Raw genomic sequence first — 142149 nt, forward strand, 5'->3', positions numbered from 1 at the left:
CCCCAGACTCACAACCCTCCCAAATGGAACATGACCATAAGTTGTAAGGGGTAGGACTAGGGCTGTGCACTGCAGGTATATTTGGGCCTGCTAAGAAGAGGGGAATGGGGAACAGGGACCCAGGCAAGGTTCTGTGGCGTCAGAGCTGGGAACAGAACACTGGGAAACAGACTCGGCCGTCGGGTAGAGCTGTAGATATGTTTGCTTGAAACTAACCCCAATAAACATCACATCGACTGTAATTGGACTTCTGCTCTTCTGCTTTCTGTCTGCGTGCCAAGAACCAGGGTAGGAGGTGAAGGGAAAGCCCTCTAGCATTGTGATTGTTCAAATCAATAAAAAGAATTTTAAAAAAATACTTAAAACTCAGAATTTTGCACAACTGTGAAACCATTAATTGATAAAAATAGAAACAAAATGCTTAAAGGCGCACACTGGTGTTATGCACTGAAATTAGAAAAAAAATGGGATTCTGCCAAGCCTAACTAAAGGATATCCTGATATGGCGCTTTTCCAGTCGCTCTTGCTGAAGCTGTTTCACTGCGTACAACAATTAAATACGCCTCGGGCCTCATAGTGAGCAAAAATGACTCTGTATCCCAGTGGTCAAAGCAGTCGCTTCAGAGGTGGAAGAACCCTGTTCAGATCCCTTCTTCTGATTGACCAGTGGTGGCGGGGAATTTAACTGGGGCCTCCCCCAGCCCTGGTGGGTCCCCTAACGACTGCGCTAAATTTTATAAGGGAAGATCCTGCTGTTGCTTCCTCCTCCTCCCTCATCTCCCTCTGGCCATGTTTTGTAGAGTTATGCGTGTTCAGAGCCTGCCTACTGGATAAGTCTTCACAGATGAGATAGGCAGGGCAAGGCCCATCTTCACAGGTCTGAGGATTGTGCTGGGATTTAGGTGTCAGATGGGTGTCCAGAGGAGCATGCCCAGAGGCAGAAAGTTAGGCTCTTAGGGAATAGTTACAGCGCAAGTTGAGGGACCATGGGCCAGATTAGTAAAGGTCTGGATGTTGATGGGGTTTTGGTGCTTAGAAGCTTTTGAAAATACCTTTTAAATATCTGGCCATTAGTAATGTTAAGTGCCTACAGAGTTAAATGGCAGCAGAACATGTGTTTGTGGATTGCAGTGGTGCCTAAAGCTGCTTACATCTAGTCTTCAGGTGCCTAGTCCCTTTGTGGAGCTGGGCCTGGGTGACCAGCGGTCATTGGAGTCTGCTTCACTCAGTGAAACACTCAGACACTATGAATTTTAGCTCATTTTCACCTGGTCTGCTGCCACTTGACTTGTTATTTTTTGAGACCCTTACACGATGGGTCTGAGACATCAGTGAGTTATTCCGATTATACAGTGATTGAAACTCCTGAAATCAAAGCTATCGTGCTGGCATGAAGCAGGGTGTGGAATCTTCGCCAGTTGAAGTTAAAAATTAAAATGTTAATCTTTACATGATCCCTTACAAGTGGATAGTTTTCATTTTTCCCATTTTGTAACCAGGAAAGTCAAACAGAAAATTATTCTGATTGAGCATTTCTGGAACACCATGAAAGGGTGCGTGGGGATATAACTCACAAATAAAGGAAAAATGTTTCGCCCCAAAGTCATGTTGTGCTAAGTACTTTGATGTTGTATGATTAATTATTATTGCTGTTGTTATGGTTGTTTTTATTTTAAAATCACGTAACATTTTATTTTGTTTTAACCACCATGTTGGCTAAAAATCTCCACCACATCTAAAATTGCCATCCCACCAGATAGCTAAGTAAGTAGGCAGGTAGGTAGATAGGGATGGGGATGGGTGGATGGATGGATGGATAGATAGATAGATACACCCCATTCTCCAAGTTACCCATCTCCCCTTGGGCACTTTACTCCACTATTCTCTTGGGAAACTTCGAGCCCAGGATCCTCCCACCAGCAAGATATTTTCCAAATGGTAAAATTTGGAAAACAGTAAGAAATTGAGAGGGGAAAAAAAACTACTTTCTGACCTACCTCCAACTTTTTTCCATTTGGAAAATAACTAAGTGCTGAAAATATTACTTCCAGAGAGAAAGCAATGCTTTAACTTTAAGAAAGCCCACTTTCAATGCTCAGCAATATTCCGTGAAGCTGGAAATCATCTGGAAACAGTACAAAAGTGTGAAAAAAAAACCCCAACACTTTCCTATGTTTTCAAAATTTCATGCAGGACAAATGGAATTTCCAGACAGGAATATTTCTAATGGGGATTTTTCCCATAAACATTTCCCCAGGAAAATCCTGATTTTTCAGCCAGCTCTACTCAACATCAAGAGTTTTCCCACTATCACCAGAAAGAACTGGGATCCTCTATCCATTCAGAGAACAGGTCAGGTGTTCACTTTAGCAGTGCTCCGCCCTCTCCTGATCCGCATCATGTCAGTTAATCATGCTCAGGGTGCAGTAATAATCAAATAGTTGTTTGTGAACCACCTGTTGTATGCCAAGCTCTCAGTGATAGGGTCAGTATGCATCATTTGGGGTGAAATATTACCCTCCCCAGAAAGCCAGTATTAGACCTACCCAACACTTCAGCCATATCTGGAGTACTTAGCTGGGAGTCAGGTGGTGCATGAGCCTTCTGTTGATCTTCTGAACAGCAGCGAGTTTCGCCCTTGGTCCAAAGCTCACAGACTTTAATGGGAGTCTCTCCATTGACTTCACTGGGCTTTGCCTCCATCTGTAAGAGGATTGAGAGACTCAGGAGTTGGTCAAAGGGTCCGTGAGAAAAATTCTTATCTGTAGTGTATCTAGAATGGAGAAACTGGAGTACAACAAGCCAACTGGCCTACTTTATATGGACCAATTCTAGGAAGGAGAGGGAAGTATGAATATCTACTGCCTTGCAACTTCTGCAATCATTCCCACCTCTGAATGAGAATATAAATACTCAGGATCTACTGCTTCCCTGACTTATGCCTCTGATGTCAGTAAAGTTGCTTCTGATTTACACTGGTGTCAGTCAGAGAAGAATCAGGCCTATCGTTCTGCTCAGGCAGCATTTTACATTTAGCTCTGTAATTGCTTTGCACAAGTGTAATCGATGGCAGAAGCTGCATGGAGAATCAGCCATCCTATGCCGTGGTTTCTTTCAGATCTTGGCCAAACAGGGCACCGCTGCATGGAAATTTGGAGGAACTTTCCTCACATATATACCCGTCTCATGAAGGAATGACTGAACCACCAGTTTACTTTAGCACACCCAAAAGTGTTTTCAAAAGCACTTACGCAAACTTCAAAAGTGGCATAGGAGGCTTAGGTCCCGTTGCCTTTCCATGAGATTTAGGTTGCTAAGCCCGAGTAACTGAGAAACGCTTAAAAATGGGACTTAGGCTTCTAAATCACTTAGACACTTTTTAAACTGTTACCTGAACTAATTGTGTGAGCTCATTGGATGGGGTCTGGGTACACGTGTGCTTGCAATGGAGGACAACAGGGGGTTGGATGGAGAAAAGGTAAGATCAGCTAACTCTGCTGCCATTTTCAAATCCTTCTAAGGGAATTGGATGGGAACTCAGTGTCTAAATCACTGAGGCAGCTGCAAAATCTAGAATTAGTGCATTTTTTCTTGACAGTCACCATAGCATTCACGGAATAGAGAGAGAGATTTGTTTCAGGATTAGAAGTTTCTTCCCTCTCCAGGACTCTCCCTTTGAGATTAGAAGTTTGACTCTGGTTTAATTTTAGAAAATGTCAGTAAATACCAACTTCCCCTTGCCTGTTGCCTTCCCCACAGCACACGTGCCTCGGGAGACCGCCTCTCCCCGCAGAAGGATATATAAAGAATTAAAAAAGACATTCCCCATTTGACAGAGAGTATGAGGCACAGGGTCATGTTACCAGACATAGCAAAGGAGCGTCAGTAGCTTTTCTAGGTTGTCGTTCCAGTTACTGGGCACATGGAAGTAAGTGAATGCAGTGGGGACAGAAAATGAACTGAATAACCCAGCTCCTGGTACTTGAAATGCTGTGTGAGCAGGTGACAACAGAGACTCCAGCCGCTGACAGACCCGCCTTAGAGGTAAATCACCCATTTCCATTCTGACCCTTGAATCTTGAGGAGCTGGAAGCAGTGTAGGGCAGTGACCAATCCCATGGGAATCCAAGGGAAACTGGGCACTGATCTCTCGCAAACTCCCAACCCAAAGCAAAATGACTGATTTTAGGAATAGGAAAGACCTGTCAAGTCACGTCTATCCTAGCTCCTTTCCTGGCCTCCATCACCCTGGTATCTGGGCACCTCACTGCCTTCAATGTATCTATCCTCCTCCTACCCCTATGTGATGCCATTACCCCCAATTTATAGACAGGAGGTGGTGCACAGAGAGGCAGATTTCTGGTGGTTTTTTGGCACCTCAAGACCCCGACCCCTCAGTGGGATTGGAAATCGATGGGCATTAGATACGGCCGCTATTCAGGCACCAGGGTGCATTCTTAGGTAGCTACCAGCCTTTGGAAATCTGCCCTGAAAGTCACACAAGGGGTTAGTGAAGAAGCAGGGAAATTAACCGACATCTGCCGAATCCAAGGGCAGCGCCTCAAAGAGGGGAGCGGCCTCCGTCTCTCTCTAACCTCCCCTCCTGACCCCGCAGGGTTGTGCCCTCACTGGCAGCTCCGCCGTCACGGGGCGCTGAGAGAACTGCCGTGGGGAAAGCAGAGCAGCTCCTGGCTGCTGCTCTCGGTGCTCGGGGGCAGACGCTGGCTGTAAGGGGACTTGGCACAAATCGGTTTGTTTCTCCCCTTAGAGGGTTAATATTGGGATTATTTTCTCTTTCAGATTTTTGCACCAATTTTTAATTATTAATTTTTACAGTCACAGGAGACTCAGCGGGAGTTAAGATGCGGGTCAGGGCGAAGGCAGGGCTGCCAGCAGGGGTGGGGGCTCCCGACCAACTGAGGGATCCAAGACACCAGGGCACGGGGGCAGGGAAGGAGGCTGCTCTGGCCTGGTGGAGCAGAGATCCATGGCCAGGGCTGGGAGCAGGAGGAGGATGGCAGCGAGCCCCCGGCCACAGGAGTGGTCACCTCATTGTTGAACTGCTCCATCGATGGGCAGAAACCATTCAGTAGTGGGGTGGCCTCACCACAGCCAGGGACTCACTGTCCTCCTCGCAGCCCAGGCCCGCCAGGACCACAGCCTTCCCCGCGCACCTTATGCCTGCAGGGATGGGTGTCGCCAGCCATGCGGCCGTGCAGGAGCCCTCTGCAGCTCTGCTCTTCCAGCCCCGCCCATTCACTCCCGGGACCACTGGGTGCAGAGGGCTCCCTGCCTGGCCACCGGGCCTGTAACACCATCCCTGTGGGTGCAAGGCTCAGGGAGAGGCTGCACTAACTCCCACTCTTACTGATAGTTTCTGTTGTTGGTTTGATTGTATCAGCTGATATCGACCTTTACCAACGTCCGTCGATGGAAATCGAATCCAGCCGAGCTGCACATTTAAAGAAAGCTCAAGGCGTTTGCTGTCCAAATCCCTTTGAAATCAAAGGGGCCCATCCTAGAAGTCAGTGGAAATTTTATCTTAGATATCAGCGGAGAAGTCTCGGACAGAACAGAATTATTCCTGGGGTGCAAAATTAACCTTGTGTAAAACTCTGCAGGATCAGGGCCTTACTGAGCAATTAATAAAGATTAGTAAATTGGTCCAGGAAAAGATATGACCTCACCCACCCTCTCTCTTTAAGGATCAGTAATGGGGAGAGAGACAGTAACGGCAGACTAGAGAGAGAGAGAGAGAGAGAGAGGATTAATATAAAGACAAAGAAAAAACATTGAGCTGATCAATATTTCTGATTCGCATTTTTGATGAAAAAATATTTGGTTGATAGGAATTAAAATGTTCCAGGGAACAGATCAATTTCTACACAATTTTGTTTAGGAAAAAAGTTATTGTATAGAGCTTTATGAAATAAAATAATATAAACATGAATAGAAATAAATGTAAATATCTATAAAACACAATTTAATATACTATAAAAATATCATAGAAAAAAATTAAAAATAGGTTAAAACATTTTAAAAAGTAAAATTGGAATGAAATCCAACATTTGAAATCATGCAATTGCCAGTGAAATGGAAATTGGGGTCCTACACCACTCTCATAATATGAAAATTGCACATTTCTTACACATTATGAATTTTATCCACAATTTTTGCTTGCAAGAGAGGATCAATTTCTAGCTTTTGTAGTGGTTTCTAGCAGGAGATTTTTTGGTTTTGGTTTCAAATGAAGATCTCATCACCGTATGTAGAGTGTCTGACTGCAGGACAAGGAAGGATTGTCCTAGGGAAGGGGAGGCATTTGTCTGACGATAAAAACTTTCAAATGGCTCTGATAGCATTAGATCGCCCATTTCCTCTGCAATTCACTTGGAGTTGGCTGCCAACACACTGCAAATCCCAGCCTTTGCTGTTTAGTTTGTTTCCCTGTTGCGGCTTCTTCTACAATATCCAATCCTGGCCCGGTTCGCCCATGGATCTCCAATCTATACAGACCATTGCCCTGCTCTGATACACCAGGTAATGAAACATGTGACTATTTCAAGCAACACGTTTTTGTCCTGTTGTACCTAAGCCCCATCACCTTAATATTTGAGTGCTTGGTGCCATCTCTCAAGTTACTACACGAGCTTCCAGAGAGATTAATGTTTTGTTGAACCGGCAGTCTGCTCAGATCTGAAATCTGCCCCAGGGATCACAAAATGGCATTTCCGCCCGCCCCCGGTCTCCATTCACCCATCCTTCCTGTAGCTAGCAGAGGGGGGCAATGAAAAAAAAGGTTATATTTTATTGAGTGAATTTTCTTCATTTATGTGGCAGAGTTCATTTCTTTCCCATAGGGAAACCAAACGTCCATCACAGAATTCATCCTCCTGGGATTCGGGGGTCTCCCAGAACAGCAGGTCCTTCTCTTTCTGCTGTTCCTAGTGATCTACATTGCGACCATGGCAGGGAACATTCTTATCGTTGTGCTAGTTGTGACTGACCAGCACCTTCACACCCCTATGTACTTCTTCCTGGGGAACTTGTCCTGCTTGGAGACCTGCTACAGCTCCACCATCCTGCCCAGGATGATGGCTGGTCCCCTGACTGGGGACAGGACTATTTCATTTAGTGGGTGTCTCACACAATTTTATTTTGCTGGTTCTCTGGTTGCTACAGAATGCTTCCTGTTATCAGTGATGTCTTATGATCGATATTTAGCCATATGCAATCCACTGCACTATGCAACCCGTATGAGTCACAGATCTTACCTGAAGCTCGCAGGTGGCTGTTGGATAGGTGGATTCCTAGCTAATAGCATAAATATGTTGTCGATATCTCAGTTAATATTCTGTGGCCCCAATTGTATTGACCATTTTTTCTGTGATCTCATCCCCCTTGTAAAACTCTCCTGCAACGACCCTCACCTGATGGAAATGGTGACTTTCACACTCAGCTTGCTTTTCTTAATGGTCCCATTCCTTCTTACCTTGATGTCCTACATCTGCATCATCACCACCATCCTGAGAATCCCATCCACCACCGGGAGGCATAAGTCCTTTTCCACCTGCTCGTCCCATCTCATCGTGGTGAGCATTTATTATGCAACTCTGCTGACTGTCTATATGTTCCCAACCACCGACATCCTGAGCGACTTCAAGAAAGTTCTGTCTGTCACCTACACAGTCCTGACTCCCCTGGTGAATCCCCTCATCTACAGCCTGAGAAACAAAGAGGTCCAGGCAGCCCTGAGGAAAGCTTGCAGGAAATTCATGGTTGGACCATGCTAACTGATCAATTTCCTTGGGTTAAAATAGATGTAACATGGGTTGGGGTAGAGACTGAACCAAAGCCTGTTGTAGTCCCAGCTCGTGTTTCCCTGAGCTCCACTGGGCTTCGTGTCCTGCTCTTACACAGTGTCTCTCAACCTTTCCAGACTACTGTGCCCAGGGACGCCCAGAGGATTGAGGGGGCCTGGGGTCTTCGGCGGCGGGGGGCCCCCACTTCGGCGGTAATTCAGCAGTGGAGGGGGGCCCTTCCACTCCAGGACCCGCCGCCGAATTACCGCCGAAGAGGGACCCGCTGCCGATGCGCCGGGTCTTCGGTGGTAATTCGGCCGCAGGGGATCCTTCCGCCCCAGGACAGAAGGATCCCCCACCACCAAAGACCCAGAGTGGAAGAAGCTCCGGGGGCCCAGGGCTGTGAGAGTTTTCCGGGGCCCCCGGAGCGAGTGAAGGACGCCACTCCAGGGGCCCCGAAAAACTCTGGTGGGGGCCCCTGAGGGGCCCGGGGCCTGGGGCAAATTGCCCCACTTGCCCCCCCCGGGCGGCCCTGACTGTGCCCCTTTCAGGAGCCTGATGTCTCTTGCGTATCCCCAGGTTTCACCTCACTTAAAAACTATTTGCTTACAAAAATCACAGTGCACTACTTCTGAAACACTGCCGAGTTTCTCATTTTACCATATAATTATGAAATAAATAAATTAGAATACAAATATTGTTCGTATGTTTCAGTGTATAGTCCATAGAGCAGCATACACAAGTCATTGTCTGTATGATAGTTTAGTTTGTACAGACTTCGCTAGTACTTTTTACGTAGCCAGTGTAAATCTAGGCAAATCTCTGGATGAGCTGATGTTCCCCCCTGGAACACCTCTGTGTAGCCCCAAGCTACACATGGCCCTGGTTGAGAACCACAGCTCTTACAGCTCTGCGAGACAGTGGAGATGGAGAGACCTCTTAAAACCTGGGACCCCAGTCTTTTTAGGCCTGTATCAGATTCCACAGGTGGGTTTCACTAGGACGGTGGGAGACTTGAACTTGTGGCTACTCAAAGTTCAGACAATGACCCACGATTGTGCTCAGTGAGAGGGTGCAGGCGAAATGAACTCAGCAGGAACGCTGAGCATCCATTCATTGTAGGATGAGAGACTTCTAGAGACACACACACACACACGCACACACATGCGTACATGAGCCCATATACACATATACATATGCACACACGAACACACATGCACATATACATGCACTCGCACATACACGCACGCATACGTGAACACATGCATATACACATGCTTATGCATGTGCACACTTACCCAGACACATGTATGCACGCACACAGACACACATGCACAAATGGATGCACACATACACGCATACACACACCCACATGCACACATACACAAATGCAAGCACATATACACACATGCACACATATGCCCACACACACATATGCACACACACACACACACGCACGCATACACACACACGCACGCATACACATATGCATATGCACAGGGCCGGCTCCAGGATTTTTGCCGCCCCAAGCAGCAAAAAGAAAAGGAAAAAGAACCTGCAATCGCGATCAGCTCTACTGCTGCCGCTTCAGTCTTCGGTGGCAATTCGGTGGCTGGTCCTTCGCTCCGAGAGGGAGTGAGGGATCCGCCACTGAATTGTCGCCGAAGATCTGGATGTGCCGCCCCTCACCGGCGGCTGCCCAAAGCTCCTACTTGCTGGGCTGGTGCCTGGAGCCGGCCCTGCACACGCGCATCCATATACATGCATTCATATGCAAACACATAAACATGGATGCGTGCACACACACACACATGCATACAAAAACGCACACACATAGGCACAGGCACATGCATGCATATGCACACATACGCCACACACGCATATGCAGACACATACACAAAAATATGATACCTACATTATAAAAACAGGCTTGCAACATCTGCCTGGAATGCCAGTGTCAGGCGATTGCACCATTAATGTTTGTTTCCCAGTGTGTATTGCATCCCCAGGCGGCTTTTCAAAGGAAGAGAAAAGCCAAAGGAAACCTCTGGCCTTGGCCACAGGACGCCAGCACAGAACTTGTATTTGCCCACTTTTCAGCAACGATTTAGGGCCAGTTGATTCCAGACACTTGGGGGCCCAGTGGGATTTTTCCAAAGCATCTGGTCACCTGGCCTGTGGGACGGGGCCCTGGAGGAGAGTCAGGCAGGGGAACCTGCACCTTCCCCAGGGTTGTGTGTCACTCTGGGGCCTGGTGTGGGGGGCTGCAGAGGGCCCGTCCAGGGGCACCTAGAGCCCATGTACTGCAAACACTTGGGTGCCTGCAGGGCTTGCCAGCAGCCGAGCTGGGTTTGTGAATCCTGGGGGCTGGACTCTGGGATTCGGGTGCCTACAGTGGGAGCTTGGTGATTTTAGCCCGAGCTCCTCACCCTTAACCTCATGTTATCGCTGGGGAAACTCAGGCAGAACGAGGCGATGTTACCTGCCCAGAGTCAGTCAGTGGGCTCGTGGCAGGAAACCAACTCTCCAGAGTCCCAGTCCAGTGCCCTGTCTGCTCCACCACATCCAGTTATAACTGACAATGGGACCGAAGGGTGTTAGGTGCCCAACTCCCATTCACTGCCCATAGGATTTGGGCGCCTAACATCGGCCTCTTCTGGGAGAACCGAGCCTGTACATTTACAGCCTAACCGCTAGCATGAGAATTCTTTCCACGCCCAGGGGATGTTTTCCACCAGTTCCTTCTCAGGTTTTACCTTGTTCCATGAGACCCTAGTAACTGTGTGTCTGTCACTGAGACCATCATGCAATAAAAGAACTAAACTGAGTCTTCTCTTTCTGTCATCTCTGTTATCAGACCTCCCGTTATCTGTCCCCTTCGTGTCCAGAGCGAGGAATAAATGTCTACACCAGAGGTGAAAGTAAGCTGGTCTGGCCCAGTACGGAGTACCAGTAAAAAAGGGTGCAGCAGTGTACAGACAGATACGTGGAGCATTCAGCACTGGCTTTACTTCCACCTCCTCTGGCTGCATAACAAAAAGTTCAAAATCAAAGCTAATGAAAGCTTGGAAAGGGAAAACTCACTGTCACATTAGTTTCTCTCCTCCCTCTTCCTCCAGCCAGGCTGCCTGCAGCTAGGGGCCACGTTCCCCCGACCCCTGCACTCAGCAGGGACTGCAGGGTCTCCCCTCTAGCTTGCAGCAGGGAGCAGGGGGACTGGTTGAGGGAGACGCCTCCCCAGGACGCCTGCTGCCTGCGTAGGAACCGTTTAAAAGCAGCCATTCACTCCCTGGTTCAACCCGCAGGTTTAGGGGCCATTTCTGGCATCCTTGTTCATTTCACTCACAGCTGTTGGGTGAGGGGGATGGTGAGCCCAAGGCAGGGGCGGAATACAATAGGCATTTGGCCGCAGAGCTTAAATCCAGAGCTAATAAAAATCAGTAGAAGGGGAAAACTCACTGTCACATCCCTTTCTCTCCTCCCTCCTCTTCCAGCCAGGCTGCCAACAGGGCGAGGCTCACTGCTTCCCCCAACCCCTGCACTCAGCAGGGGCTGCAAGGGCTCCCCGCTAGCTTGCGGCAGGGAGCAGGGGGACTGGCTGAGGGAGACGCCTCCCCAGGACGCCTGCTGCCTGCATAAGAACAGTTTAAATTTAGCTGTTAACCCTGCCTCTGAACTGCAGGATGCAGGGCTATTTCTGGCATCCTTGTTAATTTCACTCACCTTGCTGGGGGAAATATACAAGCTACTTAGAGAAAGTTTTGTCAATTTCAGCCTCTGCTGGCCACACCCACAAAACAAGACAAAAAGAGAACTGAACCCAGGGGCGGCTCTAGGCACCAGCAAAGCAAGCACCTGCTTGGGGCAGCCCATTTGCAGGGGTGGCAGCTGGCAGGGATCCAGCCTGGGAGCTGAGAACCAACAGGGGGCTCTGGGAGCTGTAGTTCCTTGGTTAGCTCCCTGCCTATAAAGCCAGCCCTGGAGCAGGGAAAGAACTACATTTCCCAGCATTCCCTTGGCCACTACCAACTGGAAAGGAAGGAGCAGGACCTCATGCGGCAGCATGCTGTGAGTGGAGAGTTGCACTGTGGATGATAGGGAACCATATTTTAACATTCAAAAAACAGGACACTCCACGAGGAGGGAAGCCCCACCCTGCCACCATCCACTCCCTCCAACTGCCCCCCACAGAAACCCCAACCCATCCAACCCCCCCCACTCTCTGTCCTCTGATTGCCCCCTCCTGGGACCCCTGCCCCTAACTGCCCCCCTGGACCCCACCCCCTATCTAAGCACCGCTGGTCCTTGTCCCCTGATCACCCCCTCCCGGGACCCCACCCCCTATCTAAGCCTCCCTTCTTGTCCCCAACTGCCCCCTCCTGAGACCCCCCCAACTTCCCCCCTAGGACTCCCATGCCTATGCAACCGCTGCCTGTCCCCTGACTGCCCCCCAAAACCTCTGCCCCATCCAACCCCCCCGCTCCCTGTCCCTTGACTGCCCCCTTGGAGCCCCCTACCCCTTCTCCAACCAACCAGCCCCCTTACCATGCCACTCAGACCAGCGTCTCTGGCTCCGCGCAGCACCAGACATGCTGCTGCATACATGCTGTCGTGCTCCCCCGCGGAGCCCACAACCCCCACCCCCCATCCCCCTTCCAGATTTGAACACCTCAAAATTCAGGAGTGCTCAAGCTCAGTTTGGGCAGCTGTTACTTCATTTCTCCCAAATCAAATATACTGATCCACTGTAACTTGCTGTAGAAAAAGTAGGATAAAATTGAGCAAGAAATGCTTCCCAGTGGTTATTAGGACTGGAATTGCTATTTTCAACAGCCATTGCCTTTTTGTTTGTTTGTTTGAAAGGAAGACAGTGATACTGCATTGGCAAATTCCCCATAGAAAGAAAGAGTGGAACAAAAGAATAATAAAGGCACCTCAACTTTTCCTCATTTATGGAGGACAGTCTTATAATATGCATCCAGATATCCTCCAATCACACAAGCTGAAAATTGTCCCATTTTACTGCAGTTCTGTAACCGTATGGGAACCAATCCTGTCTGTGTTCTGTGCACATCCAAAATTCCTGCTGAATGACCCACCCTGGGAGCGAGTTACCAGTGACCCAGGGCTGCGGTGGAAGGAGGGTGCAGGTGGGGGAGGGGAAGAGCCCAGGGCTGGAGCAGCAGGAGGTGTGTATGTGGGGCACTGGTGGGAGGGAAGGGGGGAGCCCAGGGCTGGGGCAGCAGCAAGGTGGGGGGAGGGCACTGGTGAGGGGGAAAGGGGGAAGCCCAGTGCTGGGGCAGCAGAGGGTGTGTGGGGGGGTAGAACCCTGGGCTGGGGCAGCAGAGGAGTGTGGGGGGGAGCCCAGGGCTGGGACAGGGGGCAGCCAAAAATTTTTTTGCTTGGGGCGGCAAAAAACCTAGAGCCGGCCCTGTCTGAGCCCCTATGTCCTAAGGACATTGCACATGTTTAATTCAATATATAAAGAGGGTGGAATGAAAACTACTATTTCTTTCAAATATCCAGTTTTCCACTCCAATACCTTTGTGGTTTTGTCTATCGGGCTATTTGCTTTCCCTGTGAATCTTTAGTTGTTTTACCAAAATTGCTTTGCCCAAAATAAACCCCGATCAGCAGAACACATCTTCCCACCATGTTCTCCATGGGTTTTTTTTTTTAAGCAGTAACATTTCAAAGAGGAGCTGCAAGCACTTTGGACATCACAACCATGATCCTCTGCTGGGGTGGGAATGGGATAGATTTGAACTTGGAAATGGTTCCTGATTTGATTGTATTTTTTTGTGTATTATATTATTGAAGATCACCTCATCCAGAAAAGAACTGCCCTGCTTTGGTCACACACCCCCCCCCCGCGCGCCCACCAACAACCATAAATGAAATTAACAAGGATGCCAGGAATAGCCCAGAATCCTACAGTTCAGACCCCGGAGTGAACACCTAAGTTTAAACTGTTCCTACGCCAGCAGCAGGTGTCCTGGGGAGACTTCTCCCTCAGCCAGTCCCCCTGCTCCCTGCTGCAAGCTAGAGGGGAGCCGCTGAAGCCCCTGCTGAGTGCGGGGGTCACGGGAACATGGAGCCAAGCCACGTCGGCAGCCTGGCTGGAGGAGGAGGGAGGACACAGAGAAAAATGTGACAGCGAGTTTTCACTTTTTCAGGCTTATTCCAATAGTCAAATTTTATGACAGACAGTACTGGCAGTAGTAATAGTAGCTTTATTTTCTATATCAAAGTCATGCAATGGGAGGGATCCATGAAGTATGCAGGAGAGGTGGGTTGCTTGTGTTTGGACTGTACCAGTAAGAAACGTAACTTACTTCCATCCTGGCCCCGCCCCTTCTGTCTGAGGCCCCGCCCTACTGAGAGCTGTATTTTACTTTCACCCCTGGTCTACACATACAAGTTGCACCACTTTAACTATATCTGCCTATCCCTGCCTGTGACAGGGCCACGTGCCCTTGGCCTGGAGAGCCGGGGCCCAGCCAGCCCTGGATAGAGAAGGGTCCCTACCTGTGGGGAATCAGGCCATTTCCAATACAGGGCTGAATAAGGCCAGGCTAAGAGGCAAACTTGGGGTGTTTGGGGTCAGACAGCAATGATGGGGGGGAGGTGTAGCTCATTATTATGATGCATTGGCCGAGCTGAGGAACAGTTTGGGGACGGGAATAGTGGGAGTGATGTAAGTCAGGACTGACATCTCACCAAAGCTGTGAAGGGAGCCAGCACTGGGATACGAGAGGGATTGTGTGTTAGGAACAATGGAGTTCAGCAGAGATGGGGGGGGGCAGCCCAGGGCTGGGATAGCAGGGGCAGCAGACTGGGACTCAGGGGCAATGACAGATCTGTGCGTGTGTGAACCCAGAGATGGAAGAGTGGAAGGAGGCGTGGGTTCAGGCTGAGAGGCACTGGCAGAGCCGGGGCTCGTGGGCAGCACAGCAAAGCCTGTCACAACCCAGGTATGTTGGCTGAGCTCCGTCCCCGAGATCTAGAAATCTGAAATTGCCTCTCTCCCCCCACCTGGGCTGTGCTGCCCTGGCCAACCAAGTGGGAATCTGAGATTGTTTACATGCCAGTTTCATTGCAGCCATCCCACCCCCTTGCATTGCCCTGCTCTCTGGCTGTTCACAGAGGCCTGGAGTGAAGGGCTTGAGCATTTCGCTTCAACCACTGGGGGCTACTTGCCCTAGGAACAGACTCATCCCTTCCTTTGTCTAACTTCAATCAGCGCCTTTGACTTTCTCTTCTAATGAGCCCCAATGGGACTGTTGCTGCAACCTGCATTTACCACCCGTGTTTCCAGTCTAATGGCCCTCGAGGGGACTCATTAAAATACCAAGTAACTTTTTCTGCCACTGGCAGAACCTTGAGAGGTTTGTCAGATCTCCAGGCAGTGCCCTGGTCCCAGCTGGGTTTAACATTCCTCAAAGTGCTGATTAAGGCACATGAAGTTTTAATGACCATCATGTCCTCCTTTAAATCTCTCTAGAGTCACAGGTGCTGCATGGCTCACTGGAGAGGTTCCTTTTTAATAGGTGTGTTGCTAACTGGGGTGGGTTTAACAAGCACATATGAATAAGCAGGATTTTTAAAATTATTTTTATCTAAGCAAAGCATCAGTGAAATTAACATGGTCCCCATGAAACTGATCTGGGTTCCTTCAAACTGGAGATCTGTCACAGCAAATCTGTGATCAGACCTATAGACTCGGATGCATCCTTAAGGTCAAGCACCTTATGCACCATGGACAGACCATTCATTGCCACTTCTCTGACCAGCCCCCAGGGACCAAGATAGCACTTGTTACAGTCTATCCCCTTCCCACCGCTGTCTTAGCAGAGTGTTACAGTCACACTGCCAGCCTCTCCTCAGCTCCAATTCGCACCTGCTGTGCCTGTGAAATTAGCAGCACACAGAGCGGGAAGGAATGTTCCTTAGTTACCAAATATCAGGTTATAGCTGTAAATTGAATTTAGTGCCTGTGACATGTCCCCAGTCAGCAGCCCCTGCCCACGGAAGTCCACTTCCACAGGGAAGGATCCATTAGTGATGGACAAAGAGAGTGTAAACACATTTAGCCAGGTGGACCGAGAGATGATTAGACAGATGAACAGCTTGGAAGGCAGATTCACAGAAGTGTAGACAGACAATGAACCAGACCAAGGGGTAGATACTTGGATGGACAAATAGCAGAAGGAGGAGAAAATGGACTGACATCTTGATGGTTAGATTGAAAGAAAGACAATTAGATGGATGGACAGATGATTACACGGATGGACAATTGGATGGATGGATAGCTGGATAAAGAGATAATTAGGTAGATCAATGGGGATACACGTGCATACTCTCTGTCTTGTCCCCCCTCCGACCCACCCCACATCAGACAGTGTGCTCCATAAGTGCCCCATGGCGCTCATTTCTATGGGTCAGAACCCAGAAGTTTGTTCAGACTCCATGTCTATTGTCCCTTCTTGTGGCTTCTGAACCTGCCAGGAAGGAGGCCAATTGGTGTGGTCCACATGTGGCTGCTTGTCCAACTAAGGGCAGGGCTGAATGACCAAGTCTGTGAAATTCAGTTCTGGATTCTGAGACTCACCATGTTTATTGGGGGTGTTTGGATCTGAGTTTTTTGTCTCAGATCCTGAAGTCCAGGAAGCTTCATTCAGGCCCATTGCTGCAGTGGATTAGACTGAGACCACCCAGTGATTCCCAGAGCAGCCTGGACAGAGCTGCAAGACTGTGGTAATACACAATTGCTGCCAGTAATGCAGATGGCCCCATGGATGTCTCAGACAGGGGTCGTTTAGCATCAATCAGTTGAAGGGGCAGCTCTGTGGAAAACCATTGCTCCCTATACCACTGATGTCCAGGCACAATCAGGCTAGATTCTCACACTCGTTTTCACCACCTAACTCAGTTGTCCACAGTGGAGCTACATTCACTTACACCAGCTGGGGGTCTGCCTTCAGCCATCTGTTACACAGAAAATCACAACTCACACAAACACTAACTAAGAATTCATTTCCCAACACGCACACACTGATACGCAGGCAGGCACAAGGAGCCACCCAGATACACACACAATGCAGAAATACACAAAGCAGGCACACACAAGCATATTCCACATAAGGTGGTTCACACAAAGGCCCCCCACACACAATATGCGCACACACACACACACACACGGTAACACTATCACATACAAAGGCCCTTCATTTTTAGTTTTTAATGAAAATTTCCCCCAAGCTATTTTTTCTTTTACACCAATTTGGACCACTCCAAAATAATGACTGACTATGTTAACCCAAGGGTTCTCAAACTGGGGGTCAGGACCCCTCAGGGGTCACAAGTTATTACATGGGGGTTCATGAGCTGTCAACCTCCACCCCAAACCCCACTTCGCCTCCAGCATTTATAATGGTGTTAAATGTATAAAAAAGTGTTTGTAATTTATAACAAACTTAATTTATAATTTATAAGTGTTTGTAATTTATAATGGGGGGTTGCACTCAGAGACTTGCTATATGAAAGGGGTCACCAGTACAAAAGTTTGAGCGCCACCATGTTAAACTCCAGTACATTATATTAGATAGATGTGTTTACATTAATACATTAGTCTAAGTGTAAATGGGATGTAGTGGAAGATACACACACAAAAACACACATGTGCATGTTTCTGCCATATATGTTTCTGTTAATGTAAAGTTCATGAAATAAACCACAGCATTTAACTGCTTTAACTTGTGCAACAAAGTTCCTCCTCTGCCTTGGTGGGTCCTGCGCTTATTGGTGGATTTGCTCTCCTCACAGATTCATATGGGTCAGGAAACAGCCCAGAGACTGTCTCCTCTGGTAGAAGCCACAGTTTGGGTCAACTTCTCCTGTGTCTGATCAGGAGTTGGGAGGTTTGGGGGGAACCCAGGCCCACCCTCTACTCCAGGTTCCAGCCCAGGGCCCTGTGGATTGCAGCTGTCTATAGTGCCTCCTGTAACAGCTGCATGACAGCTACACCTCCCTGGGCTACTTCCCCATGGCCTCCTCCAAACACCTTCTTTATCCTCATCACAGGCCCTTCCTCCTGGCGTCTGATAACGCTTGTACTCCTTAGTCCTCCAGCAATATGTCTTCTCACACTCAGCTCATTGTGCCTCTTACTCCCAGCTCCTCGCATGCACACCACAAACTGAAGTGAGGTCCTTTTTATACTCAGGTGCCCTGATTAGCTAGCCTGTCCTAACTGATTCTAGCAGTTTCTTAATTGGCTCCAGGTGTCTTAATTATCCTGCTGGTCTTAATTGGGTCTAGCAGGTTCCTGATTACTCTAGTGCAGCCCCTCAGGGAACAGAAAACTACTCATCCAGTGACCAGTATATTTGCCCTCTACCAGACTCCTGGACCCCACTGCTTTGGCTCTGTCACACTTGCAATCCTCTTAGTTCTCTATTTGTTGTTTTTTTCTGCCCCCCACCCGCATATTAACCTCAATATTTACTCAGAAATGGGATTTATTTTTGCATTGATTTTCATCCTTTAAAAAAAAAACATTATCAGGGAATGACAGAACTTTACCCACACAAGGGTCATGCTAAAAAGAGCATCTGCATCTTTAGAACCCGACATTAGCTTATCCCCTGAGTGGAGCGAGGAAGGTAGGAGCTGTGGGAAGTTACAGAAAAGACAGAACAAAGGTGACTAGGAAGGGGTTAAATGAAGAAACAAACGAGAATAGAGGGGGCCAGGCAGGATGGGGCCGTGTGGGGCAGAGGAGACAGCAAGTTTACAGAAGCTCGGTGAGGGGCTGCATGAGGGGCTGACCACAAGGCGGAGAACACCCTGCTCCCCTGGACACCAATGGTTCCTAAGCATTCCCAAGGGGAAGAGGACCCAGTGAGGGATGTTGCCGTTTAGACTGTTTATTGTTTTGTAGGATCTGTGCTCTCCTGTGCAGTATGCAATGAACAGTAAATGTGTTGGGCTCAGGGCAATGTGTCCCTCTGTATGTTACATGATTCACCACTGCTGCGTGTCTCTGGAGAGAGGTAAACTGTGACCAGGAGCTTCATGTCAGTCATGAACCATGACCCCCACTGTGCTAGGTGCTGTATAGACCCTGAACAAAAAGAAAGTCTCTGCCTCGAAAAGCCGACAATCTAAGACAAAAGAAATCAGATGGAGACAGACAGACAGGGGAGTATGAGGGAATAATGAGACCAGACTATTCAGCATGATACCCACGCGCACCTCTAACCCTAACCCTAACCCATAACACAGTCACACCTCTATTAAAACAATATCCACCCATGTGCACTTTGGGTGGGGGCTGCTCGTTTGAGCTTCCTCATTCTATAAAGAAGATTATTGGCTTCTTACAACTCTGTGCAGTTAAGTGTCACATTTATACTCATAGCCCCGGATTCAATGAGGTACAACCCAACTCACAACAACTCCTTCAGCTGCATGGACTTTCATACGCAACCTCAGGAATGAATTTCTACCCAGGGAAGGTTATTTAAGTTGCCCTTTTTAGGACCCCCCTTCTCTCCCGCCCCCACTTAATATTGAGTCCAACAACCTGCCTCTCTCTTCTCAAAGAGCAGGTCGGCTCCAAAATGTGACTTTTTAACACTGGCCTCTTCTGAATCGCAGATCTGCCCCGGGCTCCACTCAGGGCCTGACTTGTCGCTGTAATGCATTGTGAGGTCACCTACCCGCAGGTCAAAGGGTGGGAAACTCATAGATTCATACATGAAATATGATCTCTGTGTGTGTGTGTGTGTGTGTGTGTATGTGTCCGTCCATGCTGTCACCTGCTGGTGGCAATGAGCCCTGCTCAGTGTGTGTGTCTAGGGGATGGGATCTGAAGGATCATACATTGTCAGGTCAGCAAGGAGCAGTCTGACCATCTCACCCAGCCTCCTGCATAACACGGGCCAGAGACGTGACCTGCATCAATTCCTGTTTGCACAAGAGAAGATCTTCCGGTGAAACCTCCCACTGTATGAAACCGCCCTCTACCCAACACCCCTCCTCCAGTGCCTGCTTCCCTTGGAGGGTCCCCCAGCACCCCACATTCCAATCAGGCTGGCCCAGGGGAAAGGGCATCCCTGATCCCCAAGCCCAGCTGGGGGATCCATAAACAGCCAGGCCCGGGGCATTAGCAGTGGAGAGGTGCTGGACACGGTCTGGTCTCACTGTCCTCGGTCCCTTCAGGACCCAGCCCCCAATCCCTACAACCATGGCATCTACCCCACCACACCTCACTGATGGATGAGCCCCCTCTGGACCTGGGAGGAGGGTCAGAAGCTGCAAAGAGAGAACCCAGCTCCTTTCATGCCATGGCGACTTTGATTAATCTCTCAACAAAAGTATTGCCAAGCTTAAAATGAACAAAGGTATTGTCAATGTTAGGCCTCACACTTCCGCTTTGCAGAGGTGAAAGGGGCAAGCTTTGCAGAAATAAGCTAAGACTTGTGGTCAAAACACGCTGCAACCAGATAACGCATTATGCTAACTCCTATAAGGCGAGATAAATTGAGCCCCCGGGCACAACTTGTCTAACCCACATTTAAAACAATTGACGACAAGAAAATAAGTAAGCATAAATGATACGGTCAAAGCGACACAAGGAGATAAGTAAGCATAAATTATACAGCCAAAGCGACAACACTAACCACATTAAAGATTTAGCTGATCCTAATTGGTTGGCCTGTTTTAAGACATGGCCGACAGATCAGATAAAAAGTATGACATCCCGGGGCTGTGTGTGTGTTTCGGTCATAAAGGAAACCTGACCCGCACCCCCTGAACCAAAAGGACGTGCACTTGTCGACTGTCTGTACCTGGCCAGTGCAGAAAACAGCCAACTGAAGGGTAACGTATTTTTGGACAAATGGAGGTTACGTTTATGGAATAAAGAAGTCTGGTTGCTCGAGCTGAATTGATCTCAAGTTGTATCCATACTATAGTGTTAAGAATAGTAGTAAGTAGCTGATGAATAATAACTTTACATGTGCTTGTGCTTGTCTTCAGCATAACTTGTCATTTATATTAATCCTTATTCAGTGTTGGTCTTTTTTCTTGCTTTTCCTATTTTGTCTGTGTTGCCTTTATAGTCAAACGTCATTAAAAACCTTTTCTGAGGAATTAATCAGTAGTTTTTATTTTTCCCTATGAGGCACTACTCAACCTCATTCCATGTGTGTTGGGTGGTGGGAAGTAGCGATCACCCAGGGCCCAGTTAGGGTCCTGATGCATGTTCCCCTCTTCCTTCATCTCCGCAGTGAGGTCTGGGGGTTGCCTGCATTCCCTACCTCACCTGCTGCCCAGCCCCTGCTGCCCCATCCCCTTTGTTGCCCCCCTCAGATCTCCTCCCCAGCCAGCGCTGAGCATGGATCCCCCGTCTAGAGTGGTGAGTGAAGGGCTCCCCCTGCTCATCACCTGCCCGACCCCTGGGGATGCCAGCGAGAGGAGATTTCACTTCTAAAAGGATGGAGCTGAGATTGGCCCTGGGGACGCAGGGTCTGAGATCAGCGCTTTGGAACCTGGCACTGGCTCTATGAATGCCCCTGTGCTCAGCATCCCATGGGCTGGTCCCAACCGAACTGGAGAATTTACATGCGGGTACAAGGAGAATGTGGGCGGGAGGTGGGTCCCGTCCACCAGGAGCTGGGCCTGAAATGTCACCATAGCAGGTGAGGTGGCTCATGGGTGCTAAAGTCTCCCCAGATAAATTCACCCTCCTAACCCTGCACACACTTCACAGGAAGAGCACCCAGAGCCTCTGACAGCCCAGCTAAGACAGGGCAGGTCACAGGGGTGTTGGAGGAGAGGAAAACACATGATTGGGAAGAATCAGGGGTCGGTATCCACCAGTCTAAGAGAGAAGGGCTGTGGGTGGGTTTGATGGCTCCTGAGATCCAGGGGAGTTTGTCACAAGTCCTACAGGCAAAGACACATGGACATCATGTGCATCACCATTAGCAGTGATGTTCACTGTTGGTTCCACTTCTGATTCTCCTCTCTCAGTAGCTCATAGCTTCCCCTGGGTCCGGGAGCTGGCAGTGGGTGGCTCTTTCTTCCTCACCAACAGCCTCATCTTCCTCGTCTCCCACTGCTGCTTCTAGAGCTCGGTAAACAGCCCTTCATGCTGTATCTCTGAATCTCCCAGAAAAGTGACTCATGTGGGCGGTAAACCCTCTCTACCATTCTCAGCCAGGAAGGGTTGGTTGGTCCTGGGGAAATTTTGATCGGTGTGAAATCAACACAAGCTGATCTGGAGCTAGCATCATTGGCCTGCTGGGATAGAACTGAATCTATGATGGGATTTGAAAGCTGTTTAAACAGGCCCAAACTCAACACTACACAGGGGTCTCCCTGCCGGTGCTGAGATGCAGCCACCTCTGGGGTGGGCCATGGTAGATGTGCAAGAGCCACATGGCAACGCTGCTTAAGGGACACGAGAGGGGAAGCCCAACACCAATTGGGACTTTAGGGGACATTTTTGGGAATCAGCTGGTCACAGAGGTGCCAGGGGAACAATAAAGAACATGAGTGAAGAGGCAGCTGAATTTCCATCTGAAACGACAATACAGCTCCTGCAGCACAGCGCCCCCTAGCACCACACTGGAGCAGTGGAATCACAACTGAGTCTGAGTGGAGACCACCCCCCGCTTAGCCCCACACCAAACTCCGTGCAACACAGCACCCCCTAGTGTTGCACTAGGGTCTGTGCTGACTCTGTGGGAAGAGCGCCCCCTACCACATTCTCTGCAGCACAATGCCCCTTAATGTGCACTGCACCAGTGTAGCTAGGGATCTGAAATGTCCAGAAATGTTGAATGCATGGGAAAAAACTATGTTTTTTTTTCCAGTAAAAGCAAAAATTTGAGGGAAAACTGAAATATCTGCAGAGGTCACTTGCTTATCAAAACTAACCTTATTGACTTCTTTAAGAATGAGCAATGTATCATGTATAATTATTTAGCACATAAATAGACCACTCTGTACTCTTTTATGAACTAAATCAAGTTTAGATTCAAATAATACTAGCAAATATACCTAGAATATCTGTGTGATATCTACATGCCTCAGAAATAGCATGTAAATAGCACGCACATACCAAGGAAACATGTGTTTCTTGAGAAAAATTTTAGAGACTTATTTGTTATTCTTAGAAAGCATTTGGAAGGACTGAAGAGCAGCAGTTAGGGACAAAAGGGCTGAAGGCAGAAAGGATCCCAAGGGACTGCTGGGGAAGGCCGGCTAACTACAGTAGCAGCAGAGGGGTCTGTGAATGCTCCAGCACCCACCAAAATGCAGCCGTGTCAGGGGTGGGGCACAGGTCAAGCCCTGGGGTGATTTCTCCTCCCATGATGGGGCCCTCCAGCCGGGTCACTTTAAAGACTCTCCCCTGTGGGGATAAACTCAGATAAACATAATTCTCCATCTCTCCCCAGGCTCCTCCTGCCACTGCAGCCCCTTCACCCCTCCCCAGGCTCATCCGTCTCTTGCAAAGTCCGACGCTTCCTAGGACTTTCCCTCTGGAGACCCTCTTCCAACCTCAGCGATGCTTCTCCTCCTTGTGTCTAGGAATCCCGGCCCCCATTCTCCAGGGCTGGTCGGAGAATGAAAACTCTGCTGCTCTTTCCCCACCTCCAACTGGGCTGCGCCCACCCTCCAGCTCCTGTTCCCCCTCTCAGTGCCAGTGCACAGTCAATACCCAACACACGGGGTCAGAGATTGGGGACTGGAAACTCTCCCCATCCCCATCACGCCCCATCTGTGCTAAGCTCCCTGCGCTGCTGCAGCACCTCCAGATGTTAGCTGAAAAACCCCCCAAGGCCACAGCAGGACCAGAGGGCTGGTTTCCTACTCTTCGCTATGAATGAACGAGATCCCCAGTGGGTGTCAATGGGCCGTAGCTCCACTGAGTGAATGGGGCCAGATCTCAGCTGGGGTCAATGGGCCTTAGCTGCATGGGAGTCACTAAGGCCAGATCCCAGTGGGTGTGAGCCAGTGAAACTCATCTGAGGCTCCTTTGCACCAGCTGAATCCCTGGCTCACCCCTGGGGGTGTCAGTAACCTGGGGCTGCTGCTCTGCCCTCCGCCCACTGTCAGCCCTGATAAATGGCCAACCTCTCCTACCCATGTGACATCGGTGTCTCTCCAGTCCCTGAGCTGAGCAGTGACTCTGCCTTCGTCATTAAATGCTGGTTCTGCACAGACCCCGGAGGAAACGCAGTGGGTGGAAAACTCCCTTCTCCCTTTACCACATCTGGCTGAGCTTCCTCATTTCTCTTTCGCTTTGATGCTTTCTAGCTATGCTAGGCAGCTCTGAAGGTTGGCTGATGGGTTCTCCCCCCTCTTACACTTCTTTCCCTCAGATGGAGAACGTGGGGTGAATATCCTGATGGGAATGGGGCTCTTGGGCTTGAACCATTTGCATCAGCAACCCCCCCCCAACAATGCTCTTTCTGCATCCCACTTCCCCAGCATGGAGACTGCGGGGTAGGGAGAGCCCAGCCCCACAACTCCCTGGGGTGAGCGTGTTACTGCCTGAGACTCCAGCACTCGCTGGGCAGGAGGGGAGAGTCCAGCAGGGATCAGAGGCTGCTCATTTCTTGGTGGGTCCCATCCCAGCTGTTCCCCTCCCCTCTCCCATCCAAGTGGGGTGGGTGTAGGGCTCAGGCACTGGGAGAGGACGTAGCCATGGTGTGCTGGGCCCAGCAGGTACTGGGGAGGAGGTGCTATTCGCGCAAGTTTACTGGAGAGCTCCCCCATGTATATCTCCCATCAAGTATGTCACAGGCACTGGGGTACGAGACAAGGCAGGTGGGACTAGGGTGAGGCCCTGTGCTGGGGCCTTGTTCCCCTGTCTGCTCTTCCCCTCACTCCCTGGGGGTCTCTCCCCTGCCTCTGTTCCTGACTCCCTGCCGGCCCCACGATATCTCTGCTCCCCCCCACACACTGTGTATCTCCGAGGGGAGCTGCTCACCCTCATCTACTCAGCTCCCGGGGCCTGTCCGAGGGATGAAATCCAGGTTCTACCGGCACTTGTGTGAAATCTCCAACCCCAATAACTGGGACCAGATGGAAATCAAGGCTGAGCCGGGACCCTACTCCTGAGATTACAGAATAAACCAGGCTCCAGCAGAGCCATATCCATGCGGAGTGACCCTCTCTCAATAGCAGTGCTGGCTGAGGCCTCTTTCTCCTTGTGTTTAGCCCTGGGCCTGACCTACCTGATCTCCTATATCACACACAAGTTACACGGTACATTGGGTTGCAGGTCAATGCTGCACTGGGTGCAGTGTGGCGGTATCTAGGGCTGCAACTTCCTCTCCTATTGGGTTGCAGTGAGATCCTGGGGTGCGGTGCGGGGTATGTCAGGGTGCAGTGTAATATTGGGGTGCGGTGTGATGCCAGATTGAGGTGCAGAGTCAGATTGGGGTGCAGTGGAATTGCCGGGGGCAACACCCAAGGCCACATCAGGACCAGAGGGCTGGTTTCCTACTCTTCGCTATGAATGAGCGAGATCCCCAGTGGGTGTCAATGAGTGAATTGAGTGAATGGGGCCAGATCCCAGCTGGGGTCAATGGGCCGTAGCTCCGTGGGAGTCACTAAGGCCAGATCCCAGCGGGTGTGAGCCAGTGAAACTCATCTGAGGCTCCTATGCACCAGCTGAATCCCTGGCTCACCCCTGGGGGTGTCAGTAACCTGGGGCTGCTGCTCCGCCCCCCGCCCACTGTCAGCCCTGATAAATGGCCACCTCCCCTACGCATGCGACGCTGGTGTCTCTCCAGTCCCTGAGCTGAGCAGTGACTCTGCCTTCATCATTAAATGCTGGTTCTGCACAGACCCCGGAGGAAACGCAGTGGGTGGAAAACTCCCTTCTCCCTTTACCACATCTGGCTGAGCTTCCTCATTTCTCTTTCGCTTTGATGCTTTCTAGTTATGCTAGGCAGCTCTGAAGGTTGGCCGATGGGTTCTCCCCCCTCTTACACTTCGTTCTCCCAGATGGAGAATGTGGGGTGAATACCCTGATGGGAATGAGGGTCTTGGGGTTGAACCATTTCCATCACAACCCTGCCCCATTCAATCCCCTCTCTGTACCCCACTTCCCCAGGTGGGGAGAATGTGGGGCAGTGAGGACCGAGCCCCACAGCTCCCTAGGGTGAGCGTGTTACTGGCTAAGACTCCAACACCCCTCGGGAACTAGGGGAAAGTCCAGCAGAGACCAGAGGCTGCTCATTCCTTGGTGGTATCCAAACCCAGCTGGACCCTCTCCTGTCCAGGGGGTGGGGGTTGTAGAGCTCAGCCACTGGAAGATGATCCAGCCATGCTGTGCTGGGCCCAGCAGGTACTGGGAAGGGGGTGCTGTTCCCACAAGTTTACTGAGAGCCCCCCCACGGTATATCTGCTGTGAGTTATTTCACAGTCATGGGGCAGGAGGCAGGAAGGTGGGGCTGGGTTAAAGCCCTGTGTCGGTGCCTCCTTCCCCCATCTGCTCTTCCCCTCACTCCCTAGGAGTCTCCCCACTATCTCTATTCCAGACTCCTTGCCCGGCCCCCACACCCTGTGCCCCCCCACACATACAGACCGTGTATCAGCTCGGCTCCTGGGTCTGTCCGAGGGAGGAAATCCAAGTTTTACCAGCACTTGGGTGAAATCCCCAACCCCAATAACTGGGACGAGGAGGAAACCAAGACTGAGCCGGGGCCGTACTCCTGTGACTACGCAATACACCAGGCTCCAGGAGAGGCCATATCCTTGCTGAGTGACACTCTCTCAATAGCAGTGCTGCTCTTTGCGTTGAGCCCTGGGGCCGAACTACCTGATCTCCTATATCACACACAAGTCACACAGCACATTGGGTTGCAGGTCAATGCTGCACTGGGGTGCAGTGTGGAGGTATCTAGGGCTGCAATTTCCTCTCCTCTCCTGGGGTGCGGCACGGTGCTATGTTGGGGTGCAGTGTAGTACTGGGGTGTGGTGTGATGCTAGATTGGGGTGCAGGGTCAGATTGGGGTGCAGTGGAATTACCAGGGGCAACTATTCCTCCTGTGGGATCCCCACCTCGCTCCAGTTAGCCGGTAACAACCTTCTCCCTGGCATCTCCTCCTCCCGGCTCTCTGAGCCCCTCCTCCTGCAGTGAAATCTCACCCCTTGTCTTTTCTGTTGGGATATTTTAGGGTTATGTATAACAATAAGCTGCTAATGTGCTGACATGGCATTAGGGAACAGAAGCACATGTAGGCAATATTTTTGTGTCTAATACATAAGTTGCAAATTCTTCAGTATTTCTTTGTCTAAAATATAAGTTGCCAGATTCTTCCCTTCTCTGTTGCTCATAAAGATTGATAAGGATGCGGCTGCAAAAGCTGCAGGAGAAATGCCCTTTATGTAAAAGAAGGTAAAAGGAATGTTATCTTCCCCTCCTTCCCTTTTCCAGATACAAAAACAAGCCCTGGCTTAGGACCACTTCCCCTCCCTCCCCTGAGAACTGCTAATGAGAAAGATTTATGGCAACAGAGTGTTGCAAAGAAACGTATCTTCAAAGTAAAAGTGGTGTGTAATGCTATGAGTAATAGATAGAGGTGGGTTTACTAACAGATGGGTGTTTCTATTACAGTGGTGAGCTGGAGCCAGTTCGCACCAGTTCGCAGGAACCGGTTGTTAAATTTAGAAGCCTTTTTAGAACCAGTTGTCCCGCGTGAGACAACTGGTTCTAAAAGGGCTTTTAAATTTAACAACTGGTAAAGCTCCAGCTCCCAGGCCCCAGCCCCAGCTCACCTCTGCTTCCTCAGCTCCTCCCCTGAATGCTTTGCCCCCTCCTTCTCCCCCCGCCCCCGCTTCCCACAAATCAGATGTTCGTGCAGGAAGCCTGGGAGGGTTCAGAAACAAGAGGCGGCTTCACAAGCTAAGCTGGGGCAGGGGAGGGGGGGTGCAAGGAGGGCTATAGGGAGGCGCGGCCCAGCCCAGTCCTGCTCTGGCTGAGCAGCTCAGGCCCAGCGCCCTGGCGGAGAGACTTCGGCCCAGCACCGGCTCTGGCCAAGCGGCTCTGGCCCTGGCTCCGGCCAAACGTCCCCGGCCCGGGACCGGCATGGCCCAGCACCCCCGGCCCGGCCTCCAGTGCAGTAAGGGGGCAGGGAGCGGGTGCGGGGGTGTTGGAAGAGGGCAGAGGAGGTTGGGGAGGTGGATAGGGGTTGGGGCGGTCAGAGGGCAGGGAAAAGGGGGTTGAATGGGGGCAAGTCTCCCGGGGGGTGCAGTCAGGAAGGAGCAGGGGTTGGATGGGGCGGTGGGGGGAAGGCAGGGGCAGGGGTCCCAGGGGCATTCAGGGGACAGAGAGAAGGGGTGGATGGATGGGGCAGGGGTCCCAGGGGTCCATCAGGAATGAGAGGAGGGGTTGGATGGGGCGGCAGGGGGCAGTGAGGGGACAGGAAAGGGAGGTGGATGGGGCAGGAGCATCAAGGAACCTCGGGGGTTGAATGGGGCGGGAGTCCTAGGGGGCAGGGGGGAGGCACGACCCTCTGCTGGGGTGAGGAGGAGGGAACCAGTTGTTAATTTTTTGGCAGCTCATCACTGGGCGCAGTGCTATGTCAGAGTGCAGTGTAGTATTGGGGTGTGGTGTGATGCTAGATTGCGGTGCAGGGTCAGGTTGGGGTGCAGTGGAATTGTCAGGGGCAACTATTCCTCCTGTGGGATCCCCCCCCCCTCGCTCCAGTTAGCCAGTAACCACCTTCTCCCCGGCATCTCCTCCTCTTGGCTCTCTGAGCCCCTTCTCCTGCAGTGAGATCTCACCCCCTGTCTTTTCTGGTGGGATATTTTAGGGTTATGTATAACAATAAGCTGCTAATGTGCTGACATGGTATTAGGGGACAGAGGCACATGTAGGCAGTATTTTTGTGTCTCATACATAAGTTGCAAATTCTTCACTATTTCTTTGTCTAAAATATAAGTTGCCAGATTCTTCCCTTCTCTGTTGCTCATAAAGATTGATAAGGATGCAGCTGCAGGAGAAATGCCCTTTGTGTAAAAGAAGGTAAAAGGAATGTTATCTTCCCCTCCCTCCCTTTCCCAGCTACATAAACCAGCCCTGGCATAGGGCCTCTTCCCTTCCTGCCCCTGAGAACTGCTAATGAGAAAGATTTATGACAACAGAGTGTTGCAAAGAAACGTATCTTCAAAGTAAAAGCAGTGTGTAATGCTATGAGTAATAGATAGAGGTGGGTTTACTAACAGTGGGTGTTTTTATTACTTAATAAGGGTTTTGGGGGTGTTGTAATGGATGTAGGTGTTTACATACTAACTTAGACAAAAAAATGTGCTGTAACTAATTCAGGGCTTATTGGGCAATCGGGTACAGGGGAACAAGTACCGCAATAAAGAACCTTGTTCTCAAATCTGCCTTTGGGTCAACCTGCTCCTTCTTCTAGCATTTTCCAGACACCCTGGCGGCTCCCACTGTCTCCCTGAGCCCACCCTGCCAGCTGTACCTCTCCGGGGAGTCTGTTTGGCTCACATGTTCAGCTCCTCGTGGAGATGAGTCAGTTACAAGATTTCAGGTCTACAAGTATAGGGGAAGCCACATCTCACCTGATGTCTTATCCAACTCCTGGGCCACAGACTTTAAATCAGGGGTCCCCATGCCCACGGAGGCATCTAAGTGCACCCGCACACTTGCCGGTGGACAAGCATCCGCCGAAATACCGCTGAAATTCAGTGGCATTTTGGTGGCAATGCCTCTGAATGACCCCGAAATTCGGCCGTGACCAACAAGCAGCGTCATCCAGAGGCGTCACCGTCGAAATGCCACTGAATTTCAGCAGCATTTCGGTGGATGCTCGTCCGCCGCCATGGTCCTTCGTCTGGCCCCGGCTCTCCAGTGCCTCCGGAAGGCGGCTCCTCCATGTTGAGCTGCTGCAGCAGCCGCCCAAGCACCGCAAAGCCAGTGAGTGCATTTGGGACGGGGGCCTCCGGGGTGGGGTGGGGAGGGCTCACGAGGGGGGCTGTGCACCCTCCAGGGGAGGTCAGGGGGCGGGGAGAGAGGAATCTGGTCTGTAGAACAGCCCCTGGGCACGGCTGGTCCCTGGTCTATAAAGGCTCATTGGCATTTGTCCCTCAATGAACCGATGTGCAAGGGTGGCGGGGACGCAAGGTGGAAGTTTCTCCTAATGAATTTAAAAACCTCTAAGGAAGGAGATTCCACCACCTCCCCAGGTAACCCATTCCAGAGCTTAACCACACTCCTAGTGAAAGAGAGATTCCTAATATCCAGCCCCAGCAGACCCTCTCTGTCCATGCAGGGCAGCGACTGAGGGCATGTCGAGTGTTGGAAGGTCCTCATCAACCTGGGGAACCCCAAGATCACTACACTCTGCATCCTGGGGGAAGTGGGGTGCAAAAAGGGGGGGGGAAGTTATTGATGCAAATGGTTCAACCTCAAGGCCCCCATTCCCATCAGGGTATTCACCCCATTTTCTCCATTCACGGGGTAGAGGCAGAAGAGTGGGAAGAGCCCATCAGCCGACCAGCAGACCTGCCTGTCAGTACCTAGAAGGCATTCAAGAGAAATGAGGAAGCTCGGCTGGATGTGGTAAAGGAAGGGGAGAGTTTTCCCACCCACCAAGTTTCCTCTGGAGTCTATGAAGAACCTGCTTTTACTGTCCCACTGGGTGGTGCTGGTCTGTGCCCCTGGCCCCGAGTCCTGTGTGGGAGCCCAGAGCTGAGGCAGAGAGAGCTCCCCCCTCCACACAGCCCCACCCCGATGGGCCCCTGGCCAGGGGGACTCAGTGTAATGGGAAGGTGGGTGCTCAGTCTCCATGGTCTGTCCAGCCCTCGCGCTCTCTGCCGAGGCTGCCAATGAGGGGCTGAGTATCGCCCATGGGGACAGGAGCATCTTCTCTCCCATAGCCTGAGCTTGGACCTGCCCACAGATATGGCTTTGGACTGGAGCTGCTGCTGCTGGGGCAGGTTCCATGGGAGACGCCTGTGAATGGGGCAGCCTGACCCACCCAGGGGATGACAGGGGGGCACCCGGGGATCCCCCCTTCCTTGCAATTTCAAACATCACAGTGTGAGATGAGGGGGATCCCCACCCCCACTCCCAGGACCAACTCTACCCTACTGCGAGCATCTCAGCAATGACAGGAGATGTCGTTACCTTCAGGGGACACCAGCCTGGGGAGAATCTGGCGAGAGGCTGGAAGAGAAGAGAAGAGAAGAGAAGAGAAGAGAAGAGAAGAGAAGAGCAGAGCTCTGGGGAGGGGATGGGGCCGAGTGGGATGAGGGATGTGGGGCAGGGTTGGGGAGAAGTCTCTGGACAGACACACAGAGGTATGGGGGCCAAAGGAGGTCACTTACCCAGCACAGGCAGAAGGAGAGTTAGTGCCATGCTTAGCTGGGTCGCTCTGTGGTGGGAGCTGGGGTCTCAGCTCAGCCACCGGCCTCATCTGGGTGCAAGGAGGGGGATGGGCCCCTCCCTCTCAGGGAGGCAGAAGAAGCCGCAGCCTCAGTCGCAGTCACCACTCAGCTGGGCGGCTGGACAGGCAGCAGCAGCTCAGGTAAGGAGGGGCTGAGGGCAGCTGACCACTAAGTTCCCTTCCCCTAAGACGAGAAGAGAAACAAGCACCGTGTACTTCGGTGGAAGGTCCTGCCTGAGACACAGTCAGCCAGGCTGGACCGAGCGGAATCGCAGACCGAAACCATCTCGAACACAGACCAGGCCTTGCCACAGCGAGTACTCGCCTCTCAGCTGCATGTTTTCACTTCGATTGACTTGTAACTGTCTCTGGCTTGGACTCTTCTCTTCGCATCACTGAACCCAGGGCCTGTTGTTACTGAACTTGGGTTATTTTAATCGAAACCAACCCAGGGCTGGGGTGAAATTCAAGTCACTGGTAACGCCAGTTAACGTGGCCAGCAGCTGCGGACTGTCTCTTTTGAGGATCAAGCTGCTGTTATTATTTCTCTGGATGCTCCGGGAGAGGGCTGGACATTTCTGGGCAGAGGGTTCGGGGGAAATTTGGGCTGGGGGGTGTTGGGTCCCTTAGCTAGTAATGACCAAGGCTGGCGGAGACCAGAGTGTGCCAGGGGTTTACCAAGTAGGCTGCTGCGGTTGGAGTTCGCTTTTGATCACACAGACACTCAGTACACGTCAGGGCCGGCTCCAGCTTTTTTTCCCCCGAAGTGGCGAAGTAAAAAACAAGATAAAGCCATCATCGGCGGCACTTCGGCGGCAGCTCTACCGCGCCGCTTCATTCTTCAGCGGCAATTCCCTGTGCTGTGCTGAGGGTTGCTAGGCCCGAAGCCCCGGAGAGTTTCCTGTGCTGTGTTCAGACATTCAATAAACCCTTCAGCTTTACGCCGGCTGAGAGTCACTCTGGTCTAGAGATCAGGGGGCATTGCTGCCTCTGGGTGTGGAGGCCCCGGGGGGGCAGAGCGAGTGGAGACCCTGAGGGGGCCCAGGCGAGCGACAGCCGTGCTGAAGGCTCGGAGAGGTGCGGTTCCAGCAGGTAGAGAGGCCGACAGCTTAACCCCCGAGAGAGAGTGGGCCCCCGAGAAGGGCTGTGGCTCTGAAGGGGGTTCCCCCCAGGGACTGTGCGGAGCCGAGAGAGCACGAGTCCTGTGAGTCCCTGACAGAGGCACAGAACCTCTAAATGTTAGTTTAAATCACACCCCAAGGCCACAGCAGGACCAGGGAGCTGGTTTCCGAGCCCTGGTCTACACACCCCCCCTACTTCCAACTAGGGTATGCGAATTCAGCTACGTGAATAACGTAGCTGAATTCGAACTACCCTAGTTCGAAAACTTACCCGTCCAGACGGCGGGGAAGCGAAGTCCGCGGCTCGCAGGTCGACTCTGGCATCTCCTCCTGACGCGGTGGAGTACCGGAGTTCGACCTAGCGCTTCCGGAGTTCGAACTATCGCGTCTAGATCAGACGCGATAGTTCGAACTCCAAGAAGTCGAACTCCCCGCGTCGGACTGCAAGGTAAGTGTAGACCAGGGCCGAGTCTTTGCTATGAATGAGCGAGATCCCAGCTGGGGTCAATGGGCCGTAGCTCCACTGGACTCAAAGGGGAAGGTCCCCAGCTGGTGTAAACTGGTTTAACTCACCTTAGGTTTCTTTAGCCCCGCTGAGTCCCTAGACAACCCCTGGAGGTGTCGGTTACCTGGGGCTGTTGCTCCAGCCCCTGCCACCAGTGTCAGCCGTGGGAAAGGCCAGCTCCCCTCCGCACACATGGGGAACCGGTGTCTCTCCAGTCCCTGAGCTGAGCAGTGATCACGCCTGAGGCTGTGACTTCCTCTGCCTCCATCAGAGGGGAGGGGCCCGTTCCCAACCCTGCGTCCAGACAGGGCCGGTGGCTGAGCTAAGAACCCAGCTTCCAGCCCCGAGCGACCTGCTCAGCATGGTGCTAACTCTCCTCCTGCCTCTGCTGGGTAAGTCACCTCCCTCGGTCCACATCCCTCCCTCTGTCAGTCTGCCTGGGGATCCTCCCACCCACGTCCCTCCATCCTTCTACTCCCTTCATCCTCTCCCCAGAGCTCTCACCCCCGCTCGTCTCTTCTCTTCTCTTCCAGCCTCTCTCCAGATGCTCCCCAGGCCGGTGTCCCCTCAAGGTAACAACGTCTCCTGTCCTTGCTCAGATGCTCGCGGTGGAGGTGGGGTTTGGACAATGGGGGTGGTGGCACGGATCCCCCTCCTCTCACACTGTGATGTTTGGCCATTCCAAAGAAGGGGGGATCCCCGGGTGCCCTCATGTCATCCACTGAGTGGGTCAGGCTGCCCCAGTCACAGGTGTCTCCTGTGGAACCTGCAGCAGCAGCAGCAGCTCCACTTCATGGGGGTGGGAGAGCGACTTCAGCTGATGGCTTTTTTTGGGGTCCATGTGGTGGGTCCCAGCACAGACTGTAGGGAAGAAGATGCCCCCATCCCCATGGTGCTACCCAGCCCCTCACTGGCAGCCTCATCAGACAGAGCGAGGGCTGGACAGGCCATGGAGACTGAGCACCAACCTCCCCATTTCACTGAGTCCCCCCGGGCAGGGGCCCATTGGGGTGGGGCTGCGTGGAGACCCCCTGCCCGCTCCTTCCCCTCCCCCATGAGCTCTCTGTTACCCAACTCTGAGCTCCCAAACAGGACTCAGGGTCAGGGGGCAGAGACCCAGCCCTGCCCAGCAGGACATTAACAGCAGGGTCTGCAGAGAACCTCAAGGAAATGCAGTGGGTAGAAAAACTCCCCCCTCCCTTCCCCACATCCGCCTGAGCTTCCTCATTTCTCTTTCTCTATGAAGCCTTCTATCTACAGCCAGGCAGCTCTCATGGCCGGCTGATGGGTTCTTCCCCCTATTCTTCCCCTCCCCCCAGACAGAGAACTTGGGGTGAATACCCTGATGCAAATGGGGGGTGTCTCGGGGTTGAAACATTTGCATTAACAACCATGCCCTCATTTGAACCCCCTTTCTCCAGGAGGGCGAGTGGGGGATTTTTGGGTGCCCCACATGGATTAAGGACCCTCCCATGCTCATCATCCCTTCACCCGCTGCCCCAGGATGGACACAGAGGGGGTCCTGGTGCTTCCCAGGCACATGAAGGACCCTTCCCCCCCAGCTCTGTTCCTCATGCCCCTAATCCCTGGTGAGAAAGGCAGATTCTCTCCTTGGCTCCTTCCCTTCTCCCTGAATTGCTCCTTGTAACAGTCTAGTCCCACCCACCCTGTCATCTCCTCCGTGCACAGGATGGAGAAGCAGCAGATTTGGGGTCAGTGGGAGGATATGGGGGAGGCAGACTGTGGGATGAGGGGTGTTAGCTTTCACAGATGGGGGGAGCTGGAATTTGCCCAGCCACACAAAGGGCGGGTCCATCTTATAGTGAGAGACTCCAGGAGCTGGAGGTGTTTAGAGTAACAAAGAGAAGGTTAAGAGGGAGTTGGTCACAGGGCAGCAATTCCTACATGGGAACGGAAATGGGGCATTCGACAGACAAAGATCTAACATGACCCAGTGCCTGGAAGCTGGAGCTAGACAAGGCTGGAAATAAGGCACAGATATTAACAGTGAGGGGGATTCACCACTGGGACTGTTCCCCAGGGGTCGTGGTGGATTCTCCAGCGCTGGCAACTTCTGAATCAAGCCTGTGGGCTTGGCTACACTTGCAAGTTAGAGCATTAAAGCAGCCCTGGGTGCCCTAGCTCCTGATGTGTCCACACTGGCAAGGCACATAGAGGGCCTGGACTCTGCAGCTGGAGCGCTCCTAGTAATCCAAATCTATGAGAAGCATAAAGCTTGCTGTGCCCCGACTGAAATGCCCGTGCATCAGTGTGAACGAGGTGTTGCATTACTGCACTGTGATTGGCCTCCGGAAACGTCCCATAATCCCCTGAAGTCAAGTGGCCACTCTTCTCATTGTTTTGAAAGCTCTGTTTCTGACAGCCCACATGCTTATCTGCTCCAGGACAAAGCAACCATTAGTGTGGAATGCTCCTGTTGTGAGAGTGTGTGAAGGGGGTGGGGAGGGAGTCTCCTGCTGTCTGAACTTCCAAGACAGCATGCTGACACACTCTCAGCCCCCCAAAACACACTGTCTCTCCCCCCACATACACACAACACACTCCCTGTCACACTCCACCCCCGCCCCCACCACCATTTGAGAAGCACATTGCAGCCACTTGCACACTGGGCTAGCTACCGCAATGCACTGCTATTTCTGGCATTGCAAGAGCTGCTAATGTGGCCACACCAGTGCGCTTGTAGCTGACAGTATAAACACACATCAGCGTTTTCCCTGCTGTGGTCTCCGAAGGCTGGTTTAATGCTCAATGCTCTACATCTGCAAGTGTAACCAAGCCCGAAATGTTTTTCTCAGAGATCTGCTCTAGGTAACAGAGGAGTCAGTTCAGGGAAGTCCTAGGCCCTGGGTGACACAGGGGGTCAGACTCCATGATCACAATGGTCCATTCTGATCTTGGGATCTATGGAAAGAACCCAGAGAGAGAGAGAGAGAGAGAGAGAGAGAGCGAGAGAGAGAGAGAGATGGGCGGTGGTTTATTTGCCGTGGTGTATTTCCCAGGGTGGGTGCTGGGCAGTGAGATGAGGCTGGTCTGTGATCATGTCTTTCCAGGACCATCTTTTCCCCCTTCTCCATTCTTTTCATTCCATTGTGGCCTCTCCCTCTCCACTGACCCCTCTGCCTCTGTTCTAGCTCACCCGCCGGCCCCCACACTCTCCTGACCACGGGTACACAATGTATCTCTCAGGGGAGCGGGCTACCCTCAGGTGCTTGGTTCCTCAGCGTGAGCAGGTTTTGGGAGACAGATTCTTCTATCAAAAAGGGCAGCAGTGTCCCAGTGTGGTCCTCAGCACTAATCATAGAATCATAGAATCTCAGGGTTGGAAGGGACCTCAGGAGGTCATCTAGTCCAACCCCCTGCTCAAAGCAGGACCAATCCCCAACTAAATCATCCCAGCCAGGGCTTTATCAAGCCTGACCTTAAAAACCTCCAAGGAAGGAGATACCACCACCTCCCTAGGTAACCCATTCCAGTTCTTCACCACCCTAGTGAAAAAGTTTTTCCTAATGTCCAAACTAAACCTCCCCCTCTGCAACTTGAGACCATAACTCCTTGTTCTGTCATCTTCTACCACTGAGAACAGTCTAGATCCATCCTCTTTGGAACCCCCTTTCAGGTAGTTGAAAGCAGCTATCAAATCCCCCCTCATTCTTCTCTTCTGCATACTAAACAATCCCAGTTCCCTCAGCCTCTCCTCATAAGATGCAGGAGCCTGGCTGGAACTTTGTTCTCCAGTTGGTCAAGGCTGGCTGCCTTCCTGCAGAGGGTGGGACATCCATGGTCATTAGTTGCTAGGCACCAAATGTCCAGGCAGTTGGAGTGATCATTGTCTTCTCGAGCTCTCCATGGGAATGGGGCCCCGAGACCCAGGCCGCTAGGCCTTACTCACACCCGGATCTCTGCATCTCTGCAAAGACTAAACAACATTTTCCCTCTACCTAGTTAGCCATGCAGCACGTAGGGGAAACTGAGACATGCACAGTAATCAGAGAAAATATTATGGACAATCCCCATATGGGATGTCAAAGTTTCCTCCCCCACTCTGAACTTTAGGGTACAGATGTGGGGACCTGCATGGACCCTTCTAAGCTTAATTCCTAGCTTAGATCTGGTAACGCTGCCACCAGCCAGAAATTCCAGTGTCTGGCACACTCCCTGTCCCCCCAAAACCTTCCCTGGGGAACACAGATCCAAACTCCTTGGATCTTAAAACAAGGAGAAATTAACCATCCCCCTCACCCATCCCTGGTGAGTTCAGACCCAATCCCCTTGGATCTTAAAACAAGGAAAAATCAATCAGGTTCTTAAAAAAGAAAGCTTTTAATTAAAGGAAGAAAAGGTAAAAATTATCTTTGTAAAATCAGGATGGAAAATACTTTACAGGGTACTTAGATTCAGATAGCCCAGAGGAAACCCCCTCTAGCCTCAGGTTCAAGTTACAGCAAACAGAGGTAAAATCCTCTCAGCAAAAAGGAACATTTACAGGTTGAGAAAATAAACATAAGACTAACACGCCTTGCCTGGCTAGTTATTTATAAGTTTTAAACATGAGAGACTGATTCAGAAAGATTCAGAGAGCCTGGATTGACGTCTGGTCCCTCTCAGTCCCGAGAAGGAACAACCCCCAAAACAAAGAGCACAAAACAAAGCCTTCCCTCCACCAAGATTTGAAAGTGTCTTGTCCCCTTATTGGTCCTCTGGTCAGGTGTCAGCCAGGTTACCTGAGCTTCTTAACCCTTTACAGGTAAAAGAGACATTAACCCTTAACTATCTGTTTATGACATGGTCACACATCCCAACACTTCTGCTTCACCCCTTCTCTGGTCAGGGCCACTCCCGGCATCTCAGACATTCCGTGGTGGGCAGAGGTGTCCCACCTGATCAACAAAAAATGGGCACTGCTACAGGGAAGCTTACAGCGCTGGGGTCCCAGGTGGGCAGTGCCGTGGGGAGGCTCACAGTGCTAGGGACACGGCTGGGCACCGTCAGGGCCACTCACTGTAAATCTTCAGCCCCGCGGCTGCCTGGATTCCTCGGTCATGGTTTCTATCGAGAGAGGGATTGGTTTCTATCATGTTACAACAACCCCCTGCTGGCACCAATATGCCAGGATCCCCTATTGCCACGTGTATTGAAGGGGAAGGTGCTCCACTGAGGTGCTCAGCACCTGGCAGCAAAAACACCATAGGATACAAAGTTCCTCTATCAAGTCACGGATTTTGTCTCTAAAGAGGTCCCTGGTCCCAGTGGAGTGGCTGGCTGATGCTCACAGCTGAGACAGAGACCACCTGTCCTGTACTCCTGCTGTGCACTGGCCAACCCAGTAAAGCCAGTGGATCCCACACAGAGAGGCTCACTCTCATGCTGGGTAACATGTGGGCACAGTGCAGGGTTGGGGTTCAGTGAGGTACAGGGGTGCAGGGTGTTTCCCACAGAGAAATCTCAACACCCCTGTAATTTCTGAGATGAATTTCACCCTAAAGTCCACGGTCCTTCCAGAGATCCCTGCTGGGTGTGACTCATCTTCTGTATCTAACACTGACCCCTGTTTTCCAGACCCTCTGTGGCCCCAACCCTCTCCCTGAGCCCTGATCTCCCCGGGTACCTCTCTGGAGAGCCTGTTCCCCTCACACACGGGGCTGACCCTGGGGTCACCAACTTGCAGGATTCCAATGTGACGAGCTCTGCAGCTCCTGTTACCCCTCTTAGTGCCAGTGCAGAGTCAATACCCATCACCTGGGGTCAGAGTTTGGGGACTGAAAACCCTCCCCAGCCCCGTCAGCCCCTGTCTGTGCAAACGCTCCCTGCGCCACAGCAGAACCTCCAAGCCTCCCAACATTGGTTTAAAACACCCCAAGGGCCGGACCAGGGGGCTGGAATCAGAGACTTTGCTGGGAATGAGCGAGATCCCAGCTGGTGAGAATCACCCAAACCGCCAAAGGAGTCTCTGGGTAGAGCCAGATCAATGTAAATGTAGCTCCACAATAGTCAAGGGGGCCACATCCTCAGCAAGTGTCCATAGGCCATAGATCCATTCAGTCACATGTATGATGGTCCGCAGCAGTACCCAGGGCTCAGAGGCATGAAGCTACAACCTGCCCTTAGCGTGAGGAAGCCTGGTCTGTGCTTGCTGGGGGCAGCTCCCCGACACCCCCGGCCTCAGCCGCACAAGCCGTCCCAGCCCCTGCAGGCTGAGCTGACCCTGGGCAGGAGCTGCCCCCCTCAGGTACCCAGGAGGGGACGCTGGTCCCACTGGGTTCCCCGGCAGTGAGATCTCTTCTGCTCAGTGTCTGGATGGACCTGTAGAGACAGAATTCCTGAGCACTGAGCTGGGGTTGCTGGGCTGGGTGTCCAGAATACCTCCGTCTTCTGCTCTTTCATTGGCTCTTCCTCTGCTTCTGTGTCACCAGCCGCTCAAGTACGAACCATCTCCTCCCCAACCCCCTTGTCTTTTCCAGACCCCGACCCGGCTCCCCAGCTCACCCTGTCTCCGCAGCAGCCTGTCTACATAACTGGAGAAGATGTGACCCTGACGTGCTCAGCTACAGGGGCGCCCACCATGTCCGGGATCCGGTTCTTCAGAGAAAACTACAAAATCAACTCCACGGATCTCCTCTACACCAACTCGATTCAGCTTTCAGGGGTGTCTAGATCACAAGCCGGAGCGTACACATGTGAATTCTGGAAGACAGAGTCTGGGCAAGAAATCACATCAAAGAGGAGCCCACCGATCTCCATAGCAGTGACAGGTGAGTCCCCCGTCTCCTGCTGTTTGCTGGCCCTCTGACGGGGTCTCTCTGCTCCACTCACAGGGTGAGACACAGCCCGGTCACTCAGCTCTGCACAGGCACACAAAGTAGGTCAGTTTTAACCGCCCCCCCCCACACACACACACACGCACACAAGTCTGGTTAGTGTCACTCCCTGGATCTCTGGCTCCTCTAGTGGGTTTTGGGGGGGCTATAATGCTGCTTTGTGTGTCAGGAACTCCAAGCCAGCAGTAAAATCTAAAGCTTGGGGGCCATCTCTTGTCAGTGTCAGACCCTGATGTCAGACACACTGTGAGGAGTGGGGGGGTGTCACGGAGTGTGGGGGAGTCCAGCCCTGCACCCCTCTTCCTGGGACTCACAGTGACTCTCAGCCAGCCAGTAACACAGAAGGTTTATTGGACCACAGGAACACAGGATACAGCAGGGTTCGTGTTGAGAGCCAGGACCCCTCAATCTGGCCCCTCTGGGGTTCAGGGTGTCTGGATTCCAGCAAGGTTCCCCTGAAATTCCCCCCACCCAGCCACTAGCTGACTGACCCAACCCTCTCCACTCGTCTCTCTGCCTTTGTCTAGCTTCCCAGGCAAAGGTGTTGACCTCCCCTCCCCCGAGCCTAGCTCAAGTTACAGGCTGAATACCTGTGTCTCACCTAAACTCCTCCCTGTAACTCTCCCAACCCCCACACAGACAGCCCCTACTCCATCACATCTCTCCCCCCTTCGAGAATGAACTGAGCGGGGTCACTCTGCCCAGTGACCCGGGGAAGTTCGGGGCCCCCTCTCTGGGACAGCGCGTCCGCTATCAGGTTGGCGCTTCCCTTCACGTGGACCACGTCCATGTCATAGTCCTGCAGGAGCAGGCTCCACCTCAGGAGCTTGGCGTTGGCTCCTTTCATCTGGTGCAGCCAGGTCAGGGGAGAGTTGTCCGTGTATACGGTGAAGTGGCGCCCAGAGAGATATGGCTCCAGTTTCTTAAGGGTCCACACCATGGCCAGACATTCCTTCTCGATGGCCATGTAGCTCTGCTCCCGGGGTAGCAACTTCTTGCTCAGGTACACGATGGGGTGTCTCTCCCCCTTTTCATCTTCCTGCATCAACACCGCCCCCAGCCCCTTGTCTGAGGCGTCGGTGAACACCATAAAGGGCTTGTCAAAGTCGGGGTTTGCCAGAACTGGGCCACTAACCAGAGCCTCCTTCAGCACCTGGAGAGCCTGCTGGCACTGCTCGGTCCAGACCACCTTGTCTGGCTTCCCCTTCTTGCACAGCTCAGTGATGGGGGCGGCTATGGCACTAAAGTGGGGCACGAACCTCCGATAGTACCCCGCCATCCCAATAAAGGCCTGGACCTGCTTTTTGGTCTGGGGAGCGGGCCAGTCTCTGATCACCTCCACCTTGGCTGGTTCCGGCTTTAGGCAGCCGCTCCCCACCCGATGGCCCAGGTAAGATACTTCAGCCATCCCCACCTTGCACTTCTCAGCCTTTACTGTTAACCCAGCCTCCCGGAGTCGGTCCAGCACTTGTTTAACCTGGGACACGTGGTCCTCCCAGGTCTGGCTGAAGATGCAGATGTCGTCAATATACGCCACGGCAAAACTCTCCCAACCCCCACAACCAGCCTTTGTCCCTGGGAATATATCCACTAAAGGGTCATCTCCCTGCTCCTCCCAGAGTCCACACACAGCCAACACCATATTCCCCCGGTCATAATATGGCTTCATCATATTCACATGGTACACCCGGCGGTGGTGCACCCGGTTCGACAGCTCCACCACATAGTTTACCTCATTTAGTTGCTTGACAACCTTGAAGGGCCCTTCCCAAGCAGCCTGGAGTTTGTTTTTCCTCACGGGGATGAGAACCATCACTTGATCCCCGGTGGCGAAGGCGCGGGCCCGCGCCGTGCAGTCGTACCAGACCTTCTGCTTCCTCTGGGCTCTGGCCAGATTCTTCCTGGCCAGGCCCATGAGCTCAGCAAGTCTTTCCCGGAAGGTAAAGACATACTCCACCACCGACTCTCCATCGGGAGCGGCCTTCCCCTCCCATTCGTCACTCATCAGGTCCAGGGGCCCCCTTACCCGCCTTCCATACAACAGTTCGAAAGGCGAAAACCAAGTAGATTCCTGGGGTACCTCCCTGTATGCGAATAGCAGTTGAGGTAAGTACTTGTCCCAGTCCTGTGGGTGCTGGTGCATAAATGTTTTTAGCATCATCTTTAGCGTCCCGTTGAACCTCTCCACCAGCCCGTTGGTCTGGGGGTGATACGCTGAGGCCCAGTTGGGTCGGACCCCACATTTCTCCCACAGGGACTGGAGCAGGGTCGACATGAAGTTGGACCCCTGGTCCGTTTGACTTCCTTGGGGAACCCCACCCGGCTGAAAATGGTCAGCAGCGCATCTGCCACGGTGTCTGCTTTGGTAGAGGACAAGGCCACCGCCTCGGGGTAGCGAGTGGCGAAATCTACCACCACCAGGATGTATTTCTTCCCCGACCGGGTCGCCTTGCTGAGAGGTCCCATCATGTCTATGGCCACCTTCTGGAAAGGTTCTTCTATGATGGGCAAAGGCCTCAAAGCTGCTTTCCCCTTGTCCCGGGCCTTCCCCACCCTCTGGCAGGGGTCACAGGATTGGCAGTACTGTCGGACATGAATAAAGACCCCAGGCCAGTAAGAGTTCTGTAGCAGCCTCTGCCTGGTGTGCCGGATTCCCTGGTGCCCTGCGAGAGGGATGTCATAGGCCAGGTACAGTAGTTTGTGGCGAAACTTCTGGGGAACCACCAGCTGCCTCCTGATCCCCCATGACTCCACTTCCCCGGGGGGAGCCCATTCTCGGTACAGGAACCCCTTCTCCCAGAGGAACCTCTCCTTGCAACCTCTGCTCATGGTCTGTACTGCACTGAGGTTAGCCCATTCCCTGGGCTTCCGCAAGGAGGGATCCTTCTGCAACTCGGCCTGGAACTCAGCAGCTGGGGCAGGGACGGGGATCTGCTCTCTCTCACCAGCTGGGTCGGAGGCCGCAACCTCTCTGGGCCGTGTCTCTGGGCGTTCCCTCCCCACCAGGTCAGGGTCCGGCCCCTTGGGCAGAGTACCTTCGCCGTTGTCAGGGCGCAGTGCCCTGCACCGACTCTGACTACGGGTCACGACCAGGGCACCCCGGGCATTGCTTGGCCAGTCCTCAAGGTCCCCCCCCATTAGCACCTCTGTGGGCAAATGGGGGTGTACCCCCACATCCTTGGGGCCCTCTTTGGCCCCCCACTTCAGGTGCACCCTCGCCACAGGTACTTTGAATGGGGTCCCACTCACACCCCTCAGGGTCAGGAAGGTGTTGGGCACCATCCGATCTGGGGCCACCACCCCAGGCCGGGCCAGTGTCACCTTTGCGCCCGTGTCCCAGTACCCAGTGACCTTCCTCCCATCCACCTCCAGGGAAACAAGGCACTCTCTCCGGAGGGACAGCCCCGTGCCCACCCTGTAAACCCAAAACTCGGAGCCTGGAGCATCCAGCCCCCCAAAGGAGCTGACCTGGGGCCCTCCTCCCTCCTTCCCAGGTGGTGCGTGGCCAGCCCCCCTTTCCTGCGAACGCTGCCCCTCATCCGGCTGGGTCTCTACCAAGTTAACCCGGTGCGGGGTCGGTCTGCTCAGTTTGTCCTTGAGCCTGGGGCACTGGGACCGTATGTGGCCCCTCTGGCCACAGTGATAGCAGCTCATGTCCCCTTGGTCCCCTCGAATCGGGCGGTTGTCCCGGGTGCTGGCCATTCCCTTTGGGAGGGGGTTCTCCCTATTCCCTCTTTGGGAGGTCCCAGAGTGACTCTCTTCCTGCATCGTGGTGAGCCTGTTCCTTTGGGGCTCCTCCCTGTCACCCCCCAACCGGCTCTTCACAAAGTCGTCAGCCAGCCGCCCGGCATGTCGCAGGTTCTCTGGCTTTTGGTCCCTCAACCACAGCCTCAGGTCGGATGGGCACCGCTCATACAGCTGCTCCAGCACCAGCAGTTTAGTCACATCCCCCTTCGTCTGGGCCTCATCTGCCCACTTGCTGGCATATCCCTCCATGCGGACGGCTAGTTGCAGATAGGAGACCTCAGGGGTTTTATCCTGACCCCAGAACCTCTCCCGGTACATCTCAGGAGTCAGCCCAAACTCGCGCAGCAGGGACTGCTTGAATAGTTTGTAGTTCCCTTTCTCCTCCTCTCCCAGCTGGCCGTACAATGCCACGGCTTTGGGGTCCAGTAAGGGGGTGAGAACCCGGAGCCTGTCCACAGGATCTACCTGGTGCAGCTCGCAGGCCATCTCAAAGGCATCCAGGAAGTCATCCATGTCCTCCCCCTCCTTACGCGGGGCCAGGATGGACTTATCAAAGCTCCGCGCAGGCCTGGGCCCCCCCTCACTCACCGCAGCCCGGGGCCTGCTGCCCCCGAGCCTCGCCAGCTCCAGCTCATGGTGACGCTGTCGCTCTTTCTCCTCCCGTTCCCGCTCCCTCTGTTGCGCCTCATGTTCCCTCTGTCTCGCTTCATGTTCCCTCTGTTTCTCCTCATGCTCCCTCTGTCTCTCCTTCTCCTTCCGGTCATGTTCTCTCTGTTCCTCACGATCCTTCAGCTCTCTCACTTTTAGCTGTTTCTCCCATTCCAGCCGCATGCGCTCCATGGATGAGCGTCGCCAGGACGATCCCCTGCTGGGGGGTGAGCGTCGCCGGGACGATCCCCTGCTGGGGGGTGAGCGTCGCCGGGACGATCCCCTGCTGGGGGTGCGCTTCGCCGGGAGGATCCCCTGCCGGCCAGGGGGGTCACGGTGCCCTCGGTAGCCGCTGGGCTCCTCCTCACCCTCCCACTAGGAAGGGGGGGTCTCGGGAAGCCCTCAGCAGCCAGCTGACCACTCCCAGCTGGGACAGACACTGGTGCCTGCGCTGCATCTCCCAGGCTGCTTCCCTCAGAGACAGGGATCGGTTCACTCACGCGATCTTCCTCCTCCAGCCGGGCAATCAGCTGGTCCTTGGTGAACTTCCCACTGCGCAGCCCCATCTGCTTGCACAGCTCCACCAGGTCACACTTGCGCCGCTTGGCATACACCTTCCTGCTGGCCACTTGCAGGCCGGGGGGCTCGCCGCTCCCCACGGGTTCCTGGGGGACCCCTAGTGTGCCAGTCCTTGAGGTCACCACCTCTCTGACAGGGTCGAGCTGCAGACTCCTCCGCCCCTGGGACCGCTCGCTGCGATCCCCCAGGGGACCCAGTTACTGCAAAGTCCTTCTCACTGGGCACACTCTCCCAGGGGTTAATAGCCCCTACAATCATCCCTTCATTTTACTGCTCCCCAGTCACTTACTGCAGGAAGCGCCGTCCACGGGGTGCAGTAGATCCCACCTCTGCCACCAGTTGTCACGGAGTGTGGGGGAGTCCGGGCCCTGCACCCCTCTTCCTGGGACTCACAGTGACTCTCAGCCAGCCAGTAACACAGAAGGTTTATTGGACCACAGGAACACAGGATACAGCAGGGTTCGTGTTGAGAGCCAGGACCCCTCAATCTGGCCCCTCTGGGGTTCAGGATATCTGGATTCCAGCAAGGTTCCCCTGAAATTCCCCCCACCCAGCCACTAACTGACTGACCCAACCCTCTCCACTCGTCTCTCTGCCTTTGTCTAGCTTCCCGGGCAAAGGTGTTGACCTCCCCTCCCCCGAGCCTAGCTCAAGTTACAGGCTGAATACCTGAGCCTCACCTAAACTCCTCCCTGTAACTCTCCCAACCCCCACACAGACAGCCCCTACTCCATCACAGGGGGTTGGGAGCCCAAAGAGCAGGGAGAGGCTCCTAGCTGATCATTAAAGTTTGTCACGTAGAGGGCACAGCTGTGGGGCAACTTTCAGCCCTGTCATCCTGGCTCACGAGTCATCCAGTTCTATGCCCTCAGCCCTGCCGCTTCATTCATAATTGTTATCAGAAGTGGGATCAATTTCTGGTGTCACCCTGACCCCCTACCAGCACCAGTTCACCAGGATCCCTATGGCCCATGTGTATGGGAGGGGAAGGTGCTGCCCTGAGGTACTCGGGCCCCGGGCATGAAAGCACCATTGGGTATGAATCCTTCTCTCAGAGCAGGGATTTGCTCTCTGAAGAGGTCTCAGTGCAGTGACAGGCTGATGCTCACAGTTGAGACAGAGACACCAGTCCTTACCCCTGATGTGCACTGGGCAACACAGTCCAGCCAGCAGATCCCACACAGAAATGCCCGGCCTCCTGCTGGGTAACATGTGGGCACAGTGCAGGGTTGGGGTTCATGGAGGTACTGGGGTTCAGGGTGTTTCCCACAGAGAAGTCTCCACACACCCACCCCCTCTAATTCCTGAGATGAATGGAACCAGGTAACAGCCACCCCTCACCTCCCAGGCCTCCCAGAGATCCCATCCATGTTTGACCTTCTTCTGTACCTAACCCTGATCCCTGTTTCCAGACCCCCCTTGCAGCCCCTTCCCCCTCTCTGAGCCCTGGTCTCCCTGGGTACCTCCCTGGAGAGCCTGTTCCCCTCACAGGCTGGGCGCCCCTGGGGTCACAAAGATGCAGGATTCCAATTCGACGCAGTGGGGGCCTGGAGCGTCTCATCTGGGGCTCATCTGAGGGTAGCTTCCCTCAAACCCTGAATGTGACAGGGCCAGGGGGGCTCTGGGGCATGCACCTGCTCGTACTGGATACGCCCGTCCGACCGGGATATCCCAGCTGGGAAGAGCCAGCCCCTCTCCACCAGCCCAGGGGAGGCGATACTTGGGAGGGAGATTGGGGTGGTTTGTGTGTGTCAGGGACTTTGTTCACCCATCTCCTTGTCCTCCTCTCTTTGTGGAGGTTCCTCCCTCGATCTTCATTCAGGACCCTCCATCTCCCCGACGCTCTCTCTTGGCTCCCTGCACCCCATGTCTATCCGAGGGGAGTCAGTCACCCTCAAGTGCTCGGCTCCCAGGAGTGAGAGGGTGATGGGATACAGGGTCCTCAATCACAGAGCGGAGCAGGTCCCCAAAGGAGTCTTCAGCCAGGGCACCTCAGTGATCAGCACGACTTACTCAGCAGAGAGCATCTGTGACGCTCCCCGGGAACACCCAGGGCCTGGGCATGTTCCTACCACCTGCCCATAGCGTGAGGAAGCCTGGTCTGTGCTTGCTGGGGGCAGCTCCCTGACTGCCTGGTCTCAGCCGCACAAGCCCTCCCCTCCCAGCCCCTGCAGGCTGAGCTGGCCCTGGGCAGGTGCTGCCCCCACCCCCAGGTACCAAGGAGAGGACACTGGTCCCACTGGGTTCCCTGGCAGTGAGATCTCTGCTGCTCAGTGTTTGCATGGCCCAGCGGGGACGTGGTCCCTGGGCACTGAGCTGGGGCTGGCTGGGGTCTGTGTCCAGGATCCCTCCCTCTTCTGCTCTTCACTGGCTCTTCCTCTGCTTCTGTGTCACCAGCCTCCCAAGTAGCCATTTCATCCCCCGACCCCCTTGTCTTTTCCAGACCCCCTCCCAGCTCCCCAGCTCACCGTATCCCCGCAACCGCCTGTCTACATAACTGGAGAAGATGTGACCCTGACGTGCTCAGCTGCCAGGGCGTCCACTGTGTCCAGGGTCCGGTTCCTCAGAGATGATCAGGAAATTCATCCCAAGGAACTCCCCTCACCTCAGTACAGATACACCAACTCGATTCAGCTCTCGGGGGTGTATGGAGCTCAAGCCGGAGTGTACACCTGTGAATTCTGGAAGACAGTGTCTGGGCGAGAAATCCCTTCGGAGAGGAGCCAATCGATCTCCATAGCAGTGACAGGTGAGTCCCCCATCTCCTGCTGTTTACTGGCCCCGTGGTGGGGTATCTCTGCTCCACGCATGGGGTGAGACACAGCCCGGTCATTCAGCTCTGGGCAGGGCCACCAACTGGGTCAGTTTCAAACGCCCCCCCACCACCATGTCTGGTTAGTGTCAGTCTCTGGATCTCTGACTCCTCTAGTGGGTTTTTGCGGGGGAGGGGGCTATAGTGCTGCTTTGGGTTTCAGGGACTCCCAGCCAGCAGTAACATCTAAAACTTGGGGGCCGCCTCTTCTCAGTGCCAGACCCTGAAGTCAGACACACTGTGGAGGTGTGGGGGGTGTTGGGTGCCCCAAGAGCAGGGAGAGGCTCGTAGCTGATCAGTAAAGTTTGTCACTTAGAGGGCACAGCTGTGGGGGAACTTTCAGCCCAGTCATCCTGGCTCACAAGTCATCTAGTTCTACGCCCTCAGCCCTGCCACTTCATCCATAATTGTTATCAGAAGAGGGATCAATTTCTGATGTCACCCTGACCCTCTACCCGCACCAGTTCACCAGGATCCCTATGGCCCATGTGTATGGGAGCAGAAGATGCTGCCCAGAGGTGCTCGGCCCCCGGGCATGAAAGCACCATTGGGTACGAATCCTTCTCTCAAGTCAGGGATTTGGTCTCTGAAGAGGTCCCCGGTCCCAGTAGAGTGACTGGCTGATGCTCACAGCTGAGACAGAGACACCCATCCCTTACTCCTGCTGTGCACTGAGCAACCCAGTCCAGCCATTGGCCCCACACAGAGATGTCTGGACTCCTGCTGGGTAACATGTGGGCACAGTGCAGCGTTGGGGTTCAGGGAGGTACTGGGGTGCAGGGAGCTTCCCACAGAGAAGTCTCCATCCCCCTCTAATCCCTGAGATTAATGTAGCTTGTCAACATCTGCCCCTCACCTCCCGGGCCTTCTAGAGATCCCAGCTTGGTGTGACTCTTCTTCTGTATCTAACACCGTACCCTGTTTTCCATACCCCCCTGCAGCACTGTCCTTCTCCCTCAGCCCTGATCTCCCTGGGTACCTCCCTGGAGAGCTTGTTTTCCTCACATGCTGGATGGCCCCGGGGGTCAAAAAGCTGCAGGATTCCAATTCAACACGGTGCGGGCATGGAGCATCTCAGCTCGGGGCTCACCTGGAAATAACTTCCCTCAAACCCTGAATGTCACAGGGCCAGGGGGGCTCTGGGTCATGCACCTGCGTGTACTGGGTACGCTCGTCTGACCGGGAGATCACAGCTGGGAACAGCCAGCCCCTCTCCACCAGCCTGGGGGAGGCAGCACTGGGCTGGGAGATCAGGATGGTGTGTGGGTGTTAGGGACCTTGTTCATCTATCTGCCCGTCCTCCTCACTTTGTGGAGGTTCCCCCCTCAATTTCCATTCCAGAACCTCCACCACCCCCACACTCTCTCTTGGCTCCCTGCACCCCATCTCTATCTGAGGGGAGTCATTCACCCTCAAGTGCTCGACTCCCAGGAGTGAGAGGGTGACAGGATACAGGGTCCTCAACCACAGAGCGGAGCAGATCCCCAACGGAGTCTTCAGCCAGGGCACCTCAGTGATCAGCACGACTTACTCAGCAGAGAGCGTGTGTGACGCTCCCCGGAGACACCCAGGACCTGGGGCATGTCCCTACCACCCGCCTTTAGCGAGAGGAAGCCTCATATGTTCTTGCTGGGGGCAGCTCCCTGACTGCCTGGTCTCAGCCGCACAAGCCCTCCCCTCCCAGCGCCTGCAGGCTGAGCTGGCCCTGGGCAGGAGCTGCCCCCTGAGGTACCAAGGAGGGGACACTGGTCCCACTGGGTTCCCCGGCAGTGAGATCTCTGCTGCTCAGTGTTTGCATGGCCCAGTGGGGACGTGGTCCCTGGGCACTGAGCTGGGGCTGGCTGGGGTCTGTGTCCAGGATCCCTCCCTCTTCTGCTCTTCACTGGCTCTTCCTCTGCTTCTGTGTCACCAGCCTCCCAAGTAGCCATTTCATCCCCCGACCCCCTTGTCTTTTCCAGACCCCCTCCCAGCTCCCCAGGTCACCGTATCCCCGCAACTGCCTGTCTACATAACTGGAGAAGATGTGACCCTGACGTGCTCAGGTGCCAGGGCGTCCACTGTGTCCAGGGTCCGGTTCCTCAGAGATGATCAGGAAATTCATCCCAAGGAACTCCCCTCACCTCAGTACAGATACACCAACTCGATTCAGCTCTCGGGGGTGTATGGAGCTCAAGACGGAGCGTACACCTGTGAATTCTGGAAGACAGTGTCTGGGCGAGAAATCCCTTCAGAGAGGAGCCAATCGATCTCCATAGCAGTGACAGGTGAGTCCCCCATCTCCTGCTGTTTACTGGCCCCGTGGTGGGGTATCTCTGCTCCACGCATGGGGTGAGACACAGCCCGGTCATTCAGCTCTGGGCAGGGCCACCAACTGGGTCAGTTTCAAATGCCCCCCCCCGATGTCTGGTTAGTGTCAGTCTCTGGATCTCTAGCTCCTCTAGTGTGCTTTTGCGGGGTAGGGGGCTATAGTGCTGCTTTGGGTTTCAGGGACTCCCAGCCAGCAGTAACATCTAAAACTTGGGGGCCGTCTCTTCTCAGTGCCAGACCCTGAAGTCAGACACACTGTGGAGGTGTGGGGGGTGTTGGGTGCCCCAAGAGCAGGGAAAGGCTCGTAGCTGATCAGTAAAGTTTGTCACTTAGAGGGCACAGCTGTGGGGGAACTTTCAGCCCTGTCATCCTGGCTCACAAGTCATCTAGTTCTACGCCCTCAGCCCTGCTACTTTGTTCATAATTGTTATCAGAAGAGGGATCAATTTCTGATGTCACCCTGACCCTCTACCCGCACCAGTTCACCAGGATCCCTATGGCCCATGTGTACAGGAGCGGAAAGTGCTGCCCAGAGGTGCTCGGCCCCCGGGCATGAAAGCACCATTGGGTACGAATCCTTCTCTCAAGTCAGGGATTTGGTCTCTGAAGAGTTCCCTGGTCCCAGTGTAGTGACCGGCTGTTGCTCACAGCTGAGACAGAGACACCCGTCCCCTACCCCTGCTGTGCACTGGGCAACCCAGTCCACCATTGATCCCACACAGAGATGTCTGGCCTCCTGCTGGGTAACATGTGGGCACAGAGCAGGGTTGGGGTTCAGGGAGGTACTGGGGTGCAGGGAGCTTCCCACAGAGAAGTCTCCATCCCCCTCTAATTCCTGAGATTAATGTAGCTTGTCAACATCTGCCCCTCACCTCCCAGGCCTTCTAGAGATCCCAGCGTGGTGTGACTCTTCTTCTGTATCTAACACCGTCCCCTGTTTTCCATACCCCCCTGAAGCCCTGTCCTTCTCCCTGAGCCCTGATCTCCCTGGGTACCTCCCTGGAGAGCTTGTTATCCTCACATGCTGTATGGCCCCGGGGGTCACAAAGCTACAGAAATCCAAATCAATACGGTGGGGTCAGGGAGCATCTCAGCTGGGGGCTCACCTGGAAATAACTTCCCTCAAACCCTGAATGTCACAGGGCCAGGGGGGCTCTGAGTCATGCACCTGTGTGTACTGGATACGCCCATTTGACCGGGAGATCCCAGCTGGGAACAGCCAGCCCCTCTCCACCAGCCTGGGGGAGGCAGCACTGGGCTGGGAGATCAGGATGGTGTGTGAGTGTTAGGGACTTTGTTCATCTATCTGCCCGTCCTCCTCACTTTGTGGAGGTTCCCCCCTCAATTTCCATTCCAGACCCTCCACCACCCCCATGCTCTCTCTTGGCTCCCTGCTCCCCATCTCTATCCACTCACCCTCAAGTGCTCGGCTCCCAGGAGTGAGAGGGTGACGGGATACAGGGTCCTCAATCACAGCGCGGAGCAGATCCCCAAAGGAGTCTTCAGCCAGGGCACCTCAGTGATCAGCACGACTTACTCAGCAGAGAGCGTGTGTGACGCTCCCCGGGAACACCCAGGGCCTGGGGCATGTCCCTACCAGCCGCCTTTAGCGAGAGGGCATATGTGCTTGCTGGGGGCAGCTCCCTGACTGCCTGGTCTGAGCCGCACAAGCCCTCCCCTCCCAGCCCCTGCAGGCTGAGCTGGTCCTGGGCAGGAGCTGCCCCCCACAGGTACCAAAGAGGGGATACTGGTCCCTCTGGGTTTCCCGGCAGTGAGATCTCTGCTGCTCAGTGTTTGCATGGCTCACCCTATAACATCTGCCCCTCACCTCCCAGGTCCTTCCAGAGATCTCTGCCATGTGTGACCATCTTCTGTATTGTCGAAGAAAAACTCAGTTCTCGCTTTCTGTTTGGGTGCAGCAAAATCAAATACTTTATTCTTTCTCTAGTAATTACAATAGAGGGAGAGAGTGTCCTAGGAAACAGGGTTGCCCCTTGTCCCGGACAGGTCTCTCTCAATTAGTAAACAATTACTACAAGCATTTATACCTTTGTTACAGACAATAGCTAGCAATCATGGAGACAGTAAAAAGAAAACATTTGCATTTGTTTATACATAAGCTTCTTTGCTATCTTATTTGTCTCACTACTAGAAAAAAAGCAAGCCTGCATATTGCAAGGTCGTCATGACTTTTCACACAGTTCACTCTGTTCCACATTATCTTGCTTCTACAAATCTCACATCATTAGGGTCACAGCTAGCCTAACTCATGCTAACTTAACTAACATACATTTAAGATCCCTTCAAATCCTTATGAATTATTTCCTGGCCTCCACAGTATCTAACGCTGACCCCTGTTTTCCAGACCCCTCAGTGGCCTGGTCCTGCCCCTTGAGCCGTGTTCTCCTCGGGTTCCCCCCTGGAGAGCCGGTTCCCCGCACAGGCTGGGCTGCCCAGGATCACCAACTTGCAGGATTCAGATGGAACAAGCTCTCCAGCTCCTGTTACCCCTCTTAGTGCCAGTTCAGGGTCAATACCCATCCTACGGGGTCAAGATTTGGGGACTGGAAAAGCTCCCCATCCCCATCACTCCCTGTCTGTGCAAATGCTCCCTCTGGTGCAGTAGAAACATTTGTCTAAAACACACCCCAAGGGCCCAGTGGAACTAGGGCTGGTTGATACTCCACAGGCAGTGCCCAGAGCTCTGAGGAAACTCCCTACCACCCGCCCTCAGTGCAGGGAAGCCTGGTCTGTGCCTGCTGGGGGCAGCTCCCCAACACCCCCGGCCTTAGCCACACAAGCCCTCCCCTCCCAGCCCCTGCAGGCTGAGCTGGCCCTGGGCAGGAGCTGCCCCCACCCCCAGGTACCAAGGAGGGGACACTGGTCTCAAGAGGTTCCCCTGCAGTGAGATCTCTGCTGCTCTGAGTTTGCATGGCCTGCGGGGACGTGGTCCCTGGGCACTGAGCTGGGGCTGGCTGGGGTCTGTGTCCAGGATCCCTCCCTCTTCTGCTCTTCACTGGCTCTTCCTCTTCTTCTGTGTCACCAGCCTCCCAAGTAGGAACCGTCTCCTCCCCAACCCCCTTGTCTTTTCCAGCCCCGCTCCCGGCTCCCAAGCTCACCGTGTTCCCGCAGCCACCTGTCTACATAACTGGAGAAGCTGTGACCCTGACGTGCTCAGCTACAGGGGCGCCCAGTGTGTCCGGGGTCCGTTTCTTCAGAGACCACCAGAAAATCCAATCCGAGGAACTCCCCTCACCCCGGTACAGTTACACTGAGTCGATTCGACTGTCGGGGGTGTCTGGATTGCGAACTGGAGTGTACAGCTGTGAATCTTGGAAGACAGTGTCTGGGCGAGAAATCCCATCGAAGAAGAGCCCACCCATCTCCATCACTGTGACAGGTGAGACCCCCCCATCTCCTGCTGTTTGCTGGCCCTGTGGCGGGGTCTCTCTCCTCCATTCACGGGGTGAGACACTGCCCCATCGTTCAGCTCCAGACAGGGCTACCAACTGGGTCAATTTCAACCCCCCTAAGTCTGGTTAGTGTCACTCCCTGCATCTCTGGCTCCTCTAGCGGGTCTTTGGGGTGGGAGGGTGTCTATAGTGCTGTTTTGGGTTTCAGGGACTCCGAGCCAGCAGTAACATCTGAAAATTGGGGGCCATCTCATGTCAGTGTCAGGCCCTGATTTCAGACACACCCTGGGTGGGGGGTGGGGAGTTGGGTGCCCCAACAGTGGGGAGAGGCTTCTAGTTGATCAGTAAAGTTTGTTACTTAGAGGGCACTGCTGTGGGAGAACTTTCAGCCCTGTCATCCTGGCTCACAAGTCATCTAGTTCTATGCCCTCAGCCGTGCAGCTTCATTCATAATTGTTATCAGAAGTGGGATCAATCTCTGATGTCACCCTGACCCCCTACCAGCACCAGCTCACCAGGATCCCTACGGCCCATGTGTATCAAGGGGAAGGTGCTGCACTGAGGTGCTCAGGCCCCAGGCATGAAAGCACCATTGGGTACGTATCCTTCTCTCAAAGCAGGTATTTGGTCTGTGAAGAGGTCCCTGGTCCTAGTGGAGTGACCAGCTGATGCTCACAGCTGAGACAGAGACCACCCGTCCCCTACCCCTTTTTGGTCACTGGGCAACCCAGTCCATCCATTGATCCCACACAGAGATGTCTGGCCTCCTGCTGGGTAACATGGGCACTGTGCAGGGTTCGGGCTCAGTGAATTTCAGGGGTGCAGGGAGTTTCCCAAGGAAATTTCTCCATCCCCCTCTAATTCTTGAGATGAATGAAACCTGGTAACATCTGCCCCCCAGCTCCCGGGCCCTTCCAGAGATCCCTGTCAGCCTTTACCCTTCTTCTGTATCTAACGCTGATCCCTGTTTTCCTGACCCCACTGCAGCCCCGTCCCTCTCCCTGAGCCCAGATCACCCCTGGTACCTGCCCAGAGAGCCTGTTTCCCTCACATGCTGGGCTGCCTGTGAGGTCACAAAGCTGCAGAATCCAATTCAACATGGCAGCAGGATGGAGCATCTCAGCTGGGTGCTTATCCAGGGGCAGCAGAGATCTGAGCTGCAAAGAGGTCCCCAGTCCCAGTGGAGTGACCGCCTGATGCTCACAGCTGAGACAGGGACCACCCGCCCCTTAGCCCTGCTGTGCACTGGGAAACCTGTTCCAGACAGCAGATCCCATGCCGGGAGGCCCTGCCTCCATCTGGGTAAGGTGTGGGCACAGTGCAGCATTGGGGTTCAGTGTGGTACAGGGGTGCAGGGAGTTTCCCACAGGGAAGTCTCCATCACCCTCTAATTCCTAAGATGAATGGAATCTGGTAACATCTGCCCCTCACCTCCCAGGCATTCCAGAGATCCCGGCCGGGTGTGACCTTCTTCTGTAACTAACCCTGATCCCTCTTTTTCAAGACCCCCCTGCAACTCCATCCCTCTCCCTGAGCCCTGATCTCCCTGGGTACCTCCCTGGAGAGCCTGTTCCCCTCACAGGCGGGGATGCCCCTGGGGTCACAAAGATGCAGGATCCAATTCAACGCGGTGGGAGCATGGAGCATCTCAGCTGGGAGCACATCTGGGAGTAGCTTCCTTCAAACCCTGAATGTCTCAGGGCCAGGGGGGCTCTGGGTCATGTACCTGATTGTCCTGGATATGCCCGTCGGACCAGGAGATCCCAGCTGGGAACAGCCAGCCTCTCTCCACCAGCCTGCAGGAGGCAACACTTGGCTGGGAGATCAGGATGGTGTGTGGGTGTTAGGGACTTTGTTTCTCTATCTGCCCATCTGTCACGGAGTGCGGGGGACCCAGGCCCTTCACCCCCGTGCTCCCTACGATCCACCAGGACTCTCAGCCAGCCAGCAAAGCAGAAGGTTTATTTAGACGACAGGAACACAGTCCAACACAGGTCCTGCAGGCACAGATAACCAGATCCCCCCGGCTAGGTCCATCTTGGGGGGCCTCCCAGCCCCCCCCCCCCCGGGGATCAGAGCTCGGTCTACCTGCTCCCCTCTCTTCTCCAGCCCACTTTCGACTCCCAGTCCTCTCCGGCCCCTCCTCTCTCCTCCGCCTCCTTCCTTTGTCTCCCCTGGCCAGAAGTGTCACCTCCCCTCCCCCAGGCCAAGCTCAGCTCACAGTTGAATTCCTGCATCTTCACCTAAACCTCTGGCTCTCCCCTCCCCCGCACAGACAGTCTGTGCTTCCTACTCCTTCACACCTCTCCCCCCTCCGAGACTGAACTGAGCGGGGTCACTCCAGCCAGTGACCCGGGGAAGTTCGGACCCACCTACAACCTTATGCCGCCCGCACCCTTTCCCCACCCTAATACCCCTGGGGTGCACACGGGCTGGGGCCTTCTCCCCACGTTCCAGTCTGGGGGGCTGTGATTCAGGCTCTCTCGGTTCAGAGCCCCCCTCCTGACCCTGGCCCCCCTCCGGACAGGCTCCTCGGGGCGGGGCCCGGGCCTTACAGCCATCTTCCCCCTGTCCCGGGCCTTCCTCCCCCTCTGGCAGAAGTCACAGGAGCGGCAGTGCTGCCGGACATGGGCAAAGACCCCAGGCCAGTAATAGTTCTGCAGCAGCCGCTGCTGGGTACGCCAGGCTCCCGGGTGCCCTGAGGGGGACATGTCATGGGCCTGGCACAGCAGCTGGTGGCGATACTCCTGGGGTGCCACCAGCTGCCTCCTGATCCCTCCTGACTCCATCTTCCCTGGGGGAGCCCATTCTCGGTACAGGAGCCCCTTCTCCCACAGGAACCTTTTCCGGCCACCTCGTCCCATGGTCTGTCCCCCCCCGAGGTTGGCCAGGTCCCTTATCCTCCGCAAGGAGGGGTCTTCCCGCACCGCGGCCTGGTACTCAGCCGCTGGGGCAGGGGCGGGGATCTGCTCTCTCTCACCGGCTGGGTATGGGGCCACAGCCTCTCTGAGCCCCGTCCCTGGACGTTCCCTCCCTACCGGGTCAGGGTCCGGTGTCTCGGCCAAAGTACTTTCCCCGGGGTCAGGGTGCAGAGCCCTGCGTCGACCCTGACTACGGTTCACGGACAGGGTACCCTGGGTGTTACTTGGCCAGTCCTCGAGGTCCCCCCCCATTAACACCTCCGTGGGCAAATGTGGGTGCACTCCCACGTCCTTGAGGCCCTCCTTGTCCCCCCACTTTAGGTGCACCCTCGCGACAGGCACCTTGAATGGGGTCCCGATCACACCCCTCAGGTTCAGGTAGGTGTTGGGCACCATCCGATCTAGGCCCACCACCTGCGGCCGGGCCAGCGTCACCTCTGCGCCCGTATCCCAGTACCCAGTGACCTCCTTCCCGTCTACCTCCAGGGGAACAAGGCACTCGCTCCGGAGGGATAGTCCCGTGCCCACCCTGTAAACCCCAAACTCAGGGCTGGGAGCATCCAGCCCCTCGGAGGGGTCAACCCGGGGCCCCCCTCCCTCCTTCGCAGGGGGTACGCGGCCCACCCCCCTTTCGTGCGAACGCTGCCCCTCATCCGGCTGGGTCTCTACCAAGTTGACCTGGTGTGGGGTTGGTCTGCTCAGTTTGTCCCGGAGCTTGGGGCACTGGCCCCGTACGTGGCCCGGTTGGCCACATTGATAGCAGCCCATGTCTCGTGGGGCCCCTCGAGTGGGACGGCTGGACCTGACGCCAGATGCTTCCCTTTGGTGGGGGCCCTCCCTCGGCTCCTTCTGGGAGGTCCCATGGTGACTCTCTCTCTGCGTTGAGGCAGACCTGCTCCTTCGAGACGCCTCCCTGCCATCCCCCGCCCGACTGTCCATGTATTGGTCGGCCAGCCGGCCTGCATGCTGCGGGTTCTCCGGCTTCCGGTCCATCAGCCACTGCTTCAGGTCAGATGGGCACTGCTCATACAGGTGCTCCAGTACAACTAGGTCAAGCAGGTCTTCTCTAGTTTGGGCCCCGGCTGTCCACTTGCGGGCGTACCCCTGCGCCCGGTTGACCAGTTGCAGGTATGTGCCCTCCCGGGTCTTACGTTGGCCCCGGAACCTCTTCCGGTACATCTCCGGGGTCAGCCCAAACTCGCGGAGCAGGGCCTCTTTGAACAGGTTGTAGTCCCGCGCCTCCTCCCCCTTCATTCGGCTGTACACCTCCACGGCGGTGGAGTCCAGTAAGGGGGTGAGGCGCCGGATCCTGTCTGCAGGGTCAACCTGGTGCAGCTCACAGGCATTCTCAAAGGCCGTCAGGAAGGTGTCTATGTCCTCCCCCTCCTTACGCGGGGCCAGGAAGTTCGTATCGAAGCTCTTTGAAGGCTTGGGCCCCCCCTCACTCACCGCAGCCGGGGCCTCCCTGTTGTTCAGTTGGGCCATGGCCAGCTCATGTCTGCGCTGCTGCTCCTTCTCCCTTGCCTCGAATTCACGCTGCCTCTGCCGGTCCTCCATCTCCATCTCCTTCAGTTTGATCTCTCTCTCCAAGTCCAGCCGCCTGCGCTCCACGGAGGCCGAGCGTCGCCGGGACGACCCCCTGCTGGCCGGGGGGGTCACGGTGCCCTCGGTAGTTGGGCTCCTCCTCCTCCCCCTTCCCCTAGGCCTAGGGGTGGGAGGTCTCGGGATGCCCTCAGCAGCCGGCTGACCACTCCCAGTGGGTACAGACACTGGTGTCTGCGCTGCATCTGCCGGGCTGCTTCCCTCAGAGTCCGGGTCCGGTTCATTGACTCGGTCTCTCTCCTCCAGCCGGGCAATCAGCTGGGCCTTGGTGAGCTTCCCATAGTGCAGCCCCCTCTGCTTACACTGCTCCACCAAGTCGCACTTGCGCTGCGTGGAATACATCTTCCTGCTGGCCGCTCGCAGGCCGGGGTTCTCGCCGCTCCCCACGGGTTCCAGGGGGACCCCTAGTGTGCCAGTCCTTGAGGTCACCACCCCTCTGCCAGGGTCGAGCTGCAGACTCCTCTGCCCCTGGGATCGCTTGCTGTGATCCCCCGGGGGACCCTGTTACTGCAAAGTCCTTCTCTCTGGTCACACTCGCCCGGGGGTGAATCGCCCCTTCGTTTTACTGCTCCCCAGTCACTTACTGCAGGAAGTGCCGTCCGCGGGGTGCAGTCGATCCCACCGCTGCCACCAGTTGTCACGGAGTGCGGGGGACCCAGGCCCTTCACCCCCGTGCTCCCTACGATCCACCAGGACTCTCAGCCAGCCAGCAAAGCAGAAGGTTTATTTAGACGACAGGAACACAGTCCAACACAGGTCCTGCAGGCACAGATAACCAGATCCCCCCGGCTAGGTCCATCTTGGGGGGCCTCCCAGCCCCCCCCCCGGGGATCAGAGCTCGGTCTACCTGCTCCCCTCTCTTCTCCAGCCCACTTTCGACTCCCAGTCCTCTCCGGCCCCTCCTCTCTCCTCCGCCTCCTTCCTTTGTCTCCCCTGGCCAGAAGTGTCACCTCCCCTCCCCCAGGCCAAGCTCAGCTCACAGTTGAATTCCTGCATCTTCACCTAAACCTCTGGCTCTCCCCTCCCCCGCACAGACAGTCTGTGCTTCCTACTCCTTCACACCATCCTCCTCACTTTCTGGAGGTTCCTCCTTCGATCTCCATTCCGAGCCCTCCACCACCCTACACTCTCTCCTGGCTCCCTGCTCCCCATCTCTATCTGAGGGGAGTCACTCACCCTCTAATGCTCGGCTCCCAGGCGTGAGAGGCGATGGGATACAGTATCCTCAACCACAGAGCAGAGCAGATCCCCAAAGGAGTCTTCAGCCAGGGCACCTCAGTGATCAGCACAACTTACTCAGCAGAGAGCGTGTGTGACGCTCCCCGGGGACACCCAGGGCCTGGGGCATGTCCCTACCACCCGCCTTTAGCGAGAGGAAGCCTCATATGTGCTTGCTGGGGGCAGCTCCCTGACTGCCTGGTCTCAGCCGCACAAGCCCTCCCCTCCCAGCCCCTGCAGGCTGAGCTGGTCCTGGGCAGGAGCTGCCCCCACAGGTACCAAGGAGGGGACGTGGGTCCCACTGGATTTCCCGGCAGTGAGATCTCTGCTGCTCTGAGTTTGCATGGCCCAGCTTGTAACATCTGCCCCTCACCTCGCAGGTCCTTCCAGAGATCTCTGCCGTGTGTGACCATCTTCTGTATCTAACGCTGACCCCTGTGTTCCAGACCCCTCAGTGGCCTGGTCCTGCCCCTTGAGCCGTGATCTCCCCGGGTTCCCCCGTGGAGAGCCGGTTCCCCTCACAGGCTGGGCTGCCCAGGATCACCAATTTGCAGGATTCGGATGGAACAAGCTCTTCAGCTCCTGTTACCCCTCTTAGTGTCAGTTCAGGGTCAATACCCAATCTATGGAGTCAAGATTTGGAAACTGGAAAAGCGCCCCATCCCCATCACTCCCTGTCTGTGCAAATGCTCCCTCTGGTGCAGTAGAAACATTTGTCTAAAACACAGCCCAAGGGCCCAGTGGAACCAGGGCTGGTTGATGCTTCCCAGGGGGTGCCCGGGGCTCTGAGGAACCTCCCTACCCCCCGCCCTTAGTGCAGGGAAGCCTGGTCTGTGCCTGCTGGGGGCAGCTCCCCGACACCCCCGGGCTTAGCCACACAAGCCCTCCCCTCCCAGCCCCTGCAGGCTGAGCTGGCCCTGGGCAGGAGCTGCCCCCACCCCCAGGTACCAAGGAGGGGACACTGGTCTCAAGAGGTTCCCCTGCAGTGAGATCTCTGCTGCTCTGAGTTTGCATGGCCTGCGGGGACGTGGTCCCTGGGCACTGAGCTGGGGCTGGCTGGGGTCTGTGTCCAGGATCCCTCCCTCTTCTGCTCTTCACTGGCTCTTCCTCTTCTTCTGTGTCACCAGCCTCCCAAGTAGGAACCGTCTCCTCCCCAACCCCCTTGTCTTTTCCAGCCCCGCTCCCGGCTCCCAAGCTCACCGTGTTCCCGCAGCAGCCTGTCTACATAACTGGAGAAGCTGTGACCCTGACGTGCTCAGCTACATGGGCTCCCACTGTGTCCGGGGTCTGGTTCTTCAGAGACGGCCAGAAAATCCAATCCAAAGAACTCTCCTCACCCCGGTACAGTTACACTGAGTCGATTCGACTGTCGGGGGTGTCTGGATTGCAAACTGGAGTGTACAGCTGTGAATCCTGGAAGACAGTGTCTGGGCGAGAAATCCCATCGGAGAGGAGCCAACCCATCTCCATAGCAGTGACAGGTGAGACCCCCCCCCCCATCTCCTGCTGTTTGCTGGTCCTGTGGCGGGGTCTCTCTCCTCCATTCACGGGATGAGACACTGCCCCATCACTCAGCTCCGGACAGGGCTACCAACTGGGTCAGTTTCAACCGCCCTAAGTCTGGTTAGTGTCACTCCCTGCATCTCTGGCTCCTCTAGCGGGTCTTTGGGGTGGGAGGGTGTCTATAGTGCTGTTTTGGGTTTCAGGGACTCCGAGCCAGCAGTAACACCTGAAAATTGGGGGCCATTTCATGTCAGTGTCAGGCCCTGATTTCAAACACACCCTGGGTGGGGGGTGGGGAGTTGGGTGCCCCAACAGTGGGGAGAGGCTTCTAGTTGATCAGTAAAGTTTGTTACTTAGAGGGCACAGCTGTGGGAGAACTTTCAGCCCTGTCATCCTGGCTCACAAGTCATCTAGTTCTATGCCCTCAGCCGTGCAGCTTCATTCATAATTGTTATCAGAAGTGGGATCAATCTCTGATGTCACCCTGACCCCCTACCAGCACCAGCTCACCAGGATCCCTACGGCCCATGTGTATCAAGGGGAAGGTGCTGCCCTGAGGTGCTCAGGCCCCAGGCATGAAAGCACCATTGGGTATGAATCCTTCTCTCAAGTCAGGGATTTGGTCTGTGAAGAGGTCCCTGGTCCTAGTGGAGTGACCGGCTGATGCTCACAGCTGAGACAGAAACCACCCACCCCTTAGCCCTGCTGTGCACTAGGAAACCTATTCTCCTGCTGTTTGCTGGCCCTGTGGCAGGGTCTCTCTCCTCCATTCACGGGGTGAGACACCGCCTGGTCACTCAGCTCCGGTCAGGGCCACCAACCCCCCCATGTCTGGTTAGTGTCACTCCCTCGATCTCTGGCTCCTCTAGTGGGTTTGGGAGTGGAGGGGGGAGTATAGTTCTGCTTTTGGTTTCAGGGACTCCCAGGCAGCAGTAACATCTGAAAATTGGGGGCCGTCTCATGTCACTGTCAGGCCCTGATGTCAAACACACCGTGGAGGTGTGGGGGGATTGGGCACCCCAACAGCAGGGAGGCTCCTAGCTGATCAGTAAAGTTTGTCCCTTAGAGGGCACAGCAGTGGGGGAATTTTCAGACCTGTTGTCCTCGCTTCCAGCTCATGAAGGCTGAGCTGGCCCTGGGCGGGAACTGCCCCCCACAGGTACCAAGGAGGGGACATTGGTGTTCAGTGCTTGCATGGCCTGGCAGGGACGTGGTCCCTGGGCACTGAGCCTGTTCCCCTCACATGCTGGGCTCCTCCTGAGGTCACAAAGCTGCAGGATCCAATTCAACATGGCAGCAGGATGGAGCATCTCATCTGGGGGCTTATCCAGGGGCGGCATCACTCACCCCTTGAGAATCAGAGCTCTGGGGTCTCTGGGTCATGCACCTGTCTGTACTGGGTACCCCATCCAGCCGGGAGATCAAAGCTGGGAAGAACCAGCCCATCTCCATCAGCCTGGGTTCGGCGGCACTGGGCACGGAGATCACGGTGGTTTGTGTCTGTGTGTGTCAGGGACTTTCTCATATATCTCCTCTTCTCCTGTTGTGGGGGTCCCCCTCTCTATCTCTATACTAGACACTCCACCTCCCCCCACACTCTTTCTAGACCCGCTTCACCCCATCTATATTTGAGGGGAGCTGGTCACACTCAGGTGCTTGGGTCTAAGGAGTGAGGAATCAATGCGGGATATAAATTATTAAATCAAAGAGGGGCGGATTCCAACGGGGTCTCCAGCCAGGACACCTGGCTGATCAGCACAACTTACGCAGCAGACAGCGAAGCGCACACCTGTCTGTACTGGAGAGTGGAGTATGGACGTAAGCTCCCATTTGAAAGGAGCCCTCCTGTCCTGGTGTCAGTGATGGGTGAGACTCTATTTCCACCTGCAAGTGGGAGAGACATGAGAGTCATCACTGAGGAGGACCCTTCTCGATCCCTTCCCAGCTACAGCCAGGAACTGTGCTGCTGCAGCCCCAGACCATGATCCCAGTTCTCCCAGTGCCCCCTGCCTCTCCCCAGCCAGACTGCCCAGAGAGACATTACCAGAGCCTGGGACTTTCTCCTCTCCCCCTCTCCACTGACCCCTCTGCCCCAGACGCTCCTTTCCACAGAACAATCGTCTTCCCCTCCCTCTGCTCTCCAGACCAGCCCCCAGCCTCTCTGCTTTCCCTTCCCCCAACTCATTCCTCTTAGGCACGGACCCCACAGCCAAGGAAGGGAGTTGAACTCTGACGTGGCCCCCATCTCAGCCAGGAGGGGCTAGCCAGGGTAACAGCTGAGGGAAAGAAACCAGAGCCCCAGACCTGGATAATCCAGGCCAGTCAATGAATCATAGCTCATACTTCATAGGTTGCCAGGCCAGAAAGGATCACTGTCTTCATCTTGTCTGACTTCCAGCATCGCACAGGCCAGAGAACTGGAGCAGGACCAGCGCTAACATCCCTCTGGCCCCCACTCCTGCCTCTTCTGATTCCACTTCTGCTTATTATCCTCTCTCCTTACTTCCATGCTGGACTCTAGTCTTTAAATTTACATCTGTTCCTTTTACTTAAAGTGACCATACGTACTGGTTTTACCAGTACAGTACTGGTTTTTTGGACATTGGTCTGGTTAGTCGTGAGATGTAACCAGTACAGTTTAGAACTACAAAATCAAAAATTATTAATTTATCAAAAGATTGAGTACATCAAATCAGTCCTTGATAAACCAGTCTAAATCAATTTTATTAATTTATCCTAGTTTTAGTTTTATTTTACACGATGGTTCTCATTGTTGGATCTCGGCAATACTCGGCATTCAGCACACGCACTCTCAGGGGTGAGCTGGAGCCGGTTCGCACCGGTTCGCGCGAACCCGTTGTTAAATTTAGAAGCGGCTTTGTAACCGCGTGTTAACTAGCTTCCCTGCGAGGGAAGCTTTGATGGGCTCTGCCTGGGAAGCCTGTAATTCCTCCTCCCGGCCGCCGGGGGGCGCTGCGCTGTGCTGCGAGAGCCATGTGAGCTGCCTCCTGGCCCTGTTGCTGCTCCTGCTCTTTGGACCTCTGGCCTGGGGGCTCCGGCTGCGTCCTGCTGCTCCCAGCCCCCCCCCCCGTGTGAGTGTCTGCGCCCCTCCCCCGCCTTCCCTGCCCGCAGCCACCCCCAGCCAGCCCCTGCCCACAGCCACCCCCTGCCCCACCCCCTGCCCCCAGCCACCCACAGCCACCCCCTGCCCCCAGCCGTCCCCTGCCCACAGCCAGCCCCTGCCCACAGCCACCCGCAGCCAGCCCCTGCCCACAGCCGCCCTCTGCCCCACCCCCTGCCCACAGCCACCCGCAGCCAGCCCCTGCCCACAGCCGCCCTCTGCCCCACCCCCTGCCCACAGCCACCCGCAGCCAGCCCCTGCCCACAGCCGCCCTCTGCCCCACCCCCTGCCCACAGCCACCCGCAGCCAGCCCCTGCCCACAGCCACCCTCTGCCCGCAGCCAGCCTCTGCCTGCAGCCCCTGCCACAGCCACTCCCTGCCTGCAGCCACCCGCTGCCCACAGCCGCCCGCAGCCACCCCCTGCCCACAGCCACCCGCAGCCCGCCTGTCTGCATCACCTGCCCACAGCCAGCTCGTGTCACTCCCTGCCTCCAGCTAGCCCTGCCCCACGCCCCTATCTGCAGCCAGCCCCACATCCACTGGTGCCCTGCAGTTCCCAGGGCAGTAACCCTGCACACCTGCTTCAATGAGGGGGGGCAGGGAGCAGCTGGGACCCACACATGTGCACACCCTAGAGTGACCAGACAGCAAGTGTGAAAAATCGGGACGGGGGTGAGGGGTAATAGGAGCCTATATAAGAAAAAGACCCAAAAATTGAGACTGTCCCTGATCACCACCCACACATGTGAAACGGAGCTCATTTCTAGTTCAGCCCCATCTTTTTAAAAAAGAACTTTAGGTAGGGTTAAAATACATCTGTATTTTCCTGGACATGTCAGGCTTTTCGGTTCTTAATCACCTCCTGGGAAAATATGGACGTATGGTAACCCTATTGGTACAAAAAATACATGCTGTCGCACATCCCTTAAATCAGAACTTTTTATAGGGAACCCGTTGTTAAATCAGAACTTTTTATAGGGAACCCGTTGTTAAGATTTTGGCAGCTCATCACTGCGCACTCTCACTATATTGTGGCCGCGGCGACTCTTCGATAATACTCCTGCGCATTACATACAGCCCGACCGTGGGAACTCGATGATGACGTCATCACACAGAGCCCACCAAAATCGACCAATTCGGTGTTAGCTTCGGACTATAAAAGGCCCTCCGCAGCACAGGACAGGCACCAGTGATCTGGCATCTTCGGACCGTGACACTGGCCCTCAGAGCTCCGCGCTCTCTCGGTTACTCGAGCTTTTTGCTCTGCCATTTTCACGGCGCACCTCGCTGCTTCGCCAGGACCCGATGACTTCGCCCCCTTGGACCAGGATCGACGCCTTCGCCCCTTTGGACCAGGACCGGCGTCTTCGCCCCCCTCGATCCTGGACCGGTGACTTCGCCCCCTCGGACCAAGACCGACATCCGACGAAGTTTGTAATAATTGTTTATTTTTGGACACCCATGGCGCCAAAACGACGAAAGTGCGTCTTCAATGACGAGTTAAAATCGAAATATACATTCATCAAAGCAAGTACTAATAATGACAATAGTGAGGGGGAATGTGTAAAATGCAGAAGTATATTTTCTATTGCAAACAGTGGAAAAACCAACATTGAAAACCACATACAAACAGTCAAACATAAACGGGCCGTGTCTGCAACAATTGCAAGTACGAGTGTGACATCATATTTTAAGAAAAAACAATTTGAAGATGCTGAAAGAAAACTAGCTGCAGCTGAAGGTTTATGGGCGTACCACACAGTAATGCATATTCACTCATTCCGATCAATGTATTGTACCTGCAAACTGATTAAAACATGTTTTGATGCCAGGTTTACATGTTCTAGAACAAAATGCGAGGCAATAGTTACCGATGTGCTGGTGCCTTATGAGAAACAGTTATTGGAAGAGGATTTAGATGCTGCAAATTTTATTTCTATTTATTCTGATGCATCAAACCACAGGGAAGTAAAGTTGATTCCCATAATAATAAGATATTTTTCATACCAGTCTGGAATACATGTCAAATTTTTGGAAGTAAGAAATTTGCCAGGCGAAACATCTGACATAGTTACTGATTATATTTTGGAAGTATTAAAAAAGTATCATTTAGATACCAAGGTACTTGAATTTTGTGCTGACAACACCAATACTAACTTTGGAGGAATGCGAAGAAGTGGGAAAAATAACATTTTTACCAAGCTGAAATCAAATTTGGGTGGAAGAGAGCTTGTGGGAATTGGTTGTGCCGCTCATATTTTGAACAATGCTATACAAACTGCAGCCGACTGTGTACCAATTGATGTGCAAACTTTCATCACCAAGATTTATTCATACTTTTATATATATACAGTGCGCGTTAATGAATTGAAAGAATTTTGTGAATTCGTGGACATCGAATATAAGAAAGTCTTGGGATACAGTGCCACACGATGATTGGCGTTACGACCCGCGATTGAGCACGTCCTACAAATATATCCTGCCTTAAAATCATATTTTGCCTCAAACGAGAAGAGCCCCACAATTATCACAAATTATTTTGATAATTCAGAGACAGAGTCTTGGCTTTACTTTTTGCATAACGTGTCATCAATGTTCCACAATGCTATTTTGAAAATAGAAGGACAGGAGATTTCTATTATAGAAACTAGCAATATTTACAGTGACTTAAAAACAAAATTAGCTGACAGAAAAGCAAACGTTTTCTTGCCGTTACAGGTGCGGCAAAATTTGAAGCAGCTTGAGGAAGAAGGCATATTAAAACCTGCTATTTTCAAAGAAAAAGTGGTAGAATTTTATGACACATGTATTCAATATCTAGAGGAATGGGAAGGACCTATTAAGCATACCAAAAAATTCAATTGGGTTTTGTTAAACACTAAACTCACCCATGACAACATTCAAGTTTGCAGTGATTACATTCTTCAGTATTTTTCTGAAATCAATTTAGTAGAAGATGAACTGTTTGATGAAACCTGCTTTTTCCTGCGCTACATTACAGATGAAAAAATTACTCACTGGAGACAAAATTCTGTACCAGTATCGAACAGATGGATTGAAATATTCAAAGCCTTCAGTGAAAATGATGTTTCCTACAAAAACATTGGCAAATTGGTAGAATATTGTCTCTGTTTACCAGGAACCAATGCACCTGCCGAACGTCTTTTTTCTTTGATGAACAATATCTGGTCCAGTGATAAAACTCAATTACATGTTGAAACTTTGAAATGTTTGCTAATTACTAAATATAATTTTAACCAAACTTGCATGGAATTTTATAAAAACATCCAGGAAAACGAATTATTATTAAAATCAATCCACTCTTCACAAAAATATAAGAAGCAAAATTAGGAATGTAGATTAAGTACTTTTGTACCATTTTTTATTAAAACCATTTTGTTTTACTGCTACACTTGTTTCTTTATTACTTGGATCCCAAAATCCTAAGTATACAATTATGTACTAATCTACCCATATCAAATATTTGGTTTTTTTTTCGCAAAATTACTTTCATAATATATAATATAAATAAAAGAAGTACATTTTATTGTATTCTTTCACTTAAAGAAAAAAAAAAGATAAGCATACTCCGCAATATTTTTTCAGCTTATATTCTACGACAGCGACTATTACTCATGCTGGCTGAGCTATTTTAAATGTCCTGGTTTTAAATTTGAAAAAAATGGTCACCTTACTTTTACTCCCCTCCTCTTCCACCCCCTCTTTGCTCTTTCATGCTCCCAATGAGCCTCATGCTACAACATTCAGGCCTAACATGGCTGCCCAACTGGGAAAATGGCCTCCTCACTGCCTGACATGACCACGTAACTGGCAACATGGCTGCTATTTTGATGCCAACACAGCCACAAAATGAGGCTACTCAGCATGGCGCAAGACACATTTATCCAATATGGCTGCCTGATTTCCAATATGGCCGCCCTTCAGCGAGCAGCACAACCTATGGCTACTCAACATAGCCAGGACATGGCTGCCAAACAGAAACAGATCTGGGCATCCAACATGGCCATCTTGTGCCTCTCCCCTCTGGGACGGTAGAATCCCACCAGGACCACCCAGCTCTCAGCCAGTCTGGCCAGAGTGGGCGAGATCTGCAGAGAGAACTGTGCCCTCCCTATCTACCGAGATCTCCATAAATATCAGGGGCTGGAACATTAGTAATGGAGGGGTGAGAAAAAATGAGTCATGGCCTGCTGTCCCGGCCACCTTCTGACCCCCATGTCACAGCCCCACATTGTATCTGAAGGAAGCAATCCCCAGCCCGTCTCTCACTCATTTCCGTGGGGAGCCCCTCAGGATCCTGAAGAGAAGCATGAGACACTGGAGACAGAATAAATTTCAGTTGTAAGTAAACTGAATTGTGGGCACCCTCTCCACTTTCTCCTCTACCTGCCTCTGCTGACCCCTGTCCTTTTTTAATCCCCACAGATCCCCCTCCCCAGCCTTTGCTGAGCATGGATCCCCCATCCGGAGTGGTGAGCGAAGGGTTCCCCCTGCACATCACCTGCATGGCCCCCTGGAATGCTGGTCAGCGGAGGTTTCACTTCTACAAGGACAGTGTCAAGCTCGTTCCTGGGGACACAGGGTCTGAGATCAGCACCACAGAGCCCAGCACCAGGTCTATGAACATCTCTGTGCTCAGCATCCTGCAGGCCGGTCCCAACAACACTGGGGAATTCACTTGCGAGTACGAGAAGAATGTGAGTGGGAGGTGGATCCCATCCCCCAGGAGCTGGGCTGTGAATGTCACAGTTACAGGTGAGACTTCCCTAGTTTCTTAATCCAGCTCCTGGTTTGCTCCCATTGGAGGGGAACCATCCCCAGGAGCTCTCCTGGGAAATGGGGTCAGATGAGGTGAGAGATTTCACATGCAGATAGAAACCAAAGTAGAGATGAAACCCCCCCCACACACACACCCTGTCTATCTATCATACTTCAATGGTCATGTGACCTATTATCTGAGCACCTCACAGTGTTGTTAATGGATTTAGCCCTTCAGTGCTCATTTTAGAGATAGGGAATGCAGGCAAAGAGAAGATGAGTCCCCACAGGGGGGCTGCAGGATAGCAGGGAATTGAACCCCCATAGCCAGTGCTGAAGGCCAGCCCCATAACCGCTGGAACATCCTTCCCCTCTTTGGAAGGGGAGCAGCCTGTTACCGCCAGCAGATCCCACACCGGTAGGCCCTGCTCCATCTGGGTAACATGTGGGCACAGTGCAGCGTTGGGGTTCAGTGTGGTACAGGGGTGCAGGGAGTTTCCCACAGGGAAGTCTCCAGCCCTCTCTAATTCCTGAGATGAATGGAACCTGGTAACATCTGCCCCTCACCTCCCAGGCCTTCCACAGATCCCGACCGGGTGTGACATTCTTCTATAACTAACCCTGATCCCTCTTTTTCCAGACCCCATTTAACTCTGTCCCTCTCCCTGAGCCCTGGTACCTCCCTGGAGAGCCTGTTCCCCTCACGGGGGGGCAGCCCCCCGACATCACAAAGCTGCAGGATTCCAATTTGACGTGGTAGGGGCATGGAGCATCTCAGCTGGGGGCTCATCTGGGAGTAGCTTCCCTCAAACCCTGAATGTCACAGGGCCACGGGGGCTCTGGGTCATGCACCTGATTGTACTGGATACGCCCATCTGACCGCGAGATCCCAACTGGGAAGAGCCAGCCCCGGGTACTGAGCCAGAGATCTATACCGGGTGTCACCATCTTCTGTATCTAACACTGACCCCTGTCGTCCAGACCCCTCAGTAGCCTGGTCCTGCCCCTTGAGCTGTGATCTCCCCGGGTCCCCCGCTGGAGAGCCGGTTCCCCTCACAAGCTGGGCTGTCCAGGATCACCTACTTGCAGGATTCGGATGGAACAAGCTCTCCAGCTCCTGTTACCCCTCTTAGTGCCAGTGCAGGGTCAATACCCATCACACAGGGTCAAGGTTTGGGGACTGGAAAAGCTCCCCATCCCCGTCACTCCCTGTCTGTGCAAATGCTCCCTCTGATGCAGTAGAAACATTTGTTTAAAACACAAACCCAAGGGCCCAGTGGAACCAGGGCTGGTTGATGCTCCCCAGGGGGTGCCCAGAGCTCTGAGGAACCTCCCTTCCACCTGCCCTTAGTGCAGGGAAGCCTGGTCTGTGCAAGCTGAGGGCAACTCCCCAACACCCCCAGCCTCAGCCACACAAGCCCTCACCTCCCAGCCCCTGCAGGATGAGCTGGCCCTGGGCAGGAGCTGCCCCCCTCAGGTACCAAGAAGGGGACACTGGGTTTCCCAGCAGTGAGATCTCTGCTGCTCAGTGTTTGCATGGCCTGGCAGGGACATGGTCCCTGGGCACTGAGCTGCGGCTGGCTGGGGTCTCTGTCCAGGATCGCTCCCTCTTCTGCTCTTCACTGGCCCGTCCTCTGCTTCTGTGTCACCAGCCTCTCAAGTAGCCATCTGCTCCCCTTATCCCCTGATCTTTTCCAGACCCCGCCCCAGCGCCCCAGCTCATCGCATCCCCGGAGCAGCCTGTCTACATAACTGGAGAAGCTGTGACCCTGACATGCTCACCAACATGGGCTCCCAGTGTGTCCGGGGTCCGGTTCTTCAGAGACGGCCAGAAAATCCACTTCAGGGAACTCCCCTCACGTCAGTACAGTTACTCTGAGTCAATTCAACTGTCGGGGGTGTCTGGATTGCGAGCTGGAGTGTACAGCTGTGAATCCTGGAAGACAGAGTCTGGGCGAGAAATTGCATCGAAAAGGAGCCAACCCATCTCTATAGCAGTGACAGGTGAGACCTCCCCCCCCCGCACCTCTTGCTGTTTGCTGGCCCTGTGGCAGGGTCTCTCTCCTCCATCCATGGGGTGAGACACCGCCCAGTCACTCAGCTCCAGACAGCGCCACCAACTCCCCCATGTCTGGTTAGTGTCACTCCCTGGATCTCTGCCTCCATTAGTGGGTATGGAGAGGGGGGAGGGTGCTATAGTGCTGCTTTGGGTTTCAGTTACTCCCAGGCAGAAGTAACGTGAAAATTGAGGGCTGTCTCATGTCAGTGTCAGGCCCTATGTCAGACACACCGTGGAGTTGTGGGGGACATTGGACACCCCAACAGCAGGGAGGCTCCTAGCTGATCAGTAAAGTTTGTCCCTTAGAGGGCACAGCAGTGGGGGAATTTTCAGACCTGTCATCCTGGCTCCCAGCCCATGAAGGCTGAGCTGGCCCTGGGCAGGAGCTGCCCCCGTCAGGTACCAAGGAGGGGACAGTGCTGTTTGGTGCTTGCATGGCCTGGCAGGGACGTGGTCCCTGGGCACTGAGCCTGTTCCCCTAACATGCTGGGCTTCCCCTGGGGTCACAAAGCTGCAGGATCCAATTCGACATGGCAGCAGGATGGAGCATCTCAGCTGGGGGCTTATCCAGGGGCAGCATCACTCACCCCTTGAGGATCAGAGCTCTGGAGTCTCTGGGTCGTGCTCCTGTCTGTACCGGGTACCCCATCCAGCCGGGAGATCAAACCTGGGAAGAACCTGCCCATCTCCATCAGTCTGGGTTCGGCAGCACTGGGCAGGGAGATCGGGGTGGTTTGTGTCTGTGTGTGTCAGGGCCTTTCTCATATATCTCCCTCTATACTCTTGTGGGGTTCTCTCTCTCTATCTCTATACTAGACACTGCACCTCCCCCCACACTCTCTAGACCCGCTTCACCCCATCTATATTTGAGGGGAGCTGGTCACGCTCAGGTGCTTGGGTCTAAGGAGTGAGGAATCAACGGGGGATATAAATTATTAAATCAAAGAGGGGACTGATTCCAACGGGGTCTTCAGCCAGGACACCTAGCTGATCAGCACAACTTACGCAGCAGACAGTGAAACGTGCAGCTGTGTGTACTGGAGAGTGGAGCGTGGACATAAGCTCCCATTTGATAGGAGCCCTCCGGTCCTGGTGTCAGTGATGGGTGAGACCCTATTTCCACCTGTGGGTGGGAGAGACATGAGAGTCATCACTGGGGAGGCCCCTTCTCCATCCCTTCCCAGCTACAGCCAGGATCTGTGCTGCTGCAGCCCCAGACCATGATCCCAGTTCTCCCAGGAACCGCTGCCTCTCCCCAGCCAGACTGCCCAGAGACCCATTACCAGAGCCTGGGACTTTCTCGTCTCCCCTCTGCACTGACCCCTCTGCCCCAGATGCTCCTCTCCACAGAACAATCGTCTTACCCTCCCTCTGCTCTCCAGACCAGCCCCCAGCCTCTCTGCTTTGCCCTTCCCCCAACTCATTCCTCTTAGGCACGGACCCCACAGCCAAGGAAGGTAGTTGAACTCCAACGTGGCCCCCATCTCAGCCAGGAGGGGCCAGCTGGGGTAACAGCTGAGGGAAAGAAACCAGAGCCCCAGACTTGGATAATCCAGGCCAGTCAATAGATCATAGATCATACTTCATAGGTTGCCAGGCCAGAAAGGACCACTGTTTTCATCTTGTCTGACTTCCAGCATCGCACAGGCCAGAGAACTGGAGCAGGACGAGCGCTAACGTCCCTCTGGCCCTGTCATAGGTCTCACCCTCACTCTGAACTTTAGGGTACAGATTTGGAGACCTGCATGAACACCTCTAAGCTTAATTACCAGCTTAGATCTGGTCTCGCTGCCACCATCCAGATTTCTGAGTACCTGGAACACTCTCTTTCCCCCCAAAACCTTCCCCTCCCTGGGTAGCCTTGAGAGACTCCTCCACCAATTCCCTGGTGAGTCCAGATCCAATTCCCTTGGATCTCAAAAACAAGGAAGAATTACTCCTTACCCCTCCCTTTCCCCCCCCCCCCACCAGTCCCTGGTGAGTCCAGATCCAATTCCCTTAGATCAAAGAAACAGGGAAAAAATCAATCAGGTTCTTAAAAAGAAGGCTTTTAATTAAAGAAAAGAAAGGTAAAAGAAAGAAAAAAAAAGCCTCTGGGAGACAGCATACCAGCTAATCTCACAGACAATAGATAGAAAACACAGGATGTTCCCCTGGGCAAAACCTTAATATACACAAGAATACCCAACTTTGATAATTCTCCTAATTGCACCAAGACAAGTTACAAAAGAAAATAAACATAAACCTATTTATTCCTTTCTAAAACTTACTACCCTGATAAGAGGCTGGTTCCTTGATCTTTTTCACTCCAGGCCCCAGCACTCCAAGTGCGTGCTTGGGGTGGCATGCCGCTGGGGGCCTCTGCCGGTTGCCAGGGGGGCGGCAGGCAGGCAGTCTTCGGTGGCATGCCTGCGGAGGGTCCGCTGGTCCCGTGGCTCCGGTGGACCTCCTGAAGCCGCGGGACCAGCGGACCCTCCATAGGCACACCTGCAGGAGGTCCACCGCAGCCACGGGACCAGCTCAGCGCCCTCCATGGCATGCCGCCATGCTTGGGACGGCGAAATGTCTAGAGCTGCCCCTGCACATGGGGTCAGGTTTTGGGGACTGGAAACTCTCCCAATCCCCGTCACTCCCCGTCTGGCAAACATTCCCTGCGATGCAGCACAAACATTAGTTAAAACACACCCCAAGGGACCAGGGGGCTGGTTTCAGAATCTTCACCATGAGAGAGCGAGATCCCAGCTGGTGAGAATAAAAAAAACCCTCGAAATGAGTCTATGGGTTCAGCAAGACCAATGAAAGTGAGCCTGAGCTCCTTTGGTGTAAATGTGGCCAGATCCCAGCTGGCGTGTGTGTGATGTTCCCCAGGCGGTGCCCGGGGCTCAGGGGCACCTCATTAACATCAACCCTTAGTGCAGGGAAGCCTGGTCTGTGCCTGCTGCGGGGAGCTCCCCGACATCCCCGGCCTCAGCCGCACGAGCCCTCCCCTCCCAGCCCCTGCAGGCTGAGCTGGCCCTGGGTAGGGGCTGCCCCCCTCAGGTACCAAGGTGAGGACACTGGTCCCACTGGGTTTCCTGGCAGTGAGATCTCTGCTGTTCGGTGTTTGCATGGCCTGGCAGGGACGTGGTCCCTGGGCACTGAGCTGGGGCTGGCTGGGGTCTGTGTCTAGGATCCCTCCCTCCTCTGCTCTTCACTGGCTCTTCCTCTGCTTCTGTGTCACCAGATGCCCAAGTAGGAACCGTCTCCTCCCCCGACCTCCTTGTCTTTTCCAGACCCACTCCCATCTCCCCAGCTCACCGTGTCCCCAGAGCAGCCTGTCTACGTAACTGGAGACGCTGCCTCATCCAGCTCTCAACCAGTCTGGGCAGAGGGGGTGGGATCGCCAGACGCTCTGGACCCTCCCTATCTACAGAAATATCTGGTCTGGGGCATTAGTAACAGAGATATAACAAAAAACAAGTCATGTCCTGGTGATGCCGGCTTCCTTCTGATCCCACATATGAGCCCCATATACAGGGCCAGCTCTAGGTTTTTTGCCACCCCAAGCAAGAAAAAATTTGGCTGCCCCCCATCCCAGCCCTGGGCTCCTCCCCATACCCCCCTGCTGCCCCAGACATGGGCTCTCCCTCCTACACCCCCCCTGCCGCCCCAGCACTGGGCTTCCCCCTTTCCCCGCCACCAGTGCCCTCCCCCCACCCCGCTGCCACCCCAGCCCTGGGCTCACTCCTTCCCCCCACCAGTGCTCCCCACACACACCTCCAGCTGCCCCAGCCCTGGGCTCCCTCCCCCACCTGCACCCTCCTTCCGCCGAAGCCCTGGGTCACTGGTAACTCGCTCCCAGGGTGGGTCATTCAGCAGGAATTTTGGATGTACCAAGAACACAGACAGGATTGGTTCCCATATGGTTACAGAGCTGCAGTAAAGTGGAACAATTTTCAGCTTGTGTGATTGGAGGATATCTGGATGCATAATATAAGATTGTCCTCCATAAATGAGGAAAAGTTGAGGTGCCTTTATTATTCTTTTGTTCCACTCTTTCTTTCTATGGGGAATTTGCCAATGCAATATCACTGTCTTCCTTTCAAACAAACAAACAAAAGGCAGTGGCTGTTGAAAATAGCAATTCCAGTCCTAATAACCACTGGGAAGCATTTCTTGCTCAATTGTATCCTACTTTTTCTACAGCAAGTTACAGTGGATCAGTATATTTGATTTGGGAGAAATGAAGTAACAGCTGCCCAAACTGAGCTTGAGCATTCCTGAATTTTGAGGTGTTCAAATCTGGACGGCAGGTGCTGGGTGTGTGGGGGGGAGGCTGTGGGCTCCGTGGGGGAGCACGGCAGCATGTATGCAGCAGTGTGTCAGGAGCTGCACGGAGCCAGACACAGTGGTCTGAGTGGCACGGTAAGGGGGTTAGGGCATTGGAGAAGGGGTAAGGGGATCCGAGGGGCAGTCAAGGGACAGGGAGTGGGGGGGTTGGATGGGTTGGGATTTCTGTGGGGGGCAGTCGGAGGTAGTGGATGGTGGCAGGGTGGGGCTTCCCTCCCCCTGGAGTGTCCTGTTTTTTGAATGTTAAAATATGGTCTCCCTACCATTCACAGCACTCACAGCACGCTGCCGCATGAGGTACCCCTCCTTCCTTTCCAGTTCGTAGTGGCCAAGGGAATGCTGGGAAATGTAGTTCTTTCCCTGCTCCCCGGCTGGCTCTATAGGCAAGGAACTAACCAAGGAACTACAGCTCCCAGAGCCCCCTGTTGGTTCTCAGCTCCCAGGCTGGATCCCTGCCGGCTGCCACCCCTGCAAATGGGCTGCCCCAAGCAGGTGCTTACTTTGCTGGTGCCTAGAGCCGCCCCTGCCCATATAGCATCTGAAGGACGGAATCCCCTCCCCCAGCCCGGTTCTCGCTCATATCTAGGGGGAGCCCCTCAGGATCCTGAGGTGAAACGAGGCTCTGGAGAGAGAACAGGTCAGCTCTGAATAAGTGGAATTCTAGGCACCATCTCCACATTCCCCACTGCCATGTCCCTGCTGACCCCTCCTCTCTGCTGCTCCCCATAGATCTCCCTCCCCAGCCGGCACTGAGTGTGGATCCCCCGTCCGGAGCGGTGAGGGAAGGGATCCACCTGCTCATGACCTGCACGGCCCCCCGGAATGCCGGTCAGCGGAGGTTTCACTTCTACAAGGACAGAGTCGAGCTCATCCCTGGGGACGTAGAGTCTGAAATCAACACGACAGAGCCCAGGACGGTCTCTGTGAACACCTCTGTGATCAGTATCCCACGGGCCAGTTCAAACAATACCGGGGAATTCACCTGTGGGTACGAGGAGCATGTGGGTGGGAGATGGATCCCGTCCCCCAGGAGCCGGCCCATGACTGTCACCGGGAACGTCACAGTGTCAGGTGAGGTGACTATTGGCTGGTAACATCTCCCCAGACAGATTCATCCTCTTAACCCCACACACTCATGCCTAGTTCCCTTGATGGCCAAGCGAGGACAGGGCAGGTCACGATGGTGTTGGAGGACAGGCCGACAGGAGAGGGACAGACAAACAGATGGGAAGAATCAGGAATCAGTGTCCACCAGTGTAAGAGAGAAGGTCTGTGGGTGGGTTTCACATCTCAGCTGGATGGCTCCTGAGATCCAGAGGAGTTTGTCACAAGTCTTAGAGGCACAGACACACGGACATCATGTGCATCACGCTCAGCAATGATGTTAACTTGCTGGTTCCATTCGAGCTTCTCTTCTCTCTGCAGCTCAAAGCTTCTTCTGGGTCCGTGAGCTGGTGGTAGGTGGCTCCTTCTTCCTCATTAATGGTCTCATCTCCCTCGTCTCCCACTGCTGCTTGTAGATCCAGGTAACTGGCTTCCTCTGTGAAGGGGGCCCTTCATTCTGTGTCTTGGATTCTCTCCACAAGGTGACCTATTTGATTTTCAATCTCTTCCCTTGAATTATAGCCCGGAGGGGGAGGTTCCAGTGAAAAGTCCAAGAGTGAGATCTGGGAAACATCCACAGGGTTTGAAAGGGTTTTAGGCACCATGAATGCTTCAGCAACCAACCAAAATGCAGCTATATCTGGGGTGGGGCACAGCCGCTGTTTCACAGCTGCACGACCCTTGTGCACATAATTTGCTTGCCCAGTGTGAACCCAGGCACCCCTGTATTCACACCCTACACACAGCTGCAATGACCTATACAAACTCTGCCTTCTGAGGTATCATTTGAAACTCCCACCACACTGGTCAATAATATCACTGTGGAGTATATGTGAGAACGCCGCAGATGGAGATATGCCAGTTCTCTGTGAGTCTGTTTTAAAGTCTGCATTTGAACAAAGGGGAACCGGGTCTGCCCAGAGATTGAATACAAATGAAGCAGGGTGACTGGTGAGAAGAGAATTAGGAAGTACATGTCTGGTAAACAAAGCCATCGAGCCACCAAGGAGATGAGGTGATGACTCAGCTATCCACGAAGGCTGGAGACAGCACCCCCAGGAGACCTTCTGGCTTCCTGAAGCAGTGTCAATGAACATAGAGAGACATGCTCTCCTGGGCGATAGAGAGAGGGGCAGTGAACCCCCAAGTTACTTCCCCTTAAGACAACAAGGGAAACCAGCACCTCGCACTTCCCAGGAAGGTCAGGATCGAGAGCCAGTTGGCCAGGCCAGACCAAGAGTAATCGGAAAGTGAAATCACCTTCAACACAGACTGTGCCTTGCCGCCTTGAGTTTTAGCCTTTCAGCTGTTGTGTTTTCCCTTTGATTTACTTGTAACCATCTCTAACTGGATTTCTTTTCATTTGGAATCTCTTAACCTATTGCATCTAGTTAATATACTTGGTTTATTCTAATCTAAACCAACCCAGGGCTGGATTTTAATTCAAGTCACTGGTAACTCCAGTTAACCTGGAGAGCAGCTGAAGTTTGTCCCTTAAGCGGAGCAAATGACCACTATTATTTCTCTGGATGCTGCAGGAGAGGGCTGGACATTTCAGGGCAGACGGTTTGGGGGAAATGCAGATGAGGGAGGGTGTTGGGGTTCTTTTCCTAGCAGTAACCAAGGCTGCTGGGGACCAGGGCATGGTGGGATGTGCCAAGCAGGATGCTAGAGTCGGTGTTGCTAAACCAGGGCTGTTAATCACAGACTCTCAGTCAATGGTCGTCTGCTGGCCGGGAATGTGCAGACATGGAGCTGCAGCAGCCTAGCATGTCAAGGCACCCAGGGTTACAGGGCAGGTGGCTTTGGATTTAACCCCAAAATGTGACACCCCCCTGCTGTAGGTTTTGTGCCACATCAGTGAGCAGCGATCCCAGCCCACATCAACCCATCCAAACTCCCCTAGTGTAGCACACCAGAGCTGTTGTAAAAAGGCGCAGACCTTTATCCATGAGCTCAGCAGAGTGAGATTTCTGTGCCCAGTGGAACAGGAGGTGGGAATTTGGGGGACAAGAATTACAGATGTGAAGAGCTAGTGGGTATTTAGCGACCCTCCATGTCATTAGCTTCTGTGCACACCTTCCGTGAGGTGACAAGTCCACCGGAACAATGCACCCTAAGGAGACACTCATGCCCCTTACTGAAGCACAGCAACCCCTAGCACTGTGCAGGGCATTGCAGCCAGTGCTGCAGGCCTGGGGAGAGCAGCCCCTGCTGAGCCCCTGCCCTACTCCCTGCAGCACAGCGCCCCCAGGGCAATGCACCGAACATGGTTGGGGTCACCCAGTCTTGCTGAGCATGAGAGATTGGAGTGAATCACAGCTCACATAGCACAGCCACAAGGGATGCAGGACAACAGTGAAATTCTCTGGCACACTCCATTGGTTTGACTGAAGGTTCATGATGAAGAGTTGTCTCTGGTCCTCCCATGTGTTCTTTTCAGGTAGGCAGCAGGGGGACTGGGAACCAGGTCTCCTGGGTTCTATTCCGGTCTCTGGGAGTGGTGTGGAGTCTCATGGGTTTGAGCAGAGGGGAGCTCAGAGTCAGAAACCCTTTGCTCTAGTCCAAGCTCTGGGAAGAAATTGGGCTGTAGTGGGTTGGAGATGGGAATTGTGATGGGTTGGATCACAGAAACCCACTTGGGGCTGCCAACTGATGTGCCAAGACTACTTCTGCCCCTGCTTTCCTGCCCTGCCTGCTTGGGACTCCAGTGCCCTGCCTGGTTTGAGCCAGACCCGCTAGCCTGCTGCAAACCCAGACCGAGGTCTGAACCACGTCCCCTAACAGCTTGCAGGCTTGACTGAAAGCAGCTCACAGAAATGTTCCTGTCTTTAACGCTCGGATGCCCAGCTCCTTATGGCGTCTACACCCCACATAAATCTGTTTTACTCTGTATAAAGCTTATACAGAGTAAACTCATAAATTGTTCATCCTCTATAACACAGATATATGCACAGCATTTCCCCCCTCCCAAGAAATTAACACATACTCTGGGTAAATTAATAAGTAAAAAGTGATTTTATTAAATACAGAAAGTAAGATTGAAGTGGTTCCAAGTAGTAACACACAGAACAAAGTGAATTTCCAAGCAAAATAAAATAAAACACACAAGTCTATGCCTAATACAGTAAGAAAACTGAATACCGATAAAACCTCATCGTCAGAGGAGTTCCAGTAAGCTTCCTTTTACAGACTAGTCTCCTTCTAGTCTGGGTCCAGCAATCACTCATACCCCTGTGGTTACTGTCCTTTGTTCTAATTTCTTTCATGTATCCTACGGGGTGCAGAGGCTGAGAGGGGTCTCCCAGGGTTTTAAATAGACTTTCTCTTGTGGGTGGATACCCCTCCCTCCCCCTATGTAGAATCCAGCTACAAGATGGAGTTTTGGAGTACCATGGGCAAGTCACATGTCCATGCATGACTCAGAGCTTACAGTAGCAGCCATGGTTCACATGCTACCTTGAACATCCTCATGTAGACTTCTTATGTGGATTGGAGCCTTCCAAGATCCATTGTCCATTAAGTTTTTCTTGATTGGGCACTTAACTTGCAAATTCCTTTCTCAAGAAGCTGACCAAATGCCTGACTAAGGTTATTTACAATCAAACAAGTACACAGCCAATATTCATAACTTTGAATACAACAATGATACATGCATACAAATAGGATGAATATATTTGGTAGCTCATAACCTTTACATAGATATGTTACATGGCATATGTAGCATAAAACGTATTCAGTTATTTCATACACCTCTACCCCAATATAATGCTGTCCTTGGGAGCCAAAAAATCTTACTGCGTTATAGGTGAAACCGCGTTATATCGAACCTGCTTTGATCCTAGGGTGACCAGACAGCAAATGTGAAAAATCGGGACAGAAGGTGGGGGGTAATAGGAGCCTATGTAAGAAAAAGACCCAAAAATCAGGACTGTCCCTATAAAATCGAGACATCTGGTCACCCCATTTGATCCGCTGGAGCACACAGCTCCACCCTCCCAGAGCACTGCTTTGCCGCGTTATATCCAAATTTGTGTTATATCGGGTCATGTTATATTGGGATAGAGGTGTATATACATTCATAAGCATATTTCCATAAAGCCTTATGGGGTGCACCGTCACAGGAATAACACAGTTACTCTGCCTTCAGTTAACCTTCTTTCCAGCACTGTTTATAGATTGTAGGGCTGGAAGGGACCTCGAGAGGTCACTGAGTCCAGTCCCCTGCCCTCATGGCAGGCTCAAATACTGTCTAGACCATCGAACTGCTCCACTGTGTTGTCATTGCACCTAGGACTCAGAACAGCAGGGAAATGTATCATTGTACAGTAAATCAGCCTGCAAACACGCTTTGCAGGAAAACGCACAGAGGTGAAAGTGGGCCAGTACAGGCTTGTAAACGTCCGCTGTTGGGGGTTCACCCCTCCCTGGGGCGGCTGGGAGCCAGGCCGCCTCACTACACGAGTCCGGTGTGTTGGTGGATTAGCCTGGTGGGTCAGGAAACAGCCAGGAGCTCAGGCCCTCAGGCAGAGGCTGAGCTAATGGTCTCATATTGGAAGCCCAGGCCCTAGGTCAGGGCAGGGCAGCAACCAACAGTTCAGAGCTCAGACCCTCAGGCAGGGGCTGAGGAAAGTAATTCAGGACTTAACAAGCCCAGGCTCCTGGGCCCGAGCATTGGGGCAAGGGGGAGATGCCACCCGGGAGTGGGGTGGCAGGGGGAACGCAGGCCCACCCACTCCTCTGTGTCCCAGCCCGGGGGCCTAACAGCGGCAGGCAGCCTGCTGCTGTGTCAGTGGGGATCCTGGCCACAACACACTGACATGGGCTCTGGGTGTGCTGCAGCCAGACTGGGGTCGGCTGCCCCCGGGCTACGTCCGACCTCCTCCTCTACCAGTACCTGTGTCTCGGCGGCATCTTCCACGGCATCTAGCACCATGGGCTCCTCAGGATACCGAGCGAGGGGTAAACTGGGCAGCTCCACTGGGTCCCTTTGTACCGGTCGGCTTACTGGCTCTTCCGGCGTCTGGTCGGTGTCCAGCCTCCGCATGTATGGCCAGTCCTTGGGTCAGTCACAAGCGGCCGGAGTCTCCCCAGCGGGAGCTGGGGCATCAGCTTCTGGCCTCTCCGGCAGCCAGGCCGTTTCTGAACCCTGGGGCTGGGCTTTTATACTTCCTGCCCTGCGCCTTGACCTCTGGGGGGCGGGCGTAGGCTCCAGTGACTCCGCCCACTTTGGCGTCCGTAAGGTCTCGTCCCTCTCTGGGGCGGCTGGGAGCCAGGCCGGCTCACTACAGGGCTGGTACGGCGTATTGATAAGAAGTGGCAGCCGGGACAGGCCCGTACGCAGCCCATGTTAAAGTGCTGCCATCACCGATTGCTCTTCTCTTTTATCCCTTTTCCTCCTGTAAAATGTCCACAAAGCTTGGAAAATTACATCCATGGTGTTTATGGGCTGTGCAAGGGAAGACAAAGAAAATCCCTAAAGCTCTTTGTCACTGGGTTAATTGAAATCTCTAGCTCTTAGAAAGGCTTGAAACTCACAATGCTCAGAGGGTGGAACCGGAGAGCAAAGCCGCAGCAGGTTCAACGCTGGTCAGTAGAAGACAGGTTCATGATGAACTGAAAATGATCGATTTTCTCATGGGGGACATGAATATTTCACCCTGGAAAGAAGGTCGAGTCCCAGGCCAAGGGTCTGGCTGGGAGGGGAAGAGGGGACTCACCGCTGGAGCTTCCCTTTGTGGCAGGGCCTGGCGTAGCACCACTGCCGACAGCTCCTCACGCCCTGCAGTGATTTCTCCCCCCATGATGGGCCCTGCAGCCGGCTCTCTCCTAGGGGATCAACAGAGTCCAGTAAATTAAACTCAAATCAACATAATTCTCCATCTCTCCCCAGCCTCCCCCCTTTACCCCAGCCCACGCAGCCCCTTCACCGCTCCCCAGCTTCTGCAGGGTCCTCGTCTGGCTCTTGCACATTCCAAAACTGACTAGAACTTTCTATCCAGAGACCCTCCCCCAAACTCAGCAGTTCCTTCTTGTGCTGGGGGATCTCACCCACTGGTCCCAGGGGCCGAGAGGGAACCCAAACCCAGGGTGCTGTGCTGAGCAGCTAAGATCTGCTCTACCAGACACCTCCCAGCTCCCTCCCGGCCTCCTTCCTACCTTGGCTTTCCTTCGGGCTCTTTTCCCAGACCCTCCCTGGGCTCTCTGCCCAGCTGCTTCTCTCCAGACCTTCCCTCCAGCCTCCAGTGACCAGAGAGAAATGGGGGAGCTTCTCCTCACAGCCCCCATCTTGTCTGGGGCACCTCCCTTTCTGCTGACTGCCCAGCTGAGCTCCATCTCCAGCTGGGCCAGGCCCACACTCCAGCTCCAGTTCCCCCTCTTAGTGCCACTGTGGGGTCAATACCCATCACACGGGGTCAGGGTTTGGGGACTGGAAACCCTCCCCAGCCCCGTCACTCTCCGTCTGTGCAAAACCTTTGTGTGCCGCAGCAGAACCTCCAAATTTTAGATGAAAACACTCCCCAAGGACACAGCAGGACCTGGGGACTGGTTTCAGAGTCATCGCCGTGAATGAGCGAGATCCCCAGGTGGAGTCAATGGGCCGTAGCTCCACTGGAGTCAAGGGGCCAGATCCCCAGCGGGTATAATACACTGTAACTCATCTAAGGTCCATTCACCTCAGCTCAGTCCCTGGCCCAGCCCTGGAGGTATCAGTCACTTGGGGCTACTGCTCCGGCCTCGTCACCATTGTTGGCCCTGGAAAATGGCCAGCTCCCTTCCACACACCCTGCACAGGAGGCTCAGGTGAGTCTCCAGCCCCTGAGCTGAGCAGTGACCATGCCTGCGGCTGTGACTTCCTCTGCCTCCAGCAGAGGGGAGGGGCCCATACCCCTCCTTGCACCCAGACGGGGCCCAGCTCTCAGCCCAGAGCGACCAGCTCAGCATGGGGATTGGTCCTGCTTTGACCAGAGGGTTGGACTAGATACCTCCAGAGGTCCCTTCCAACCCTGATATTCTATAATTCTATGGTGCTAACCCTCCTTCTGCCTCTGCTGAGTAAGTGACCTCCCTCAGCCTCCATCCCACTGTCTGTCTGTCTGATGATCCCCCCGCCCCAGAACCCTCCATGCCCCTAACCCCAATCTCCTCCAAGGAGCTGAGCTCTTCTCTTCTCTTCCCGCCTCTCTCAAGATTCTCCCCAGGCCCGTATCCTTGATGAGATGCTTGGGGTGGGGATGGGGTGCTCTCGGGCAGTGGGAGGGATCCCCCTTCTCTCAGACTGTGATGTTTGCAACTGCAAGGAAGGTGAATCCCCAGGTGCCTCTGTGTCATCCCCTTTCTGGGTCAGGCTGCCCCATTCACAGATATCTGCTGTGGAACCTGCCCCAGCAGCAGCATCTCCAATTCAGAGTCATGTCCATGAGGGCCGAAGGGTCCCCCATGCTCCCCGAAGAGTCCCCCAAGATCCCAGCTCATGCCTCCTTGGGCGGGGGGTCCCTTTCATGGATCCCAGCACAGGCCATAGGGGAGAAGATGCCCCCGTCCCCATGGGTGCTACCCAGCCCTTCATTGGCAGCATCAGAAGAGAGAGCAATGGCTGGACGGGCCATGGAGACTGAGTACCCACTTCCCCACTACACTAATTCCCCCTTGGGCAGGGGCCCCTCACTGTGGGGCTGCGTGTGGAGGGGGGGAGCTCTCTGCCCCAGCTCTGGGCTCCCACACAGGACTCAGGGCCAGGGGGCACAGACCCAGCACCGCCCAGCGGGACATTAAAACCAGGTCCTGCAGAGACCCCAGAGGAAATGCGGTGGGTGGGAAAACTCCCCCCTCCCTTCCCCTCATGCAGCCAAACCTCCTCATTTCTCTTCAATGCCTTCTAGCCAGTGACAGGCAGGTCTGATTGTCGGCTAATGGATTCTCACCCCTATTCTGCCCTTGCCTCCCGGAGCGAGGAAGTGCGCTGAATTCCCTGCTTCCAGCTGAACCAGTTGCATCAACAACCCTCCCCCATTTTTGCATCCCACTTCCCCCAGGATGCAGAGTGTGGTGATCTGGGTGCACCCCAGGTGGATGAATGACTCTCCCATGATCAATGTGCCCTCACCCACTACCCCAGGATGGACAGAGTGGGGATCCTGGGGTTCCCAGGGCACATGAAGGACCCTTCCTTCCCCAGCTCCACTCCTGATGCCCCTAGTCCCCCGTGGGAAAGGGAGATTCTCTTCTCGGCTCCTGCCCCATCTCTGAATTGCACCTCAACTTAGTCTGCTTCCCATCCACCGTGTCATCTCCTCTGTGCACAGGACGGGGAGCAGCTAACAGTGGGAGCAGGCTGTGGGATGCAGGAGGTGAAGTTGTACTTTGGCTTTGCGAACAGGGGCTGCTAACAGGGAGTTTCGCAAGGGAGTTCTCCCGGTGAAGGAGAAGCAAATACAGCACCTGTGGGGTAAGTGACTGTCTGTAGTGTGTGTGTGTTTGTGTTTGGGGGTTGACCAGGGAGTTTGGCAGGGGAGTGGGAAGGGAGCGGGGGTCCCTCGTCGGTTATATTTGTGCCTCTTTAGTCCCCTTAAAACCTATAAACCAAACTACATTCAAAACCTCTTATTTAAACCACCCTTTCACTAACTAGGAGACAATGCAGGCAGAAGCCCAGCAGCAGAGTGGGGGCTATTCAGTTTATTGCACTGAGTGTTGCATGTATGATTACCTGCCCTGTGGGCGGGTGGTGTATGTGTGTAGTCGGTGCAAGGAACTCCTGGCCCTCAGAGACCACGTACGGACTTTGGAGGCCAGGGTGGCAGAACTGGAGGAGCTAAGAGAGGCAGAGAGGTATGTTGATGAGGCTTTCCGGGACACTGTAGAATTGTCCCACCTCTGCTCAGACAGCCCCTGCGCTGTTGAGGAGGATGAAAGGCCCAGGGAAGCAGAGTAATCAATGGGAGCAGAGGGAAACCTTCCCATAGTTGGGACCCTCCTTCCAGATGGTGCTGGGGTTGCCTCTCGCACTGAGGTTACCTCTCCAGGGAAGGGAACTCCAGTTGCTAGGAAAAGGCAGGTGTTATTAATGGGAGATTCGATCATTAGAAACGTAGATAGCTGGGTTTGTGATGACCGGGAGAACCATATGGTGACTTGCCTGCCTGGTGCAAAGGTCGCGGATCGCTCGAGGCATCTAGACAGACTCATGTGTAGTGCTGGGGACGAGCTGGTGGTCGTGGTACATGTAGATACGAATGACATAGGGAAGGGTAGGAGAGATGTCCTGGAAGCCAAATTTAGGCTGCTAGGGAAGAGACAGAAATCCAGGCCCCCTATGGTGGCATTCTCAGAAATGCTCCCAGTTCCACGCGCAGGGCCAGTAGGCAGGCAGAACTTCAGAGTCTCAATGCGTAGATGAGACGATGGTGTAGAGAGGAGGGGTTTACATTCATTAGGAACTGGGGAAACTTTTAGGATGGGGGAGCCTATACAGGAGAGATGGGCTCCACCTAAACCAAAGTGGAACCAGACTGCTGGCACTAAACATTAAAAAGGTTGTAGAGCAGTTTTTAAACTAGGAGATGGGGGAAAGCCGACTGCTGCAGAGGAGAATGTGGATCAGACACAGACTTCTCTTAGGGGAGAGTTTGATGATGGAGAATCTCCAGGTTATACTAAGGAGGAGAGGACGGAAGAGGATAATGTACGGGCCAGATCAGATGATAAACAGTCTCATAAAAAAGAAACTGGCACATCAGAAAAGGGCAGACAAATAAACAGGGACAAGTTTTTAACGTGCTTGTACACAAATGCTAGAAGTCTAAATAATAAGATGGGTGAACTAGAGTGCCTTATGATAAAGGAGGATATTGATATAATAGGCATCACAGAAACCTGGTGGACTGAGAGCAGTCAATGGGACACAATCATTCCGGGGTACAAAATATATCGGAAGGACAGAACAGGTCGTGCAGGGGGGGAGTGGCACTATATGTGAAAGAAAGTGTAGATTCAAATGAAGTAAAAATCTTAAGTAAATGCACATGTTCCATTGAATCTCTATGGATAGAAATGTCATGCTCTAATAAAAATATAACATTAGGGATCTATTATCGAGAGTAATAGTGATGATGAAATGCTAAGGGAAATTAGAGAGGCTATCAAAATTAAGAACCCAATAATAGTGGGGGATTTCAATTATCCCCATATTGACTGGGAACATTTCACTTCAGGATGAAATGCAGAGATAAAATTTCTCGATACTTTAAATGACTGCTTCATGGAGCAGCTGGTACGGGAACCCACAAGGGGAGAGGCAACTCTAGATTTAATCCTGAGTGGAGCGCAGGAGCTGGTCCAAGAGGTAACTATAGCAGGACTGCTTGGAAATAGTGAGCATAATACAATAGCATTCAACATCCCTGTGGTGGGAAGAACACCTCAACAGCCCAACACTGTGGCATTTAATTTCAAAAGGGGGAACTATGCAAAAATGAGGGGGTTAGTTAAACAGAAGTTAAAAGGTACAGTGACTAAAGTGAAATCCCTGCAAGCTGCATGGGCGCTTTTTAAAGACACCATAATAGAGGCCCAACTTCAATGTATACCGCAAATTAAGAAACACAGTAAAAGAACTAAAAAAGAGCCAACGTGGCTTAACAACCATGTAAAAGAAGCAATGAAAGATAAAAAGACTTCCTTTAAAAAGTGGAAGTCAAATCCTAGTGAGGCAAAATGAAAGAAGCATAAACACTGCCAAATTAAGTGCAAGAGTGTAATAAGAAAAGCCAAAGAGGAGTTTGAAGAACGGCTAGCCAAAAACTCCAAAGGTAATAACAAAATGTTTTTTAAATACATCAGAAGCAGGAAGCCTGCTAAACAACCAGTGGGGCCCCTTGATGATCGAGATACAAAAGGAGCGCTTAAAGGCAATAAAGTCATTGCGGAGAAACTAAATGGATTCTTTGCTTCAGTCTTCACGGCTGAGGATGTTAGGGAGATTCCCAAACCTGAGCCGGCTTTTGTAGGTGACAAATCTGAGGAACTGTCACAGATTGAAGTGTCACTAGAAGAAGTTTTGGAATTAATTGATAAACTCAACATTGACAAGTCACTGGGATCAGATGGCATTCATCCGAGAGTTCTGAAAGAACTCAAATGCTAAGTTGCGGAACTATTAACTAAGGTTTGTAACCTGTCCTTTAAATCGGCTTCGGTACCCAATGACTGGAAGTTAGCTAATGTAACGCCAATATTTAAAAAGGTCTCTAGGGGTGATCCTGGCAATTACAGACCGGTAAGTCTAATGTCGGTACCAGGCAAATTAGTCAAAACAATAGTTAAGAATAAAATTGTCAGACACATAGAAAAACAAACTGTTGAGCAATAGTCAACATGGTTTCTGTAAAGGGAAATCGTGTCTTACTAATCTAGTAGAGTTCTTTGAAGGGGTCAACAAACATGTGGACAAGGGGGATTCAGTGGACATAGTATACTTAGATTTCCTAAAAGCCTTTGACAAGGTCCCTCAGCAAAGGCTCTTATGTAAATTAAGCCATCATGGGATAAAAGGTAAGGTACTTTCATGGATTGAGAACTGATTAAAAGACAGGGAACAAAGGGTAGGAATTAATGGTAACTAGTGGTGTTCCCCAAGGGTCAGTCCTAGGACCAATCCTATTCAATTTATTCATAAATGATCTGGAGAAAAGAGTAAACAGTGAGGTGGCAAAGTTTGCAGATGATACTAAACTGCTCAAGATAGTTAAGACCAAAGCAGATTGTGAAGAACTTCAAAAAGATCTCACAAAACTAAGTGATTGGGCAACAAAATGGCAAATGAAATTTAATGTGGATAAATGTAAAGTAATGCACATTGGGAAAAATAACCCCAACTATATATACAATATGATGGTGGCTAATTTAGCTACGAGTCAAGAAAAAGATCTTGGAGTCATCGTGGATAGTTCTCTGAAGATGTCCACACAGTGGCAGTAAAAAAGCAAACAAGATGTTAGGAATTATTAAAAACGGGATAGAGAATAAGACTGAGAATATATTATTGCCCTTATATAAATCCATGGTACGCCCACATCTCGAAAAGATCTAACACGACCCAGTGCCTGGGAGCTGGAGCTTGACAAATTATTGCCCTTATATAAATCCATGGTACGCCCACATCTCGAATACTGTGTACAGATGTGGCCTCCTCACCTCAAAAAAGATATTCTAGCACTAGAAAAGGTTCAGAAAAGGGCAACTAAAATGATTAGGGGTTTGGAGAGGGTCCCATATGAGGAAAGATTAAAGAGACTAGTACTCTTCAGCTTGGAAAAGAGGAGACTAAGAGGGGATATGATAGAGGTATATAAAATCATGAGTGATGTGGAGAAAGTGGATAAGGAAAAGTTATTTACTTATTCCCATAATACAAGAACTAGGGGTCACCAAATTAAATTAATAAGCAGCAGGTTTAAAACAAATAAAAGGAAGTTCTTCTTCACGCAGCGCACAGTCAACTTGTGGAACTCCTTACCTGAGGAGGTTGTGAAGGCTAGGACTATAATAGGGTTTAAAAGAGAACTGGATAAATTCATGGTGGTTAAGTCCATTAATGGCTATTAGCCAGGATGGGTAATGAATGGTGTCCCTAACCTCTGTTTGTCAGAGGATGGAGATGGATGGCAGGAGAGAGATCACTTGATCATTACCTGTTAGGTTCACTCCCTCTGGAGCACCTGGCATTGGACACTGTCAGTAGACAGGATACTGGGGTAGATGGACCTTTGGTCTGGCCCAGTACGGCCTTTCTCATGTTCTTATGCACAGATGGGGGGGTGCTGGAATTTACCCAGCTGTGTGGTGGGTGGTTCCAGCTTTTAGTGGAAAACTCCAGGAGCTCAAACTGTTTTTAGCGTAACAAAGAGATGGTTAAGGGGGGATTTGGTCGCAGTCTAGCAATTCCTACGTGGAGAAAAGAAATGTGATAATCGACAGCTCATCAAAAGACAAAGATCTAACACGACCCAGTGCCTGGGAGCTGGAGCTTGACAAATTCAGGCTGGAAATAAGGCGCAGTTTTTAACAGTGAAGGGAATTACCGACTGGAACAATTCCCCAGGGGTCGTGGTGGATTCTCCATTGCTGGTGATTTCTAAATCAAGCCTCAATGTTTCTCTCAGAGATCTGCTCCAGTGAACAGAGGAATCAATTCAGGGAAGTCCTAGGGCCTGTGTGACACAGGACGTTGGACACCATGATCCCACCATGTGTTCCAGAGTGCCAGAGAGAGAGACGGGCCGCAGTTTATTTGCCCTGGCGTATTTCCCAGCATGGGGGCAAGTGCCAGGCAGTGAGATGAGGCTGGTTTGTGTTCATGTCTGTTCAGGACTCATCTCTTCCCTTCTCCCCTCATTCCATCGTGGACACACCTATTACGCTCACCACTCTGTCCCTGCCCTAGCTCAGCTGCCGGCCCCCACGCTCTATTGGTATCCAGCTACACGATGTATCTCCCAGGGGAGCAGGTTACCCTTGTGTGCTCGGCTCCTTGGCCTCTGCTGCTCCCGAGATCCAGATTCTTCTGTCAAAAAGGACAGTCTGGCTCCAGCGTACTCCTCAGCACAACTGCAAGAGTGTGGCTGGAGCTCGCAGCTGATAAGGGAAATGCTGGACATACACTTTGCATACTGGAGACAGGAATCCAATTGAGAGATCTCGTCTAGGATCAGCAGCTTTTGTCGCCATCGCAGTGACAGGGTGAGCCCTTGTTATTCCTGCTGTTTGTTGGGAGGACTACTGGGAATCTGAAGCCCAACCCAACACCCCAGCTTCACCCCCTTTCCCTGGTCAGGGCCACTTCCAGCATCTCAGACAATCTGTGGTGGCCTCAGCAGGTCTCAACTTATGAGCAAAGACTGGGCACTGGCAGGTCACTGCAGTGTGGAAGCTCACAGCACCGGGGTCCTAGGTGAGCACTGTCAGGGCCACTCTCTGTAAATCTACAGCCCTGCAGCTGCCTGGATTCCTCAGTCCTGATTTCTATCTGGAGAAGGATTGGTTTCTAGCATGTTACCCATAACCAGTGCTGGCTCCAATGTGCCAGGATCCCCTACTGCCCATGTGTATCGGAAGGGAAGGTGCTATCCGGAGATGCGTGGCATGCGGGGGGTAAAGGCATCATGGGAGACAAATCCTTTTATGAAAGATCTCTCAAGAGGTCCCTGACCCCTGTGGAGTGACCAGCTAATGCTCACAGCTGACAGACGCAACCTGTCCCTTACCCCTGCTGTGTACTGGACAATCCAGCCCTGCCAGCGGATCCCACACAGAGTGTCCCTGCCTCCTGCTGGGAACCATGTGGGCACAGAGCAGGGTTGGGGCTCAGTGAGATACAAGGGAGCAGTGAGAGGAAACGCAGTGGGTGTTAAAACTGAACCTTCCTTTCCCCACATCCACCCTGGCTTCCTCATTTCTGTGCAGCACTTTCTAGCTACTGCTAAGCAGGTCTGATGGTCGTCTGATGGGTTCTCACCCTCCTTCTGCCTCTTCCCCCAGAATGGAGAACGTGGGGTGAATACCCTGATGGAAATGGGGGTCTTGGAGTTGAACCATTTGCATCAGCAACCCTTCCCCCCCCCCCCAACGCTCTTTCTCCACCCTACTTCCCCAGCATGGAGAGTGCGGGGTAGGGAGAGCCCAGCCCCACAACTCCCTGGGGTGAGCGTGTTACTGGCTGAGACTCCAGCACCCGCTGGGCAGGAGGGGAGAGTCCAGCAGGGACCGGAGGCTGCTCATTTCTTGGTGGGTCCCATCCCAGCTGTTCCCCTCCCCTCTCCCATCCAAGTGGAGTGGGTGTAGGGCTCAGGCACTGGGAGAGGATGTAGCCATGGTGTGCTGGGCCCAGCAGGTATCGGGGAGGAGGTGCTATTCCCACAAGTTTACTGGAGAGCTCCCCCACGTATATCTGCCATCAATTATGTCACAGGCACTGGGGTACGAGACAAGGCAGGTGGGACTAGGGTGAGGCCCTGTGTTGGGGCCTTGTTCCTCCATCTGCTCTTCCCCTCACTCCCTGGGGGTCTCTCCCCTGCTTCTGTTCCAGACTCCCTGCTGGCCCCACGATGTCTCTGCTCCCCCACACACACCGTGTATCTCCGAGGGGAGCTGCTCACCCTCATCTACTCAGCTCCCGGGGCCTGTCCGAGGGATGAAATCCAGGTTCTACCGGCACTTGTGTGAAATCTCCAACCCCAATAACTGGGACCAGATGGAAATCAAGGCTGAGCCGGGACCCTACTCCTGAGACTACAGAATAAACCAGGCTCCAGCAGAGGCCACATCCATGCGGAGTGACCGTCTCTCAATATCAGCACTGGGTTAGGCCTCTTTCTCTCTGTATTTAGCCCTGGGCCTGACCTACCTGATCTCCTACATCACACACAAGTCACACACATTGGGTTGCAGGTCAATGCTGCACTGGGTGCAGTGTGGAGGTATCTAGGGCTGCAAGCTCCTCTCCTATTGGGTTCCAGTGAGATCCTGGGGTGCGGTGCGGGGCTATGTCAGGGTGCAGTGTAATATTGGGGTGAGGTGTGATGCCAGATTGAGGTGCAGGGTCAGATTGGGGTGCAGTGGAATTGCCGGGGGCAACACCCAAGGCCACAGCAGTACCAGGGGACTGGTTTCCGACTCTTCGCTATGAATGAGCGAGGTCCCCAGTGGGTGTCAATGGGCCATAGCTCCACTGAGTGAATTGCGCCAGATCCCAGCTGGGGTCAATGGGCCGTAGCTCCATTGGAGTCACTAAGGCCAGATCCCAGTGGGTGTGAGCCAGTGAAACTCATCTGAGGCTCCTTTGCACCAGCTGAATCCCTGGCTCACCCCTGGGGGTGTCAGTAACCTGGGGCTGCTGCTCTGCCCCCCGCCCACTGTCAGCCCTGATAAATGGCCACCTCCCCTACCCATGCGACACCGGTGTCTCTCCAGTCCCTGAGCTGAGCAGTGACTCTGCCTTCGTCATTAAATGCTGGTTCTGCAGAGACCTCGGAGGAAACGCAGTGGGTGGAAAACTCCCTTCTCCCTTTACCACATCTGGCTGAGCTTCCTCATTTCTCTTTCGCTTTGATGCTTTCTAGTCATGCTAGGCAGCTCTGAAGGTTTGCTGATGTGTTCTCCCCCCTCTTACACTTCGTTCCCTCAGATGGAGAATGTGGGGTGAATACCCTGATGGGAATGAGGGTCTTGGGGTTGAACTATTTGCATCAACAACCCTGCCCCATTCAATCCCCTCTCTGTACCCCACTTCCCCAGGAGGGGAGAATGTGGGGCAGTGAGAACCCAGCCCCACAGCTCCCTAGGGTGACCGTGTTACTGGATAAGACTCAAACACCCCTTGGGAACTAGGGGAAAGTCCAGCAAGGACCAGAGGCTCCTCATTCCTTGGTGGTATCCAAACCCAGCTGTCCCTGGCCCCTCTCCCGTCCAGGGGAGCTGGGTGTAGAGCTCAGCCACTGGGAGAGGATCCAGCCATGCTGTGCTGGGCCCAGCAGGTACTGGGAAGGGGGTGCTGTTCCCACAAGTTTACTGAGAGCCCCCGCATGGTATATCTGCTGTGAGTTATTTCACAGTCATGGGGCAGGAGGCAGGAAGGTGGGGCTGGGTTGAAGCCCTGTGTCGGTGCCTCCTTCCCCCATCTGCTCTTCCCCTCACTCCCTAGGAGTCTCCCCACTATCTCTATTCCAGACTCCTTGCCCGGCCCCCACGCTCTGTGCCCCCCCCACACATACACACCGTGTATCAGCTCGGCTCCCGGGCCTGTCCGAGGGAGGAAATCCAAGTTTTACCAGCACCTGGGTGAAATCCCCAACCCCAATAACTGTGACGAGGAGGAAACCAGACTGAGCCGGGGCCCCACTCCTGTGACTACGCAATACACCAGGCTCCAGGAGAGGCCATGTCCTTGCTGAGCGACCCTCTCTCAATAGCAGTGCTGCTCTTTGCGTTGAGCCCCATGGCCGACCTACCTGATCTCCTACATCACACACAAGTCACACGGCACATTGGGTGGCAGGTCAATGCTGCACTGGGGTGCAGTGTGGAGGTATCTAGGGCTGCAACTTCCTCTCCTCTCCTGGGGTGCGGCGCGGTGCTATGTCAGGGTGCAATGTAGTATTGGGGTGTGGTGTGATGCTAGATTGGGGTGCAGGGTCAGGCTGGGGTGCAGTGGAATTACCAGGGGCAACTATTCCTCCTGTGGGATCCCCACATCGCTCCAGTTAGCCAGTAACAACCTTCTCCCCGGCATCTCCTAATCCCGGCTCTCTGAGCCCCTTCTCCTGCAGTGAAATCTCACCTCTTGTCTTTTCTGGTGGGATATTTTAGGGTTACGTATAAAAATAAGCTGCTAATGTGCTGACATGGCATTAGGGAACAGAGACACATGTAGGCAATATTTTTGTGTCTAATACATAAGTTGCAAATTCTTCAGTATTTCTTTGTCTAAAATATAAATTGCCAGATTCTTCCCTTCTCTGTTGCTCATAAAGATTGATAAGGATGCGGCTGCGAAAGCTGCAGGAGAAATGCCCTTTGTGTAAAAGAAGATAAAAGGAATGTTATCTTCCCCTCCCTCCCTTTCCCGGATACAAAAACATGCCCTGGCTTGGGACCCCTTCCCCTTCCTCCCCTGAGAACTGCTAACGAGAAAGATTTATGGCAACAGAGTCTTGCAAAGAAACGTATCTTAAAAGTGAAAGTGGTGTGTAATGCTATGAGTAATAGCTAGAGGTGTGTTTACTAACAGTAGGTATTTCTGTTACTTAATAAGGGTTTTGGCATGTTGTAATGGATGTAGGCATTTACATACTAACTTAGACAAAAAAAATGTGCTGTAACTAATTCAGCGCTTACTGGACAATTGGGTCCAGGGGAACAAGTATCACAATAAAGAACCTTGTTCTCAAATCTGCCTTTGGGTCAACCTGCTCCTTCTTCTAGCATTTTCCAGACACCCTGGCGGCTCCCACTCTCTCCCTGAGCCCCCCCGTGCCAGCTGTACCTCACTGGGGAGTCTGTTCGGCTCACATGTTCAGCTCCCCGTGGAGATGAGGCAGTTACAAGATTTCAGTTCTACAAGTACAGGGGAAGCCACATCTCACCTGATGTCTTATCCAACTCCTGGGGCACAGACTTTAAATCAGGGGTCCCCACACCCGCGGAGGCATCTAAGTGCGTCCGCATACTGGCCGGCAGACGAGCATCTGCCGAAATGCCGCTGTGCACCCTCCAGGGGAGGGGAGGGGGGAACCTGGTCTGGGGAGCAGCCCCTGGGCACGGGTGGCCCTCGTCTATAAAGGCTTATTGGGATTTGCCCTCAGTGAACCGATGTGCAAGGATGGGGGGGTCGCAAGATGGAAGTTTCTCCTAATGAATTTAAAAACCTCTAAGGAAGGAGACTCCACCACATCCCTAGGTGACCCATTCCAGTGCTTCACCACCTTCCAAGTGAAAAAGTTTTTCCTAATATCCAGCCCCAGCAGACCCTCTCTGTCCATCCAGGGGAGTGGCTGAGGGCATGTCGAGTGTGGGAGGGTCCTTCATCAACCCAGGGAACCCCAAGATCAACACACTCTGCATCCTGGGGGAAGTGGGGTGCAAAAAGGGGGGTAGGGTTATTGATGCAAATGGTTCAACCCCAAGACCCTCATTCCCATCAGGTTATTCACCCCATTTTCTCCATTCAGGGGATAGAGGCAGAAGAGCGGGGAGAGCCCATCAGCCAACCAGCAGACCTGCCTGTCAGTAGCTAGAAGGCGTACAAGAGAAATGAGGAAGCTCGGCTGGATGTGGTAAAGGGAGAGGAGAGTTTTCCCACCCGCCAAGTTTCCTCTGGAGTCTATGAAGAACCTGCTTTTACTGTCCCAGTGGGTGGTGCTGGTCTGTGCCCCTGGCCCTGAGTCCTGTGTGGGAGCCCAGAGCTGGGGCAGAGAGAGCTCCCCCCTCCACACAGCCCCACCCAGTGGTGAGCTGGAGCAGGTTCCCACAGGTTCTCAGGAACCGGTTGCTAAAATTAGACCTCCATGGAGAACCGGTTGTTAAAGGGCCAAGCGGTGGGCAAAGAACTCCAGTCCGCGGGCCGGACCATCCTGTTGCTCCCAGGATTCCCAGCTGGGGAGGCTGAGGCTCCCCCAGCCCTTCCCCCATTTCCCCCCAGCTGCAGCGTGGCCAGCCACGGTACCAGCTGGGCAGCTCAGCTGAGCTCTGGAGTCATCCTGCTGCCACTTTTTGAGAGGCCTGGCAAGGTGTGAGGGGGGTCCTGCTACAAGCTCCAGAGCTGGCCGGAGGGGAGGGGAGGGGAGGGGGAAAGTGAGGCCGATGTGCCCCTGGCCCCACGAGGATGTCTCCCCCAGGCCCTCCCCTGCTTCCCCCACTCTGAAGAGCCGCAGCATGGCCAGGGGCTGCCGGCAAGGTAAGGGGGCTGCAAGCTCTGGGGCCATGGGGCGGGGGAATTGGGGCAATTTGCCCCAGGCCATGCAGGGGCCCCCAGCCCCACGGGTATGTCTTCCTCCGGCCCGGCCCCTCCCCCGCTTCCCCCCTTAAATCAGAACTTTTTATAGGGAACCGGTTGCTAAGATTTTGGCAGGTCATCACTGGCCCCACCCCACCCCCGATGGGCCCCTGACCAGGGGGACTCAGTGTAATGGGGAGGTGGGTGCTCAGTCTCCATGGTCTGTCCAGCCCTCGCATTCTCTGCCGAGGGTGCCAGTGAGCGGCTGGGTAGCACCATGGGGACAGGGGCATCTTCTCTCCCATAGCCTGAGTTTGGACCCACCCACAGATATGGCTTTGGACTGGAGCTGCTGCTGCTGGGGCAGGTTCCATGGGAGACGCCTGTAAATGGGGCAGCCTGACCCACCCAGGGGATGACAGGGGGGCACCCGGGAATCCCCCCATTCCTTGCAATTTCAAACATCACAGTGTGAGAGGAGGGGGATCCCCAGCCGCACTCCCAGGACCAACTCTACCCTACTGCGAGCATCTCAACAAGGACAGGGGATGTCGTTACCTTCAGGGGACACCAGCCTGGGGAGAATCTGGTGAGAGGCTGGAAGAGAAGAGAAGAGAAGAGAAGAGAAGAGAAGAGAAGAGAAGAGAAGAGCTCTGGGGAGGGGATGGGGCCGGTGGGATGAGGGATGTGGGGCAGAGTGGGGAGAAGTCTCTGGACAGACACACAGAGGGATGGGGGCCGAGGGAGGTCACTTACCCAGCAGAGGCAGAAGGAGAGTTAGCACGATGCTGAGCTGGTCGCTCTAGGGTGTGAGCTGGGGTCTCAGCTCAGCCACCGGCCCCATCTGGGTGCAAGGAGGGGGATGGGCCCTCCCTCTCATGGAGGCAAAGGAAGCCGCAGCTTCAGTCGCAGTCACCACTCAGCTGGGCGGCTGGACAGGCAGCAGCAGCTCAGCTAAGGAGGGGCTGAGGGCAGCTGACCACTAAGTTCCCTTCCCCTAAGACGAGAAGAGAAACAAGCACCTTGTACTTCGGTGGAAGATCCTGAGTGAGACACAGTCAGCCAGCTGGACCGAGCGGAATCGCAGACCGAAACCATCTCGAAAACAGACCGGGCCTTGCTACAGCGAGTACTCGCCTCTCAGCTGCATGTTTTCACTTCGATTGACTTGTAACCGTCTCTGGCTTGGACTCTTCTCTTGGCACCACTGAACCCAGGGCCTGTTGTTACTGAACTTGGGTTATTTCAATCGAAACCAACCCAGGGCTGGGGTGAAATTCAAGTCACTGGTAACTCCAGTGAACGTGTCCAGCAGCTGCGGACTGTCTCTTTAGAGGATCAAGCTGCTGTTATTATTTCTCTGGATGCTCCAGGAGAGGGCTGGACATTTCCGGGCAGAGGGTTCGGGGGAAATTTGGGCTGGGGGGTGTTGGGTCCCTTAGCTATTAATGACCAAGGCTGGCGGAGACCAGAGTGTGGTGGGGGGTTTACCCAGTAGGCTGCTGCAGTTGGAGTTTGCTGTTGATCACACAGACACTCAGTAAACGGCAGGGCCGGCTCCGTCTTTTTTGCCACCCCAAGTGGCAAAGTCAAAAAAAAAAAGAAAAAAAGCCGCGATCAGCGGCACTTCGGCGGCAGCTCTACCGCGCCGCTTCGTTCTTCAGCAGCAATTCCCTGTGCTGTGCTGAGGGTTGCTTGGCCGGAGGGCTGGAGAGTTTCCTGTGCTGTGTTCAGATATTCAATAAACCCTTCAGCTTTACACCGGCTGAGAGTCACTCCGGTCAAGAGATCAGGGGACTTTGCTACCTCTGGGTGTGGAGGCCCTGGGGGGCCAGAGCGAGTAGAGACCCTGAGGGGTCCCAGGCGAGCGACAGCCGTGCTGAAGGCTCAGAGAGGTGCGGTTCCAGGAGGCAGAGAGGCCTACGGCTTAACCCCCGAGAGAGAGTGGACCCCCGAGAAGGGCTGTGGCTCTGAAGGGGGTTGCTCCAGGGACCGTGCGGAGCCGAGAAAGCATGAGTCCTGCGAGTCCGTGACAGAGGCACAGAACCTCTAAATGTTAGTTTAAAACACACCCCAAGGCCACAGCAGGACCAGGGGGCTGGTTTCCGAGTCTTTGCTATGAATGAGCGAGTTCCCCAGTGGGTGTCAATGGGCCGTAGCTCCACTGAGTGAATGGGGCCAGATCCCAAATGGGTGAGTGGGACGTAGCTCCATCAGAGTCAGTGAGGCCAGATCCCAGCTGGGGTCAATGGGCCATAGCTCCATTCTATGACTGAGGCCAGATCCCAGTTGGGTCAGTGGGACGTATCTCCACTGGACTCAGAGGGGAAGGTTCCTTTAGCCCCGCTGAGTCCCCAGCCCACCCCTGGAGGTGTTGGTTACCTGGGGCTGTTGCTCCAGCCCCTCCCACCAGTGTCAGCCGTGGGAAAGGCCAGCTCCCCTCCGCACGCATGGGGAACCGGTGTCTCTCCAGTCCCTGAGCTGAGTAGTGACCACGCCTGAGGCTGTGACTTCCTCCGCCTCCGTCAGAGGGGAGGGGCCCATTCCCCTCCCTGCGTCCAGACAGGGCCAGCGGCTGAGCTGAGAACCCAGCTTCCAGCCCCGAGCGACCAGCTCAGCATGGTGCTAACTCTCCTACTGCCTCTGGTGGGTAAGTCACCTCCCTCGGTCCACATCTCTCCCTCTGTCAGTCTGCCTGGGGATCCTCCCACCCACGTCCCCCCATCCTTCTACTCCCTTCATCCTCTCCCCAGAGCTCTCAGCCCCGCTCTTCTCTTCTCTTCTCTTCCAGCCTCTCTCCAGATGCTCCCCAGGCCGGTGTCCCCTCAAGGTAACAACGTCTCCTGTCCTTGCTGAGATACTCGCGGTGGAGGTGGGGTTTGGACAATGGGGGTGGTGGCACGGATCCCCCTCCTCTCACATTGTCATGTTTGGCCATTCTAAAGAAGGGGGGATCCCCGAGTGCCCTGATGTCATCCACTGAGTGGGTCAGGCTGCCCCAGTCACAGGTGTCTCCTGTGGAACCTGCAGCAGCAGCAGCAGCTCCACTTCATGGGGGTGGGAGAGCGACCTCAGCTGATGGTTGTTTGGGGGGTCCATGTGGTGGGTCCCAGCACAGACTGTAGGGAAGAAGATGCCCCCATCCCCATGAGCGCTACCCAGCCCCCACTGGCAGCCTCAGAAGAGAGAGCGAGGGCTGGACAGGCCATGGAGACTGAGCACCCACCTCCCCATTACACTGATTCCCCCTGGGCAGGGACCCATTGGGATGGGGCTGTGGGGAGGGGGGAGCTCTCTGTGCCCCAACTCTGGGCTCCCACACAGGTCTCAGGGTCAGGGGGCAGAGACCCAGCCCTGCCCAGCAGGACATTAACGGCAGGGTCTGCAGAGACCCCCAAGGAAAAGCAGTGGGTAGAAAAACTCCCCCCTCCCTTCCCCACATCCGCCTGAGCTTCCTCATTTCTCTTTCTCTATGAAGCCTTCTAGCTACAGCCAGGCAGCTCTCATGGCCGGCTGATGGGTTCTTCCCCCTATTCTTCCCCTCCCCCCAGATAGAGAACTTGGAGTGAATACCCTGATGCAAATGGGTGTCTCGGGGTTGAAACATTTGCATGGGTGTCTTGGGGTTGAAACAACCATGCCCCCATTTGAACCCCCTTCCCCAGGAGGGTGAGTGGGGGATCTTGGGGTGCCCCAGGTGGATTAAGGACCCCCCCATGCGCATCATCCCCTCACCCGCTCCCCCAGGATGTGCAGAGAGGGAGTCCTGGTGACGCCCAGGCACATGAAGGACCCTCCCCCGCAGCTCTGCTGCTCATGCCCCTAATCCCTGGCGAGAAAGGCAGATTCTTTTTTTGGCTCCTGCCCTTTTCCCTGAATTGCTCCTTGTAACAGTCTTGTCCCACCCACCCTGTCATCTCCTCCACACACAGGATGGAGGAGCAGCAGATTTGGGGTCAGTGGGAGGATATGGGGGGAGAAGACTGTGGGATGAGGGGTGTTAACTTTCACATATAGGGGGAGCTGGAATTTGCCCAGCCGCACAAAGGGCGGGTCCATCTTATAGTGAGAGACTCCAGGAGCTGGAGGTGTTTAGAGTAACAAAGAGAAGGTTAAGAGGGAGTTGGTCACAGTGCAGCAGTTCCTACATGGGAACAGAAATTGGGCAATTGACAGACAAAGATCTAACATGACCCAGCGCCTGGAAGCTGGAGCTAGACAAATTCAGGCTGGAAACAAGGCACAGATATTAACAGTGAAGGGGATTCACCACTGGGACCGTTCCCCAGGGGTCGTGGTGGATTCTCCAGCGCTGGCAACTTCTGAATCAAGCCTGAGGGCTTGGCTACACTTGCAAGTTAGAGCATAATAAAGCAGCCCTGGGTGCCCTAACTCCCGATGTCTCCACACTGGCAAGGCACATAGAGGGCCTGGACTCTGCAGCTGGAGCGCTCCTAGTAACCCACCTCTACGAGAAGCAGAAAGCTTGCTGCGCCCCAACTGAAATGCCCATGTGTTAGTGTGAATGAGGTGTTCCATTACTGCCCTGTGATTGGTCTCTGGAAACGTCCCATAATCCCCTGAAGTCAAGTGGCCTCTCTTCTCATTGTTTTGAAAGCTCTGTTTCTGACAGCCCACAAGCTTATCTGCTCCAGGATAAAGCAACCATTAGTGTGGAATGCTCCTGTTGTGAGTGTGTGTGAGGGGGGTGGGGAGGGAGTCTGCTGCTGTCTGAACTTACAAGACAGCATCTGACACACTCTCAGCCCCCCGAAACACACTGTCTCTCCCCCCACATACACACAACACATTCCCTGTTACACTCCACCCCCACCCCACCACCATTTGAAAAGCATGTTGCAGCCACTTGCACACTGGGCTAGCTACCGCAATGCACTGCTATTTCTGGCATTGCAAGAGCTGCTAATATGGCCACACCAGTGCGCTTGCAGCTGACAGTGTAAACACACGTCAGCATTTTCCCTGCTGTGGTCTCTGAAGGCTGGTTTACCTCTCAGCGCTCTACATCTGCAAGTGTAACCAAGACCGAAATGTTTTTCTCAGAGATCTGCTCTAGGTCACAGATGAGTCAGTTCAGGGAAGTCCTAGGGCCTGGGTGACACAGGGGGTCAGGCTCCATGATCACAATGGTCCATTCTGGTCTTGGGATCTATGGAAAGATCCCAGAGAGAGAGAGAGAGAGAGAGAGAGAGAGAGAGAGATGGGTGGTTGTTTATTTGTCGTGGTGTATTTCCCAGGACGGGTGCCGGGCAGAGAGATGAGGCTGGTTTGTGATCATGTCTGTCCAGGACCATCTCTGCCCCCTTCTCCATTCTCCTCATTCCATTGTGGCCTCTCCCTCTGCACTGACCCCTCTGCCTCTGTTCTAGCTCCCCCGCCGGCCCCCAGGCTCTCCCGGAACCCCTGGTACACAGTGTATCTCCCCCCAGGGGAGCGAGGTACCTTCAGGTGCTTGGCTCCTCAGCATGGGCAGGTTTCAGGAGACAGATTCTTCTATCAGAAAGGGCAGCAGGGTCCCAGTGTGGTCCTCAGCACCAATGCAGGAGCCTGGCTGGAGCTTTGTTCTCCAGTTTGTCAATGCTGGCTGCCTTCCTGCAGAGGGTGGGACATCCGTGGGCGTTAGTTGCTAGGCACCAAATGTCCAGGCAGTTGGAGTGATCATTGTCTTCTCGAGCTCTCCATGGGAATGGGGCCCCAAGACCCAGGCCGCTAGGCATCAGTCACACCCAGATCTCTGCGCCTCTGCAAAGACTAAACAACATTTTCCCTCTACCTAGTTAGCCATGCAGCACGTAGGGGAAACTGAGACATGCACAGTAATCAGAGGCAATATTATGGAAAAGCCTCATATGGTCGCAAACCCCAACACTTCAGCTTCACCCCTTCTCTGGTCAGAGCCACTTCCTGCATCTCAGACATTCCGTAGTGGGCAGAGGTGTCCCACCTGATCAACAAAAAATGGGCAGTGCTACAGGGAAGCTTACAGCACTGGGGTCCCAGATGAGCACGCTCACAGTGCTAGGGACAGGGCTGGGCACTGTCAGGCCACCCACTGTAAATGTTTCAGCCCTGCTGCTGCCTGGATTCCTCGGTCATGGTTTCTACTGGGAGAGAGATTGGTTACTATCATGTTTAAACAACCTCCTGCTGGCACCAATATGCCAGGATCCCCTATTGCCACGTGTATTGGAGGGGAAGGTGCTCCACTGAGGTGCTCGGCACCTGGCAGCAAAAAAACAATAGGATACAAAGTTTCTTTATCAAGTCAGGGATTTGGTCTCTGAAGAGGTCCCTGGTCCCAGTGGAGTGACCGGCTGATGCTCACAGCTGAGACTGAGACCACCCGTCCTTTACCCCTGCTGTGCACTGGCTAACCCAGTAAACCCAGTGGATCCCACACACAGAGGCTCTCCCTCCTGCTGGGTAACATGAGAACACAGTGCAGTGTTGGGGCTCAGTGGGGTTCAGGGTGTTTCCCACAGAGAAACCTCAACACCACTGTAATTTCTGAGATGAATTTGACCCTAAAGTCCCAGATCCTTCCAGAGATCCCTTCTGGGTGTGACTCATCTTCTCTATCTAACACTGACCCCTGTTTTCTAGACCCTCTGTGGCCCCAACCCTCTCCCTGAGCCCTGATCTCCCCGGGTACCTCTCCAGAGAGCCTGTTCCCCTCACATACGGGGCTGCCCCTGGGGTCACTAACTTGCAGGATTCCAATGTGACGAGCTCTGCAGCTCCTGTTCCCCCTTTTAGTGCCCGTGTGGGGTCAATACCCATCACACAGGGTCAGGGTTTGGGGACTGGAAACCCTCCCCAGCCCCGTCAGCCCCTGTCTCTGCAAACGCTCCCTGCGCCACAGCAGAACCTCCAAACCTCCAAACATTAGTTTAAAACACCCCAAGGGCTGGACCAGGGGGCTGGAATCAGAGACTTCACCATGAATGAGCGAGATCCCAGCTGGTGAGAATCACCCAAACCTCCAAAGGGGTCTCTGGGTAGAGCCAGATCAATGTAAATGTAGCTCCACGATAGTCAAGGGGGCCACATCCTCAGCTGGTGTCCATAAGCCATGGATCCATTCAGTAAGTGGGACAGACCGCAGGTGGCCACATGTATGATGGTCCGCAGCAGTACCCAGGGCTCTGAGGCACGAAGCTACGACCTGCCCTTAGTGCAGGGAAGCCTGGTCTGTGCTTGCTGGGGGCAGCTCCCTGACACCCCCAGCCTCAGCCACACAAGCCCTCCCCTCCCAGCCCCTGCAGGCTGAGCTGGCCCTGGGCAGGAGCTGCCCTACAAGGAGGGGACGTTGCTCCCACCGGGTCCCCGGCAGTGAGATCTCTGCTGCTGACTGTTTGCATGGCCCAGCGAGGACGTGGTTCCTGGGCACTGAGCTCTTTCCCTCTTGTGCTTTCCTTGGCTTCTCCTCTGCTTCTGAGTAACCAGCCTCCCAAGTAGGAACCGTCTCCTCCCCGACCCCCTTGTCTGTTCCAGACCCCGACCCGGCTCCCCAGCTCACCCTGTCCCCACCACAGCCTGTCTACGTAACTGGAGAAACTGTGACCCTGACGTGCTCAGTGTCCGGGACATCCATTGTGTCCGGGGTCCGGTTCTTCAGAGGTGATCAGGAAATTCAACGGGAGGAACTCCCCTCACCCCAGGACAGTTACACCACTTCGATTGAGCTGTCGGGAGTGTCTGGATTGCGAGCTGCAGCGTACACCTGTGAATTCTGGAAGACAGAGTCTGGGCGAGAAATCCCATCAGAGAGGAGCCAATCGATCTCCATTGCAGTGACAGGTAAGTCCCCCATCTCCTGCTGTTTACTGGCCCCGTGGTGGGGTTTCTCTGCTTCACACATGGGGTGAGAGAGCCCGGTCACCCAGCTCTGGGCTGGGTACCTCACTGGGGAGCCTGTTCCTCTCACATGCTGGGCTGCCGCTGGGGTCACAAAGCTGCAGGATTCCAATTCGACATGGTGGGGACATGGAGCATCTCATCTGGGGGCTCATCTGGGGGTAGCTTCCCTCAAACCCTGAATGTCACAGGGCCGGGGGGGCTCTGGGTCATGCACCTGCATGTACTGGATACGCCCATCTGACCGGGTTATCCCAGCTGGGAAGAGCCAGCCCCTCTCCACTAGCCTGGGGGAGGTAGCACTGGGCAGGCAGATTGGGGTGGTTTGTGTGTGTTTAGGGACTTTGTTCATCTATCTGTCCGTCCTCCTCACTTTGTGGAGGTTCCCCCCTGAAGCTCCATTCCAGACCCTCCACCACCCCCACGCTCTCTCTTGGCTCCCTGCACCCCATCTCTATCCGAGGGGAGTCAGTCACCCTCAAGTGCTCGGCTCCCAGGAGTGAGAAGGTGACGGGAAACAGGGTCCTCAATCACAGAGCAGAGCAGATTCCCAAAGGAGTCTTCAGCCAGGGCACCCCAGTGATCAGCATGATTTACTCAGCAGAGAGCGTGTGTGACGCTCCCCGGGAACACCCAGGGCCTGGGGCATGTTCCTGCCACCTGCCCTTAGCGTGAGGAAGCCTCATCTGTGCTTGCAGGGGGCAGCTCCCTGACTGCCTGGTCTAAGCCGCACAAACCTTCCCCTTCCAGCCCATGAAGGCTCAGATGGCGCTGTCAGGAGCTGCCCCCATCAGGTACCAAGGAGGGGACACTGGTCCCACTGGGTTTTCAAGCAGTGAGATCTCCTTACAGGCTGGGCTGCCCCTGGGAATCACCAACTTTCAGGATTCTGATGGAACAAGCTCGGCAGCTCCTGTTACCCCTCTTAGTTCCACTTCAGGGTCAATACCCATCATACGGGGTCAAGGTTTTGGCACTGGAAAAACCAGACCCTCTGTGGCCCCAACCCTCTCCCTGAGTCCTGATCTCCCTGGGTACCTCTCTGGAGATCCTGTTCCCCTCACACACGAGGCTGCCCCTAGGGTCACTAACTTGCTGGATTCCAATGTGCCGAGCTCTGCAGCTCCTGTTACCCCTTTTAGTGCCAGTGTAGGGTCAATACCCATCACCCGGGGTCAGGGTTTGGGGACTGGAAACCCTCCCCAGACCCGTCAGCCCCTGTCTGTGCAAACGCTCCCTGCGCCACAGCAGAACGTCCAAACTGCCAAACATTGGTTTAAAACACCCCAAGGGCCGGACCAAGGGGCTGGAATCAGAGACTTCACCGTAAATGAGCGAGATCCCAGCTGGTGAGAATCACCCAAACCACCAAAGGAGTCTCTGGGTAGAGCCAGATCAATGTGAATGTAGCTCCACGATAGTCAAGGGGGCCACATCCTCAGCTGGTGTCCATAGGCCATGGATCCATTCAGTCAATGGGACAGACCCCAGGTGGCCACGTATATGATGGTCCACAGCAGTACCTAGGGCTCTGAGACACAAAGCTACGAGCTGCTCTTAGTGCAGGGAATCCTGGCCTGTGCCTGCTGAGGGCAGCTCCCCAACACCCCTGGCCTCAGCTGCACAAGCCCTCCCCTCCCAGCCCCTGCAGGCTGAGCTGGCCCTGGGCAGGAGCTGCCCCCCAAGGAGGGGACGTTGCTCCCACTGGGTCCCCGGCAGTGAGATCTCTGCTGCTGACTGTTTGCATGGCCCAGCGAGGACGTGGTTCCTGGGCACTGAGCTCTTTCCCTCTAGTGCCCTTTCCTTGGCTTCTCCTCTGCTTCTGAGTAACCAGCCTCCCAAGCAGCAACCGTCTCCTCCCCTGACCCCCTTGTCTGTTCCAGACCCCGACCCAGCTCCCCAGCTCACCGTGTCCCCAAAGCATCCTGTCTACGTAACTGGAGAAGCTGTGACCCTGACGTGCTCAGTGTCCAGGACGTCCATTGTGTCCGGGGTCCGGTTCTTCAGAGATGATCAGGAAATTCAACGGGAGGAACTCCCCTCACCCCAGTACAGTTACACCACTTCGATTCAGCTGTCGGGAGTGTCTGGATTGCGAGCTGAAGTGTACACCTGTGAATCCTGGAAGACAGAGTCTGGGCGAGAAATCACATCGGAGAGGAGCCAACCTATCTCCATAGCATTGACACGTGAGTCCCTCGTCTCCTGCTGTTTACTGGCCCCGTGGTGGGGTTTCTCTGGTCAACGCATGGGGTGAGAGAGCACTGGGCTGCCCCTGGGGTCACAAAGATGCAGGATTCCAATTCAACATGGTGGTGACATGGGACATCTCAGCTGGGGGCTCATCTGGGGGTAGCTTCCCTCAAACCCTGAATGTCACAGGGCCAAGGGGGCTCTGGGTCATGCACCTGCTCATACTGGATACGCTTGTCCGACCGTGTGATCACAGCTGGGAAGACCCAGCCCCTCTCCACCAGCCTGGGGGGGGAAGCACTGGGCAGGGAGATCAGGATGGTGTGTGGGTGTTAGGGACTTTATTCGTCTATCTGCCCGTCCTCCTCACTTTGTGGAGATTCCCTCCTCAAGCTCCATTCCAGACCCTCCATCACCCCACGCTCTCTCTTGGCTCCCTGCTCCCCATATCTATCCGAGGGGAGTCAGTCACCCTCAAGTGCTCGGCTCCCAGGAGTGAGAAGGTGACAGGATACAGGCTCCTCAATCACAGAGCGGAGCAGATCCCCAAAGGAGTCTTCAGCCAGGGCACCCCAGTGATCAGCACGACTTACTCAGCAGAGAGCGTGTCTGACGCTCCCTGGGGACACCCAGGGCCTGGGGCATGTTCCTGCCACCTGCCCTTAGTGTGAGGAAGCCTGATATGTGCTCGCTGGGGGCAGCTCCCTGACTGCCTGGTGTCAGCTGCACAAGCCTTTCCCTTCCAGTCGGCCCTGTGCAGAAGCTGCCCCCTCACATGCCAAGGAGGGAATGCTGGATCCACTGGCTTCCCCAGCTGTAAGATCTCTGCTGCTCAGTGTTTGCATGGACCGGTGGTGATGAAATTCCTGGGCACTGAGCTGGGGTTGGCTGAGCTGGTTGTCCCAGACACCTCCCTCTTCTGCTCTTTCACTAGCTCGTCCTCTGCTTCTCTGTCACCAGCTTCCCATGTAGGAACCATCTCCTCCTCCAACCCCCTTGTCTTTTCCAGACCCCGTCCCATCTCCTCAGCTCACCGTGTCCCCAAAGCAGCCTGTCTACGTAACCGGAGAAGATGTGACCCTGACATGCTCAGCTACAGAGGCGCCCACCGTGTCCGGGGTCAAGTTCTTCAGAGACAAGCAGGAAATCCAATCCAAGAAACTCCCCTCACGTCGGTACAGATACACCGACTTGATTAAGCTGTCAGGGGTGTCTAGAGCGCAAGCCGGCGTGTACAGCTGTGAATCCTGGAAGACAGAGTCAGGGCGAGAAATCGCATCGGAGAGGAGCCAATCGATCTCCATAGCAGTGACAGGTGAGTCCCCTGTTTCCTGCTGTTTGCTGGCCCAGTGGTGGGGTATCTCTGCTCTGTGCCTGGGGTGAGACACAGCCCGGTCATTCAGCTCTGGGCAGGGCCACCAACCTGGTCAGTTTCAACCCCCCATGTCTAATTAGTGACACTCCCCGCAACTCTAGCTCCTCTAGTGGGTTTTCGGCGGGGTATACTGCTGCTTTGGGTTTCAGGGGCTCCCAGCCAGCAGTAACATCTAAAGCTTGTCAGTGTCAGGCCCTGATGTCAGACACACCATGGGTGGCGGGGGGTGTTGGGTGCCCCAACAACAGGGAAAGGCTCCTAGCTGATCAGTAAAGTTTGTCACTTAAATGGCACTGCAGTGGGGCAACTTTCAGCCCTGTCATCCTGGCTCACAAGTCATCTAGTTCTACGCCCTCAGCCCTGCTGCTTCATTCATAATTATCAGGAGTGGGATCAATCTCTGATGTCACCTTGACCCCCTACCAGCACCAGTTCACCAGGATCCCTACGGCCCATGTCTATGGGAGCGGAAGATGCTACCTTGAGGTGCTCGGGCCCCGGGCATGAAAGCACCATTGGGTACGAATCGTTCTCTCAGAGCAGGGATTTGGTCTCTGAAGAGGTCCCTGGTCCCAGTGGAGTGACCAGCTGATGCTCACAGCTGAGACAGAGACCACCCGTCCCCTACCCCTATTGGGCACTGGGCAACCCAGTCCAGAAAGCAGATCCCACACAGAAATGCCCGGCCTCCTGCTGGGTAACATGTGGGCACAGTGCCGGGTTGCGGTTCAGTGAGGTGCAGGGGTGCAGGGAGATTCCCACAGAGAAGTCTCCATCCCCCTCTAATCCCTGAGATTAATGTAACCTGGTAACATCTGCCCCTCACTTCCTAGGCCTTCCAGAGTTCCCAGCTTGGTGTGACCCTTCTTCTGTATCTAACACTGTCCCCAGTTTTCCACACCTCCCTGCAGCCCTGTCCCTCTCCCTGAGCCCTGATCTCCCTGGGTACCTCACCAGAAAGCCTGTTCCTCTCGCATGCTGGATGGCCCCGGAGGTCACAAAGCTGCAGGAATCCAATTCGACGTGGTGGGGGCATGGAGCATCTCAGCTGGGGGCTCACCTGAAAATAGCTTCCCTCAAACCCTGAATCTCACAGGGCCACAGGGGCTATGGGTCATGCACCTGCATGTACTGGATACACCCGTCTGACCGGGCGAGCCCAGTTGGGAAGAACCAGCCCCTCTCCACCAACCTGGGGGAGGCGGCACTGGGCAGGGAGATCGGGGAGGTTTGTGCATGTTAGGGATTTTGTTCATCTATCTCCTCGTCCTCCTCACTTTGTGGAGGTTCCTCCTTCGATCTCCATTCCAAACCCTCCACCACCCCCGCGCTCTCTCCTGGCTCCCTGCACCCCATCTCTATCCGAGGGGACTCAGTCACCCTCAAGCGCTCGGCTCCCAGGAGTGAGAGGGCGACGGGATACAGGCTCCTCAAGCACAGCGCGGAGCAGATCCCCAAAGGAGTCTTCAGCCAGGGCACCTCAGTGATCAGCACGACCTACTCAGCAGAGAGCGTGTGTGACGCACCCCGGGGACAGCCAGGGCCTGGGGCATGTTCCTACGACCTGCCTTTAGCTAGAGGAAGCCTCATCTGTGCTTGCTGGGGGCAGCTCCCTGACTGCCTGGTCTCAGCCGCACAAGCCCTCCCCTCCCAGCCCCTGCAGGCTGAGCAGGCCCTGGGCAGGGGCTGCCCCCCTCAGGTACCAAGGAGGGGACACTGGTCCCACTGGGTTCCCCAGCAGTGAGGTTCCCTTCTGCTCAGTGTTTGCATGGCCCAGTGGGTAACAGGTGCCCCTCACCTCCCAGGTCCTTCCAGAGATCTCTGCCGGTTGTGACCATCTTCTGTATCTAACGCTGACCCCTGTTTTCCAGACCCCTCAGTGGCCTGGTCCTGCCCCTTGAGCCGTGATCTCCCCTGGAGAGCCAGTTCCCCTCACAGGCTGGGCTGCCCAGGATCACCAACTTGCAGGATTCGGATGGAACAAGCTCTCCAGCTCCTGTTACCCCTCTTAGTGCCAGTGCAGGGTCAATACCCATCACACAGGGTCAAGGTTTGGGGACTGGAAAAGCTCCCCATCCCCGTCACTCCCTGTCTGTGCAAATGCTCCCTCTGATGCAGTAAAAACATTTGTTTAAAACACACCCCAAGGGCCCAGTGGAACCAGGGCTGGTTGATGCTTCCCAGGGGCTGCCCAGGGCTCTGAGGAACCTCCCTACCACCCGCCCTTAGTGCAGGGAAGCCTGGTCTGTGCCTGCTGGGGGTAGCTCCCCAACACCCCCGGCCTCAGCCGCACAAGCCCTCCCCTCCCAGCCCCTGCAGGCTGAGCTGGCCCTGGGCAGGTGCTGCCCCATCAGGTACCAAGGAGGGGACGCTGGTCCCAAGAGTTTCCCTGGCAGTGAGATCTCTGCTGCTCTGAATTTGCAAGGCGCGGTGGGGACGTGGTCCCTGGGCACTGAGCTGGGGGAGGAAGCACTGGGCAGGGAGATCAGGATGGTGTGTGGGTGTTAGGGACTTTGTTCGTCTATCTTCCCATCCTCCTCACTTTCTGGAGATTCCCTCCTCAAGCTCCATTCCAGACCCTCCACCACCCCACGCTCTCTCTTGGCTCCCTGCTCCCCATCTCTATCCGAGGGGAGTCAGTCACCCTCAAGTGCTTGGCTCCCAGGAGTGAGAGGGTGACAGGATACAGGGTCCTCAATCACAGAGCGGAGCAGATCCCCAAAGAAGTCTTCAGCCAGGGCACCGCAGTGATCAGCACGATTTACTCAGCAGAGAGCGTGTGTGACGCTCCCCGGGGATCACCCAGGGCCTGGGGCATGTTCCTGCCACCTGCCCTTAGCCTGAGGAAGCCTGGTCTGTGCTTGCTGGGGGCAGCTCCCTGACTGCCTGGTGTCAGCTGCACAAGCCTTTCCCTTCCAGTCGGCCCTGTGCAGAAGCTGCCCCCTCACATGCCAAGGAGGGAATGCTGAATCCACTGGCTTCCCCAACTGTAAGAACTCTGCTGCTCAGTGTTTGCATGGACCGGTGGTGATGAAATTCCTGGGCACTGAGCTGGGGTTGGATGGGCTGGGTGTCCCAGACACCTCCCTCTCCTGCTCTTTCACTGGCTTGTCCTCTGTTTCTCTGTCACCAGCTTCCCATGTAGGAACCATCTCCTCCCCCAACCCCCTTGTCTTTTCCAGACCCTGTCCCACCTCCCCAGCTCACCGTGTCCCCAAAGCAGCCTGTCTATGTAACCGGAGAAGCTGTGACCCTGACGTGCTCAGCTGCCGGGGCGCCCACCGTGTCCGGGGTCAAGTTCTTCAGAGACAAGCAGGAAATCCAATCCAAGAAACTCCCCTCACCTCGGTACAGATACACCGACTTGATTAAGCTGTCAGGGGTGTCTAGAGCGCAAGCCGGCGTGTACAGCTGTGAATCCTGGAAGACAGAGTCAGGGCGAGAAATCGCATCGGAGAGGAGCCAATTGATCTCCATAGCAGTGACAGGTGAGTCCCCTGTTTCCTGCTGTTTGCTGGCCCAGTGGTGGGGTATCTCTGCTCTGTGCCTGGGGTGAGACACCGCCCGGTCATTCAGCTCTGGGCAGGGCCACCAACCTGGTCAGTTTCAACCCCCCATGTCTAATTAGTGACACTCCCCGCAACTCTAGCTCCTCTAGTGGGTTTTCGGCGGGGTATAGTGCTGCTTTGGGTTTCAGGGGCTCCCAGCCAGCAGTAACATCTAAAGCTTGTCAGTGTCAGGCCCTGATGTCAGACACACCATGGGTGGCGGGGGGTGTTGGGTGCCCCAACAACAGGGAAAGGCTCCTAGCTGATCAGTAAAGTTTGTCACTTAAATGGCACTGCAGTGGGGCAACTTTCAGCCCTGTCATCCTGGCTCACAAGTCATCTAGTTCTACGCCCTCAGCCCTGCTGCTTCATTCATAATTATCAGGAGTGGGATCAATCTCTGATGTCACCTTGACCCCCTACCAGCACCAGTTCACCAGGATCGCTACGGCCCATGTCTATGGGAGCGGAAGATGCTACCTTGAGGTGCTCGGGCCCCGGGCATGAAAGCACCATTGGGTACGAATCGTTCTCTCAGAGCAGGGATTTGGTCTCTGAAGAGGTCCCTGGTCCCAGTGGAGTGACCAGCTGATGCTCACAGCTGAGACAGAGACCACCCGTCCCCTACCCCTATTGGGCACTGGGCAACCCAGTCCAGCCAGCAGATCCCACACAGAAATGCCCGGCATCCTGCTGGGTAACATGTGGGCACAGTGCAGGGTTGGGATTCAGTGAGGTGCAGGGGTGCAGGGAGTTTCCCACAGAGAAGTCTCCATCCCCCTCTAATCCCTGAGATTAATGTAACCTGGTAACATCTGCCCCTCACTTCCTAGGCCTTCCAGAGTTCCCAGCTTGGTGTGACCCTTCTTCTGTATCTAACACTGTCCCCAGTTTTCAACACCTCCCTGCAGCCCTGTCCCTCTCCCTGAGCCCTGATCTCCCTGGGTACCTCACCAGAAAGCCTGTTCCTCTCGCATGCTGGATGGCCCCGGAGGTCACAAAGCTGCAGAAATCCAATTCGACGTGGTGGGGGCATGGAGCATCTCAGCTGGGGGCTCACCTGAAAATAGCTTCCCTCAAACCCTGAATCTCACAGGGCCACAGGGGCTATGGGTCATGCACCTGCATGTACTGGATACGACCGTCTGACTGGGAGAGCCCAGTTGGGAAGAACCAGCCCCTCTCCACCAACCTGGGGGAGGCGGCACTGGGCAGTGAGATCGGGGAGGTTTGTGCATGTTAGGGATTTTGTTCATCTATCTCCTCGTCCTCCTCACTTTGTGGAGGTTCCTCCTTCAATCTCCATTCCAAACCCTCCACCACCCCACGCTCTCTCTTGGCTCCCTGCACCCCATCTCTATCCGAGGGGACTCAGTCACCCTCAAGCGCTCGGCTCCCAGGAGTGAGAGGGCGACGGGATACAGGCTCCTCAATCACAGAGCGGAGCAGATCCCCAAAGGAGTCTTCAGCCAGGGCACCCCAGTGATCAGCACGACCTACTCAGCAGAGAGCGTGTGTGACGCACCCCGGGGACAGCCAGGGCCTGGGGCATGTTCCTACGACCTGCCTTTAGCTAGAGGAAGCCTCATCTGTGCTTGCTGGGGGCAGCTCCCTGACTGCCTGGTCTCAGCCGCACAAGCCCTCCCCTCCCAGCCCCTGCAGGCTGAGCAGGCCCTGGGCAGGTGCTGCCCCCCTCAGGTACCAAGGAGGGGACACTGGTCCCACTGGGTTCCCCAGCAGTGAGGTTCCCTTCTGCTCAGTGTTTGCATGGCCCAGTGGGTAACAGGTGCCCCTCACCTCCCAGGTCCTTCCAGAGATCTCTGCCGGTTGTGACCATCTTCTGTATCTAACGCTGACCCCTGTTTTCCAGACCCCTCAGTGGCCTGGTCCTGCCCCTTGAGCCGTGATCTCCCCTGGAGAGCCAGTTCCCCTCACAGGCTGGGCTGCCCAGGATCACCAACTTGCAGGATTCGGATGGAACAAGCTCTCCAGCTCCTGTCTATGCAAATGTCTATGCAAATGCTCCCTCTGATGCAGTAAAAACATTTGTTTAAAACACACCCCAAGGGCCCAGTGGAACCAGGGCTGGTTGATGCTTCCCAGGGGCTGCCCAGGGCTCTGAGGAACCTCCCTACCACCTGCCCTTAGTGCAGGGAAGCCTGGTCTGTGCCTGCTGGGGGCAGCTCCCCAACACCCCCGGCCTCAGCCGCACAAGCCCTCCCCTCCCAGCCCCTGCAGGCTGAGCTGGCCCTGGGCAGGGGCTGCCCCATCAGGTACCAAGGAGGGGACGCTGGTCCCAAGAGTTTCCCTGGCAATGAGATCTCTGCTGCTCAGTGTTTGCATGGCCCGGTGGGGACGTGGTCCCTGGGCACTGAGCTGGGGCTGGCTGGGGTCTGTGCCCAGGATCCCTCCCTCCTCTGCTCTTCACTGGCTCTTCCTCTGCTTCTCTGTCACTAGCCACTCAAGTAGCCATCTCCTCCCCTTACCCCGTGCTCTTTTCCAGACCCCGACCCTGCGCCCCAGCTCACCGCATCCCCTGAGCAGGCTGTCTACATAACTGGAGAAGCTGTGACCCTAACGTGCTCAGCTGCCAAGGTGCCCACCACGTCCGGGGTCCGGTTCTTCAGAGACGGTCAGAAAATACACTTCAAGGAACTCACCTCACCACCGTACAGATACTCTGAGTTGATTCGACTGTCGGGGGTGTCTGGATTGCGAGCTGGAGCGTACACCTGTGAATCCTGGAAGACAGAGTCTGGGCGAGAAATTGCATCAAAGAGGAGCCGACCGATCTCCATAGCAGTGACAGGTGAGACACCCCCAATCTCCTGGCCCTGTGGCGGGGTCTGTCTTCTCCATTCACACGGTGAGACACCGCCCGGTCACTCAGTTCCGGACAGGGCCAGTAACTCCCCCATGTCTGGTTAGTGTCACTCCCTGGATCTCTGGCTCCTCTAGTGGGTTTGGGAGTGGGGGAGGCTATAGTTCTGCTTTGCGTTTCAGGGACTCCAAGCCAGCAGTAACATCTGAAAATTGGGGGCCGTCACATGTGTCACGGAGTGTGGGGGACCCAGGCCCTTCACCCCCGTGCTCCCTACGATTCACCAGGACTCTCAGCCAGCCAGTAAAGCAGAAGGTTTATTTAGACGACAGGAACACAGTCCAACACAGGTCTTGCAGGCACAGATAACCAGATCCCCCCGGTTAGGTCCATCTTGGGGGGGCCTCCCAGCCCCCCCCCCCGGGGATCAGAGCTCGGTCTACCTGCTCCCCTCTCTTCTCCAGCCCACTTTCGACTCCCAGTCCTCTCCGGCCCCTCCTCTCTCCTCCGCCTCCTTCCTTTGTCTTCCCTGGCCAGAGGTGTCTCCTCCCCTCCCCCAGGCCAAGCTCAGCTCACAGTTGAATTCCTGCATCTTCACCTAAACCTCTGGCTCTCCCCTCCCCCGCACAGACAGTCTGTGCTTCCTACTCCATTACACCTCTCCCCCCTCCGAGACTGAACTGAGCGGGGTCACTCCAGCCAGTGACCCGGGGAAGTTCGGACCCACCTACAACCTTATGCCGCCCGCGCCCTTTCCCCACCCTAGTACCCCTGGGGTGCACACGGGGCTGGGGCCTTCTCCCCACGTTCCAGTCTGGGGGGCTGTGATTCAGGCTCTCTCGGTTCAGAGCCCCCCTTCTGACCCTGGCCCCCCTCTGGACAGGCTCCTCAGGGCGGGGCGAGGGCCTTACACCCATCTTCCCCCTGTCCCGGGCCTTCCCCCCCCTCTGGCAGACGTCACAGGAGCGGCAGTGCTGCCGGACATGGGCAAAGACCCCAGGCCAGTAATAGTTCTGCAGCAGCCGCTGCTGGGTACGCCAGGCTCCCTGGTGCCCTGAGGGGGACATGTCATGGGCCTGGCACAGCAGCTGGTGGCGATACTTCTGGGGTGCCACCAGCTGCCTCCTGATCCCTCCTGACTCCATCTTCCCTGGGGGAGCCCATTCTCAGTACAGGAGCCCCTTCTCCCACAGGAACCTTTTCCGGCCACCTCATCCCATGGTCTGTCCCCCCCCGAGGTTGGCCAGGTCCCTTATCCTCCGCAAGGAGGGGTCTTCCCGCACCGCGGCCTGGTACTCAGCCGCTGGGGCAGGGGCGGGGATCTGCTCTCTCTCACCGGCTGGGTATGGGGCCACAGCCTCTCTGAGCCCCGTCCCTGGGCGTTCCCTCCCTACCGGGTCAGGGTCCGGTGTCTCGGCCAAAGTACTTTCCCCGGGGTCAGGGTGCAGAGCCCTGCGTCGACCCTGACTACGGTTCACGGACAGGGTACCCTGGGTGTTACTTGGCCAGTCCTCGAGGTCCCCCCCCATTAACACCTCCATGGGCAAATGTGGGTGCACTCCCACGTCCTTGAGGCCCTCCTTGTCCCCCCACTTTAGGTGCACCCTTGCGACAGGCACCTTGAATGGGGTCCCGATCACACCCCTCAGGTTCAGGTAGGTGTTGGGCACCATCCGATCTGAGCCCACCACCTGCGGCCGGGCCAGCGTCACCTCTGCGCCCGTATCCCAGTACCCAGTGACCTCCTTCCCGTCTACCTCCAGGGGAACAAGGCACTCGCTCCGGAGGGGTTGTCCCGTGCCCACCCTGTAAACCCCAAACTCAGGGCTGGGAGCATCCAGCCCCTCGGAGGGGTCAACCCGGGGCCCCCCTCCCTCCCTCGCAGGGGGTACGCGGCCCACCCCCCTTTCGTGCGACCGCTGCCCCTCATCCGGCTGGGTCTCTACCAAGTTGACCCGGTGTGGGGTTGGTCTGCTCAGTTTGTCCCGGAGCTTGGGGCACTGGCCCCGTACGTGGCCCGGTTGGCCACATTGATAGCAGCCCATGTCCCGTGGGTCCCCTCGAGTGGGACGGCTGGACCTGACGCCAGATGCTTCCCTTTGGTGGGGGCCCTCCCTCGGCTCCTTCTGGGAGGTCCCATGGTGACTCTCTCTCTGCGTTGAGGCAGACCTGCTCCTTCGAGACGCCTCCCTGCCATCCCCCGCCCGACTGTCCATGTATTGGTCGGCCAGCTGGCCTGCATGCTGCGGGTTCTCCAGCTTCCGGTCCATCAGCCACTGCTTCAGGTCAGATGGGCACTGCTCATACAGGTGCTCCAGTACAACTAGGTCAAGCAGGTCCTCTCTAGTTTGGGCCCCAGCTGTCCACTTGCGGGCGTACCCCTGCGCCCGGTTGACCAGTTGTAGGTATGTGCCCTCCCGGGTCTTACGTTGGCCCCGGAACCTCTTCCGGTACATCTCCGGGGTCAGCCCAAACTCGCAGAGCAGGGCCTCTTTGAACAGGTTGTAGTCCCCCGCCTCCGTCCCTTTCATTCGGCTGTACACCTCCACGGCGGTGGAGTCCAGTAAGGGGGTGAGGCGCCGGATCCTGTCTGCAGGGTCAACCTGGTGCAGCTCACAGGCATTCTCAAAGGCCGTCAGGAAGGTGTCTATGTCCTCCCCCTCCTTACGCTGGGCCAGGAAGTTCGTATCGAAGCTCTTTGAAGGCTTGGGCCCCCCCTCACTCACCGCAGCCGGGGCCTCCCTGTTGTTCAGTTGGGCCATGGCCAGCTCATGTCTGCGCTGCTCCTCCTTCTCCCTTGCCTCGAATTCACGCTGCCTCTGCCGGTCCTCCATCTCCATCTCCTTCAGTTTGATCTCTCTCTCCAAGTCCAGCCGCCTGAGTTCCACGGAGGCCGAGCGTCGCCGGGACGACCCCCTGCTGGCCGGGGGGTTCACGGTGCCCTCGGTAGTTGGGCTCCTCCTCCTCCCCCTTCCCCTAGGCCTAGGGGTGGGAGGTCTCGGGATGCCCTCAGCAGCCGGCTGACCACTCCCAGTGGGTACAGACACTGGTGTCTGCGCTGCATCTGCCGGGCTGCTTCCCTCAGAGACCGGGTCCGGTTCATTGACTCGGTCTCTCTCCTCCAGCCGGGCACTCAGCTGGGCCTTGGTGAGCTTCCCATAGTGCAGCCCCCTCTGCTTGCACTGCTCCACCAGGTCGCACCTGCGCCGCTTGGCATACATCGTCCTGCTGGCCGCTCGCAGGCCAGGGTGCTCGCCGCTCCCCACGGGTTCCAGGGGGACCCCTAGTGTGCCAGTCCTTGAGGTCACCACCCCTCTGCCAGGGTCGAGCTGCAGACTCCTCTGCCCCTGGGATCGCTTGCTGTGATCCCCCGGGGGACCCTGTTACTGCAAAGTCCTTCTCTCTGGTCACACTCGCCCGGGGGTGAATCGCCCCTTCGTTTTACTGCTCCCCAGTCACTTACTGCAGGAAGTGCCGTCCGCGGGGTGCAGTCGATCCCACCGCTGACACCAGTTGTCACGGAGTGTGGGGGACCCAGGCCCTTCACCCCCGTGCTCCCTACGATTCACCAGGACTCTCAGCCAGCCAGTAAAGCAGAAGGTTTATTTAGACGACAGGAACACAGTCCAACACAGGTCTTGCAGGCACAGATAACCAGATCCCCCCGGTTAGGTCCATCTTGGGGGGGCCTCCCAGCCCCCCCCCCCGGGGATCAGAGCTCGGTCTACCTGCTCCCCTCTCTTCTCCAGCCCACTTTCGACTCCCAGTCCTCTCCGGCCCCTCCTCTCTCCTCCGCCTCCTTCCTTTGTCTTCCCTGGCCAGAGGTGTCACCTCCCCTCCCCCAGGCCAAGCTCAGCTCACAGTTGAATTCCTGCATCTTCACCTAAACCTCTGGCTCTCCCCTCCCCCGCACAGACAGTCTGTGCTTCCTACTCCTTCACAACATGTCAGTGTCAGGCCCTGATGTCAGACACACTGTGGAGGTGTGGGGGGCATTGGGCACCCCAACAGCAGGGAGGCTCCTAGCTGATCAGTAAAGTTTGTCCCTTAGAGGGCACAGCAGTGGGGGAATTTTCAGACCTGTCATCCTGGCTCCCAGCCCATGAAAGCTGAGCTGGCCCTGGGCGGGAACTGCCCCCCACAGGTACCAAGGAGGGGACAGTGCTGTTCGGTGCTTGCATTGCCTGGCAGGGACGTGATCCCTGGGCACTGAGCCTGTTCCCCTAACATGCTGGGCTGCTCCTGAGGTCACAAAGCTCCAGGATCCAATTCAATATGGCAGCAGGATGGAGCATCTCATCTGGGGGCTTATCCAGGGGCAGAGTCACTCACCCCTTGAGGATCAGAGCTCTGGGGTCTCTGGGTCATGCACCTGTCTGTACTGGGTACCCCATCCAACCGGGAGATCGGACCTGGAAAGAACCAGCCCATCTCCATCAGCCTGGGTTTGGCGGCACTGGGCAGGGAGATCGGGGTGGTTTCTGTCTGTGTGTGTCAGGGCCTTTCTCATATATCTCCCTCCCTCCTGTTGTGGGGGTCCCCCTCTCTATCTTTATACTAGACACTGCACCTCCCCCTACACTCTCTAGACCCACTTCACCCCATCTATATTTGAGGGGAGCTGGTCACACTCAGGTGCTTGGGTCTAAGGAGTGAGGAATCAACCGGGGATATAAATTAGTAAATCAAAGAGGGGACGGATTTCCAACAGGGTCTCCAGCCAGGACACCTGGCTGATCAGAACAACTTACGCAGCAGACAGCGAAGCGCACACCAGTGTGTACTGGAGAGTGGAGCGTGGACGTAAGCTCCCATTTGAAAGGAGCCCTCCTGTCCTGGTGTCAGTGATGGGTGAGACCCCATTTCCACCTGCGGGTGGGAGAGACATGAGAGTCATCACTGGGGAGGACCCTTCTCCATCCCTTCCCAGCTACAGCCAGGAACTGTGCTGCTGCAGCCCCAGACCATGATCCCAGTTCTCCCAGTGCCCCCGGCCTCTCCCCAGCCAGACTGCCCAGAGACCCATTACCAGAGCCTGGGACTTTCTCCTCTCCCCCTCTCCACTGACTCCTCTGCCCCAGATGCTCCTCTCCACAGAACAATCGTCTTCCCCTCCCTCTCCTCTCCAGACCAGCCCCCAGACTCCCTGCTTTGTCCTTCCCCCAACTCATTCCTCTTAGGCACGGACTCCACAGCCAAGGAAGGGAGTTGAACTCTGACGTGGCCCCTGTCTCAGCCAGGAGGGGCCAGCTGGGGTAACAGCTGAGGCAAAGAAACCAGAGCCCCAGACCTGGATAATCCAGGCCAGTCAATGGATCATAGCTCATACTTCATAGGTTGCCAGGCCAGAAAGGACCACTGTGTTCATCTTGTCTGACTTCCAGCATCGCACAGACCAGAGAACTGGAGCAGGACGAGCGCTAACGTCCCTCTGGCCCCCATTCCTGCATCTTCTGATTCCACTTCTGCTTATTATCCTCTCTCCTTACTTCCATGCTGGACTCTAGTCTTTAAATTTACATCTGCTCCTTTTACTCCCCTCCTCTTCTGCCCCTTCATGCTCCTGATGAGCCTCACGCTACAACATTCAGGCCTAACATGGCTGCCAAACTGGGAAAATGGCCTCCTCACTGCTTGACATGACCACGTAACTGGCAACATGGCTGCTATTCTGATGCCAACACACCCACAAAATAAGGCTGCTCAGCATGGCCCAGGACACATTTATCCAATATGACTGCCTGATTTCCAATATGGCCACCCTTCAGAGAGCAGCACAACCTATGGCTACTCAACATAGCCAGGACATGGCTGCCAGACAGACACAGATCTGGGCATCCAACATGGCCATCTTGTGGCTCTCCCCTCTGGGAAGGTAGAATCCCACCAGGACCACCCAGCTCCTAGTCAGTCTGGCCAGAGTGGGCGAGATCTGCAGAGAGAATTGGGCCCTCCCTATCTACCGAGATCTCCGTAAATATCAGGGGCTGGAGCATTAGTAATGGAGGGGTGAGAAAAAATGAGTCATGGCCTGGTGCCCCTGGCCACCTTCTGACCCCCATGTCACAGCCCCACCTATCTAAGGAAGCCATCCCCACCCCAGCCCGGCTCTCACTCATTTGTGTGGGAAGTCCCTCAGGATCCTGAAGAGAAGCATGAGACACTGGAAAGAGAATAAAGTTCAGTTGTAAATAAATTGACTTCTGGGCACCCTCTCCACTTTCTCCACCGCCATGCCTCTGCTGACCCCTGTCCTTTTTTAATCCCCACAGATCCCCCTCCCCAGCCTTCGCTGAGCATGGATCCCCCATCCGGAGTGGTGAGCGAAGGGTTCCCCCTGCTCATCAACTGCACAACCCCCAGGGATGATGGTCAGCTGAGGTTTCACTTCTACAAGCTCATTCCTGGGAATGTGAGGTCTGAGATCAGCACCACAGAGTCCAGCACCAGCTCTGTGAACATCTCTGTGCTCAGCATCCCACAGGCTGGTCCCAACAACACCGGGGAATTCACCTGTGGGTACGAGGAGAACATGGGTGGGAGGTGGATCCCATCCCCCAGAAGCCAGGCCGTGACTGTCACTGTGACAGGTGAGACTTCCCTAATTTCTTAATCCAGCTCCTAGTTTGCTCTCCTTGGAGGGGAACCATCCACTGGAGCTCTCCTGGGAAATGGGGTCGGATGAGGTGAGGGATTTCACATGCAGATAGAAACAAAAGTGGAGATAAACCCCCCCCACACACACCCTTTCTATCTATGATACTTCAATGGCGCATGTGGCCTATTATCTGAACTCCTCACAGTGTTGTTAATGGATTTAGCCCCTCAGTGCCCATTTTAGAGATGCAGAATAAAGGCAAAGAGAAGATGAGTCCCCACAGGGGGGCTGCAGGATAGCAGGGAATTGAACCCCCATAGCCCGTGTTGAAGGCCAGCCCCATAACCACTGGACCATCCTTCCCCTCTTTGGAAAGGGAGCAGCCTGCTACAGACAGAATGTGTGTAGACAATATAGTGAGGGGTTGTCATCACAGCAAATTTGTTTTAAGGGCGGATTCCTCTGTGGGCCCCAGACCTTTTGCCAGGGCTGCCTGGCTGTTCTCATATTCCCTTCCCTCCCTTTTCTTTGTCTGCAGCATTAACAGCCTCACACTATACCCGTGATATTCTGCTGGGAACTGGTGGTGTCTTGCTTTTGGGTGGAGCCCTGGCTGCTCTCATCTGCTATTGCCATAGGAAGAAAAGAGGTGGGTGAAAGGGGATGTGATCTCCCACCTGCTCCTGCGATATGGTCTCCTCAAAAACTATTCTGTAGTGATCAGTGTAAATAGTTTTAAACTATTAACAACCACAAATAATCCTACCACCGTGTGGGTACGGAAACCAAATTCTAAAATATGCCTGGTAAACGAGAAGACAAAGTACAATAAGAAGCTAGAGTCAGGGCCTGCTCCAGGCACCAGCCGACCAAGCACATGCTTGGGACTGCACCTTGGAAGGGGCGGCCAATCTTCAGGTGGCAGGGCAGCACTCGGGATTTTTTTTTTGGTTCAATGGGGTGGTGCTCAAGGTTTTTTTGTTTGTTTGTTTCGGCTGGGCAGTGCTCAGGGGTTGTTTGTTTCAGCGGGGCGGGGCGGCGCTCAGGGGGCTTGTTTCGGTGGCGCAGCGCTGGGGAGGTTGTTTGGGCAGCTCGGCGCTCGGGGGGTTGTTTTGGTGGGGCAGCACGGCGTGACGATAGGGGAAGCTGTTTCGGTGGGGCGGGATGTCAATGCAGGGGTTGTTACTACACAGCGGGGCGGCGCTTCAGGGGGGGTTGTTTTGGCAGGGTAGTGCAGCACTCGGGGAGGGTTGTTATGGCAGAGTGGTGCTTTTTTTTTTTTGCTTGAGGCAGCAAAAAAGTTAGAGCCGGCCCTGGCTAGAGATCTAAAAAAATATTTATAGGCTTTCCAATGTGTAGTGATACATGTCCGACATGTCAAATAACCAACTCAGCTGCAGTTTGATTGAAGACAAATCATTTTATTTGATGTGAGCGCTAAGACCTTTGGTTGTGGTTAGGGCAAAGTGAGGGGTAAAATAATTTTAAATGTGCAGTCATCTTCATGCCTCTGGGCTGCGAAAATATAGATTTAAACAAATTTAGATAAATTGTTGGACCGTTTTCCCCCTGTGCCCTGGCAGAAACCCAAGAATCACACACACACTGAAATCAATAGTTACAAAGCTGAGTTTACCTTCCTGTTTCTCAAGGTTGCACATTGTAGCTAGGCATTTCCTCACAATCTCTCCCCACTTCAGCTCCGTTCTCATCTGGTTCTGTTTTAGTTCCAAAGCCTCTGAGAAGCACCAAAGGATCTGAGCCCAGAGAACACACCAGGAACCTGGATCCTGGTTGCAATAATAAGGGATCAAAAGCCACAGGTGCTGGAGCAGAGCGGATGGAACAGGTAACATGAAGGGATTTATAGGCTAAGCTTCAAACCCCCAGCACAGTCCAACCACCTGGAAATGGCAAGGCCTGAATCTTTTGCCCAGTCCTGAGATGCAACTGCCTCTCTGGGATGGGACAGTCAGGTAACAGCCACAAAACGATGCTGCACAGGGTTTGCTCACACAGGAGGCAGGGCTGGGAATTTGTCATCCCTTTCACCATCACCCCAAACCTCCATTGAATCACAGAAATGTGGGGCTGGAAGGGACCTCAAGAAATCATCTAGTCCAGTCCCCTGTGCCGAGGAAGGATTACTTCAACCTAGACCATCCCAACAGGATGTCCAACGGTTCTTAAAAACCTCCAATGATGGAGATTCCACATCCTCACTAGGTCACCTGTTCCAGAGATTAACTACCGATAGAGAGCAGCAAAGAGTCCTGTGGCACCTTATAGACTAACAGACGTATTGGAAATTTCCAGGGGCAGGTATATACCTGCCCCTGGAAATTTCCACTACATGCATCCGACGAAGTGGGTATTCACCCACGAAAGCTCATGCTCCAATACATCTGTTAGTCTATAAGATGCCACAGGACTCTTTGCTGCTTTTACAGATCCAGACTAACACGGCTACGCCTCTGATACCTTTAGAGACTGAAAGTTTCTCTTAATATCTAACCTAAATCTCCCTTGCCACATATTAAGTCCATTACATCTTATCCTCCCATCACTGGATACAGAGAACAATTGAGCGCTGTCCTCTTTGTAATGTCATGTTAAAAGATGGTTATCACGTCCCCCCTCAGCTTTCCCATCTCTGGACTAAATATGCCTAATTCTTCTACCCTTTCCACACAGGTCGTATTTTCTGAACTTCTGAGAATTTTTGTTGCTCTTCCCTGAACCTTCTCTGGTTTGTCCACATCTTTCTTAAGCGAGTCACATGAAACTCAACACAAGTCTCCAGCTGAGGCCACACCAGTGCCGAGTGGGACAACAGTTACCTCCTGTGTCTTACACACGACAATCCTGTTCATATACCCCAGAATGAGATTAGCCTTTTTCTCACCAGCATCTCGTGCTGTTACTCATCTGCAATTTCTGCTCCACTAGAACTCCTTTCCTGCAGTGCTGCTGCCGTACAAGTTAAACCCCTTCTGTCCTGCTCCATTTAATTTTTCCTTCCTAAAGGGGGTACTTTGCGCTTTGCTGAATTCCTTTTACCTGATTTCAGTGGAATTCTCCCTTTTTTTGAGTTCACTTTGATCTTGTCCTCCAATGTCTTTGCAACCACCTATTTTATAGGTGTACTCTCCACTCCAGCACCCAGGTGCTTAGAGTCTGTGAACCCCTCCCCCTTACCATGTCTCTTTCCTCTCCCACCAGGGCTCAGAAGTCGCCTACGCGCTCATAGAATTCCCGGCCTCACAGGCCCACAGGACCCAGAAGACAAAAAAACCAAAACCTGCTGAAGCTGAGCATGTGCTGTATAGCGAGGTGGTGACAACGCACACCCAGAAGGCAACTAAATAAGGAGGGGAAACTCTCTATATGTCTCTCCGCATGTTCTCCCCCTCCTCCAGGCATCCATATCCTTAACCCTTTATGCCCCAAGAGGCCTTTTATGCCTCTTGGGGATGTGCACATCCCCAAAACACCATTGACAGAATATTTAGCCAACCAGCATCTTGTCAGGTATCATGTAAAAACTGGTAACCCGTTGGTCATGAACTCCACTGCATGGTGTATGCACAGATTGTGTAGAAAGAGTTACGTATGTATGCTGGAAATATGCTCTGGAGGTAGTTGATAAAGAAGCCGGCCCTAGACAAAGGAATGTGGATTCATGCGTCTGCGTGAATCAGGCCAACTGGCGGATGAGAAAAACAGCCTGGCTTGCATGCTCCTGGCTGGTCTGATGCCCACTCTTACCCAGGCTGCAGGCATTAGCTGAGAACTTACAACCTCATAGCTGGAGACCAGACCAGGTCACCTGTGTGCTAGATTTGCTCTAAATAGGTATTAGTCTTCTAAGAATGTCTTTCATGTTTAGACTCTATGAAATGCTTGTATGTTGCTGCCTGCATTAATCTCACTGATAATGTCAATATCCCGTGTTATAAGGTGATAGTTAAGTGTTTGCTCTGAAACTGTAAACGCCCACAACACGGAGAGAAACACGACCAAGTGCGAAATACGAGTTTGCCTCAAGAGGTGTTATTTCCTGCCCAGCAAAAGCAGACACCTGACAAACCATTGTGAGACATCAGAGGACAAAACCCTTTGTTGATTGCGTCTCCCCACCCATAGAGAGGAGACGTGGATGGGAACTTGTCCCCTGCTCTTGAACTCTGGGGGAAGGGAATAAAAATCCCTAAGAAGAAATTGCATCATTTTGGCTGTCTGAACTCAGAAGGGCCAGAGACTCTGAACTGTAGCCAGAAATCTCCAGGGGCTGCCTCTGATGTCTGCCCTGAAAGACCCTTTGAATTCACAGATCACTAAAAATCTATCACTCTTCAGATTTACATGGTGACTCATTGGCGTGTGTCTATTTGATTGCTTTTACCTGCAGGTAACTCTCTTATTCCTTTTTCCTAGTTAATAAACCTTTATAATAGGATTGGTGACAGGCATTGTTTTGGGCGTAGGGTGTAGGGTACCAGTTGATCTGGGGTAAGTGACTGGTCTCTTGGGCTTGGAAGCAACCTAAGAACGATGTGATTTTTGGTGTGACCATTGTGATGGGATCCCCGGGGTGCAGCCTGGGACCATGGGACCCCTGTGCCCCTTGAACTCTCTCCAGTCTGGGCTGTCTCTCACAGGTGCTTTGCTAGCGAGAAGCAGCAAGCCGCTCCAGGCGCTGTTATCACGCAGCACAACCACATGTGAAGTCCCACCCCCAGCTGTATTGCATGAATGGTCCCAGAGCCACTCATGAATCACACGGGAAAGGCACCAGCCAGATCCCCCCAGCTCTCACCACTGCACCTCAGGAATAGACCCCTTTTTTATTTTATAATATACCATCTCATATCCAGTTTCAAAAGCCCAGGAACCTCTTATTGTAAACAACTTTCTGCATTTTCCTAAGGGTTTTTGTTTCTATTTTCCACTGATTTTTGTTCCTTATGACAGAGGGCTGCTGCACCGCTATCTTTTTTGAGGTTTTTTCTTGCAGGCCCGTTCAATAGTCCAAGATTAGATCTTTCAAACGGTCAAAGTTGATCTTCCAAAGTTTGATACATTCAGGATAATCCCTTTGACTTTCATACAGGCCTTCCCTCCCGACAGCTTATCCCCTATGTTTTCGGGCCTGCAGAGACAAACACAGATAGTCACAGATAGTCACTTTTCAACAGATTTTTTTTTTATTTACAGCTACCGTGTTTTATATCACATGTTTGTCCCCTCACCATTCTCTAACTTAATCCTTTTAGATTTCTTACAAATAGTCTTTTTCTTAAGCAGGGTCCTGTAACTTTGAGTGCAGACCAGACGATCAATAGAACTCTGTAAGCAGGCATCTTCCAGTTTGGTCAATTTCTTTAAAACTCGGCCAGGGCATCCACTGAATTGCACAGCATTTATCAAGGTCATCCCTTGCGATAAATGTTCTTGAGTTAAGCACAGACATTGCATAGCATAACCTGTGGCAATAACAGTGTTTAATAAACTTGCCAAACACAGCTCAGCACACAGGCTTGCAGTTTATATCCATTGAAGTCCAAGGCACACAGTCATGGTGCCTCTGGCCTGGCACATCTATGACGCAGTCCTCACAATCTTCGAAAAACTTTCCCTTAAGACAGTGATTAAGGACAGCATAAACAGCAACGTGTAAAATAGTCCACATGAATTTTTTACACTCACGACGTGGCACTGGCTCAGTTAGTTCCATGCCAAGCCTCCTCTTAAACTCCTCATAGTCATCATCCCCGGAGTCCACTTCAACAATTTGTAGTGGTGTTGAGCAAAAACAAGGCGGGCCTGGTTCATCTTCGCTGTTTGATCCAACGCTGTCCAGGGTCTCCTCTAGAAAGGCATCGTCAAGCTGTTGAGAGATTTTCAGACAAGAAACAAGTGTAAGTTCCCACTGCTTGTTTTTACATGTAAGCAGAGTCAGAATGAGCTCTGCCCTGACATCTAGTGGTGAATTGTGGCAGGTTGTGGAAAAGAACTTCAGGGGCTGATCTCATTTGCATAGGCACACCCACTCTGCCTAGATGGTCACTTTGGCTCCTGTTGGAGCTACAGTTTCTCTGTTATTGGGGCAGCAAGAATAAACTGTTATTATCCTGATTATGTGAATCAAGGACAGTGGAACTGTACTTGGCCTTTTGTTATGATGGGGGGACTCGCCATCAGCAAAGCAGCACTTGCCAGGCAAGGGATACGGGTCCCAAAACCCAATGAACTGATAGAAGTTGGGGATAGCTGTTGTTAGATAATGTTTTTAGTGCATGGGCTGGGGCTAAGAAATACAGACAAGGTTTCATCTTGAGGCTAAAAGGGCAAAAATATCAAGATGCTTGATCATAGCCCTTGATAGGTCTAGAGACTACTAACACTTGTAGTACCTGGTGGTGTGAGTACCCTTGTGAGGGCCTGAAAGACCAATTGTTCCTTTTTCTCTCTCCCTTGTGGAATATCAGAGCTAATTTTGATTCCATTAAGAGTCTAGTTACAGGCTGCTGAGCTGAATTCACTTTGGGCCAATGGTGCACCAGCACTGAGACTCCTCTACTACAAGCTGAAATCGCGAAAGAGCTAAAGTTATTGAGTGCTGAGTTAAGTGGGGGTGGGGGTGGGGCTGTAGATATGTTGCTGAGCAGCTGATGGAGCAGTTTGCAGGACAGCTGGTGGAGCGGAGCAGTTTGTGGGACAGCTGGCAGAGTGGAGTGGCTGGTGGAGCAGTTTGCGGGATGGCTGGCAGAGTGGAGGGGCTGGTGGAGTTTGCGGGACAGCTGGCAGAGTGGAGCAGCTGGCGGAGCGGAGCAATTTGTGGGACAGCTGGCAGAGTGGAGCGGTTTGCAGAGCACTTTGCAGGACGGCTGGTGGAGCGGAGCAGTTTGCAGGACGGCTGGCAGAATGGAGTGGCTGGCGGAGCGGAGCAGTTTGCGGGATGGCTGGAAGAGTGGAGTGGCTGGTGGAGCAGTTTGCGGGCTGGCTGGCAGAGTGGAGCAGCTGGCGGAGCGGAGCAGTTTGCGGGACGGCTGGCAGAGTGGAGCAGCTGGCGGAGCGGAGCAGTTTGCGGGATGGCTGGAAGAGTGGAGGGGCTGGTGGAGTTTGCGGGACAGCTGGCAGAGTGGAGCAGCTGGCAGAGCGGAGCAATTTGCGGGATAGCTGGCAGAGTGGAGCGGCTTGCAGAGCATTTTGCAGGACAGCTGGTGGAGCGGTGCAGTTTGCGGGACGGCTGGCAGAGTGGAGGGGCTGGAGGAGTTTGCGGGACGGCTGGCAGAGTGGAGCGACTGACGGAGCGGTGCAGTTTGCGGGACGGCTGGCAGAGTGGAGTGGCTGGTGGAGCAGTTTGCAGGACGGCTGGCAGAGTGGAGCGGCTAGCAGAGCAGTGCAGTTTGCAGGACGGCTGGCAGAGTAGAGTGGCTGGTGGAGCAGTTTGTGGGACAGCTGGCAGAGTGGAGCGGCTGGCAGAGCGGTGCAGTTTGCAGGACGGCTGGCAGAGTGGAGTGGCTGGTGGAGCAGTTTGCGAGACGGCTGGCAGAGTGGAGCGGCTGGCAGAGCGGTGCAGTTTGCGGGACGGCTGGCAGAGTGGAGCGGCTGGCAGAGCGGTGCAGTTTGCGGGACGGCTGGCAGAGTGGAGCGGCTGGCAGAGCGGTGCAGTTTGCGGGACGGCTGGCAGAGTGGAGCGGCTGGCGGAGCGGTGCAGTTTGCAGGTCGGCTGGCAGAGTGGAGTGGCTCGTGGAGCAGAGCCCTTTGTGGGACGGCTGGCAGAGTGGAGCAGCTGGTGGAGCGGAGCAGTTTGCGGGACGGCTGGCAGAATGGAGCGGCTGGTGGAGCAGTTTGCGGGACAGCTGGCAGAGTGGAGCGGCTGGTGGAGCAGTTTGTGGGATGGCTGGCAGAGTGGAGCAGCTGGTGGAGCGGAGTAGTTTGCGGGAGGCTGGCAGAGTGGAGGGGCTGGTGGAGCAGTTTGCGGGACAGCTGGCAGAGTGGAGTGGCTGGCAGAGTGGAGCCGTTTGCGGGACAGCTGGCAGAGTGGAGGGGCTGGTGGAGCAGTTTGTAGGATGGCTGGCAGAGTGGAGCAGCTGGCGGAGCGGAGCAGTTTGCGGGAGGCTGGCAGAGTGGAGGGGCTGGTGGAGCAGTTTGCGGGACAGCTGGAAGAGTGGAGTGGTTGGCAGAGTGTAGCCGTTTGCGTGACGGCTGGCAGAGTGGAGGGGCTGGTGGAGCAGTTTGCAGGATGGCTGGCAGAGTGGAGCAGCTGGCGGAGCGGAGCAGTTTGCAGGACGGCTGGCAGAACGGAGTGGCTGGTGGAGCAGTTTGCGGGACGGCTGGAGCGAAGCAGAACTGAGCCCCACGGAGAGGCAGGGCAGTTGGCCTTGGACCACATAAAGTGCCCCTTAAAACATCCCCCTTCCCAATTTCTACCCAGGTTGGGAGGTAAAACTCTGCAGATGAACTTTTGAACTCTGGGGCTGCAGTGACCAGGGACAGAGACTTTTGGGTTGCTGGACTCAAGAACTGCTCTGGGGAAAGGACAAGGCCTAATTTGCTTGGGGGTGGGTATTTTGCTCATGGTTTGTGTTACAAATCCTGTTTGTGGTGTTTCCCCAACATAATGCCACATTGTTTCTATCTGTTATTAAAAGGATTTTACTACACTGCGACTCCGTGCTTGCGAGAGGGGAAGTATTGCCTCTTAGAGGCGCCTGGGGGATGGTATGTAATTGTCCCAGGTCACTGGGTGAAGGCTCAAGCTGGTTTTGCATTGAGTTATTGGAACAGAACCCCTAGAGACTGAACCTGGCCCTTGTTGCTGCCAACTCAGATGGGCAGAAGGGTTACATACATTTACAAATCCCGGTTCCTAACCCCATTACACACACACTCGCACAAATCCTCTGACATTATTTCTAAATTGTTCATTTACCTGAGCAACGTACCTTGTCCACCGGTGACTCCCCTGAGCCACGTTTGCCTCCCACCTCCACTCACTGACCCACCCTGATGGGCCCCTGCCTGGGGGGGACTCAGTGTAATGGGCAGGTGGGGGATCAGGGCCCGTCAGCATTGACTTCATCTACCCTTGCACGACCCATAAAAACCATGGAGATAATTTTCCAAACGCTGTGGTTTTTCTACAGCAGAAAGAAGGATAAAAGATAACGCTAAACAAATTGGGCTGAAAAGTTTAACTGAAAACAGAGCAGGGGGTTGATTCCCATCTCCAACCCACTAGAGCCCACTTCCCTCCCAAAGCTTGAAGGAGAACCCATGCACCCTGACTCCCAGTCTCCCCTGCTGTACCCCACACCTATCCCAGAGCCAGGAATAGAACCCAGGAGTCCTGGTCCCCAGATCCCCCTGCTGGCTGCCACAAAAGAACACACGGGAGGAACAGAGAGAACTCTCCACCATGAACATTTAGACAAATTAATGGAGATGGAGGCTGTCAGAGAATTTCACTGTTGTCCCACAGCCCTTGTGGGCACTGCCCGGGAGCCTCTAGCAGACGCAGGAAGACCCAAACACAAGGAGCAATGAAGAGTCATCAACCCTCCAGGCTCCATTTCACACCAGGTCCTGCCTCATGAGCTGTGATACACTCCAATTTCTCACACTCAGCCAGGTTGAGTGATCCCAACCATATTTTGTGTATTCCTCTGTGGGCGCTGTACTGCCGGGAGCAGGGCAGGGGCTCAGCAGGGGGCGCTCTCCCCTGGCAGGCAGCGCAGGCTGCCATGCCCTGTGCAGTGCTAGGGGGCGCTGTGCATCAGGAAGGGGCGTGAGTGTCTCCTTAGAGTGAATCGTGCTGCTGGACTTGTCATCTCGTGGAAGGTGTGCAGAGAAGCTAATGACCTGCCTGGTCATTAAATCCCCACTGGCTCTTCACATGCACAATTCTTGTTCTCTAAATTCCCACCTCCACTTCGACTGAGCACATAAATCTTATCGGTCCCAAGTCTTTGTACAAGAGCTGCAGAGTCCTACACTAGGGGAGGCTGGATGGTGGCTGGGATCACTGCTAGCTGATGTTGTGCAAATGCCGCTATGCTTGGGTGCCATCTTTGGGGGTTTCATCCACACCCTCCTGCCCCATAACCTTTGGTCCCTTGAAATGCGCAGCTGCTGCAGCTCCCTGTTGGGATGCTCTCCGCCAGCAGACAGGCACGTACTGAGCATCTGCGACCAACAGACCTGGTTTAGCAACACCGACTCCAGCAGCCTGCTTGGTACCTCTCACCATGCTCTGGTCTTCACAAGTCTTGGTCACTACTAATCATGGGACCCCAATGCTTCTCTGGCCCAAATTTCCCCACAAACCATCTGCCCGGAAATGTCCAGCCCTCTACTGGAGCATCCAGAGAAATAATAAGGGCCGCTTGCTCTTTTAAAGAGACAGTCCGCAGCTGCTCACCACGTTAACTGGAGTTACCAGTGACTTGAATTCACATCCAGCCCTGGGTTGGTTTAGATTAAAATAAAACACATTTATTAACAACAGGCTAACAGGTTAACAAGTTAAGTGATGCCAAGTGAAAAGAATCCAAGCGAAAAATGGTTACAAGAAAATCACAGTGGTATTGGCCACTGTTGGAAGACAGGATACTGGCCTAGATGGACCTTTGGTCTGACCCAGTCTGGCCATTCTTATGTTCTAAAATGCAGCTGAAAGGCTAAACCTCAAAGTAGCCAGGCATAGTCTGCATTCAAGATGGTTTCACTCTCGAGTATGAATGGTCCAGCCTGGCTGAGTGGCTCTCGGTCAGAACCTTCCACCAAACTGTGAGGCACTAGTTTCCCCTGTCGTCTGAGGCAGAAGATAACTTGGAGGTTCGCTGACCCTCTCTCTATCGTCCCTTAGAGCATATCTCTTTAAGTTCCTTGATGTTGCTTCAAGAAGCAGGAAAGTCCCTTGGGGGTGCCACTCCAGCCCCCGCTGATAGCTGAGTCGTTACCTCCTCTCCGTCGTGGCTTTGAAGATTTTCAGAAAGCCTTTGAAAACATCCCTCACCAAAGGCTAATAAGAAAAGTAAGCAGTCATGGGATAAGAGAGAAGGTCCTCTCATGGATTGGTAACTGTTTAAAAGACAGAAAACAGAGGGTAGGAATAAATTATCAGTTTTCAGAATGGCGAGAGGAAATACTGGGGTACTCCAGGGGTCTGTACTGGGTCCAGTCCTATTCAACATACTCATAAGTGATCTGGAAAAAGGATTAAACAGGGAGGTGGCAAAATTTGCAGATGATACAAAACTACTCAAGATAGTTAAGTCCCAGACAGACTGCGAGGAGTTATAAAGGGATCGCACAAAACTGGGTGACTGGGCAACCAAATGACAGATGAAATTCAGTGTTGATAAATGCAAAGCAATACACATTGGAAAACATAATCCTAATTACACCTATAAAATGATGGGGTCTAAATTAGCTGTTACCACTCCAGAGAGAAATTTTGGAGCCATTGTGGATAGTTCTCTGAAAACTTCCATTCAGTGTGCAGCGGCTGTCAAAGAAGCTAACAGAATGTTGGGAGTCATTAAGAAAGAGATAGATAATAAGACATGTAACAAGGGGGAGTGGCCTCCCTCCAGACAGACGGAGGGACAACCGCAACTGCCCCGCCGGAAGGACACCCTCTCCCGCAGAGTGGAGGGACAGGAACCTGCAGTATAAAAGGCAGGCCCTTCAGCGCAGTTGAGGATGAGCCACCAAAGGAGAAGGACATCTTCGATCCACTGCCGGAGCTCAGACCCAACAGTGCCCACTACAGCACCCGAGACCCAGAGGGACTGCCAGAGCTGCCAGTTGCCAGGCACACTGAGGAGTTGCTGGGGCTGCCATTAGCTATTTATCCTGGCAAGATGAATGATGACCCTGGGACCCAGGGACCCCAGCCCCAAATGGGAGTGTAGGAAGTAGCGCGGGGCAGTGGGTCTCAACCAGGGGTATGTTTACCCCTGGGCGCACCCAGAGGTCTTCCAGGGGGTGCATCGGTTCATCTAGATATTTGCTTAGTTTTCCAACAGGCTACACAAAATTCACTAGCGAAATCAGTTCAAACTAAAACTTTATCCAGACAATGACAATCATACTGTTTTATATACTACACACTGAAATATTTATATCCCAATTGATTTATTTTATATTGTATGGTAAAAATGAGACAGGAAGTAATTTTTCAGTAACAGTGTGGCTGTGACTCCTTTGTATTTTTATATCTGATTTTGTAAGCGAGTAGTTTTTAAGTGAGGTGTAACTTAGGGATGCGCATGACAAATCAAGCTCCTGAAAGGGGTACTTTAGTCTGGAAAGCTTGAGAGCCACTGCCCCACGGGAGTCGAATTTAGTTCAGCTGCATTGTTGACTAACAGCCAGGCAGCATGTTGTGGCTGGATTTCTCCGCTGACCCAGTGGGGGCCACTCCACCACCCTTACGGCCCTGGGCTAGAGTTGGGTGGGCCTGGGTCCCCCTACCCCAGCTACCCACCCAGGGATGGCAGGCTCCCCACTCTAGACCAAGAGGCCTGTGTTTGTTGCTGGTTTGCCAGAGCCAGGACCCCCGACTGTTTGCTGCCCAGCCCTGCTTGAGTGCCCGGGCTTAGAGACTTTAATGCTGTGCCCTGACTACAGGGGAGAATCCTGTAACTGTCTGGTGCCCCACCCTGGCTGGGGGCCTGGGAACCCAGATTCATTATTGCTCTGTTCTGAATACAGGCCAGAGCCTCCTAACTCCTAGTTGCCCCACCGTGCCTGAGGGCCTGGGATTATAGATCTTGCTGATCTAACCCGATTGCAGGCTAGAGCTCCCTGTTTGGTGCCCAGTTGTGGGGGGGGGGGGGGGGAAACTTTCCTGAGGACCCTACAAACAGCTTCTGACTCATGGCTGATATGACACTACAGGGACTTATGAGCAGGACACCTGGTGCTGGACTCCATCTTGGAATAGCAGTGTTTTTCCACTGACTGGCATAGGAACCAAGCTTCAACACAAAGGGTTCCCGCCATATGCAAAAGCGAATTAAGGCAGGGGAATGACCTCAGTGCAGTTCTTCACTGACTCCTCATCCCAAGAGACTTCTGAAAACACCTGAGGAACAAAGACTGAACTGGGGGGAAGGGCTGGACCCAGACTACATGGAATTTTTAGCCTGTGACTGAAACACCTGGGGATTCCAAGCTGTAAGTTAGTGTAGCTTACTTCGTAAGAGCCTGCATCTGCTTGCATCTTTTAAGGTGAGAATTTGCTATTCATATCCACTCTATGTAGTATAAGAGCATAAGAACATAAGAACGGCCATACTGGGTCAGACCAAAGGTTCATCTAGCCCAGTATCCTGTCTTCTGACCCTGGCCTATGCCAGGTGCCCTAGAGGGAATGAACAGAACAGACAATCATCAAGTGATCCATCCCCTGTCATTCATTTCCAGCTTCTGGCAAACACAGGCTAGGGGCACCATCCCTGTCCATCCTGGCTAATAACCATTCATGGACCTATCCTCCATGAATTTATCTAGTTCCTTTTTGATCCCTGTTATAGTCTTGGCTTTCACAACATTCTCTGGCAAAAAGTTCCACAGGTTGACTGTGCGTTGTGTGAAGAAATACTTCCTGTGTTTGTTTTAAACCTGCTGCCTGTTAATTTCATTTGGTGACCCCTAGTTCTTGTGTTATGCAAAGGAGTAAATAACACTTCCATTTTTACTTTCTCCATACCAGGCATGATTTCATTATATTAAGCTTAGTTTGCGTGTTTTGTTTATTTGCTAGGTAATCTGCTTTGATCTGATTGCTATCCCTTATAATCACTTAAAATCTATTGTTTGCGGTTAATAAACTTGGTTTTGCTTTTTCGAAAACCAGAGTGTGTGTTAATCGTAACTTGGGGCAGAAAGCTGTTGTATATTTCCTCTCCACATTGAGGGAGGGGAGGAATTTCATTAGCTTACGCTGTACAGTTCCCTGTGCAGCACAAGATGGTATAATTTGGGGTTTACACTCCAGAGGGGAGTGTGTGCCTTAGGAACTGAGAGGTGCCCTAGCTGGGCCTTCCCATGAAGTGGCTGGTTAAAGAACCTGCTTAAAGAACTGCAGCTGGGTGTGTCCCTACCTGTATGTGTGCTGGAGCCTGGGAGAGGGCTTGGCAGGCTGGTTACAGCAGTACAGCATAAAGGCAGCTGAGGCTGGTGGGTCGGGGGGCTCAATGGTACCCCAGTTCCAGGTGGCACCCCGGAGTAGGGGAACCCTTCACACCCACATCTTGAATATTGCGCGCAGATCTGGTTGCCCCATCTCAAAAAAGATATATTGAAATTGGAAAACATACAGAAAAGGGCAATGAAAATAATGAGGATTATGGAGCATCTTCCATATGAGGAGAGATTAATAAATCTGGGACTTTTCAGTTTGGAAAAGAGACGACTAAGGGGGGATATCACAGAGGTCTACAAAATCATGACTGGGGTGGAAAAAGTAAATAAAAAGTAAATAAGGAAGTAAATACGTTCACACAACACACTGTGAACCTGTGGAACTTGTTGCCAGAGGATGTTGTGAAGGCCAAGACTATAACAGAGTTCAAAAAAGAACTAGATAAATTCATGGAGGATAGGGCCATTAGCAGCTATTAGCCAGGATGGACAGGGCTGCAAAGCCATGCTTTACCGGAAGCTGGAAATTGACTACAGGGGATAGATCACTTGATGATTACCTGTCCTATTCATTCCCTCTGGGGAATGAACCTGGCATTGGTCACTGTCAGATGACAGGATACTGGGCTAGATAGACCATTGGTCTGACCCACTATGGCTGTTCTTATGTTCACCACATATGCACATTGTAATTCTCTTGGCGCTGGTCACTCTGCTTCAGTTCTATTCAAGCGCCGGTCAGACCTGGTTCCCCTTTTTTCAAATACAGACTTTAAAAGAGGCTAGCAGAGGGCGACCATATCTCCACCAATGACACTCTCACATATGTACCGCCAGTATATTATTGACCAATGTGATTGGGAGTTTCAAATGATACCTCCGAAGGCTGGGTTGGTACACACTTCATTGCAGCCATGTGTAGGGTGCATGAGAATTGTGCAGCTGTGAAAACAGTAGCCATGCCCTCTCCAGACATGGCTGCATTTTGGTTAGTTGCTGGAGCCTGCATGGTGCCTAAAACTCTTTCAGATACAGTGGATTTTTCTCAGATCTCATTCTTGGAATTTCCACGAGAATCTTCTACCCCTCCACCCCCAGGCTGAAATTCAAGGGGAGAGATCGCAGCCCAAACGGGTCAGAGAGAATCCAAGGCACAGAATGAAGGGCCCCCTTCACAGAACAAGCCAGTTACCTGGGTCTAAAAGTAACAGTGTGAGACGAGGAAGATGAGGCCATTGATGAGGAAGAAGGAGCCACCCACCACCAGCTCCTGGATGCATAGGAAGCTGCGAGCTGCAGAGAGAGAAGAAGAATGAGTGGAACAGCAGGTGAACATCACGGCTAATGGTGATGCACATAATGTCCACGGGCCTGTGCCTCCAGGACTCATGACAAACTCCCCTGGATCTCAGGAGCCATCAAGGTGAGATGTGAAACCCACCCCAGACCTTCTCTCTTAGACTGGTGGATACCAACCCCTGATTCTTTCCATCTGTGTGTCTTTTCTGCTCCTCTCTTTCTGTCCTCCAACACTGTGACCTGCCCTGACCAGGAGCACTGGGTGCTGGTTGTTCTCTTGAGAACTGTGTCTGGGGTTTGAGGGTGAATTTATGTTGGAAGTTATTAAAAACCATAGACCACCTCACCTGACACTGTGATGTTCACAGCGCAGCTCCTTGGGGACAGGATCCACTTCCCACTCACATTCTCCTCATACTCGCAGGTGAATTCTCCGGTGTTGTTGGAACCAGACCACAGGATGCTGAACACAGAGATGTTCATAGAGCATTTCCTGGACTCTGTGGTGTTCACCTCAGACCCAACGTCCTGAGGGAAGATCTCAGCTCCGTCATTGTAGAAATGAAATGTCCACTCGCCAGCATCCCTAGGGGCCATGCAGGTGATGAGCATTGGGAGCCCTTCACTCACTGCTCCAGGCAGAGGATACACGCTCAGCACTGGCTGGGGAAGGATGTCTGAAGGGAGGAGCAAAGGGAAGGGTTCAGCAGGAATAGAGCAGTGCGAAAAATTGAGATGATGACCAGAGTTCAGTTTATACAGAGCTGACCAGTGCTCTCTCTCCAGAGCCTCTTGCTTCACCTCACGATCCAGAGGGGCTCCGTGCAGAAATGAGTGAGAGCTTAGCTAGGGGATGGGATTGGCTTCCTTCAGATACCATGTGGGACTGGGATGTGGGGATCATAAGGTGGCCAGGGTTACCAGGAGATGATTCATTTTCTATCACCCTTCCATTACTAATGCCCTAGCCCAATTTATGGAGCCATGTCTAGATAGGGAGGGCCCAGGGTGTCTGGCAATCCCACCCCATCTGGCCAGACTTTCTAAGACTTGAATGGCCTCGCCGGGATTCTACCATCTCACAGGTTAGAGGTGCAAGGCAGCCATGTTGGATGCCCAGGTCTGTGTCCGTTGGGCAGCCATGTTCTTGGCCATGTTGAGCAGCCATATGTTGTGCTGCTCTGTGAGGAACGAACATATTTGAAATCAGGTAGACATATTGGGTAGACATGTCCTTGGCTGTCTTGAGCAGCCATTTTATGTGACTGTGTTGACATCAGTATAGTGGCCATGTTGTCGATTGTGTGGGAATTTAGAATATTGAGGAAGCCATTTTCTCAGTTGGGCAGCCATTTTGGGCCTGAATATTGTGATGTGAGGCTCATTGAGAACATGAACATGTCTGTAACAGCCGCTTCTCATTCCAAAAAGGGGAAGGATGATCCAGTGTTTAGGGGCATTGGCTATCGGGGTTGAATTCCCTATTGTACCACAGGCCCCTTGTGGGACTTACCCTCTCTTTGCCTCCATTCCCCATCTCTACAATGGGCATGGAGGAGCTATATCCATTAACAAACTGTAAGCAGCTGAGATACTTGGGCCATCAAAGAGCTGGGTTAGGGGTTGGGGCTGACTGCCTTCAGATACCATGTGGGGCTGCAATGTGGGGACCATAAGGCAGCCAGGGTCACTAGGATGAGACTTTTGTTCTGTCACCTTTATAGTACTAATGCCCCAGCTCTTGATGTTGGTAGATAGGGAGGGCCCACGGCATCTGGCAAACTGAGTCCAGACTGGATGAGAGCTGGAAGGCCCCGGTGGTATTCCACTGTCTGAGAAGGTAGAGGCACAAGGTGGCCGGGTTAGATGTCCACATCTGTGTCCATTGAGCAGCCATGTTCCTGGCTATGTGGAGTGGCCATGTCTTGTGCTGCTCTCTGAAGGGCGGCTATATTTGGAAATCAGGTAGACATATTGCGTAGACATGTTCTTGGCTGTGCTGGGCAGCCATGTTATGTGGCTGTGTTGATGTTGGTCTAGCGGGCATGTTGTCAGTTGTGTAGGCATTTAGGAGAGTGAGGCGGCCATTTTCTCAGCTGGGCAGCCCTGTTGGGCCTAAATATTGTGGCGTGAGGCTCATCAGGGACATGAAAGAGCAAAGATGCGGCAGAAGAGGAGGAGAATAAAAGGAGCAGGTGCAAATTCAAAGACTAGAGTCCAACGTACAATGAGGGAGAGAAGTGGAATCAGAAGAGGCAGGTGTGGAGGCCAGAGGGATGTTAGCACTGGTTCTGCTCTACTTCTCTGGCCTGTGCAATGCAGGAGTCCAGACTAGATGGGCACAGTGGTCCTTTGTGGCCTGGCAGCATATGAAATATTGTCTATGATCCATTGACCAGCCTCGATTATCCAGGCCTAGGGCTCTGGTTTCTTTACTTCAGCTGTGACCCCAGCTGATCCCTCCTGGTTGAGATGGGGAGTGCATCAGAGACCTGCTCCCTTCCTTGGCTGCAGGGTCTGTGCCTAAGAGGAATGAGCTGGTGGAAAGAAGGCGGCTGGGAGCTGGTCTGGAGAGCAGAGGGAGGGGAAGATGATTGTTCTGTGTCGAGGAGTGTCTCATAGACTCATAGACTTTAAAGTCAGAAGGGAACATTATGATTATCTAGTCTGACCTCCTGCACAACACAAGCCACAGAATCTCTCCCACCCACTCCTGTAACAACCCCCTAACCTATGTCTGAGCCACTGAAGTCCTCAAATTATGGTTTAAAGACTTCAAGGTGCAGAGAATCCTCCAGCAAGTGACCCGTGCCCCATGCTGCAGAGGAAGGTGAAAAACCCCCAAGGGCTCTGCCAATGTGCCCTGGGGAAAATTTCTTTCCCAACCCCAAATATGGTGATCAGCTAAACCCTGAGCATGTGGGCAAGACTCACCAGCCAGCACCCAGGAAAGAATTCTCTGTAGTAACTCAGGTCCCACCCCATCTAACATCCCATCACAGACCACTGGGCATATTTACCTGCTAATAATCAAAGATCAATTAATTGCCAAAATTAGGCTATCCCATCATATCATCCCCTCCATAAACTTATCAAGCTTAGTCTTGAAGCCAGATATGTCTTTTGCCTCCACTACTCCTTCACTCCTCTGATGGTTAGAAACTTTCATCTAATTTCATGTCTAAACTTCCTGGTGGCCAGTGTCTGGGGCAGAGGGGTCAGTGCAGAGGGGAGAGGAGAAAGTCCCAGGCTCTGTTAATGGGTTTCTGGGCCGTCAGGCTGTGGGCATTGCTGGGGAGAGGCAGAGGGCACTGGGAGCACTGTGACCATGGCCTGGGGCTTCAGCAGAGCAACCCCCAGGTGTAACTAGGAAGGGAGGGAGAAGGGCCCTCCCCAGTGTCAACCCTCATGTCTCCCAGGTCTCTCATCCGTCACAGGCACTGTGAAAGGAGGGCTCCTTTTGGATGGGATCTGTCGCCCAAGTACCGTTATCCAGTACACACAGCTGTACACGTCACTGTCTTCTGTGTAAGTTGTGGTGATCAGCCAGGTGTCCTGGCTGGAGTCTTCTTTGGACATCTGCTCCTGTCTTTGACGGAAGAACCTGTATCTCTTCACTTCCTCTCCAAAGGGAGCTGAGCACTTCAGCATTACCGATTCCCCTGGGATATAGATGGGGTGCAGGGGGTGGAGAGAGAGCGTGGGGTGTGGTGGAGGGTCTGAAATAAAGGTAAAAGGGGCTCCACAAAATGAGGAGAGGAGACAGATGAGCAAAGTCCATGGCACACACAAAACACCCCAATCTCCCTGCCCAGTGATGCCTCCCCCAGGCTGTTAGCGACAGGCTGGCTCTTCCCAGATGTGATCTCCTGGCTGGATGGGTGTACCCAGAACAGACAGACATGTAACCCAGAGATTCCCAGCCCTGTGACATTCAGTGTATAAGGAAGCTGCTCCCGGATCAGCCCTCAGCTGAGATGCTCCATCCTCCCACAATGTGGAATTGGATCCTCCAGCTTTGTGACCCTGGGGCAGCCCAGGGAACAGGCTCTCCAGAGGGGTATCCAGTGTGCTCAGGGAGAGGGACGGGGCCACAAGGGGGCTTGGAAAACAGGGGTCAGTGTTAGATACAGAAGAAGGATCACACCTGGCTGGGATCTGTGGAAGGCCCTTGGAGGTGAGGGGCCGATACTACAAGGCAAAATTCATTTCAGGAATTAGGAGGGATTGGAGACTTCTCTGTGGGAATCTCCCTGCACCCCTGCACCTCACTGAACCCCAACCCTGCACTATGCTCATGTATTTCCGAACTAGAGGCAGGGCCTCTGGGATCCAGTGACTGGACTGGGTTGCCCAGGTCACAGCAGGGGTACGGGACGGGTGATCTCTGCCTGAGCTGTGAGCGTCACCCAGTCACTCCACTGGGACAGGGAACCTCTTCAGAGACCAAATCCCTGCCATGATAGACTAATTTGTGTCCTATGATGCTTTCTCCCCAGAGGCCAAGCACATCAGGGTGGCACTTTCCCTTCCCATACACATGGGCAGTGAGGGATCCTGGCATATTGGTGCCATCACGGCGTCAGATAACATGATAGCAACCAATCCCTCTAATGACAGAAATCAGGACTGAGGAATCCAGGCAGCTGCAGGGCTGTAGATTTACAGAGGGTGGCCCTGACAGTGCCCACCTGGGACCCCGGTACTTTGACCTTGCCCACAGCAGTGACCTGTCTGTTCCCAGTCTTTGATGATCAGTAGGGACCTCGTGAGACCAGCACAAAGTGTCTGAGATGCGGGGAGTGGCCCTGAACGAAGACAGGGGGTGAAGCTCAGTGTTGGGGTGGGCTTCAGATTCCCAGGGTCTCTCCAATCAAACAGCAGGAAAAACAGGGGCTCACCTGTCACAGTTATGGATACAGAGCTGCTGTTCCTAGACGAGATCTCTCGATGGGATTCCAGTCTCCAGTACGCACAGGTGTATGTCCCAGCATTTCCCTTCTCAGCTGTGAACTCCAGCCGGGCTCCAGCATTAGGGCTGAGGACTATGCTGGGATCCTGCTGCCCTTTCTGATAGAAGAATCTGTATCCTGAAACCTCCTCACGCCCAGGAGCCGAGCATGTGAGGTTAACCCGCTCCCCTGGGAGATACACTGTGTACCAGGGTTTCCGGGAGAGCGTGGGGGCCGGCGGGCAAGCTAGAACAGAGGCAGAAGGGTCAGTGGAGAGGGAGAGGCCACAACGGAATGAGGAGAAGGGAGAAGGGGGTAGAGATGGTCCTGGAGAGACACGATCACAACCCAGCATCATCTCACTGCCCTGCACCCACCCCCACGCTGGGAAATAAACCACAGCCCGTTTCTCTCTCTCTCTCTCCCCCTCTGCCCCCCCCTTGGGATCTATGGAAAGATCCCAAGGCCAGAAGGGACCATTGTGATCATGGAGTCTGACCTCCTGTGTCACCCAGGCCCTAGGACTTCCCTGAACTGATTCCTCTGTGACCTACAGCAGATCTCTGAGAGAAACATTCAGGCTTGATTCAGAAATTGCCAGAGCTGTAGAATACATCACGACCCCTGGGGAATTGTCCCAGTGGTGAATTCCCCTCACTGTTAAAATCTGCACCTTATTTCCAGTCTGAATTTGTCTAGCTCCAGCTCCCAGGCACTGGGTCATGTTAGATCTTTGTCTGTTCTGCTGAAGAGCCGTTGATCGCTCAATTTCTGTTCCCCAGGTAGGAACTGCTACATCGTGATCAACTCCCCCTTAACCTTATCTTTGTTCCACTAAACACTCCAGCTCCTGGAGTCTCTCACTACAAGATGGACCCGCCCTTTGTAGGGCTGGGCAAATTCCAGCTCCCCCTAACTGTGAAATGTAACACCCCCTGTCACGGAGTGTGGGGGAGTCCGGCCCTGCACCCCTCTTCCTGGGACCCACAGTGACTCTCAGCCAGCCAGTAAAACAGAAGGTTTATTGGACAACAGGAACACAGGATATAGCAGAGCTCGTGTTCAGAGCCAAGACCCCTCACTCTGTCCTTTCTGGGGGTTCAGGGTGTCTGGATTCCAGCACAGGTTCCCCTGCAAACCCACCACCCCGGTCCCAAAACCGAAGACTGACCCCACCCTCTCCACTCAGCTCCTTTTCTTTTGTCCAGCTCCTGGGCCGAGGTGTCACCTTCCCTTCCCCAGGCCTAGCTCATGTTACAGTCTGCATACCTGCGTCTCACCTAAAATCCTCCCTGTTCTCCCATCCCCCACATAGACAGTCCCTACTCCACCACACCTCTCCCCCTTCCGAGACTGAACTGAGCGGGGTCACTTTGCCCAGTGACCCGGGGAAGTTCGGGGCCCCCTCTCCGGGACAGCACGTCCGCTATCAGGTTGGCACTTCCCTTCACATGGACCACGTCCATGTCATAGTCCTGCAGGAGCAGGCTCCACCTCAGGAGCTTGGCGTTGGCTCCTTTCATCTGGTGCAGCCAGGTCAGGGGAGAGTGGTCGGTGTACACGGTGAAGTGGCGCCCAAAGAGATATGGCTCCAGTTTCTTAAGGGCCCACACCATGGCCAGGCATTCCTTCTTGATGGCCGCGTAGTTCTGCTCCTGGGGTAGCAACTTCTTGCTCAGGTACACGATGGGGTGTCTCTCCCCCTTTTCATCCTCCTGCATCAACACCGCCCCCAGTCCCGTGTCTGAGGCATCGGTGAACACCATAAAGGGCTTGTTAAAGTCTGGGTTTGCCAGAACTGGGCCTCTGAGCAGAGCCTCCTTCAGCGCCTGGAGAGCCTGCTGGCAGTGCTCGGTCCAGACCACCTTGTCTGGCTTCCCCTTCTTGCACAGCTCAGTGATGGGGGTGGCTATGGCGCTAAAGTGGGGCATGAACATTCGATAGTACCCCGCCATCCCGATAAAGGCCTGGACCTGCTTTTTGGTTTGGGGA

At 53.9% G+C, this 142149-nt stretch overlaps 3 protein-coding genes across 3 annotated transcripts in view; all 3 read left to right on the plus strand.

The window, feature by feature from the left end:
* Positions 1 to 663, plus strand: part of LOC123347459 (olfactory receptor 11A1-like) — a 2839-nt gene extending 2176 nt beyond the window's left edge. Inside the window, exon 2 of the mRNA XM_044984874.1 lies at positions 533 to 663. Coding sequence (XP_044840809.1) covers positions 533 to 663 — 131 coding nt within the window. The remainder of the gene's footprint in view (positions 1 to 532) is intronic.
* Positions 664 to 3445: 2782 nt separating this feature from the next.
* On the plus strand, positions 3446 to 7793 carry LOC123347460 (olfactory receptor 1361-like). Its single transcript, XM_044984875.1, has 2 exons — positions 3446 to 3478; positions 6861 to 7793. The coding sequence occupies exons 1-2, from the start codon at positions 3446 to 3448 to the stop codon at positions 7791 to 7793; spliced, it is 966 nt and encodes a 321-aa protein (XP_044840810.1).
* Positions 7794 to 33314: 25521 nt separating this feature from the next.
* LOC123348308 (peroxidasin homolog) lies at positions 33315 to 77220 on the plus strand. Its single transcript, XM_044985824.1, has 7 exons — positions 33315 to 33435; positions 39343 to 39633; positions 52887 to 53192; positions 60122 to 60427; positions 75467 to 75808; positions 76163 to 76263; positions 76364 to 77220. Exons 1-6 carry the CDS (start codon positions 33408 to 33410, stop codon positions 76255 to 76257), a joined length of 1368 nt encoding a protein of 455 aa, XP_044841759.1. The 5' UTR covers positions 33315 to 33407; the 3' UTR covers positions 76258 to 76263; positions 76364 to 77220.
* Positions 77221 to 142149: the final 64929 nt, after the last annotated feature.

The sequence above is a fragment of the Mauremys mutica genome, chromosome 13 (genome assembly GCF_020497125.1).
Source record: "Mauremys mutica isolate MM-2020 ecotype Southern chromosome 13, ASM2049712v1, whole genome shotgun sequence".
NCBI lineage: Eukaryota > Metazoa > Chordata > Testudines > Geoemydidae > Mauremys > Mauremys mutica.

Excerpts from the sequence above, each read along its gene's own strand:
- LOC123348308 (XM_044985824.1), top strand. The coding sequence starts at position 33,408 with ATGCTCCCCAGGCCGGTGTCCCCTCAAG. Across the intron at positions 39,634-52,886 it reads GATCTCCATAGCAGTGACAG|CCCCGCTCCCGGCTCCCAAG; the intron begins GTGAGTCCCCCG and ends TGTCTTTTCCAG. Across the intron at positions 53,193-60,121 it reads CATCTCCATCACTGTGACAG|CCCCGCTCCCGGCTCCCAAG; the intron begins GTGAGACCCCCC and ends TGTCTTTTCCAG.
- LOC123347460 (XM_044984875.1), top strand. The coding sequence starts at position 3,446 with ATGGAGGACAACAGGGGGTTGGATGGAGAAAAG. Across the intron at positions 3,479-6,860 it reads GGGGGTTGGATGGAGAAAAG|GGAAACCAAACGTCCATCAC; the intron begins GTAAGATCAGCT and ends TCTTTCCCATAG.